Here is a 143,328-nt window from a genome sequence, read left to right as displayed (position 1 = left end):
CCACCCTCTTGGGGACGTGTAGGAATTTTTGTTATCAGAAGGGGGTTGCAGTGCAATGAAGTTTGAGAACGCCTGTGTAACATGTTGTGCTCTGTGTGTAGACCTTGCTGGTGCACTCTATACCTGGGGTATAGGCTAAAGTCCGAGTGCCGCTTTCACTCTGTAGTGCTTTCACTCCTCCAGTGCTTTCCCATCATTACTCCCCGTGTGCCCAGAAGGACACACTCTCCCACTGAGCTGCTCAGCTTACCACAGCTGAACCAAGGGATATGACCGCAGAAGTCCTAAGAGCACAGCACCAGAGTGGACATGGTAACTCAGGTAGGCCTTTGCCATGTGGCTGCTCACTTTTGAACTAGGCTAATCCGGGTGCCCACTCCCAAATTAACTCTGTAGTGAAGACATACACATTGACTTCAATCTGAAAACCTGGGACACATAACACCTGATCAAAGCATTTCAGCTCTCTTGATGCGTGGAGGTTTAATACGTGAGAAGGCAGTGGTGATTGCAAATATAGCAGTCTATTTATGCATCAATTTTGTGTCTGAGTTTGTGTTGTTCTCACAATAAGGATGATTATCAGTCCTTGGACTTATCTTTTTCATCATACAGGAGCATTTTAAGTGTGAAACTAATTAGTAGAAAAAAATCGATATGCAAAATCTGTAATTCTAATAACAATTAGGAAACTGATTTAAGAAAGAACAAGCACTTCAGCAATTTCAGACTATTAAATGGAAAATAAACAATTAGCAACATCAAAATAAAATATCTGATGTAGACAATTTAATTATTATTGTAAAAGCTACATAAGAGAGCTTCAATCAGAGCAGAGGTGGGCAAACTTTTTGGCCCTAGGGCCACATCGGGTACAGAAACTATATGGAGGGACAGGTAGGGAAGACTGGGGGAGGCTATGCCGCCCCAAACAGCAAGGTGTGGCCTGGCCCCGCCCCCATTCCAGCTCCCTGGAACCCCCACCCCCATCCAACCCCCCCTGCTCCCCACCCCTGACTGCCCCCCGGGACTCCTGCATCCTATACAAACACCCCTGCTCTCTGCCCCCTGACCATCCCCTCCAGAAACCCGTCCCCTATTCAATCTCCCCTGCTCCCCACCCCCTGACCACCCCGGGACCCCCACCCCATCCAAGCTCCCCTGCTCCCCACCTCCTGACCGCCCCCCTGGGGCCTCCTCGCTCCCTATCCAACCCTCCCTGCCCCATGTTACCTGTGGGGTGGGGGAAAAGGGGGCTCAGTCCTTTCCCTGTGAGTTTCCCCTGCTCGTTTGGCTGCTCTCCCTGGCAGTCGGGAAGGGCTCACTCCCTTTCTGGGCTTGGCTGCTGGGGACAGGGGCCAAGCATGCTGGACGTGGAGGGGGGCCCTGGTTTGCTCTGCCTCTGTCCCTGGCAGCAGGGCCCAGGCTCCTTGACTGCCTCCCTGCAACCCTCCCTGCTCCTCGCCTCCCCCCCACCCCCGTAACTCCCCCTGACCACCCCGCTCTGGAGCACCAGGTCTGGCAGAGCTATAGCCGTGCTGCCCCGCCGGAGCTGCAGCCACGCTGCCCAGGTGCTGGGGGAACTGTGACTGCAAGGGTGGCAGGGAGGGAAGGGAGAAGAAGGGAAGGGGCCAGGGGTTGGGCTCCGCCCCGCTCTCCAGTCTGCCATGGAGTTGGGCTGGCTCCTCTGCAAGCCTGTCCTGACCCCCAGGGAGCTCAGGGGCCAGAGGGAAGGGTCCTCTGGGCCGGATGTGGCCCGCAGGCCGTAGTTTGCCCCCCTCTGAATTAGAGTGTTACCATAACAATAGTGAGTTTAACAGACGGGCAGCAATCTAAAGACATGGAGACTGTAACAAATCAGAGTTTTAAACAAAAGGCAAAACAGCTGTGTAGCAATCAGCATATATTGTTTAGCCTGGCTGGCAACAAACCCAAAACTAACTACTTCTTCAATTCCACTTCCTTCCATCTCACATGCATACCCCTCATTTCCAATAAAATAGATGCATCTCAAACAAATCAGAAGCAACTACCTAGGCTGGATGTTTCATAAGGCACTGTAAATATAAAGTTCAGTTTTAACCAGTAATAAGGACACTTCCAAGTAAAGAACCATACGTATAGACTGCCACAGTTACTCAAAAAAAAAACAAAAAAAAAAAACACCCAAAAGAAACCTCTCTTCTACTTGTTTTATTTGATTTTTTTTAAAATAGCTTCCCTGTTTAATTTCTTGGTGAACTAGTAGCAAACATTTGTCAATACAAAACATTTAATGAAATCATAAATGCAGCACACTATTTTACAGAGATCCAAACACTGGCAAACAAATCCTTGTACCGCAGCATGAAAAATGATCAAGGCTCATTTCTTCTTTTGCTCATTTATTCCCCTCTGAAACATTATAACTGCTGTTGCTGTGTAGTACTGCCCACCCCAAATGGAGTGATCAACTAAATGCTGTCTCTTGCTTTTGGGTTAGAGCCTATGCAATGCTGAGCACCCTTATCTCAATGAGAGCTTTTGTGAGTTTATCAGAGTGATAAACTGACTCAGCTGACTGCAGCATCCAAACAAAAGTGGAGAAACTTTAAAGAGCCACCATTAATTAACCAGAAATTAAGACAATTTTAAAAAAATAATTAAAAGTAGTTTCACGGGGAATTCCACTTGATCTTTAGCCCTTGTAACTATTTTAGTGATTTTACAATCACATTTCTAAAAAGTTTTCCCTCTCCTAGTGATCCTTGAAAGATCCACACCAACAAAAGCAGAAACTGACTAACTACAGGGAAAATGGTGAAACTGACCATACACGAAGTGCTGTCAAATGCACAAAATAAACTGAAAGACAGGAACATACTGGTTTTTTCCTAATCTCTTTCAGTTACAACCATCTTAGGTATGTAGTAGCGTTGTAGCCATGTTGCTCCCAGAATATTAGAGAAACAAGTTGGGGAGGTAATATCTTTTATTGGACCAACTTCTGTTGGTGAGAGAGCATGAAAGCTTGTCTCTCTCACCAACAGAAGTTGGTTCGATAAAAGATATTATTACTTCACTCACCCTGTCTCTCTAATAATCTTAGGTGTGCTTTTAAAAATAGTAACTAAAGTATTTTGCAGACAGAAGTGTGATTTTTTTTTTTTTTTAAACTGATGGTGTCCTCTGAACAAGATACTTCTTTTTGGCAGATATGAGTACATTTTAACATAGATAAGAAACTAAGGGCACAGACTAATACAGGCTGGCACCGTACAAGCTTCTCTATGTAGCTTCACCGCTCCACCTCAGTCCTGACCAGCAAATCTCATGACTCCAGTCCTGGACTTCTAAACAGAGATTTCAAACTGTGCAGGAGATTAAGATTAAGTCACTAAAACCATTTTACTTGGGTTAGAAATACAAGGAGAAATTCTCTGTGCACTTTGTTCAGCCAGCACAGCCCACGCAGTAGGAAGAACCAGGTCAGAAGGAGAGGGGCCAGCCCAGGCCAACTGGAAGAGGTGATGATTGAGTCTCTCTCCCTGAGGTAATCTCCAATGGCTAAATTTAAAGCTGCCCCCAGGAGGAGTGACCACATTGCCACCTAACCCAGCCACATGTGAATCCCCTTCTGTGCCACAGAAGCAGAGAAAGAATTTTATCCCATTATCCCAGGAGTGAATCTGGTCAAGCAAACACCAATTGTGATTAAACATAAAACTGGTGGCACTGGCAGCCATTTTGCTAAAAAGTAATAGCACTTGTGACATTGACAGCATAGGAGCCCTACGTAGGAGATTTGGAAACTGGTTGCTCATGCTTAAAAGTATCTTGTTAAAATAGCAAAATATTTAGACCAAGTTCTGTCCTGCCCTACTCCTGGAGCCACTTCACAGAAATTCCTGAGACTGCACTTGGTACAAGGCAAAATGAGGCCCTAATTTTTTTCTTCAGACTGTTAGTAGCAGATTGGAAACTGATTCAAAATCTCTTAAATGGGACTCCTGTGTGCTAACAAATGATGTACCTGTTTCTCTTGGATACTGCAGCGATGGGGACCTAGAAACATCTGAGCCCCAGATACATGTCCTAGCTTCAGCAGGCCCAGCTTACTGTACATACAAGGGACTCCTGGCAGCCCTCCATTCCCCCCTCAAGCTTCCTGTGGGCCACCCTCCCATCTATTTTAGAGACTCTCTGCAACCCACTTGCTCCCTGCCTCATGCCATAGCTGTGTCCCCCTCATACCATACCATTCTTGCACCCCATCATGGGTTTTGTGCGATTCCCCTGTTCCCTACCCCCAAACCAGGATTCTGTGTACACCCCCTGTTCTGTCCATACCACCGTTCCCCACCCGCCCCTGCCATGGCTCTGTGCCTTCCCCCGCATTATTACTTCTCTTCTTTCTGTCTGGGAGGTAAGAAAGTCAGGGTGTCAACATGTTGAAATCTATTGGGAGAATGGGCAAAGGGATGAAATCGGGGTATTGTTATGTCAGAAGGTGTTAACTCCGGGTTTCTCAAACTGGGAGTCATGACCCCTCAGAGGATCACGAGGTTATTACATGGGGAGTCGCAAGCTGTCAGCCTCCACCCCAAACACTGCTTCACCTCCAGCATTTATAATAGTGTTAAATACTTTTTTAAAAGTGTTTTTAATTTATAATGGGGGTTACACTCAGAGGCTTGCAGAGTGAAAGGTGTCACCAGTACAAAAGTTTGAGAACCAGCGTTAACTGGTATTAACCAGTACCTTGACCTACAGACTATTGCAGCGGTACTTGAAGCCGTGGCACTGCTAGACAGACAGCAGGGCTTCGGTGTGTCCCCAATTTTCCCCCTCTGGTTTTCCAATTTTCCCCAAAATCAATAGGATTCTGTCCATTGATTCCGAGAACACTCCCTGAAATTCTGGAATTAATTGAATATGGGATTCAAAAGTTATTGCATTACATGCCATCAAGTTGCACAAGCTTGGCCAATTAAGATTCATGTAGTTATAGTGGATACTACTCTTAACCTCTCAGCAGGGTTGGTAGTTGCTCAAGGTTTGGGAAGGGTAGTTTCCTCTCTCTCTCTCTTTCTCTGTGTGAATTCCTTGTTTTCTATTATTGCAATTTAATCTGAAAAAGATCAAGTTTTGGCTCAGCCTTAGGGTAAAATTTTCAAAGGTGCCTGAGTCGCGTAGGCCCTTTGAAAACTTTACCCTTAGTCTGATGTCAATTTTGTTTTGTTTTTTAAGTCAGCTGGCCTTCACTTTGCAGGTCCAGAAATTCTAAAAGTAATGAACCACTTTTAAATATATATTCATGTTCTATTCAGGATAATGTGTTTTTTAGACTGCTGAGCTGAGCACATACTCTTAATTTCCCCTTGAACCCACTTCAGAGTATCAGCCGTGTTAGTCTGTATTCACAAAAAGAAAAGGAGTACTTGTGGCACCTTAGAGACTAAACCAATTTATTTGAGCATAAGCTTTCGTGAGCTACAGCTCGTGATGCATCCGATGAAGATGAAGTGAGCTGTAGCTCACGAAAGCTTATGCTCAAATAAATTGGTTTTGTCTCTAAGGTGCCACAAGTACTCCTTTTCTTCTTGGACCCATGACACTGGATGTGTTTTCTCAGTCGTTCAAGACTACGAAGTGCAGTTCATAAAAAGTAAAGGCTTCCATGTAGTCGGAAGCTAACCTGGTAATATTATCGGAGTACAACAGCCAAATAGAGAGCCTTATCAGGGTGGAGCAAATCTTGCAAATACAAGAAGCTCACTGAGATATACTTAGTACAGTTCCCCCCATCACCAATATTCCTACTCAAGTACAGATGAAAGACTTACCTGTATGAGTTCGAATATGTTGAATATAATTGTTCTTCCTGTCTGAAAAATAGGAGCACTGGGAGCATGTGTACACCTTTCTAGGAAAATGATTTCTTAGATGTTTCTTCCAATGATATTCACTGACTGTAGTGTAAGTGCATATGGTGCACTTGTAGACTCTCTCATTTTCTCCTGCTTTGTTGTGGTGTTTCAAGTGAGCCAGATAGTGATCATATCTGTTAGTGTTATAGCCACAACGATCACAACGAATAGGCCCCTTAGAGAAATCTGCCTCTTCTGTTGTACAAGAATCAGATTCTTTGACCTGGACTTGCTTCTCTGCATTTTCTTCTACAATGAATTTTTTGGCACTGTGAACCCTAATGTGATGCACAAACTCTTCCTCACACTCTGCTTCATACTGGCATGGCTTGCAACGAAATGGCTTGCTCTTCAAGCTTTTACATTTGTCCTCCGCACTCTCCGAAGTATCTGGTGCTTCCAATGGGAGGTCCTTCTCCAGACTGCAAGTCTCAGGAGTAGGGCAAACTGCTGGACCCTGGGTTTCCACACTAGGAATTTCAAGAGACCCTAATTCCATGTTTTCAGGTTCATCAGGATCACTGTCCACTCTCTGTGTATCTTCCATACCCTCTCCATCACTGTCTGAAAAATTGCTGTCACCTACAGTTGTCAATTCAGCCATTTGCCTCTCTTCTCCAACCAGGTAATCACAGCAGCTGCCATTAACTTCTCCTGTCAAGGCCACATTTGCCAACATAATAAGCTGAGGGGCTGCCAGCTCAGCTTTGGAAAGGTCATGCAAGTCATACATGTCGTTAGACAATGCCATACTGATGTTAGCATTGCCAGCAAATAGACTGTTCCCACCAGACTGCCCCAACACCTGAGTTGCCATAACAGCAATTCTGTCAAAAAAACAAAAACAAAAACAAAGAGCACCAGTAAAAATCTAAATTACAAATACAAAACATCCATTTTGCAATACCCAAAACTAAGAGTGTACTTCAGAAAACTCTGAAAATCTATCCAAGACTGTCAATTATTATTAAATACAAATAGAATAAAAACAAAAAGATTTGGTGAGTTATCTCTTCCTTAGATTAGATAAATATTGTATTTTATTAATTGAGCAAATACTAATTCATTTTTCTTTAAAATTATTTTTACTTTTTGCTCACAAGTATGAACTCACCCTCTGAAAAATCTGCCTTACATTTTCTTTATCATTTTTTTAAAAAAGTCTACTTTAACTATAATCTAAAACAACTTCTTGATTGCTTTACACTATCACGAGACACATTAGCTTTATAAAATATTACTCATTGTTGAACTAAATTTAGAATGTCTAAAGATATATTTCTGAATCCCTTCCCCTACCCCCTCTCATTCAAAGCTGGAAGTCGCGTATTCCCATACTTTACAGGCTACCCTCTTTGCAAAGAGACTCATTTTGCATCTGCTTTCACAAAAAAATCTGAAAGCTCTTTCTTTCTGAACTTTAGAAGAGTTATGTGAAGTTTGTGAGAAATTGGGAGAGAGCTCTCTTTCTAGTTTCACTTCTCCCATGAATCCAAAAGCTTTGGCGACTGTAAAAGCCATGCTGTGCCTCCATTACCTATGCAGCCATGTCTTAGAATGTGGAAGACTGTGATAACTGGTCAATTTAATTGAATTTGGTCATCACAACTTCCAGATGACTAGAGCTCTTGACAAGTTAATCAGTTCTGTTAATTTCTTCAAGGCCTCTTCAATCAAAGAAGACCACAATAATTAAAACTGTGAGAGAATGAGTGTGATTTTTGTTGGGTTAAAGACCCAGAGAGAAGAATACAGAAGTTACGTTCACCATACTAAAGAGCAAAGTTACTATCAACAACTTTTCCGTATTCGGCCTCCTTTGACTGAGGACTCCTGCTGGAGGGCAAACTGCTTCAAAAGCTGCCTTTTCAAAGCAACAAATGCCTTTATTTTCCGCGCTCAGCACAGACTTTTCAAGTTCCATTTGGTTTCCCGGAGAGCCAAGTGAGGTCGGCTCAGCCGCGGAGTCGAGATGAAACCAGACGCAATCCGCTCCCATGACACAACATTTCCCCTCGCTCGCACCCCAGCCCCGGGAAGCACAGTCGCTAGCTGAAGCCCCAGATCAGCACGCCGGCCCGCTGCTCGCTAAAGCCCGGCGTGCCCGCCTCCGCGGGGCCAGGCCCAGCAGCCGACCTCCGCCGGCCGAGCCGCCAGGCCCCGCACGCAGGGCCGGGCCGGGGGGCCGCCCGCTGCCAGATTCCTGCGTGTGGCGGTGCCAGCAGCACCGGCGGCGCCTGCATTCCACAAACAGGCATTCGGCCATTTTCTCCGAGACCCAACACAAAGCCGCTGCCGTCCCCCCGCGGCCCCGCTCACCCCGCAGCCTCGGCCGCCGCCGCGCCCCGAGCGGCCCCCGCCGTGCGGCCGGGAGCGGGCAACTTCCCCCCGCCGAGCGCGGCGGCTGCTTCCCCTTCCTCGCGCGATCGCCCTGCAGGCCCCCGGCCCCCGCCCAGCCCCGCGGGGCAGAGCCGCCCACGCCCCCCGCGCCCCGGCCCAAGGTCACGCCCCCGCCCCCCCGCCCGCCGCGGAGACCCAGGCCCAGCTCCCGGCAGGAAATCGCTGTCCAGCCTCCCGGGCCGCGAGGCCTGGGGCTCCCGGCGGCGCCGAGCCCCTTCCGGGGCTCCCCCGCCCGCCTCGGCCGCCGCTTCAGGACCAGCGGCCCGAGCAGCTCCGCCGGGCGCAGCGCGAGGCAGGCCCCGGCCCCTTAGCCTTGGTGCTGATCGCCCGCCCCGGCCGGGCCTGGCCGCCCCCGCCGGGCTGCCTCGCTGCAGATCAGCCCTGGACAGCGCCTCTGGCTGCCCGCGCCGCCGGGCCAGCCCGCTCCCCGTGGCACTCACCGGCGGGGCCGGGCCGCCGCCCGCCCGGGCTTTGCCCTGCTCCCGAGGGCTGGGGGCCGGCCTCAGGGCGCGGGGCGGCCGCGAGTCTCCTGCGGGCGGCGGGAGGCGCCGCGCATTCCAGCACACCCCGCCCGCAGCGCCGCCAGCGCCGCCCGGCACCGCCCCGCCCCGCCCGCCCGCCGGCCCCCGCCCCCGCGCGGCCCGCCCCGCCCCCGGGGGTGGCCGGGGCGTCAGGCCTGGCGGGCGTTCGGGCCGCCGGCGGCGTGATCGGCGGGGCGGCGGGAGTGAGGGTGGCAGGGACCTGCGGGTTGCGGCGGGGCCATGGGGGGGTGATGGATGGGACGGTGGAAGTGGGGGTGACAGGGACCTGCAGGGTGAGCGGGGCGATTTTGGGGTGATGGATGGGACGGTGGAAGTGGGGGTGACAGGGATCTGCAGGGTGTGGCGGGGCGATGTGGGGGTGATGGATGGGACGGTGGGAGTGGGGGTGACAGGGATCTGCAGGGTGTGGCGGGGCGATGTGGGGGTGGTGGATGGGACGGTGGGAGTGGGGATGACAGGAACCTGCAGGGTGAAGCAGGGTGATGTGGGGGTGATGGATGGGACGGCGGGAGTGGGGGTGACAGGGACCTGCAGGGTGAGGCAGGGCGATGTGGGGATGATGGATGGGACGGTGGGAGTGGGGGTGACAGGGATCTGCAGGGTGAGGTGCGGCGATGGATGGGGCTGATGGATGGGACGGTGGAAGTGGGGGTGACAGGGACCTGCAGGGTGAGGCGGGGCGATGTGGGGGTGATGGATGGGACGGTGGGGGTGACAGGGACCTGCAGGGTGAGACGGGGCGATGTAGGGGTGATGGATCGGAGGGTGGGGGTGGGGGTGACAGGGACCTGCAGGGTGAGGTGGGACGATGGATGGGGATGATGAATGGGACGGTGGGAGTGGGGGTGACAGGGACCGGCAGGATGAGGTGGGGCGATGTGGGGGTGATGGATGGGATGGTGGGAGTGAGGGTGAAAGGGACCTGCAGGGTGAGGCGGGATGATGTGGGAGTGATGGATGGGACGGTGGGAGTCGGGATGATAGGGACCGGGAGGATGTGTGGGTGATTGATGGGACGGTGGGAGTGCGGGTGATAGGGACCTGCAGGGTCACGTGGGGTGATGTGGGGGTGATGGATGGGATGGTGGGAGTGGGGGTGATACGGACCTGCAGGGTGAGGCGGGGCGATGTGGGGGTGATGGGTGGGATGGTGGGGTGGGAGTGGAATCAGTGAGGTCTGTCAGGGGCGCCTGGACATAAATGGGAGTGGCTCAGGCCATTCTCTTCTTTAAGTTTTGTCTAATGGAGATTCAGTCCTGTCTGGAATATTGGTAGAGTGATAGCTGAGTGGTTTGAGCATTGGCCTACTAAACCCAGGGTTGTGAGTTCAGTCTTTGAGGGGGCCATTCTGCCACAGGCTGCTCTCCCAGCCAGTAGCACCCAGGAGATGATGACAGCTAGCAGTTGTACTGCACTGTCTGCTGCCAGCCTACCCCTCGCTCTGTGAAAGCAATGGCCAACAGTAGTTTCACGCCTTTTTTTTCGTGCAGGTGCCATACTGCTGTCAGCATTGTCATCCACCCACCACTTCCGCTGCCACTCTGCTCTCTTGCAGACGCCATACCACGGCAAGCATGGAGCCCGTTCAGATCACCGCAGCAGTTATGACGGCTCTAAACACCACGCGCATTATCCAGCAGTATATGCAGAACCAGAACCTGCAAAAGCAGGTGAGTAGGCAACGACAGCGCAGTGAGCAGAGTGATGAGGACATGGACAAAGACTTCTCTGAAAGTATGGGCTCCGGCAATGTGGACATCATCGTGGTAATGGGGCAGGTTCATGCTGTGGAACACCGATTCTGGGCCCAGGAAACAAGCACAGATTGGTGGGACCGCATAGTGTTGCAGGTCTGGGATGATTCCCAATGGCTGCAAAACTTTCGCATGCGTAAGGGCACTTTCATGGAACTTTGTGACTTGCTTTCCGCTGCCCTGAAGCACCAGAATACCAAGATGAGAGCAGCCCTCACAGTTCACAAGTGAGTGGTGTTAGGCCTGTGGAAGCTTGCAACGCCAGACAGCTACTGGTCAGTCGGGAATCAATTTGGAGTAGGCAAATCTACTGTGGGGGCTGCTGTGATCCAAGTAGCCAACACAATCACTGAGGTGCTGCTACTAAGTGTAGTGACTCTGGGAAATGTGCAGGTCATCGTGGATGGCTTTGCTGCAATGGGATTCCCTAACTGTGATGGGGCGATAGACGGAACCGATATCCCTGTCTTGGGACCAGAGCACCAAGGCAGCGAGTACATAAACCGAAAGGGGTACTTTTCAACGGTGCTGCAAGCACTGGTGGATCACAAGGGACGTTTCACCAACATCAACGTGGGATGGCCGGGAAAAGTACATGACACTTGCATTTTCAGGAACTCTGGTCTGTTTCAACAGCTGCAGCATGGGACTTTCTTCCCAGACCTGAAAATAACCGTTGGGGCCCAGCCTACCGGTTAATGCTATGGCTCATGAAGCCATACACAGGGAGCCTGGACAGCAGTCAGGAACTGTTCAACAATAGGCTGAGCAAGTGCAGAATGGTAGTAGAATGTGCATTTGGACATTTAAAAGTGCGCTGGTGCAGTACACTGACTCGGTTAGACCTCAGCGAAACCAATATTCCCATTGTTATTACTGCTTGCTGTGCGCTCCACAATATCTGTGAGAGTAAGGCGGAGACATTTATGGCGGGGTGGGAGATTGAAGAAAATCTCCTGGCCACTGATTACGTGCAGCCAGACATCAGGGCAGTTAGAAGAGTACAGCAGGGTGCGGATGCGCATCAGAGAAGCTTTAAAAACCAGTTTCATGACTGGCCAGGCTACAGTGTGAACGTTCTGTTTGTTTCTCCTTGATGAAAACCCACGCCGCTTGGTTCGCTCTACTTCCCTGTAAGCTAACTCCCCTCCCCTCCCCCCTTCGATCACCGCTTGCAGAGGCAATAAAGTCATTGTTGCTTCCAATTCATGCATTCTTTATTAATTCACCACAAATAGGGGGATAACTGCCAAGGTAGCCCGGGAGGGTTGGGGGAGGCGGGAAGGACAGGGCCACACTGCAATTTTAAACTTATTGAATGCCAGTTTTCTGTTGCTTGGGCAGTCCTCTGGAGTGGAGTGGTTGGGTGCCCAGAGGCCACCCCTCCCTGCTGCGTTCTTGGGTGTCTGGGTGAGGAGGCTATGGAACTTGGGGAGGAGGGCGGTTGGTTACACAGGGGCTGTAGCAGGGGTCTGTGCTCATGCTGCCTTTCCTGCACCTCAACCATGTGCGAGAGCAAATCAGTTTGATCCTCCAGTAGCCTCACCATTGACTCCTGCCTTCTGTCAGCAAGCTGACACCACCAATCATCTTCAACCTGCCACTTATTATCTTCAACCTACCACCTGTTCTCGTGTTCATATTGTGCTTTCCTGGACTCTAACTTTGTCTGCCTCCACGCATTCTATTGGGCTCTTTCAGTGTGGGAGGACTGCATGAGCTCAGAGAACATTTCATTGCAAGTGCGTTTTTTTCGCCTTTTGATCTTCGCTAGCCTCTGGGAAGGAGATGATAGTGTGAGCGTTGAAACATTTTCAGCTGTGGGAGGAAAAAAAGGGAGAGTAGTAGTTAAAAAGATACATTTTAGAGAACAATGGGTAGACTTTCAGGGTGAACCTTGCTGTTAACATTACATAGCACATGTGCATTCGGTACAAGGTCACATTTTGCCTCTTATATTGAGGGTCTGCTGGTTTGGTGTGAGAGATCGCACATGCAGGGCTGACGGGCAACAGAATTCGGCTTGCAGGCAGCCGTGGTAAGCCACAGTCTTTTGGCTTCTTTAACCTTCATAACGTGGGAATGGTTTCAAACAGCAGCGCCCTTATTTCCCATACCAAGCAGCCGTTGGGTTGGCCATTTAAAATGGGTTGGCAATTTAAAAGGAGGGACTGCGGTTTTCGGGTTCACATGCAGCACAAACCCAACTAACTCCCCCCCACACACACACACACAATTCTCTGGGATGATCTCTTCACCGCTTCCCCCACCGCGTGGCTAACAGCGGGGTAGATTTCTGTTCAGCCACAGGCAAACAGTCCAGCAGGAATGGCCACCTCTGAATGTTCCCTTAATAAAATTACCCTATTTCAACCAGGTGACCATGAATGATATCACTCTCCTGAGGATAACACAGAGAGATAAAGAACGGATGTTGCTTGAATGCCAGCAAACACCGGGACCATACACTGCCATGCTTTGTTATGCAATGAATCATAGAATCATAGAATATCAGGGTTGGAAGGGACCCCAGAAGGTCATCTAGTCCAACCCCCTGCTCGAAGCAGGACCAATTCCCAGTTAAATCATCCCAGCCAGGGCTTTGTCAAGCCTGACCTTAAAAACCTCTAAGGAAGGAGATTCTACCACCTCCCTAGGTAACGCATTCCAGTGTTTCACCACCCTCTTAGTGAAAAAGTTTTTCCTAATATCCAATCTAAACCTCCCCCACTGCAACTTGAGACCATTACTCCTCGTTCTGTCATCTGCTACCATTGAGAACAGTCTAGAGCCATCCTCTTTGGAACGCCCTTTCAGGTAGTTGAAAGCAGCTATCAAATCCCCCCTCATTCTTCTCTTCTGCAGGCTAAACAATCCCAGCTCCCTCAGCCTCTCCTCATAACTCATGTGTTCCAGTCCCCTAATCATTTTTGTTGCCCTTCGCTGGACTCTCTCCAATTTATCCACATCCTTCTTGAAGTGTGGGGCCCAAAACTGGACACAGTACTCCAGATGAGGCCTCACCAGTGTCGAATAGAGGGGAACGATCACGTCCCTCGATCTGCTCGCTATGCCCCTACTTATACATCCCAAAATGCCATTGGCCTTCTTGGCAACAAGGGCACACTGCTGACTCATATCCAGCTTCTCGTCCACTGTCACCCTTAGGTCCTTTTCCGCAGAACTGCTGCCTAGCCATTCGGTCCCTAGTCTGTAGCAGTGCATTGGGTTCTTCCGTCCTAAGTGCAGGACCCTGCACTTATCCTTATTGAACCTCATCAGATTTCTTTTGGCCCAATCCTCCAATTTGTCTAGGTCCTTCTGTATCCTATCCCTCCCCTCCAGTGTATCTACCACTCCTCCCAGTTTAGTATCATCCGCAAATTTGCTGAGAGTGCAATCCACACCATCCTCCAGATCATTTATGAAGATATTGAACAAAACCGGCCCCAGGACCGACCCTTCAGGCACTCCACTTGACACCGGCTGCCAACTAGACATGGAGCCATTGATCACTACCCGTTGAGCCCGACAATCTAGCCAGCTTTCTACCCACCTTATAGTGCACTCACCTGCAGCTTACCATGCTGGCCAAACAGGAAATGAGATTCCAAAGTTTGCAGGCCTTTTCCTGTCTACCTGGCCAGTGCATCTGAGTTGAGAGTGCTGTCCAGAGCGGTCACAATGGAGCACTCTGGGATAGCTCCCGGAGGCCAATACTATCGAATTGAGACCACATTACCCCCAATTCGACCCGGCAAGGTTGATTTCAGCACTATCATAGAATCATAGAATATCAAGGTTGGAAGGGACCTCAGGAGGTCATCTAGTCCAACCCCCTGCTCAAAAGCAGGACCAATCCCCAATTAAATCATCCCAGCAAGGGCTTTGTCAAGCCTGACCTTAAAAACTTCTAAGGAAGGAGATTCCACCACCTCCCTAGGTAACACATTCCAGTGTTTCACCACCCTCCTAGTGAAAAAGTTTTCCCCAATATCCAACCTAAACCTCCCCCACTGCAACTTGAGACCATTACTCCTTGTCCTGTCCTCTTCTACCACTGAGAATAGTCTAGAACCATCCTCTCTGGAACCACCTCTCAGGTAGTTGAAAGTAGCTTTCAAATCCCCCTTCATTCTTCTTTTCTGCAGACTAAACAATCCCAGTTCCCTCAGCCTCTCCTCATAAGTCAAGTGTTCCAGACAACCACTAACCCAGGAACTTATCCTTGCAACAAAGCCCGTTGCCAACTGTGCCCACATATCTATTCAGGGGACACCATCACAGGGCCTAATAACATCAGCCACACTATCAGAGGCTCGTTCACCTGCACATCCACCAATGTGATATATGCCATCATGTGCCAGCAATGCCCCTCTGCCATGTACATTGGTCAAACTGGACAGTCTCTACGTAAAAGAATAAATGGACACAAATCAGATGTCAAGAATTGTAACATTCATAAACCAGTCGGAGAACACTTCAATCTCTCTGGTCACGCGATCACAGACATGAAGGTCGCTATCTTAAAACAAAAAAACTTCAAATCCAGACTCCAGCGAGAAACTGCTGAATTGGAATTCATTTGCAAATTGGATACTATTAATTTAGGCTTAAATAGAGACTTGGAGTGGCTAAGTCATTATGCAAGGTAGCCTGTTTCCTCTTGTTTTTTCCTACCCCCCCCCCCAGATGTTCTGGTTTAACTTGGATTTTAACTTGAAGAGTGGTCAGTTTGGATGAGCTATTACCAGCAGGAGAGTGAGTTTCTGTGTGTATGGGGGTGGGGGGATGTGAGAACCTGGATTTATGCAGGAAATAGCCCAGCTTGATTGTCATGCACATTGTGTAAAGAGTTGTCACTTTGGATGGGCTATCACCAGCAGGAGAGTGAATTTGTGTGGGGGGGTGGAGGGTGAGAAAACCTGGATTTGTGCTGGAAATCACTTTAGATAAGCTATTACCAGCAGGACAGTGGGGTGGGAATAGGTATTGTTTCATATTCTCTGTGTATATATAAAGCCTGCTGCAGTTTCCACGATATGCATCTGAGGAAGTGAGCTGTAGCTCACGAAAGCTTATGCTCTAATAAATTGGTTAGTCTCTAAGGTGCCACAAGTCCTCCTTTTCTTTTTGCAAATACAGACTAACACGGCTGCTACTCTGAAACTAATCATTTTTGTTGCCCTTCGCTGGACTCTTTCCAATTTATCCACATCCTTCTTGTAGTGTGGGGCCCAAAACTGGACACAGTACTCCAGATGAGGCCTCACCAATGTACACTAATCCCCTCATCGGGGGAGGAGTAAAGAAATCGATTTTAAGAGCCCTTTAAGTCGAAGTAAATGGCTTCGTCATGTGGACGGGTGCAGGGTTAAATTGATCTAATGCTGCTAAATTCAACCTAAACTCGTAGTGTAGACCAGGGCTATGTGTCAGGGTGTGATAGGGACTCTGAGGTGGAGAGGTCTCATGTGATAGTGGGGTAGGGTTTGCAGGGTACTGCTGTGGTTTTGGGCCTGCACACACAGTGAGTTGAGCACCGGTAGAAAGGGATGTTTGTGAAGTGCTAGGTCACCCACATCCTTCACGGGAACCCAGTCCCATATAGAGAGGAATGCCCCCGGTGTAGGAAGGGACATACCAAGGGATCCAGTTACAGCATGCTAATCAGGCTCCCAACAGAGTTACATTGCTGCTTTGTCTGGCAGTGAAGATGGGATTGAGCATTGGTAGCATTGTAGATAGGGGTACCATTTTAGATTTGGGGGCGGGGGCAGCTTTAACTGTGATTCCAGGGGCTACTTAGGTACCTGAAAACTCTAGGTTTTTTGCACATAACTTAGAAATTAGCTGACAGGAGCACTGTATCTAATTCCTATATAAAGAAAGAAAAAATATATACAAACACCAATTAAAGCCATATTTTAAATTTATATGTAAATTTAGAATAATCAAGAGAGAATACAGCAAGATATTCCCAATCCCAAAACTTCAGGTATCAGTTTTGGAGCCTTAACACAGATATCAGAAACACAAGTTTGATACTTTGTACTCTATCTTTAGTAGAGATAAAAAAATAAAACCTTCTTAAAATCTGCTTACTTTTTCTAACAGACGTCACTAAAAGTAAAAATAGGGTTGGCCTTAAGATGTGCAGGGACACAAGCAATAGTAGGACCACAGGTTTCTGGGTGGGGATTCTATGAGTTATCTTCACCTCCAGGTCCACTACTAGAAAGATGAGGGGGGAAATGAGTTGCTGTTAGAAGGCTGGTTTCAGAGTAACAGCCGTGTTAGTCTGTATTCGCAAAAAGAAAAGGAGTACTTGTGGCACCTTAGAGACTAACCAATTTATTAGAGCATAAGCTTTCGTGAGCTACAGCTCACTTCATCAGATGCATATCGTGGAAACTGCAGCAGACTTTATATATACACAGAGAATATGAAACAATACCTCCTCCCACCCCACTGTCCTGCTGGTAATAGCTTATCTAAAGTGATCATCAGGTGGGCCATTTCCAGCACAAATCCAGGTTTTCTCACCCTCCACCCCCCCACACAAATTCACTCTCCTGCTGGTGATAGCCCATCCAAAGTGACAACTCTTTACACAATGTGCATGACAATCAAGTTGGGCTATTTCCTGCACAAATCCAGGTTTTCTCACATCCCCCCCACCCCCATACACACACAAACTCACTCTCCTGCTGGTAATAGCTCATCCAAACTGACCACTCTTCAAGTTTAAATCCAAGTTAAACCAGAACATCTGGGGGGGGGGGTAGGAAAAAACAAGAGGAAACAGGCTACCCTGCATAATGACTTAGCCACTCCAAGTCTCTATTTAAGCCTAAATTAATTTGAAGTTTTTTTGTTTTAAGATAGCGACCTTCATGTCTGTGATTGCGTGACCAGGCTGGACAGTCTCTACGTAAAAGAATAAATGGACACAAATCAGATGTCAAGAATTATAACATTCATAAACCAGTCGGAGAACACTTCAATCTCTCTGGTCACGCAATCACAGACATGAAGGTCGCTATCTTAAAACAAAAAAACTTCAAATCCAGACTCCAGCGAGAAACTGCTGAATTGGAATTCATTTGCAAATTGGATACTATTAATTTAGGCTTAAATAGAGATTTGGAGTGGCTAAGTCATTATGCAGGGTAGCCTGTTTCCTCTTGTTTTTTCCCACCTGATGATCACTTTAGATAAGCTATTACCAGCAGGACAGTGGGGTGGGAGGAGGTATTGGTTCATATTCTCTCTGTATATATAAAGTCTGCTGCAGTTTCCACGATATGCATCTGATGAAGTGAGCTGTAGCTCACGAAAGCTTATGCTCTAATAAATTGGTTAGTCTCTAAGGTGCCACAAGTACTCCTTTTCTTTTTGTTAGAAGGCTGTTTCAGCTACTGCCTGCCCTCCGAAGCATGGGGACCTAACCAACTGCTTGTCTCACTTGTGTTTCAAAAAGACTATTTATATTAACAGGCACAGCAGAAACCCAACCTTTGTACAGAATAGCTTGTATTGCTATTTTCTTTACTGTGCAGTCACAGAGCTGTTGGCTGATAATGTTTTAAAAGTCAGCTTGGACTGAACTTGTATGTTTTCAGTTGAACTGCTTTGTAAATCTTAAATGCTAAGATAGAGTTGAGTAGTTAAGGAACTCATTTAATTGCAAGGTTTAAAAAACTACTCCTTTCAGCTGCCTTTCTCTCTTTTCATCTCACCAACTTCAAAGTGTACTTTATCTCCCTCGGCACTGCACCCAACATCAGACATAAAGAAGAGGGCAGACTCTGGAGTTAGCAGAGTGAAATTCTTTAGACAAATTTGAAAGTTAAAGCTATTTTTCCTACATACAAAAATAATTGAGAAATTCAACCCAAGTCAGGATTCATTTAGAGCATTAGGCCTGGTCATATTTTTAAATACTTTATCTTGCCAGCTCCTTGATATAACGATGAATTCATTTTTAGTCTTTATCCCGTCAGGCATTTCAGCTCAAGTGAGCCCAGTTGGTGTTGATAGTCCTGAGCTGCTTCATGCATTTCAAGTTGAGGAATATTATTAAACTTCTCCCACAGATGGCTGACGGCTTTTGTATACTGTTTTTTTCTATGGATTTTCTTTTCTTGGTGTTGAAAGCATTGCTCTGACTCTTTTAGTGATTACTGGTAGATTGGCTATATAATTAAGCAAGTTCACAGAACTGTTTCATTTGGTGCAGAATACTTCAGCACCAAAGAAATGCTGAATGTTAACCTAATGTTAACCTAATGTTAGTTTAGTTAAAATACAATCCTGCGATCTGATTCACACACAGACTCCCACTGACTTCAATGGGATTCCCTGTGGGCATAAAGGTCTAGTTCTGTGAAGTCCCCATAAAGTTATTGAGGCTCTGTACTGATGCAGAGGTCAGACCACATGAAGCCGTTGCAGAAGCCAGACATATATTGTAAACTCTTCAGGAGAGGGAGTATGTTTTCTTGTAGAGCTTGTCCAGAACCAACACACCAGTACATAACAAAAAATAATGATAATATAAATATATAGGTTTTCACTTGTATGACTCATTTTAAGTGCCTCAGTTAGTTATATATTTAATATCTTATTAATTCAACATATAGAGAGATCTATGCAAATTTACATTAGTCAAGGATCTGGCCCTATAATTTCTTAATGTTTAGAAACTGAATTCAGTGCTTGTTAAAAATGACAGATTGACAGCAGTGGAAAAGAAGATTCTCCTTTTTTACCTCTCTCCCCCCACCCCCAATTACAAGGGTTTTTTTAACTGTACAGTTCTATGCCTACCCAAAATCCAATCAATCCAAATAAGAGGGGTGGCAGCTCTTCAGTAATAAAGTCTATTTGTTCACAAAATAGGTGCAGCATTGGCAACAGCTGAGCATGCATCCCCACACTATCTTTGGCAATGTGCGTCAAATCTGGTTTAAAGAGACTCTATTTCAGTTTTAAAAATGCTGTGGTAGTATGCAATATGTCAGTCTACAATAGAAAGAGCCCAGTTAGCTCACTTCTCAGTTTTTAATGAAAGAGGCATGTTTGATTCTTTTCTTTTCTTTTTTTCAGTGATTCAGGGCCTGATGGGCTTTAAGGGGAAAGTGATTTATTTTCTTGGAATTTATTACTGTGATCTTAACTCTGAGTTTCCAGGCTTTGTAATGTTTGTGAGTAAAGTTTTCAGAAATGCTTAAATGACTTAGGAATTTGACTTGATTTTTAATGGATCTTAGGAACATAAGTCAGTTAAGTACTTCTTGAATTTTTTACCCTGTCTTTTGAAAAATAAAAGTTCTTTTAAGAGTTTTCTTCTTTAAATACTTGCTAAATGTTTACAATTTTAATTGTAACATAAGGGTTTTTTTACTATGGAATTTTCTTAAGTTTTTTAAGTTTAAGTTCTGTTGCTTATTAACAGTAACAGAAGTCATTGGTGAACTTACAAACTGCAGAGACTCTGCATCTTCCAAAATACTTTTTACATACTCATGAAAGTTCCTTCCTTCTGTTTCCTAGAGGAAATCTCCTTGTTCTTCCTCCTGTGACTGCCTGCCCTCATAGAATCATAGACTATCAGGGTTGGAAGGGACCTCAGGAGGTCATCTAGTCCAACCGCCTGCTCAAAGCAGGACCAATCCCCAACTAAATCATTGCCCTTCATTCAGGGGTGTAGCTCCCAGGGAGAGGAAATATAGTGGATTTATCTGGGAAGAGGCTTTTCCCAAACCATCTTGGTTTTCTTCCCAAACCTTTGCAACTTCCATGTATCTTTCTTCCTCTGGCCACAAAGACATAAGAACATCAAAATGGCCATACTCATTAAGATTAGTGGTCTATCTAATCCAGTACCGTGTCTTCCAACAGAGACTGGAGCCAGATGCTTCGGGGGGAATGAACAGAACAGGGAATTTATGAAGTCATCCATCCCCTGTCATCCTGTCACAGCATCTGGCTTAGGAACACTGGAAGCATGGGGTTGCATCCCTGACTGTCTTGGCTAATAGCCATTGATGGACCTGTCTTCCATTAACTTATCTAATTCTTTTTTTAATCCAGTTATACTTTTGGACTTCACAATATCCCCTGGCAATGAGTTCCACAGATTGACTTTATGGTGTGTGAAGAAATACTTCCTAATGTTTGTTTTAAACCTGCTGCCTATTAATTTCTTTGGGTGACCCCAGTTCTCATGTGAAAGGGTAAATAACACTTCCTTATTCACTATCTCCACACCAATCATGATTGTACAGACCTCCATGTTCCCCCCGCTCATCTCTTTTCCAAGCTAAACAGTCCCCATCTTTTTAATTTCTCCTCATACAGAAGCTGTTCCATCCCATAATCATTTTGTTGCCCTTCTCTGCACCCTTTCAAGTTCTAATATATCTTTTCTGCAATCGGACAACCAGAACTGCATGCAGTATTCAAGGTGTAGGTGTACTATGTGTCATAGTGGCATTATGATATTTACTGTCTTATTATCTATCCCTTTCTGAATGGTTCCTAACATCGTGTTTGCTTTTTTAACTGCCACTGCATATTGTGTGGCTATTTTCAAAAAACTATCTACAAGGACTCCAAGATCTCTTTCTTGAGTGGTAACAGCTAATTTAGACTCCATCATTTTGTATGAACAGTTGGGATTATGCTTTCCAATGTCCATTATTTTGTATTTATCAACACTGAATTTCATTTGCCATTTTGTTGTCCAGTTACTCAGTTTTGTGTAACTCTTCGCAGTCTGCTTTGGACCTAACTATCTTGAGTAGTTTTGTATTGTCTGCAACCTTTGCCACCTCCCTGTTTACCTCTTTTTCAGATAATTTATGAATCCATTGAGCAGCACAGGTCCCAGTACAGATTCTTGGAGGACCCTGCTATTTACCTCTCTCCATTCTGAAAGCTCACCATTTATTCTTACTCTTTGTTTCCTATCTTTTAACCAGTTACTGATCCATGAGAGGACCATCTCTCTTATCCCATGACTGCTTACTTTGCTTAAGAGCCTTTGGTGAGGTATCTTTTTAAAGGCTTTCTGAAAGTCCAAGTACACTATATCGACCGGATCACCCTTGTCCATATGTTTGAGACCCTCAAAGAATTCTAGTAGATTGGTGAGGTATGTTTTCCATTCACAAAAACCATGTTGACTCTTCCCCAGCAATCGTGCTCATCTGTGTGTCTGATAACACTGTTCTTTACTTTGGTTTAACCAGTTTGCCTGGTATTGAAGTTAGACTTTCCAGGCTGTAATTGCCAGGGTCACCTCTGGAGTCTTTTTTAAAAAAATCGGCATTGCATTATCTATCCTCCAGTCATCTGGTACAGAGGCTGACTTAAGTGATAGGTTACATACCACAGTTAATAGCTCTTCAATATCATAGTTGAGTTCCTCATATGTCTGCTGCAGTTTCCACGGTATGCATCCGATGAAGTGAGCTGTAGCTCACGAAAGCTCATGCTCAAATAAATTGGTTAGTCTCTAAGGTGCCACAAGTACTCCTTTTCTTTTTGCGAATACAGACTAACACGGCTGTTACTCTGAAACCTGTCATTTGGTCCTGGTGACTTGCTACTGTTTAATTTGTCAGTTTGTTTCAAAACCTCCTCTATTGACCCCTCAATCTAGGACAGTTCCTCAGATTTGTCACCTAAAAGAATGGCTCAGGTGTGGGAATCTCCCTGACATCCTCTGCAGTGAAGACCAATGCAAAGAATTCATTTAGCTTCTCTACAATGGCCTTGTATTCCTCAAATGCTTATTTAGCATCTCAATTGTCCAGTGGCCCCACTGAGTGTTTGGCAGGCTTCCAATTGCTAACATACTTTAAAAAAAAGTTTTGCTGTTTATGTCTTTTGCTAGATGCTCTTCAAATTCTTTTTTAGCCTGCCTAATTATAATTTTACACTTGACTTGCTAGAGTATATGCTCCTTTCTGTTTTCCTCGTTAGATTTGACTTCCAGTTTTTAAACAATGGCTTTTTGCCTCTTACCATGTCATTTACTCTGTTGTTTAGGCAGGGTGGCTTTTTTTTTTCGTCCTCTTACAGGTTTTTTTTTTTTATTTGGGGTGCACATTTAATTTGAGCCTCTATTATGGTGTTTTTAAAAAGTTTCCATGCAGCTTGCATGCATGTCACTCTTGTGACTGTTCCTTTTAATTTCCATTTAACTAGCTTCCTCATTTTTGTGTTGTTCCCCTTTTTGAAGTTAAATTATACTGTGGTGGGCTTCTTTGGTATTTCCTTTCCCACAAGGATATTAAATTTAATTAAATTATGGTCGCTCTTATTGAGCAGTCCAGCTATATTCACCTCTGGGACCAGACCCTGTGCTCCACTTACGACTAAATCAAGAATTGCCTCTCCCCCGGTGGGTTCCAGGACTAGCTGCTCCAAAAAGAATCATAGAATATCAGGGTTGGAAGGGACCCCAGAAGGTCATCTAGTCCAACCCCCTGCTCGAAGCAGGACCAATTCCCAGTTAAATCATCCCAGCCAGGGCTTTGTCAAGCCTGACCTTAAAAACCTCTAAGGAAGGAGATTCCACCACCTCCCTAGGTAACGCATTCCAGTGTTTCACCACCCTCTTAGTGAAAAAGTTTTTCCTAATATCCAATTTAAACCTCCCCCACTGCAACTTGAGACCATTACTCCTCGTTCTGTCATCTGCTACCATTGAGAATAGTCTAGGTCCATCCTCTTTGGAACAACCCTTTCAGGTAGTTGAAAGCAGCTATCAAATCCCCCCTCATTCTTCTCTTCTGTAGACTAAACAATCCCAGTTCCCTCAGCCTCTCCTCATAACTCATGTGTTCCAGTCCCCTAATCATTTTTGTTGCCCTCCGCTGGATGTTTTCCAATTTTTCCACATCCTTCTTGTAGTGTGGGGCCCAAAACTGGACACAGTACTCCAGATGAGGCCTCACCAATGTTGAATAGAGGGGAACGATCACGTCCCTCGATCTGCTGGCAATGCCCCTACATATACATCCCAAAATGCCATTGGCTTCTTGGCAACAAGGGCACACTGTTGACTCATATCCAGCTTCTTGTCCACTGTAACCCCTAGGTCCTTTTCTGCAGAACTGCTGCCGAGCCATTCGGTCCCTAGTCTGTAGCAGTGCATTGGATTCTTCCATCCTAAGTGCAGGACTCTGCACTTGTCCTTGTTGAACCTCATCAGATTTCTTTTGGCCCAATCCTCCAATTTGTCTAGGTCCCTCTGTATCCTATCCCTACCCTCCAGCGTATCTACCACTCCTCCCAGTTTTGTGTTGTCGCAAACTTGCTGAGGGTGCAATCCACACCATCCTCCAGATCATTTATGAAGATATTGAAAAAAAACAGCCCCAGGACCGACCCTTGGGGCACTCCGCTTGATACTGGCTGCCAACTAGACATGGAGCCATTGATCACTACCCTTTGAGCCCGACAATCTAGCCAACTTTCTATTCACCTTATAGTGCATTCATCCAGCCCATACTTTTTTAACTTGCTGACAAGAATACTGTGGGAGACAGTGTCAAAAGCTTTGCTAAAGTCAAGGAACAATACATCCACTGCTTTCCCTTCATCCACAGAACCAGTTATCTCGTCATAGAAGGCAATTAGATTAGTCAGGCATGACTTGCCCTTGGTGAATCCATGCTGATTGTTCCTGATCACTTTCCTCTCATCTAAGTGCTTCAGAATTGATTCCTTGAGGACCTGCTCCATGATTTTTCCGGGGACTGAGAAGTCATTAATAGTGTCTAGAAATTTTATTTCTGCATCCCATCCTGAGGTGACATGTACCAGTCAGAATGGGGATAGCTGAAATCCCCCATTATTATTGAATTTTCTATTCTTGTAGTCTCTCTGGTCTCTTTGAGCATTTCATAGTCATCTTCACCAGCCTGATCAGGTGACTGGCAAGATATTCCTACTGCTATACTCTTATTATTCAAGCATGGAATTTCTATCCATAGAGCTTCTGTGGTACAGTTTGATACATTTAAGATTTTTGCTATATTTGACTTTATGCTTTCTTTCACATATAGTGCCAATCCCCTACCAGCACAACCTACTCTGTCATATTTTGTACCCTGTTATCTGTGTCCCATTGATTATCATCATTCTTATCCTCACCAAGTTTCTGTGATGCCTCTTATATCAATATCCTCATTTAATATCAGGCACTCTAGTTCACCCACCTTAGTATTCAGACTTCTAGCGCTTGTATACAAGCACTTATAAAAGTTGTCAAATAGTTGTGTGCCTTCATGTGAAGTAACTAAATGAGATTCTTTTTCATTTGACTCTTTCTCTTCAGCATCTGCCTGTGCTTTACAAACTTCTATCCTCACCTCCTTACTAAGATACAGAGAATCACCATTAATAGATACCCCCCTAAGGGACGTCTCTATCCAAACCATCACTTCTCTGCACCTGTTGGCTTTCCCCCAGCCCTTAGTTTAAAAACTCCTCTATGACCTTTTTAATTTTGCATGCCAGCAATCTGGTTCCATTTTGATAGAGGTGAAGCCTATCCTTCCTATATAGGCTTCTCCTTTTCCAAAAGGTTCTCCAGTTCCTAATCAACCTAAACCCCTACTCCCTGCACCATAGTCTCATCCACACATTGAGACCCTGCAGTTCTGCCTGTCTAACTAGCCCTGCACATGGAACTGGGAGCATTTCAGAGAATGCTATCGTGGACTTTGTAGTCTTACATGGCTGCCTGAATTTGGCCTCGAGGACCTCTCTCCTACCTTTCCCTATGTCATTGGTACCTACATGTACCACAACCATTGGTTTTGACCCAGCATCACACATAAGTCTGTAGATATCTCAAGAGATCTGCAACCTTTGCAACTGTCAGGCAATTCACAAGGCGGTTCTCCTGGTCATCACAAACCCAACTATCTATAAAAAGAAAAGGAGTACTTGTGGCACCTTAGAGACTAACCAATTTATTTGAGCATGAGCTTTCGTGAGCTACAGCTCACTTCATCGGATGCATACTGTGGAAACTGCAGAAGATATTATATACACAGAGACCATGAAACAATACCTCCTCCCACCCCACTCTCCTGCTGGTAATAGCTTATCTAAAGTGATCATCAAGTTGGGCCATTTCCAGCACAAATCCAGGTTTTCTCACTCTCCACCCCCCCACACACAAACTCACTCTCCTGCTGGTAATAGCCCATCCAAAGTGACCACTCTCTTTAAAATGTGTATGATAATCAAGGTGGGCCATTTCCAGCACAAATCCAGGTTTTCTTACCTCCACCCGCCTCCAAAAACCACACACACAAACTCACTCTCCTGCTGGTAATAGCTTATCCAAAGTGACCACTCTCCTCACAATGTGTATGAAAATCAAGGTGGGCCATTTCCAGCACAAATACAGGTTTTCTCACCTCCCCCACCCCCTTTTTTTTTTTTTTTTTTTTTCAAAAAAACACACACAAAAACTCACTCTCCTGCTGGTAATAGCTTATCCAAAGCGACCACTTTCCCTACAATGTGCATGATAATCAAGGTGGGCCATTTCCAGCACTTCTCACCTGCCCCACCCCCATACACACACAAACTCATTCTCCTGCTGGTAATAGCTCATCCAAAGTGACCACTCTCCCTATAAAGTGCATGATAATCAAGGTGGGCCATTTCCAGCACAAATCCAGGTTTTCTCACCCCCCCCACAAACTCACTCTCCTGCTGGCAATAGCTCATCCAAACTGACCACTCTCCTTACAATGTGCATGATAACCAAGGTGGGCCATTTCCAGCATAAATCCAAGTTTCACCAGAACGTCGGGGGGCGGGGGCGGGGGCGGGGGGGGGGGTAGAAAAAAACCAACTATCTATATTTCTAACAATCAAATTCCCCATTACTATTGCCTGTCTCTTAATAATTTGGGTCCCCTTCTCCGGAGGGGTGTCCTCAGTACAAGAGGATACCATGACATCACCTGGAAGAGGGTCCCACTATGGGATTATTTCCTGCCACTCCAGTTTGATATTCTCCTTCTCTGAGACTTTCATCCTCCTCAACAGGAGAGAGGCTGCCAGACTGGGGGTGGGACCCACTTTACTGGGTCCCAGAAAGTCTCCTCTGTGCATCTATCTGCCTCCTTTAGCTCCTCCAGTTCAGCTGCTCTGGCCTCAAGAGCCCATAGGCTGTCTCTGAGGGCCAGGAGCTGCTTGCACCAAATACACACATATGCCACCTGCCCACAAGGCAGGTAATCGTACATGCTGCATTCAGTGCAATAAACTGGACAGCCCTCACTCTGCTGCTGGACTTCTGACTGCATTATTTTTACTTATGCAGCTTTTTCTTTCTTTGTTTTCTGGGGAAGTATATATTGGTCTACATTCAGAGAATGTTAGATGTATCTGGTGGTCATGCTCCCTGTGATAAATAAAGTGGAGGGATAGCTCCCTTTGATGGACACCAGCCAGTCAGTTAGTTGTAAAATCCCTCTTGGTAGCTGTTCTTTACTTGCTTTACCTCTAAAGGGTTAAAAAGTCCCCCAGGTAAAGAAAAAAAAAGTGGGCACCTGACCAAAAGAGCTAATGGGAAGGCTAGAACTTTTTAAAATGGGGAAAGAAGCTTCCCCTTTGTCTGTTGTTCTCTGGGCTGGAGGGACAGAGCAGCAATGCTGTAAGCAGCTTTAAGCCAGGTATGATCATAAATCATCAGATTGTACCTAGAACTAGTTATCTGAACTCCAAATGTGTAAGTAGATCAGAATGTTTAGCTTGACGCGATTAGGTTTTTCTGTTTATTTTTTAAGGCTTGTGGATCTCCTCTGTGCTAACCCCAGATGCTTTTGTTTGCTTGTAACCTTTAAGCTGAACCCCCAAGAAAGGTATTTTGGGTGCTTAATTTTTGTAATTGTTTCATTTAAGATCTAGCAAAAAGTCTAAGTTCCAGATGTATTTTTTTCCTTTTTTGTTTTTAATAAAATTTACCTTTTTTGAGAACAGGATTGGATTTTTGGTGTCCTAAGAGGTTTGTGCATGTTGTTTGATTAGCTGGTAGCACAGCTAATTTCCTTTGTTTTTTTTCCTCAGCTCTTCCCTGGAGGGGGACATGAAAGGGCTTGAGGGTACCCCACAGGGAGGAATTCCCAAGTGCTCCTTCCTGGGTTCAAAGGGGTCTTTTTGCATGTGGGTGGTGGCAGGGTTTACCAAGCCAAGGTCAGAGAGAAGTTATAACTTTGGGAGTGTAATACAAGCCTGGATTGGCAAGTATTAATTCATAAAATCCTTATGAACCCCCACTTCCTGCACTCAGAGTGACAGAATGGGGATTCAGCCTTGACACTCCCTCTCTGCACTCCCTTGCAAAACTCCCCTGTGTGCTAGGTCGCTTAGGTCTGGAGATGGCTTTTTAAACCCCTGTGCTCCCTGAGTAGCCATGCCGCCTTGTTAAGGGATCCCAAAGGGATCAGGGATCAAAGGATAGCAGGCTAGAGCCTTGCTGCTAGGCTCAGTACACAGACCCCCCCCAAAGAGAACATACTATATAGTTCAGACTCGCAGTCAGCACACAACACACTGACTGACTAACTAACAGACAAGAAACTCACCCCAAGCGTCAGATAGTCAGTCACTCCTCCTTCACCTGGAAAAATCCCTTGCCAAACTCCCCTGCTGGCTGCTCCTGTTCCCTAAGCCAGTTCCCTCTACTTCCCTATGTGCCTCTCTGCCTCTACCAGTTCCCCAGAACACATCTCATCCCTATGTGCAGGGCTGTCCCTAGGCAAATGCAGAATACGCAGCTGCGTAGGGCACCACGAAATTTGGGGCACCAAATTGCCCCAGATTTCATGGTACCCTACACAGCTGCGTGCTTCATATGCAGCAGCGCTGGCAGCCAGCCCCATCCCCTAGCTGGCCTTCCTGTGCGTTCCTAGGGGGGTGAGGGGCCCAGGACAACTTCCTCCGCCGGCGCCCCACCTCTTCCCGCCCCCCCCCCCATTTTCCATCCCTTCTCCCAAGCCCCCACCCCCAGCGACGGACGCGGCCCAGAGGATTAGCGAGGGGGCCTGGCAATGGCAGCAGGGGTCAGGCCTACCCCCGCACTCACTGGCACTGGCAGAGCAACCCAGCCCCAGCCCACTCCACTCCGCTGGCTTCCACTGTATCGCTCCACTTCCCTTTCCCGCAAGCCCCTTTCCCCGAGCGACACGGCTGGGTCACTCTGCTGCTGGTGCCAGGCCCCTCAAGCTAGTCCCCCGAGCTGCTCTGGGCCTGTGGGGCCCCCCAAAGCGGCCCCCCACAGCTCCTGCCTCCATGGCCCTGAAGGCCTTGACGCAGCCCAGACCCCCGCGGGGTGGGGGGAACGGGTGCTCGGGCTGCATAGAGCACCATAATTAGTAGGGTTGGCCCTGCCCATGTGGGTGTCTGCTTATTGTTCACCCCCTTGTCTTCAGTGTAACGTTTTAGTTATAACTCAAGCATTGCCCTTCACTTGAGTCCCAGCTACACACAAAATCCTTTAGTGCATGTGTAGTAATGCTCTTAATTGGAGCTGCTGGTCCATCAGGGTTATAGCCTAAAGCTCAAGTCAGCACAACTGGTCAGCCACGTGCATGCTCACTCTATTATGGACTTAGGCTAGCTCTACTCAAGTTCCACTCCAAGTTCTTCAGTGGCTTCCCACAATTCCCCTGTGTGCCTGGGAAGGCCAGACAAGTTTTCCCACAATTCACTGGGAACTAATTCATAGAGTGGCTCATCTTAATGCAGTGCAAAGAAGCATGGGATGTGACTCTGAAAATCTTGTTGCCACCCAGGAGTGAGTGCAGCACCACTGCGGACACAGCAGCTTGAGTGTTATTTCACAGGGTGGCTTCTGTCAGGTGAGAGAAAGAGCTTGAGCATAGATAACCTGAGTTAACTCTGCCATGGAGACGCACCTAGAAGAACTACTCCACATTAAGAGTAATAGTATATATGAAAAATGCTTTTAATAGTTAAAAAAATCTGCTAAATAAAGAAACTTCAGATGAATTTAAAAATTGATTATTCTAATTTTTGGCAATTTAGGGAGGAGGAGTTAAAATCAAGTTTATAATGGAAAGCAAGCTTTTAACCTTTACATCTATCAATAATACTATAAAGGCACTGAATTTGTGTTTTAAATGTAACAGGGTTTATATTACTTCACTTTTGGGAAATTTAGGTTCTTTCCCTTATATATATTTCCACAATTGGATTAGATTAGATTTAAGCGTCCTTTCATTCCACACACAGACGATTATTTATTCATTCTGCATTTTCCTCATCTGAATGTTTTAAATGTTCAAATCCTTTAGGCTCCTTTGAAAATTCCAGGCTTAATGTTGTCTTAACAGTTTTTTAATTTGTTTATCCCTTTTACTCAGGTCTTTTTTCCCTTTTTTAGAAACCAGTCTGACCTGATTTCTCAACTTTTGTACATAGTAAGTAGGTCATTTTACCATAACTATCTATGTTAATGGTTTAAAAATGTGTTTTGTTAAAATATTCTAAATAACTTGAATATTAATGTTTCCCTTGCTTTGAAATGATATCTGCAAGCGCTTTGAAGTAAATCAGAAAAGTTGTCTAATTTTACAGTAGCTTTAAGAAACTTTATGTCCTCTGCTGAACTTGTAACAAGTTTCTAATTGAATCACACCGGTTATACATCTACAGCAAAATACTGTTTGGGGACTCTTTCTTCATATATATACCTAAATATGTGGCTATATTTCCAAAAGAGCTCAGTACCCAACAAGGAGAGCAATTTCTGAGAATCTGGTCCCAAGTTTCTTGTCTGAAGCCATATAGAGCAGTGGTTCTCAACCAGGGGTATGTATACAGTCTTCCGGGGGTACATCAACTCATCTAGATATTTGCCTTGTTTTACAACAGGCTACATAAAATGTACTCGTGAAGTCAGTACAAACTAAAATGTCATGCAGATAATGACTTGTTTATACTGCTCTATATACCATACACTGAAATGTAAGTACAATACAGTATTGATATTCCAATTGATTTATTTTATAATTATACAGTAAAAATCAGCAATTTGTCGTAACAGTGTTCTGTGACACATTTGTATTTTTATATCTGATTTTGTTAGCCAGTAGTTATTAAGTGAGGTGAAACTTGGGGTAGGCAAGACAAATCAGACTCCTGAAAGGGGTGCAGTCGTCTGGAAAGGCTGAGAGCCCCCGGGGCTAGAGAATCAGTGGTCAGAACGGGGAATAGAATTTAAGCAACAACTGACTCCCAGTCCTGTGCTGTAAACACTTGTTAAGTAACCAGTGTAACTATTATAGTTAGGGTGTGATATATATATATTTTACCATAGTAGTTATAGTGGTACAACATGAAGGGGAATAAGCTATACCAGTATACCTGCATACCAATATAATTATATCCGCACAAGGGTGGTGGGGGTGGGGGTAGGGTGGGTTGTAAGGTGTTAACTATACTGGTATAGTTAAGCAGTACAACTTCTGTGTTTGGACAAGGCCTTAGTGAGTTATAAAGTAGTAAACAGTGTTTAACAACAGTTCTATGGATGAGCAGTTGTTGCATTAGCAATAGCCTAGCCCCCATTGTTACTGGCTCTGTCACTGGATAATTGACTGTGACAGGAGTTATGCAAGGAGGAGAGAACACGTAATAGACATCAAAGGAAATTACTGGGCAACAGGGAATACAAGGAAAGAAAGCTATAGTTAGAAGGATTAGCTGTTCTGACTCCATGCCCTGCTGTTGCCTCAGTTTCCCCCCTTTGTTCCCAGTTAGTCAAACTTCACACTTCACGTGTTATTCCCACTTGCAGAAGTCTAGCTTATTAACAGAGTTTAAAACAACACATCTTCCACTCCTAGCTAGCTCACATCCTTGGTGTAGGATAGTACTCTCCTCCCTGCTGTGGCTTTCCTCCTTGCAGGCAACTCTCCTTTCCAGGCTCTGAAAGGCTATTCAGTTTAGGCTGTCTTGCTGGCTTGTTCCTAATTGTTCATTTCACTCTTTAATGGAGTGCTCACTCCCAGGTCTGTTCTTCCTGCAGTCTCTCCCCTGAACTGTCCTGTCCTTATGTCCCCCAGCATAGAATCATAGAATATCAGGGTTGGAAGGGACCTCAGGAGGTCATCTAGTCCAACCCCCTGCTCAAAAGCAGGACCCATCCCCAATTAAATCATCCCAGCCAGGGCTTTGTCAAGCCTGACCTTAAAAACTTCTAAGGAAGGAGATTCCACCACCTTCCTAGGCAACGCATTCCAGTGTTTCACCACCCTCCTAGTGAAAAAGTTTTTCCTAATATCCAACCTAAACCTCCCCCACTGCAACTTGAGACCATTACTCCTTGTCCTGTCCTCTTCCACCACTGAGAATAGTCTAGAACCATCCTCTCTGGAACCACCTCTCAGGTAGTTGAAAGCAGCTATCAAATCCCCCCTCATTCTTCTCTTCTGCAGACTAAACAATCCCAGTTCCCTCAGCCTCTCCTCATAAGTCATGTGTTCCAGACCCCTAATAATTTTTGTTGCCCTTCGCTGGACTCTTTCCAATTTATCCACATCCTTCTTGTAGTGTGGGGCCCAAAACTGGACACACTACTCCAGATGAGGCCTCACCAATGTCGAATAGAGGGGGACGATCACGTCCCTCGATCTGCTCGCTATGCCCCGACTTATACATCCCAAAATGCCATTGGCCTTTTTGGCAACAAGGGCACACTGCTGACTCATATCCAGCTTCTCGTCCACTGTCACCCCTAGGTCCTTTTCCGCAGAACTGCTGCTTAGCCATTCGGTCCCTAGTCTGTAGCTGTGCATTGGGTTCTTCCGTCCTAAGTGCAGGACCCTGCACTTATCCTTATTGAACCTCATCAGATTTCTTTTGGCCCAATCCTCCAATTTGTCTAGGTCCTTCTGTATCCTATCCCTCCCCTCCAGCGTATCTACCACTCCTCCCAGTTTAGTATCATCCGCAAATTTGCTGAGAGTGCAATCCACACCATCCTCCAGATCATTTATGAAGATATTGAAAAAAACCGGCCCCAGTACCAACCCTTGGGGCACTCCACTTGACACCGGCTGCCAACTAGACATGGAGCCATTGATCACTACCCATTGAGCTGGACAATCTAGCCAACTTTCTACCCACCTTATAGTGCATTCATCCAGCCCATACTTTTTTAACTTGCTGACAAGAATACTGTGGGAGACCGTGTCAAAAGCTTTGCTAAAGTCAAGATACAATACATCCACTGCTTTCTCTTCATCCACAGAACCAGTAATCTCATCATAGAAGGCGATTAGATTAGTCAGGCATGACCTTCCCTTGGTGAATCCATGCTGACTGTTCCTGATCACTTTCCTCTCATGTAAGTGCTTCAGGATTGATTCCTTGAGGACCTGCTCCATGATTTTTCCAGGGACTGAGGTGAGGCTGACTGGCCTGTAGTTCCCAGGATCCTCCTTCTTCCCTTTTTTAAAGATTGGCACTACATTAGCCTTTTTCCAGTCATCCGGGACTTCCCCCGTTCGCCACGAGCATGCCTGGTTCTTAGTCACATGTTCCCCCGCATATGACCCTGCTTTTTCCTCCTTCTCTAAATTGGTGCGGGTGTTAAACCTGCACAGGTAATGCTCAGCTGCAACCTTCTTAAAGGGCCAGCTCACCCTGTGACAACTGGAAAATATTTATTACTGATTTTTAATTCCTGCCAACTTTAGGCCCTCTTTTTTTGATAGTGCTTTGGTGATCAGAAGCTGGAAAATAGTGAGGCTTCTCTATGGTATAACAGGCTGATTCCTCCCCAGGACTGGATTCAGGGGAAGACAGGATGACATAAAGGTAGCTTGGACACTTTCATCAAAGTGCACTGAGAGCTTCTTCAAAATGCATGAGGATTCAAGCCAAGCAGCCTCACCTGTACCATTAAATCCCTGTGTACTCCAACACAGCACATCTACACTGTTCACCGTGCAGCTACATTGGTGCAAAAACCAAAAAACAGTCTAGATAATACTTTAATCATGTCTCCTTTTTCATTTCTTCTCAGCTGAATTTTTAATGAACAGAATTGTTTGAAAATCGGAACTAATCTCTAGGCATGGCATATGATACACCTGTATCCAGCCTTATATAAGGAATTAGAATCTCCCAATGCTTCCCTCCAATTTTATTGTTTCCTGAAAAACGTAGGACCCTGTCTATACTGGTGTGGCTGCACAGGTGCAAAACAGCATGTAGTCTAGTGTAACAGCGCACTAGTGCAGTTTCTCCCAGTTTGTAATCAGGATGAGCTGCTCTGGTACAAGTCACAAATGTCTCTAATGCAGCATATCTACATGAGGGATTTGCATGATGTAGCTACACTGAAATAGGTATAATGGTGGCACTGGCTAAAACCTCAAAAACCCAACACTTCACTGGAAAAAGTTCTAGTGCTCTGGTTAGGGAAGATAGCCTTTACATTGTAAACTGGTGCCCTGTTCTCTTTCTGAATGGAAAACAATAGCCCTGAGAGATGTGTGAATGTCCCCCTTCATCTTGATCGGCTGTTAACTTTGAAGCCTAGTTATGAATGTTTTCCTCCTCCCTCTTTTCCCCCCTTTCAATGTCCCTTCCCTTCTTTCTGCTTAGCTAATCTCATTCAAACAAAACTCCACCCAAAACTCAGAGAAGAAACAGGAAAAAAAAAACCCTGATATGGCATTAGCAGCCCATCACATTGATCACTTGTCTGGTGTGTTATATGCCTCCCTGCCCAGCCCCTATTCTGCCTTATGGACTGACTGAGAGAGACAAGGTGGGTGAGGTAATATCTTTTATTGGACCAACTTCTGCTGGTGAGAGACAAACTCTGGAGCCAAGGGCACTGTCTCTTGTACTGAGGTGCTGTCCGATTCTTTCCCAGGCAGTGGTGTCAATTGTGGGAGAATGTGTCAGCCCTGGGAGGAATTGTGGGAAGGGAGGCACTCGAGCACTGTCAGATTCAGCATTAGATTTAGCCAGGATCTTCACTACAAAGTGGGGGAGGGGAGGTGTGAGAGTGACCCCCATAAGGCTTATGGAAATACGCTTATCAGTGTATAGATATGACACAACTGGAAAATGTTTTATGTTACATATGCCATGGAACATATCTATGTAAAGGTTGTGATCTACTGAATCTATTAATCCTATTTGTATGCATGTATCAGTTTTGTATTCGAAGTTATGGGTATTGGCTGTGTACTGGCTTGATTTTTAAGTAACCTTTGTAAAGCATTTGGTCAGTTTCTTGAGAAAGGAATGTGCAAATTAAGTGCCCAATCAAGAAGCATTTAAGGAACAATGGATCTTGGAATGCTCCAATCCACATAAGAAGTCTACCTGAGGACATTCAAGGTAGCATGTGAACCATGGCTGCTACGTGTAGGTCTGAGTCATGCAGGGACATGTGACTGGCCCATGTGACTCCAAATCTACATCTTGTAGCTGGGATTCTACACAGGGGGAGGGAGGGGTGTCCACCCACAAGAGAGAGGCTATTTAAACCCCAGGGAGACCCCTCCATTTGGTCTTCAGCTGGCTAGGGGGATAGCCTCTCCACCCCCAAGGATACCTGAGAGAAACTGGAACAAAGGACAGTAACTACAGGGGTGCGAGTGATTGCTGGACCCAGACTAGAAGGAGACTAGTCTGTAAAAAGAAAAGGAGTACTTCTGGCACCTTAGAGACTAACCAATTTATTTGAGCATAAGCTTTCGTGAGCTACAGCTCACTTCATCAGAGCTGTAGCTCACGAAAGCTTATGCTCAAATAAATTGGTTAGTCTCTAAGGTGCCACTAGTATTATTCCTTTTCTTTTTGCGAATACAGACTAACATGGCTGCTACTCTGAAACTAGTCTGTAAAAGGAAGCTTACTGGGTGAGGTTTTTATCTGTATTCAGTATTCCTGAAGTTATAAAATGGAGGAGATCAACACTGTTTGCCCCAGAAATATTGGGCAAGTGTAGCAACACAACAGGCTTCCTTCAGGACAACAAGCCAGGGGAGGCTAAGAGTTAGGGCTTGTCTACACAGGGAAATTTATTGGCATAACAAAGGCTTGTCTACACAGGAATGCTTTTCTGAAGTGTGTTTTTCTACTACCACTATGGGTGATGGGTGGCTAGGAGTAGAGGGGGCTCAGCCCCTACAGATTTATCTCTGCCTTGCCATCCCACCACCTGCCTGCATGCCCAGCTCAGCATGTGCCCAGATTTATCTCTACCTTGCTACCCCATCACGTGACTGCATACCTAGCTCAGCACGTGAATTCCCGTGTCTGGCAGCACCAGGGCCAGGAAAGCTGACGTGGGATGCAGTGGGAAGAGGGGCCCCACCTGTCCACAGGCTCATGTGTGTCATATGATGCTGTGGCAGGTTTCTTTGAATCAGTGAGAGCCAAGGGGCTGGAGCTGGGCCCTGCCCCATGGGACAGGACCCACTGCTGCTGCGTGAGTGCAGGGCAGGCTCACACTCCAACGCCCCACATCCTGGGCCTCCCCTCCACACTGGGCTAGGATAGAGACAGCGACCCACACACACACACACACACTGGAGATCAGGGCCTGACACCCTCCCCCGGAGAAGATACTCCTGCATGCACCCAGGGGTGAGGATTCAGCCCCCTCCAAGAATATTTTCACTAGCTGCCTATGACTATAACTAATCTAGTGTAACTTCACCAGCAGAGTGCAGCCACATCGCTTGGTTTATGCCATCTTACGCTAATTCCTGTGTCAATTGTGTCCACACAGCTCTGCAATTTTTCAGAATAAATGTACAAAATTCTGGATGGATATCCCATGGTGCAATGTTCTGAAAAAACCCTCATGTGCTGAACAAGGTTTTATACTGGCATGGCTATATCACTCTAATTATACCACCGTAGTTATACCAGTATAACTCCCTGTATGGACACTCTTATTGGATTTGTTTCTAAAAGCTCTGCTCTGGGAATCATTGTGGGGGCAGTTCTCTGGCCTGTGTTATACAGGGGATCAGACTAGATGATCACAATGGTCCCTTCTACCCTTGGAATCTATGAAAAAGTGTGTTCACATGGGGAGTTATACTGGCATAATTATTTTGGTATAATTAGGCTGGTAAATTTCCTTGTGTAGACTAGCCCTAACATATGCTGCTATAGTGGGCAGACCAAAGAAAGCAAGAACACCCTGAAACCTCGGTTTTCTCAGATCTTGGTAGTTGATGAGCAGACTAAGGCTGTGCCTACACTGAGCACCTTACAACGGCACAGCTGTGCCGCTGCAGCCGCGCCATTGTGAGGTGCGCAGTGTGGCCACTTTTTGTGTCCGGGAGAGAGCTCTCCTGGCAACAAAATAAAACCACCTCCAACGAGCTTCGTCGCCGGGAGCACGTCTCCTGATGCCAAAGCGCTGCCCACACCGGAGCTTTTCATTGTTAAAGCTTTTCTCATTCAGGGGATGGTTTTTTCACACCCCTGAGCGACAAAAGTTTTAACTACAAAAGTGCAGTGTAGACATGGCTTAAGACCCCTCAAAATATGCACCAAAATCATTGGCAGCCAGGAGCCTGCTGTCCTGCAGGCTGTGGGGTTATTTCAAGATTTGTTCCTTGAATATTTTTCAAATATTGGCAACTCTGGGATTCTGCTTATTAGTAACCTCTCGGTTCCCAGTAAAAGTTGCTATTATCTGACAATTGCCAATAAGCAAATGGCAAGTTTGTGGGGCTGCAACCTAGCTGTGAATTGCCTTCCCGGGATGCAGCCTTTCAAACTCACTTGCAGCCAGGGAAGAGTGGAGCGCAGGATCTGCTCCAAGAGGTAACTATAACAGGACCACTTGGAAATAGTGACCATAATATAATAACATTTAACATTCCTGTGGTGGGAAGAACACCTCAACAGCCCAACACTATGACATTTAATTTCAGAAAGGGGAACTATGCAAAAATGAGGAGGATAGTTAAACAGAAATTAAATGGTACAGTGACTATGCATCCGATGAAGTGAGCTGTAGCTCACGAAAGCTTATGCTCAAATAAATTGGTTAGTCTCTAAGGTGCCACAAGTACTCCTTTTCTTAGTGACTAGAGTGAAATCCCTCAAGTTGCATGGACACTTTTCAAAGACACCATAATAGAGGCTCAACTTAAATGTATACCCCAAATTAAAAAACACAGTAAAAGAACTAAAAAAGAGCCATTGTGGCTTAACAACCATGTAAAAGAAGCGGTGAGAGATAAAAAGGCATCTTTTAAAAAGTGGAAGTCAAATCCTAGTGAGGTAAATAGAAAGGAGCATAAACACTGCCAAATTAAATGTAAAAATGTAATAAGAAAAGCCAAAAAGGAGTGTGAAGAACAGCTAGCCAAAAACTCAAAAGGTAATAGCAAAATGCTTTTAAGTACATCAGAAGCAGGAAGCCTGCTAAACAACTAGTGGGGCCACTGGACAATCGAGATACAAAAGGAGCTTTTAAAGATGATAAAGTCATCGCAGAGAAACTAAATTAATTCTTTGCTTCAGTCTTCACGGCTGAGGATGTTAGGGAGATTCCCAAATCTGAGCCGTCTTTTGTAGGTGACAAATCTGAGGAATTGTCACAGATTGAAGTGTCACTAGAGGAGGTTTTGGAATTAAGTGAGAAATTTAACAATAATAAGTCACCAAGACCAAATGGCATTCACCCAAGAGTTCTGAAAGAACTCAAATGTGAAATTGCGGAACTCTTAACTATGATTTGTAACCTGTCCTTTAAATCAGCTACTGTACCCAATGACTGGAAGATAGCTAATGTAAAGCCAATATTTAAGAAGGGCTCTAGAGGTGATCCTGGCAATTACAGACCGGTATGTCTAATGTCAGTACAGGGAAAATTAGTTGAAACAATAGTAAAGAATACAATTGTCAGACACATAGAAGAACATAAATTGTTGTGCAAAAGTCAACATGGTTTCTCTAAAGGGAGATCATGTCTTACTAATCTATTAGAGTTCTTTGGGGGGGGGTCAACAAACATGTGGACAAGGGGGATCCAGTGGACATAGTGTACTTAGATTTCCAGAAAGCCTCTGACAAGGTCCCTCACCAAAGGCTCTTACGTAAATTAAGTTGTCATGGGATAAGAGGGAAGATCCTTTCATGGACTGAGAACTGGTTAAAAGACAAGGAACAAAGGGTAGGAATAAATGGTAAATTTTCAGAATGGAGAGGGGTAACTAGTGGTGTTCCCCAAGGGTCAGTTCTAGGACCAATCCTATTCAATTTATTCATAAAGGATCTGGAGAAAGGGATAAACAGTGAGGTGGCAAAGTTTGCAGATAATATTAAACTGCTCAAGATAGTTAAGACCAAAGCAGACTGTGAAGAACTTCAAAAAGCTCTCACAAAACTAACTGATTGGGCAACAAAATAGCAAATGAAATTTAATGTGGATAAATGTAAAGTAATGTACATTGGAAAAAATAACCCCAATTATACATACAATATGATGGGGGCTAATTTAGTTACAGCTAATCAGGAGAAAGATCATGGAGACATCTTGGATAGTTCTCTGAAGATGTCCACTCAGTGTGCAGCGGCAGTCAAAAAAGCAAACGGGATGTTAGGAATCATTAAAAAAGGGATAGAGAATAAGACGGAGAATATCTTATTGCCCTTATATAAATCCATGGTACGCCCACATCTTGAATACTGCATACAGATGTGGTCCCCTCATCTCAGAAAAGATATACTGGCGTTTGAAAAGGTTCAAAAAGGGCAACTAAAATGATTAGGGGTTTGGAATGGGTCCCATATGAGGAGAGATTAGAGGCTAGGACTTTTCAGCTTGGAAAAGAGGAGACTAAGGGGGGATATGATGAGTGGTGTGGAGAAAGTGAAGAAGGAAATGTTACTTACTTGTTCCCATAATATAAGAACTAGGGGCCACAAAATGAAATTAATGGGTAGCAGGTTTAAAACAAATAAAAGGAAGTTCTTCTTCACACAGCACACAGTCAACCTGTGGAACTCCTTGCCTGAGGAGGTTGTGAAGGCTAGGACTATAACAGGGTTTAAAAGAGAACTGGATAAATTCATGGAGGCTAAGTCCATTAATGGCTATAAGCCAAGATGGGTAAGGAATGGTGTCCCTAGCCTGTTTGTCAGAGGGTGGAGATGGATGGCAGGAGAGAGATCACTAGATCATTACCTGTTAGGTTCACTATCTCTGGGGCACCTGATATTGGCCAGTGTCTACAGACTGGATACTGGGCTGGATGGACCTTTGGTCTGACCCAGTCTGGCCGTTCTTATGTTAAGATGTTACTAACCAGCATGCCTGTTGCCAACATCTGAATCCCATTAACACTTATGTCAGTGGGACAGGATCAGTTCTAGGCAAGATGTTGCTATTAAGCTAAAGTTGTTGATATCAGGATTATTATTAAGCGACATCCACTGTACTTCCTTGGGTTCCTGTGGTGGCTTGTACAATCCCAGGTCCCAGCCCTGCAATAGGCAATGTGTAGCTGACTGCTGCATTGAGCCTCACTGACTTCGCTGCAGGAGCATCCGTCCACCTTTGTGTGCCACACAGCCCCCTCTGCCCCCAGCTCTGCTCCAGCCCCGGATTCAGGCCTCTCCTGCGGCTCCCCTGTGATTGGGCGGCCTGTTTCGACCAGCCCTAATCTCATGTGAGTACATGGAGCTGGAGATACCATCAGCTGAGACCGGCGAGGACTTTGATCTGAGCCCCCCAGAGAAGAGTGGGGGTTTTTTTTTTAGAAAAATAATTTAAGAAAGCGAAGGTTAGAAAAGATTTTTTTAATTATTAAAAAGGGCGAAAACTTTCTTTAAAAATAGTATATTTCTAATATCTTGGTCAAAATTGGCTTGTTTGAGTCCAAGCAGCATGGTTTCTCATTTAGCATTCATATTTGCAATGTTTTCCAACTGTGCATACTTAGTTACATAGAGAATTATTCCCTGATCCCCACCTCCCCATTCCAAATTCTTAGCCCTACTATAGAGGAGAACATGTAAAATTAACCAAGATTGCATTTGCTGGCAAGGGAAGAGAACCACATTGCAAAGTCACCCAGGAATGGCTGCTGTTCTGATGATAACATGGGACTGCCTGCACTAGAAAATGACTCATTGCTGACAAACAATGACACTATTTAACTGTAACTGTAGCCCAGGGCAAATTGGGCTCCATGCTGTTCCAATACACTTTGACCAGATTTGATCCCCAGTTTCTGAACCAGTCCAGAAACACTTGCAGTTAAATAATGTTCAGCACTGATCTAGCTACACCTGTTTCTGATGCCTATTGCCAGCAATGGGTCATTTTTCTAGCATAGACCAGGCTACAGAGAGAGAAATACAAAAGGGGCTTGATTTTACCTCCATTGCATTCATCTGTAGCAATTCTGGGCCTTCCAATATTGCTGAAGTAAGTACTTCAGAAAGCACTGGGGATATTCAGAAAAGCAACTATAAAGCATTCTTTTTGGGTCTGAGCAAATGTTGATAAAACATTTCACCTGGACAAAGGTCAGTCCTGTTTCACAGCCCTTCTTGAGTTTAATATATTCTGTAGCAATGTTTATTGTTCACTCCCCAACCTTGCAAGGAGCTTGTTGGGGCATACCCCTACCCCCATACAGAGGCCTGCTCACTGCAAGATCGGGCCACAGCTGGAAAGAGACCCATTCCAAGAGCCATATAAAGCATTAATTCATGCTGTAGGAAAAGATCAGATACTTTCTAATGCTGACTGAAGTGTTTTGACTTCAAACTATTTCTCCCCCATAAACGATTGCATGGAAATTCTGCTTTTCCTTATCTACTGCCTTATAAAAAACAAAAAGTCTAAACAATATTGTAAGAGGGAAATCTCACTCCATTCCTTGCTGGAGACTTTCCAATCTATTTGCATGTTCCTGTGCATATTGGTATTATTGGCCAACCAAAGTGTTATTTTGTGATGTGGTTTTGTGCTGGAGAGCTTCATCACTTGAGTTAACGCTGAAGTGAAGGTGCACACGAGCAGGCTGAGGCCTTTCCTCCGCTGCTGCTGCCTGGGGCCTCCTCCTGCCTGGAAAGGGGATGGAGGTGAGGCCACTGAGGACCTATACGGTAGTGATGGACCCACATTTTAATGTGCATAGTGTCCTTGATCTCCTTGACTCAGCCTCAGATGTATTTGTCGCCTCCCTTGTGCATCAGATTACAGGCAGTAGGAACATGCACAAGTGCAGTGTGGCCTCCTGCTTGCTGCTGCTGAAATTCTACTTCCCCTGCTTAGTGGCCAGGTTTCTTCTCCTGAAGCTGACCCAAAGATCTCTCTCATATTAGTGTCAGTGGTCTGACAATTGGCTCTTGCCCCTTGTTAGTTGACCTGTTTTCCTACACAACTCCTCAAGCCAACAAGAGAAATGTCAGGTAATCACTGGCAAGCACTTGATTATATGAAACAAAAGGCTCCTGGGGGTACTGGTGGGAAGGAAAGTACTATTCCCATTTTATAGCAGAACTTTTCTCTCAACTTGACAGGGCCCAGCTGTGGGACAAACTCCAAAATGAAAGATAAACAACTTATTCTTGCAGCAACGGGATCTGCTGTAGGATTCCTTCCTTGCATGTAAATATCTCTTCCTATAACTTCAGCTCTGTGCTTATTGCTGCTATAGACAATGGCCAGCAATAAAAGTGAAAGAGACCCAGATTTATGTGGCATACAGTTAATTTGGAGACTAAAATGAGTGATAGCCCTCTGTCATAAATATAAAGGGACGGGTAACCATCTTTCTGTATACAGTGCTATAAAATTCCTCCTGGCCAGAGGCAACATACTGTTACCTGTAAAGGGTTAAGAAGCTCAGCTAACCTGGCTGGCACCTGACCCAAAGGACTAATAAGGGGACAAGATACTTTCAAATCTTCGGGGTGGGGGGTGGGGAGGGAAGGCTTTTGTTTGTGATTTTTGTTTATGTGGTTGTTCTCTCTTGGGATTGTGAGAGGCCAGACAGAAATCCATCTTTTCCAACCCATCCTAATCCAAGTCTCCAATATTGCAACCAGTATAGGTAAGCCAGGCAAGGTGGATTAGTTTCTTTTGTTTTTTGTGAATTTTCCCTGTGTTAAGAGGAAGGTTTATTCCTGTTTTCTCTAACTTTAAGGTTTTGCCCAGAGGGGGATCCTCTGTGTTTTGAATCTGAATACCCTGTAAAGTATTTTCCATCCTACTTTTCCAGAGATGATTTTTACCTTTTTTTTTTTTTTTTAATAAAATCCTTCTTTTAAGAACCTGACTGATTTTTACATTGTTCCAAGATCCAGGGGTTTGGGTCTTTGATGATTTTGGAACCAATTGGTTAGGATGATATTCTCAAGCCTCCCCAGGAAAGGGGGTGTGTAGGGCTTGGGGGGATATTTTGGGGGAAGACGTCTCCAAATGGTCTCTTTCCCTGTCCTTTGTTTAAAACGCTTGGTGGTGGCAGCATACTGTTCAAGGACAAGGCAAAGTTTGTACCTTGGAGAAGTTTTTAACCAAAGCTGGTAAGAATAAGCTTAGGGGGTCTTTCATGCGGGTCCCTACATCTGTACCCTAGAGTTCAGAGTGGGGAAGGAGCCCTGACACCCTCAGAATGCTAAATAGATTTTTTTTTTTTTTAAGTTTTGTACTTGTAAATGGTTGTTTTGAGACTACAAGACCATCGGGAGACTGCAGAAAACATCCACAAATTCTGTGGAGTCTTTTATTCCAAGTGTATGGAATTCTGCAAAGAATTACCATGGTAAATTCTAAAGAGCCATCTATTCAAACTGTTTTGCTCATTTACTTAATTTTGACTGAGCCTGCAAACATTTAATACATGTAACTTTATTATTGGTCTCAGTTTTGCCACACTGAATTGTATCTAATTTCATAAGTGGCCCGTTGACTTCAAAGGAGTAAATATTTGTGAAGTAAGAGCCAGATTCAGAAAGGTAACTTTAGCAGAGGGGTAGCCATGTTAGTCTGGATCTGTAAAAGCAGTAACTTGAGACACTTTGCTGCCTATTGAAGTTCTCATCCCCAAGTTAGAGGCCCAGGCATTGCATGGGGAGAGCTAGATGACTAAAAATGGGATTCTTAAACCCAAGATACTATTTCACATCAGTCAGGGTGGCAGAATCAGATTAATAAATGTTAAGGCCAGAAGGGACCACCGTGATCATCTAGTTTGACCTCCTGCACACTGCAGGCCACAGAACCTCACCCACCCACTCCTGTAACAGACCCCTAACCTCTGGCTGAGTTACTTAAGTCATCAAATCTTAATTTAAAAACTTCAAGTTACAGAGAATCCACCATTTACTCTAGTTCAAAGGGAGATGAAAAATGCCATGGTCTCTGCCAATCTGTCCTGGGGGGGAAAGTCCCTCCCGATCCCAAATATGGTGATCAGTTAGACCCTGAGCACGTGGGCAAGACCCACCAGCCAGACACCTGGGGAAGAATTATTTGCATTAACTCAGAACCCTCCCCATCTAGTGTCCCATTTCTTACTATTGGAGATATTTGCTAATAGCAGTCAATGATGGGTCATAGGCCACCTTAAGCAATCTCATCATACCATCCCCTCAAACTTATTAAGCTCAGTATTAAAACAAGTTAGGTTTTTTGCCCCCACTACTCCCTTTAGCAGGCTGTTCCAAAACTTCACTCCTCTGAGGGTTAGAATGCTTTGTCTAATTTCATTCCTAAACTTATTGATGGCCAATCCATTTTGTTCTTGTGCCAATATTGGTCCTTAATTTTAATAACATCTCTCCCTCCATAGTGTTTATCCCTCTGATGTATTGACAGAAAGCATCCTTAATTGTGTTAGGTAAGCAAGCCATGTTCCTTAAGGCTCTCTTGTAAGGTAGGTTCTCCATTCCTCTGATCATCCTAGTAGCTCTTTTCTGCACCTGTTTCAGTTTGAATTCATCTTTCCTAAACATGCAGTAGTCCAGATAAGGTCTCACCAGGGCCTTGTATAATGGTACTAACACTTCCCAATTGCTTCTGGAAGTACCGCACCTGATGCAGTCTAGGATTGCATTAAACTTTTTCACGGCTGCATCACAGTGGCAACTCATAGTCATCCTTTGATCAGCTAATACACCATGTCATTCTCCTCCTCTGTTGAGTCCAACTGATACATCTCCAACTTATAGCAAAAATTCTTGTTACTCCCTAAATGCCTGACCTTGCACTTTGCACTATTTTTATAGTTATTTTTCCTCCCATTTCTATTACTTCAGTTTTCAAGGTTATCCAAATCATTTTGTATGATATTCTGATCCTCCTCCATATTGGCAATACCTCCCAACTTTGTGTCAGCCACAAAATTTTATTTGCACACTCCCACATTAATGAAAATGTGATTCATCCCAAGACCAATCCTTGAGTAATTCCAGTCTGACAGCTCACCTTTCAGCATGACCTGTTGTAGTGTCCCCTTTAACCAGTTCCTTACCTTTTGATTCTCATCTTAAACCCTGTCTTCTCCAATTTAATTAATTTCCCATGTGAAATTGTATCAATACTTTACAGATATCCTGGTAAATCAGATCTACTACATTTCCTTTGTCTAGAAAAATTGGTTCTCTTTTCAAAGAAAGTGATCAGGTTGGTCTGGCACAATCTAACTTTTGTAAAACCATGTTATATTTTATCCTTTATGTCCTTAACTACTCTCTCTTTCAAAATTTGTTCTAAGACCTCACACAGAATTGAGGTCAAACTAATGGGTCTGTAGTTTTCCAGATCATGTTTTTTCCCCTTTCTTAAATATAGTTGCTTGTGACTGAATACAAACCTGTGTTCACATCCTACATACACTATTGTAATAATCTTTGTACAAGTATGCCTTGGAAGATATCATTTGAAAACTCATAATTTGCTGATCAGTATTGTCCTGGTAAAATATGTGTGGCAATATTGTATGTGAAGTTATAAGAGTCCCCTGTATGGTGTTAGTAACACATTTTACAAACCCTACAGCCCTGCTCAAACAGAGGGGCAAACAGGTCTGACCTAAACAAAGGAATGTATGCTCTGTTTAATTTGCGTTTAAGCAGTAAACAGAGTCATCAAGCAGGAAGAGAGGACAAAGGAATTTCAAACAGGTAAATAAAACAGCAAGGAACATTCTTCAGCTGGGGTCGGCAACCTTTCAGAAGTGGTATGCTGAGTCTTCATTTATTCACTCTAACTTAAGGTTTCGCGTGCCAGTCATACATTTTAACATTTTTAGAAGGTCTCTTTCTATAAGTCTATAATATATAACTAAACTATTGTTGTATGTAAAGTAAATAAGGTTTTCAAAATGTTTAAGAAGCTTCATTTAAAATTAAATTAAAATGCAGAGCCCCCCAGACTGGTGGCCAGGACCCGGGCAGTGTGAGTGCCACTGAAAATCAGCTCGTGTGCCACCTTTGGCCCGAGTGCCATAGGTTGCCTACCCCTGTTCTACAGCGTAGACTCTTTGGCTCCTGGTTCTCCGCTGGAAATGTTTTTCAAGAGGGGGGGCTGAAACTATAAAAAGGAAGGACACACATCCCAAGGAACCCCTCTCTCACTCACTCTCCCTGCCCATTGCATTCACTGTACCTGAAGAGACAAAGGATGCAACCGTTGGACTCTGGTGGAGGGGTCCTGACCTCCAGAGTTTGGCTGAAAGCACGTGAGAAATCTCTGCTTTGAATCTAATATAGTTTGTTAATTTAGGCATCAATAGGCCTTTCCTTTTTATTTTTCTTGTAACAATTTCTGATTTTATGCCTCGTTACTTGTACTCACTTAAAATCTCTTTTTGTAGTTGTTAAACTTGTTTTAAGTAATCCAGTGTGTTCAAATTGAAGTGTCTGGGTAACTCCATTTGGGTGAACCAGTTGTGTACATATTATACCCTGAAAGCAATAATGTACTCAATAGATTTGTACCATCCAGGAGAGGGCTGGGCAGTACAGACGTATGTCTTTGGGGAAAGCTGAAGCTGGGACTGTGTTGTGTTCATCCAGTGGTGGTAATTATTAAGACTGGTAAGAGCCAAGGTATGTTTGGCTGGGTGCAACACACACACGCAGGTGAGAGTGACTTACATGCTGGTTGCTATTTGTGAGCAGCAAGGCATTGTAAAGGGGGCCCCAGGTGACAGGGCAGGAGTGACACAGCTATTCATCAGTCTGCATTGTATCTTGGTATGTCACAATGCTATATTTGCAGTTCTCCAGTCATAGGGTGACCCCCAAGTTGACAGATTTATTAAAATCCTTGCTAGTTGGCTTGCAATTTCATGTGCGAGGTCCTTTAATGTTCTTGGATAGAGATTATCCAGGTCCCCTGATTTATCCCATTAAACTGTTTTGAGTTTGGCTTCCATGTTGAATGTGGTAATTTCTACTTCCATATCCTTGTTCCCATTAGCCACCCTGCCATGACTTCTAAACTCATTACCCTCATAAAAATGGAGGCAAAGTATCTTTAATCTTTACCCCATCTTCACTGCTTAATGGTCCCACTTTTTCTTTCCTTGTTTTCTTTTTATTTATGTGGCTAAAGAGCCTTTTAATATTGGCATTAATTTCCTTTGCAAGGTCCTACTCTGCTTGGCTTTTGGCAGTTCTCACTTTTTATTACACTTTTTGACCTCCAAGAGGTAGCTTTCCTTGGTGATCCCTCCCATCTTCCATTCCTTTTAGGCTTTCTGCTTTCACATAATACCCTGTTTGAGATGTTTGTTCATCTAGCTTGGTCTGCAAAACTCTTCTCTGTGAATTTCCCTCCCCTTGCTTGGGATGCAGGCTTCAGAAAGCTTCTGCAACTTATTCCAAGTCTCTTCCATATTCAGATCTTTAAGTTCTTCAGTCCAGTCCACTTCCCTAGCTAATTCCATTAATTTTTTTTTTAATTTTGCCTTTTGAAATCAAGGACTCTATATGTAGATCTATTGTTGTTTACTCTTCCATTAGTTTAAATAGAATTAACCCTTGATCACTCGGTGATTATTATTTGTATGCAGTAGTGCTGAGAGGCTCTGACCAAGGTCCTAGTGAGACATGGTTCCTGCCTCAATGAGCCTGCAACTTGACTTGGTAGTTTCAATTTACTGTGTGCAGTATCAGTGAAGTCATGGGCCTTCGTGGGAGCAAAGTTATTCACATGCATAGGTTTTCCCAGGATTGTGCTCTAAGCTTGTAGACAAGATACCCAGGGAGAAGCTCAAAAGTAAGAGTAAAGGTGAAATACACAGGTTGACATTTGGTACATTATAGCCGTACAGAGTATATGAAACAATTACACAAGTACTAGAATATAGTTGAGGAAAGAATAAAGTACATAGGAAGTGACTAACATTTGTAGTGAATTTGATTGTAAGTGTTATGCCTTTTGATTTGTCTTTTGCACTTTTAAATATCTATGGGCTCTGCAGAGTTAGAATGCCATTTGGTGTTCATTTCAGTGTCAGCAATCATAGGAGAGAGACAGACACACACACAGTTCTTTTAATCTATAACAGATTCAAAATTAAAAAGTTTATGGTTGCACCGTGGGCGTGGAATAATATCACTCTCTTTAAAACGAGTCTAATAAAATGCATTGTGTTAAGCAGTCAAGTGATTGCTGTTGTCGTTACTATGTATTCTTTGCATTGTGGTGGTACCTAGAGGCTCTAATAGGGGGTGACCATTGTGCTGGGTATTGTACACACACATAACAAAAAGACAGTTCCTGCCCTTCACAGTTTACAATGATGAAATTTTTGTTTGTTACACTTATGCAGCTACACTGAAATTAATGGAAGATGTACGAATAACTGAGCAGAATTTGCCCAGTGTCTGTTACATGTGTAGCTTTGTTTCTTGCCGGAGAATTTTCACAGGTACAAGGCTGCTTGTGGTGGTGGTAGTCCTCAGTTGCTCCTTGAGTGATTGCAAAACAGAAACAAACACAAACTAAAAGATGAAGATTTAAGAACAATCCCAGTCTTATCAGCCCTGGCAGCATCACAGGAAATTCTTGCTTTAGAAAACCAGTTGACAAAGCTGCTCCTGTAAGTACATGATCTTGCTTCGCTGTAGTCAGTAGTCAAGCTCCCATTGACTTCACTCAGAACAGGATCAAGCCTAAAGTGTGAGGAGAGGGGAGCCAAAATACAGTGTTTGAGAAAAACAATTTTACTCCAGCTGAGTGTCTCATAGATTATAAGGCCAGAAAGGATCATTCTGATGCTCTAGTCTGACCTGCATAACACAAGTCACAGAGCGCTACCCAGTGATTCCTTCAGTGGAAGGGATTATTCTTTCCTGTTGTCTCACAAGTGAGCCCAATAGAAGTTGTATTTGAACTATAGCATCTCTCGGAAAGACAGTCAGTATTGATTTCACGACTCCAGGCTAGATCAAAGGTACTTAGGCACCAAATTCAACATTTGGGCAGAGCTGCCATTCTCAAAACAACTGTTCAGTTGCCACCTAACCCTGTAAATCCCTCTGTTTTGGCAGTAGGCACATGCAAAGCCACCCAAATCCAGATACTGCCCCCCCGCTAAAGAGCTAGTTGAAGCCCCAGTGGGATTCTTGAACAAGCTGGTCCCCCATTTACTGCACTAGCAGGTCTGAGTGTGCATGTGCATACATACGCAGTGATTAGGGCATTCAGTTAGGATGTTGAAGACCCAGGTCTGAATCACCACGCTGCCTGAGTTAGAGCAGAGACTTGAATCCAGGTCTCTGACATCCCAGATGAGTGCCTTAACCACTGGGCTATTGGGTATGATGGGGTTGGGGGAATCATCCTCCCTGAGAAAGACCACATGTGACATAGGCACCTAACTCCAGAAGGGTTCATTGTTGAGAATCCTTAGCAAAAGGAGACACCTGTTGCTTGCCTGTCAGTCAAAGTATGTCTACACAGCAATTAAACACCTGCTGTTGGGCCAGGTCAGCTGACTCAAGCTCATAGGGCTCAGGCTGCAGGGCTGTAAAACTGCTGTGTAGATGTGTGGGCTTAGGCTGCAGTCCAAGCTCTGGGACCCCACAAGGGGGGTCAGTTCCAAAGCCCAGCCTCCAGTCCAAGCCTGAACTGCAACTTTTAGCCCTGCAGCTTGAGCTCTGTAAGCCTGAATCAGCTGACCCACGCCAGCCACAACTATGCTGGGGTCTCTTATTCCAGTGTAGATGTACTCTTTGGCACCCGAGGCCCAGATCAAAGGAAGTTAAGGCCTAGATTCACAAAAGGCACCTAAGACCTATGCCTTTCCTCTGCATTTCACACCAGGCTAGGTTAGGTGGGTCCCTCCTCTGCTTCCTGCTTCTGGGCAACCCTTTCCTAGGTCTGGTCATTACGTGGTTAGGTCAAATTTAGCCATGTTAGGTTGATTTTATAAGCAATGAGGCTACACAACCAACCCCATTCCGCTGACCTAAAGGGCTCTTAAAATCGACTGTTGCTACTCCCCTCGTCGAGGAGGAGTACACTAAAATGGACCTTCCTGGGTCGAATTTGGGGTAGTGCAGATGCAGCCCTGTGCAAATTGATGGTATTGGCCTCCAGGAGCTATCCCAGAGTGCTCCAATGTGACCGCTCTGGACAGAACTTTCAACTCCGATGCACTAGCCAGGTACACAGGAAAAGCCCCAGGAACTTTTGAATTTCGTTTCCTGTTTGGTCAAGTGGGGCGATGTTAGCCAACGGCCAAGGATGTTTGGTGAGGTGCCTGCTATGCCCGTTTATACCATCCGTGACTTTAACCGCTAGGACGCACTGTCCCTTTGCGGCGGGCAGCCCGGGCTAGGCTGACGGATGCCCCAAGGTCCTAACCACCCGTGACTTTAACTGCTAGAGCTCAGAGCTCCTTCGCAGCGGGCAGTCAATACTGACTGACAGGTGCCCCAATGGCAGCACTAAGAGCCTCTCCACACCCGTGACTTTAACTGCTAGAGCTCAGAGCTCCTTCGCAGCGGGCAGCCAGGATTGACTGACAGGTGCCCCAAGAGTTTGCCCCGTGGAGGCGGCACAACTCAACGCTAGGCTCTTAGTACTCTCACCTAATGGCCAGGCTTTAGAGCCAAAACGGCTGAGGTTCTTTAATTGTGTTGGCTGCTTTACAGTAAACCAGAGAAAACAAGTCAGGCTTATGCACAAATGGTTACCAAAATTTATTAAGCTAGATTCTAATCATGTGGTTACAAAATTGCTAGTGCCTACTTATTTAAATGTAGAGATGTTACACACACAAACAAGTTACAAAACTGAAGCCACAATCCCAAAGAAAGAAAACAAAGTATAGAGCTCTATTTCAAAATATGTGTACACTAAAGGTAGGAGATCAGGTGTGGGTGCTTCTTACCCTCCTTGCATCTCTCGATTCCAGCGGTGCCAAGCCAGGATCGGTCACTCAATTCCACGGAAAGACGAATAAGGGACAAGGCGTAGGGAGCCTCTTAGCTGCAGAAGCCTTGGGAGGCTGTCACTTATCTGACCAGCAGATAGATAGTGAAAAGCACTCAAAAATCATGGTGCTGTAGGTCCCCTACTTATACCTCTGTACTCCTTTATTCTCTTTCTCCTTTCTTATGCCAAATTGAGGCTGGTCTGTCGGGGTGACGCCAGCTTTCGCAAGAGTAGTTTACACTTGCAAGGGAGAGAAACAATAAGTTTCGACTACTGGACATTTCTTTTATCAGGGTAAATATTTTCCCACCTAGGATGTTGGTGTGTGTGCATCACGCTATTTAGTAGGGGCTAAGAGCCATGTCTGTCACAGGGCCTCTGCCTGCTGTGAGCTTAATCCTCGTATCTGTTCCCAGAGGCACATTGTAGCAGCACACCTGTGCTTTCACAGCTTCAAAGGCTGTGCTGGAATATATGTTAAGTGCCCTGTTCCGGCTTCCTCCTGTGTTTCCAGCAATGCTGGTCTGAGAGGGGGGGGCTGGCTGGCTGGCTACAGGCGAGCTCAGCAGCAGTGACCATGCAGTCCCAGATGAGTGAGCAATCTACAGTGAATTTCCCAGCTCGTTGTGTGAATAAGGAAGGTTCTATTCTATATGCTTAGGTTTAAAAATAACTATTGAAATTAAATATTTGAAAGCAGCTGTTCCATTTACCGACTGGCTCTGGAGTCCGAGGTTCTGTGTTCCCCGTACAAGCCTTGGGGACATTGGACCCCCATAGCCCAGTGGCGTAGCCAGGTGGAGAAAACGGGGAGTGGAGACCAAAAAAGGCGCCACTCGCTCCGGTCTTCAGGGGCACTGAAGGACCAAGCCCCTCCCCCTGCCCCCGCCACGCTGCCGAAGGCCAGAGCGAGCGAAGGACCCGCCCAAGTGCTGCTGAAGACCCGGAGCGCCGCCTGGCCCGCCGCCCAGGGCCCGGAGCCAAAGAATTAAAAAGCCGCCACTCCTGGTCGGTGGGGGAGCTCGGCGCGGCCCCGCCCCTCCCCAGCTACGCTGCTGCAACAGCGCGCCGGGAGCTGACCTGCGCCCGGGTTATCGCGCTGCAGGTGGGAAGGAGAAACCTGAATGCAAAACTTAGAGGAAAGCGCGACTACTTTTTTTCAAAAGACTGATGGTTACTAATTTGGGGTGTTCAAAATAGTTTTGCTTTATATTTTAAATAAGGTAACTTTGATTCAAATGTAACAGAGAATATTCCAAGCTGCCTTATTTCATCCTCCAGGGTAGGACACTTTACCACTCCAAGCCAGTAGCACGTAGTCTGGAATCCGTTGCAGCTCAAAGCATGGCAGCGAATGGTCCTGGGGTTTGGTCGCATTCATGCAGCATTCGGTCTTTATTTTTCTGTGTCAGCCTCAGGAGAGTGACATCATTCATGGTCACCTGGTTGAAATAGGGGAAGTTTCGTAAGGGAACAGTGATCCCCTCTGTTCGGTGATCCCCGGCACATTAGACCCCGGCCATGCTGGGCTGTTTGCACTTTGCTAAAATGGATCATCCTGGAGAATAGCCACGCATGGCAGGAGGGGTATGCTGCACATCCACCTGGAAACTGCAGCCCTCCTTTTAAACAGCAACTGCAGCCCCTCCATTTAAGTGGCAAAACCACCCAGCATTGGTTGCTATGGGAAAGGAGGGTGCTGTAGTTTGAAACCATTCCCGCGTTATGAATGTGGAAAAAGCCAACCCCACATACCCTTTGGCTTATCCTTCCTGCCTGCAAATCGAATTCTGTTGCCCAGCCATGTGTGATGTGTCACCATACTGGCAGGCACTCAATATAAAAGGCAAAATGCGACCTTGTACCTAAAGCACATGCTGTCTGCTGTGAATTCCTTGATTCACTGTGAAAGAGTCTCCCTTTTATTCTCAAAAATGTATCTTCTTAAACTGTACTCTCCCTTTTTCCCCCCCTGCAGCTGCAAATGTTTCTGTGCTTCCCGTATCAACTCCATCCCTGAGGTTATCGCAGATTAGAAGGTGGAAAAAATGCATCTCGATGACGTGTTTTCAGAGCTCACTGGGAATCATCCCATTACCTGCAATGCTATGCGGTCCCACCAGTCTGTGCTTGTTTGCCAGAATCGGCGTTCCACGGCACGAACCTGCACCAGTGCTGCCATGATATCCCAATTGCCACATCCCATGCTTTCAGGAACATCTGTGTCCATGTCCTCCACACAGTCATCCTCATGCTGGCAGTTCCTAGCCAGGCTCTGCACATACTGCAGGCAGAGATGCCGACTTCTTCTGGTGCCAGTGGGTGCTCGACCCCCTCTGCCCCTGGCCCCATCCCAACTCCACCCATGCCCTGCCCTCTCCTGCCCCCATTCCAACCCCTTCCCCAAAGTCCCAGCCCCAACTCCGCCCCCTCCCTGACCCTATTTGACTCCTTCCCCAAATTCCCACCCCAGCCCTGCCTCTTCCCCACCTCCTCCCCTGAGCATGCCATGTTCCCGCTCCTCCCCGCTCCCTCCCAGAGCTTGCTACAGCTGTTTGGCCACAAGCGCTGAGAGGGAGGACCGGAGACGCTGTGTGCTGGGAGGAGGCAGAGGCAGAGGAGGAGGTGAGGCCGGGAGGGGAGGTGGGCTACTGGTGGGTGCAGAGCACCCACTAATTTTTTTGTGTGGGTGATCCAGCCCTGGAGCACCCACAGAGTCGGCACCTATGACTGCAGGATAATGCGTGAAGTGTTTACAATGCTCACAAAAGCAGTGTGCAGCTGAGTGGGCTCCATGCTTGCTGCACTATGGCATCTGCACAGCTAACCCAGGAAAAAAGGCACAAAATGATTGTCTGCCGTTGCTTTCAGGGAGGGAGGGGAAACTGACAACATGTACCCAAAACCACCCACAACAATGTTTTTGCCCCATCAGGCATTGGGAGCTTAACCCAGAATTCCAATGGGCAGTGGGGACCGTGGAATAGCTACCCACAGTGCACCACTCCATGAGTTGATGCTAGCCACGGTATTGAGGATTCACTCCGCCGACTTAATGCGCTTAGTGGGGACATACATGATTGACTGTATAAAATCGGTTACTAAAGATTGACGTTTATAAAATTGACCTAATTTTGTAGTGTAGACATGCCTGTAGGTGCTTAACCGCCCCCCTACTGAGCCTAACTTGGAGCTGAGAATTCCATGAGGCAAAAAGATCCCTAGGAGTTAAGCATTGCAACACCTAAGTACCTTTGTGAATCTGACCCTCCAACTCCTGGTTTACACACAGTTTTTGTACCCATTTAATTATATTGGTTTAGAAATGTATAAACTATGCAACCACAAGGGTGGATACAGTTACATCAGTATAAAGGAATTTATGATGTAAACCGTAGCAATATAACTGCACTATAATTAAATTGATACAGAAACTGTGTAGATGTGACACAGAGTTTACTCTATCCCTTAGGAAGCTGTGTAATCCCTCGCCCTGTTAAATAGCTGTATTGATTTCTATTCAGATTTTTCCTTTCTTCAACTTCTAACCAGTGGATCTTGCGGGCTAGATAGAAGGCCTCCTAACAGCAGGTATTTTCTCTCTGTGTAGGTCCTTATTAGGCCATGACCAAGTTGTCTATTCACCTTTCTTTCCTTATATTACCACGCTTGATAAGTTTGGCATTTAAATAGGCCCAACCAGCAGTTAAAATTAACACGTCAGGCCAGACGGTGGAGTTATCACAACTAAGCACCAGCTACATTGTGAAACCTTTCTCGGTGCAAGAGAAGACTAAACTCCTAACCGACAGAGCTAGGCCAGCACACGTCCTGCTGTAGATGATTTATATCCGCAAAAGGAAAAGGAGTACTTGTGGCACCTTAGAGACAATTTATTTGAGCATAAGCTTTCGTGAGCTACAGCTCACTTCATCGGATGCATATGCCTAAGCTGCTGCCTGAGCTAGGAGGATTCAGTGGAATCGTGACCCTGGCAAACTCTGTCTAGTGTACGCCAGGCTTTATATTTTGCAGAAAGTAGCTACACTTATGGAAATATCTTAAAATCACAGAATCTGTTATTCTTTTGCAGCCTTGATGTCACACATACGCAGTGCAGAGTGATGCCCTAATGGAAAGTGAAGCTGTCAGTTTTGATGCTAGGTGGCGCTGCAGTCAGTTATAGCTCTGGGTACTCAGGTACTCTTCCAGCTTTTCTGTGCTGCTGGGGCCTTCTCTTGCCCCTTACGCCCTTGTGCACTACGACCCAGACATGTTTAACCACAGTTGTGAATGGGCTTTTTTCTGTCTGTTCAGAAAAAGCAATGGGGAAAAAAATTAAACAAAAATTTAAACATAGCTGTGGCCAAAGCATGTTACAATGCAATTAATTTTGTAGCTTAAATAGTGCTCAGCCCCAGCTGAGCTACATCAATTGCCAACATCTGTTGTGAGCAATAGGTAGTTTGGTTTCTTTTAGTATGAATGGACTGCAGAATACTGGGCAGACAAACAACTGCTTCTCCTAGAGTGGGATTTGCATTTATCAGTCACCACTTTTTACAGCTGGTTATAAATTTCCTAAAGATTCATTAGTCAATATCCTTTTTATCTGAAATTCACTAATACTAGAGCACTTTTAAACATACCCAAAAATAGGTTTAGCATAATGCATGGAGGGAAAAAAATTATTGCAACTCAACAGGAATCCTCTCCATACATATGACTACTTCTCGAAGCACTCTAGATCAAGTATTCTTTTATAAGATTTGATGTAGTGATCTATTACCGACCACCTGACCAGGATGGTGATAGTGACTGTGAAATGCTCAGGGAGATTAGAGAGGCTATTAAAATAAAAAACTCAATAATAATGGGGGATTTCAACTAACCCCATATTGACTGGGTACATGTCACCTCAGGGTAGGATGCAGAGATAAAGTTTCTTGACACCTTAAATCACTGCTTCTTGGAAAAGCTAGTCCTGGAACCCACAAGAGGAGAGGCAATTCTTGATTTAGCCCTAAGTGGAGCACAGGATCAGGCCCAAGAGGTGAATATAGCTGGACTGCGTGGTAATAGTAACTGTAATATAATGAAATTTAACATCCCTGTGGCGGGGAAAACACCACAGTGGCCCAACACAGTAGTATTTAATTTCTGAAAGGGGAACTACACAAAAATGAGGCAGTTAGTTAAACAGAAATTAAAAGTTACAATGCCAAAAGTGAAATCCCTGCAAGCTACGTGGAAACTTTTTAAAGACACCACAATAGAGGCTCAACTTAAATGTATACCCCAAATTAAAAAAAACCTAGTAAGAGAACCAAAAAAGAGCCACTGTGGCTAAACAACAAAGTAAAAGAAGCAGTGAGAGGCAAAAAGTCATAGTTTAAAAAGTGGAAGTTAAATCCTAGTGAGGAAAATAGAAAAGAGCTTAAACTCTGGCAAATGAAGTGTAAAAACATAATTAGGAAGGCCAAAAAAGAATTTGAAGAACAGCTAGCCAAAGACTCAAAAAGTAATAGCAAAAAAAATTTTTTTTTTTTAAGTACATCAGAAGCAGGAAGCTGATAAACAACCAGTGGGGCCACTGGACGATCGAGATGTTAAAGGAGCACTTGAGGATGATAAGGCCATTGCGGAATTGATGAATAAATGAATGAATAAATGAGGAATAAATGAATTCTTTGCATCAATCTTCAAGGCTGAGGATGTGAGGGATATTCCCAAACCTGAGCCATTCTTTTTAGGTGACAAATCTGAGGAATTGTCCCAGATTGAGGTGTCATTAGAGGAGGTTTTAGAACAAATTGATAAACTGAACAGTAATAAATCACCAGGACCAGATGGGATTCACCCAAGAGTTCTGAAGGAACTCAAATGTGAAATTGCAGAACTACTAACTGACAATTTTTAAAAAGGGCTCCGGAGCTGATTCCGGCAATTACAGGCCAGTAAGCCTGACTGCAGTACCTGGCAAACTGGTTGAAACTATAGTAAAGAACAGGATTTCAGGCACATAGATGAACATAATTTGTTGGGGAAGAGGCAACATGGTTTTTGTAAAGGGAAATCATGCCTCTCCAATCTACTGGAATTGTTTGAGGAGGTCAACAAACATGTGGACAAGGGGGATCCAGTGGATATAGTGTACTTAGATTTTTAGAAAGCCTGTGACAAGGTCCCTCACCAAAGGCTCTTAAAAAAAGTAAGCTGTCGTGGGATAAGAGGGAAGGTCCTCTCATAGATCAGTAACTGGTTAAAAGATCGGAAACAAAGGGTAGGAATAAATGATCAGTTTTCAGAATGGAGAGAGGTAAATAGTGGGATCCCCAGGGATCTGTACTGGGCCCAGTCCTATTGAACATATTCATAAATGATCTGGAAAAAGGGGTAAACAGTGAGGTGGCAAAATTTGCAGATGACACAAAACTACAAGATAATTAGGTCCAAAGCAGACTGCGAAGAGCTACAAAAGGATCTCACAAAACTGGGTGACTGGGCAACAAAATGGCAGATGAAATTCAGTGTTGATAAATACAAAGTAATGTACATTGAAAAGCATAATCCCAACTATACATATAAAATGATGGGGTCTAAATGAGCAGTTACCACTCAAGAAAGAGATCTTGGAGTCATTGTGGATAGTTCTCTAAGAACATCCACTCAGTATGCAGCGACAGCCAAAAAAGCAACAAAATGTTTGGAATCTTTAAGAAAGAGATAGATATGAAGACAGAAAATATATTGCCTCTATATAAATCAATGGTACGCCCACATCTTCAATACTGTGTGCAGATGTGGTCGCCCCATTTCAAAAAAAGATACTGGAATTGGAAAAGGTTCAGAAAAGTGCAACCAAAATTATTAGGGGTATGGAACAGCTTCCATTTTAGAAGAGATTAATAAGATTGTCATCTTTTCCAAGCTGAAAAGTCCCAAACGTGGGATATGATAGAGGTCTATAAAATCATGATGGGTGTAGAGAAAGTAAATAAGGAAGTGTGATTTACTCCTGATACCACAAGAACTAGGGGTCACCCAATGAAATTAATAGGCAGCAGATTTAAAACAAACAAAAAGGAAGTATTTCTTCACACAAAGCACAATTAACGTGTGGCACTCTTTGCCAGAGGATGTTGTGAAGGTCAAGACTATAACAGGGTTCAACAAGAACTAGATAAATTCATGGAGGATAGGTCCATCAGTGGCTATTAGCAGGATGGGCAGGGATGGTGTCCCTAGCCTCTGGTTGCCAGAAGCTGGTAACTGGCGACAGGGGATGGATCACTTGATTACCTGTTCTGTTCATTTCCTCTGGGGTACCTGGCAGTGGCCACTGTTGGAAGACAAGATACTGGTCTAGATGCACTTATAGGCTGACCCAGTATGGCCATTCTTATGTTGGAATTAGCTTGTTTTGCTAGATTTTGTCTGCAAGACTGACAAAAATAAATTCTCTCATCTGCACTAGTAATTTCCCCCTTTAAAACAAAATATGGCATACACCAGCATTGCAGCTGGATGTGCAGGCTAATAATCCAGAGGCGCAGTGGTATCACAGGTCCTCTGTAAAATAGCATCATGGTATACTGTAAACAACATAAAAAGAAGAGGAGGACTTGTGGCACCTTAGAGACTAACCAATTTATTTGAGCATGAGCTTTCGTGAGCTACAGCTCACTTCATCGGATGCATACCGTGGAAACTGCAGCAGACTTTATATACACACAGAGACCATGAAACAATACCCCCTCCCACCCCACTGTCCTGCTGGTAATAGCTTATCTAAAGTGATCATCAAGTTGGGCCATTTCTGGGGGGGGGGGGGGTGGAGGGTGAGAAAACCTGGATTTGTGCTGGAAATGGCCCAACTTGATGATCACTTTAGATAAGCTATTACCAGCAGGACAGTGGGGTGGGAGGGGGTATTGTTTCATGGTCTCTGTGTGTATATAAAGTCTGCTGCAGTTTCCACGGTATGCATCCGATGAAGTGAGCTGTAGCTCACGAAAGCTCATGCTCAAATAAATTGGTTAGTCTCTAAGGTGCCACAAGTCCTCCTCTTCTTTTTGCGAATACAGACTAACACGGCTGTTACTCTGAAACCTGTAAACAACATGGCAATGAGAAGAGTCATCTAGGCCAGAGGTTCTCAAACTGTGGTTTGCAGACCACCAGTGGTCCACGGATAGTTCCCTTTAAGTGCACGCTTGGGCAGCTGCACACAAGAGAATGAAGGGCCACGCACCTAATTAGTGGAGCCACGCAGGTGTGGCTCCACTAATTAGGTGCCTGGACCTTGGAGAAGACTCACATGTAAGATAAGGTGGTGGCCTTGGTGGTCACAAGGGGGTAGGTGGGAGGGGCCAGTGGGGTGAGAAGAGGGGGTGGGGAGAATTTGGGACATGCAGGCTCCAGCGGCCAGAGAAAGAGGCAACTTTCCCCAACTCCAGGGCTGCGGCTGCCAGGGAGAGATGGCCCTCCTTCCCAGCCTCAGCTCTGTGGCGGGGGAGAGACCCCCCCAGCTTCTTCCAAGCCCCAGCTCGGGGGCTGCTGCAGTGTGGGAGAGACCCCCCGCCTTCCCAGCCCCAGCTTGGGGGCTGCCATTGCAGGGGAGAGAGGGCACATCCATCGCATTAGAAAGGTAAGACTACGGATATTAAAATATGAGTTGTGTGCTTTTATTTGCAGAACAAAAAAAGTTAATAATTAAGTTTTTTTTATATAGCGCTTTTATCCAAAGCGCTTTACAATAGTTAGCTAATGGTACAAACAACATTTGGAAAGATCATTAAGTAGTCTGCCAAGACCCTCAGCGATTTTCAAGTGGTCCACGAAAAAAATCGTTTGAGAACCACTGATCTAGGGTTTAGATACAGTGTACGTACTTGGTTTTGAAACAGTACATCCCCCCAGTAATTGTTTGCTTTTGCCCTGCCCCTTTGTTGATTTAATAAAAATAAGTCAATGGATAGGTTGGTAGGGCTGTAGAAACATCAGGGTCATCAAGGTTACACATCAGAACAAATACACAAGAAATATTCAAAATACAAATCAAAGCATTATCTGAAGCATGTTATATACAACATTATGTATTTCTAAGCCAGGCACAGAATTCAAACTCCTCCCAGACAGTTCTATGATAATGGATATTTATCTTGCATAGCAAGGAAACAAAGTGCTAAAAGAGCTAAACTATACATTACATTTTAATGAGAAAATAATTACAAATTAAATGGCATGATACACAGATAAAAAAATATCAAGAAGGTGAAGTAAAAATAAGCTACTTCACTCTACTTGGCCAACAAAACCAAAAGCCCCACCAAAAAAAGCTATCAACCCTTGCTACCATTTACTACTCCTCACACTACCTTAGAGCTAAGATAATTACACAGGCATTCTAGCAAGACAACAGTAAGACTAATTCTCTCTCCCTATTTTAAAGTTTATTCTGTTCTCTAGACAGAGAGAAAATGAACCTGCTCAATTCCTCTCCCCCAGCAACCATGTGGTCCTCGGGTAGCTCTAAACAGCAAAACTCCCATACCTGTACCTGCCCACCCAGCCAGATCAGTTATGTCTTTCTGGCTGTATACAGGTGAGTGTCTCACACCCAGACAGTTAAAAGAGTTTTTTTTTTTTTTTTTTTTTAAACAGTGTTCCTTCTTTGGCTGTCCGGATCAGTAATGAACAAGCCAAAGCCTGAATGTGATGTTCCTGCAGTAGTCTTGGTCCCCACTAGTCCAGCCGAAAGCAGATCCAGATCTCTCAGATGGTGAAGAAGTCCCAAATTTGTAGTAATGTTCTATCTTTTAGTGTCAGTTCCACATTCTGAATAGTTTCTTGGTTAATAGGATTCTTATAAATTTAGTCTTCTTGCATGAAACAAGCCCCAAACTCAGGCAAAATAATCTTAAACAATTGCATTTGTGCTTAATAATAGTTGTGGTTATATTTTTCTTTTTGCGCTTAGTAGCCCTGAAGCCATGTCTACACTAGGGCTTTTGCTGGTATAGAAATGTCACTAAAAAAATTACCATTCGAACTGCCATTACTATACCATCAAGAGTTTCTAGTGTATATCTGGCCTCAGTGTCATATTATTCTCTTCATTCTTCCAGGGGTCCTTAGAGGATCCTACTTCTTTGCTTTTTAAAGCAGCTTCTCTTCCCTTCCCAGATCCAACCCATGATGTGAGGAGGCTAGGGGAAGCTCCCACAGGGCCGATCATTGGTAGTTCCAAAATAGCATCAGAAAGCAATACCGAAGGGCCACAGAGTCCATGCTACAGAAAAAGGCTACAACATTTTTAAAAACAAAATCTGCAAAACCAGCTCAGACACAGCTCTGTAGGGGTATGTCTAAACTGCAGTTTGAAGGTGTGATTTTAGCGCTCAAGCTGGTGCACTAAAAAATATCTATATGGCTATTAGAGCATTGGCTGGTTGCTCTAGTCCAAGCCCCCCTGACCCCTGGGTCTGAGCCTGAGCTACCACCTGCGCTGTAGCATCCACACTGCTATTTTTAGTGTGCTAGACCTCTCACTAATTTGGCTCAAGCAAGTAGGTACTTGTGCTATGAATCACACCACCAAGCCTCGATGTAGACATATCCTAGGAGACCTGATTCACGTTCTGGGCTCAGTCTCAAGGTCTGCTGTGCTTTGGAGGATGACATTTTAGTTTTTGAATAGGGGCAGCAATGCTCTTTGTCAAATTATAGTGGTCACTCCCAACCAGTTGAGTCCTGGCCAGTTCTCTCTAAAGGAAGGATGGTGGCTGAGGCATAAGCTTTGTCTGCACCAAGGATTTTTCTGCTAAGAACTTTCCACCATAGCTAACAGCCATGGTTGAAACATCTGGAGCCCTACTATAGACAAGACAGCTGTGGCCATAAGCATTTAACACCACATCAATCTGCTCTGACAAGATTTGGAATTAAAGGCAATGGCCAGTAGCTCCTTATCTAGGCTAAGACACCCAGTGTTAGATGAACCTGTGGATATATACTTAAAAAACAAAATACCTAATAATGCACATAAGTCATGTCATTTCAAGGATGAATCATAAAGCAAGTAAGCGTTCAAATATGCAACCTTCAGGCCTCAACGTTGATGCCAAGATCCCCATTACATGTGGGACAAAGGCAGAAAGAGTCCTGAACATAAGAACACTATTTTTTTTTGCACTCCTACAATTATGGACAATGCCTGCATATACGATTAACTGAATTCACTGTTACTGTAACACACATCAATTCTATAAGTGAAAGAGAGCCCAAATGGATCTTCAGAAAACAGCACTGAGGTGAACAATTCCTTACATGCCAGGCCTCATTATGCACTGAGGTCCAGATCCTCAAAGATATTTAGGCTCCTTTCTCTTCCACTGATTTCAATAATATCTTCTGAGAAGATGAGCTGGAACGTTTATTACCAAGTTTGCTAGCGTCCCATGGAATTGTCTAACATTGGCTTGCAGATGCTGAAGCACAAACACTGAGAAACCCTGGTTGAAAAGAATTGGCTCCTAGGGCATGGTTAAGCTAGTTATTTTGGAAGACTGGAACAGGTACCATTGCCAGATCACTAAAATACTAAAGATTGGAAAGATATCCCTTTGTGTTTTTATTATAGGAAAATAGAATATGTTTTGATACCTGCTAAATCTCTAAACGAGGATAGTATCCAACCTCTCTGTTAGGGCTATGAAAAAGTTATTGCATATATTTATTCATTCATTCCTCTCCCACGCAGTCATATAGACTTTAGTCTGAACACATAAAAAAAAAACAAAAACAAAAAAACAAAAAAACAACACAACCAACCAACCAAAAAAACCACTGTTCTCACCACCAAGAGCAGTATCTGCTCACTGATACTATCTCCATTTTTTTTTCAAAATGGATCTCCAAAGCACAACATCTACAACATCCAAATCCAAGGAGCATCTTATTAAAATAAACTCTAAGCTATGGAGATATTTCTAACTCAACACCCAGCCCATATGTTCTATGAAGAAGGATTTCAATAATTTTTAAAACTGAAGCTCCATATTTAACTGTATTTAACATATTTAACTGTATTTAACTGCAACTGTGCCAGGGAACTAAGATCATCATCTCCTTTTTGTGCCTCCAAAGCCTGCAAAGGAAAAAGACAATCATGAGATCTAAGGGCTTGTCTCTGTGGCCCCACATGGCGTGCTGTGGGGGTGTGAATTGCAGATTGCACTGGCGGGCTGCACTGTAAGTCCCCTGTGTGGATGCTGCAGGCGTGAGCTGGAAGGTACCTAGCTCACATTAACTTATTTGGTCAAAGGGGACTTCATTGGTGGGAAGTGAGTACCTTTTGGTTCATGCCCCACAGCAGCCACGTGGCAGAGTTACAGAGCAGCTTGCCAGTGTGCGCTTATAGCTCTAACTGCAGGGCAGCGTAGGCGTAGCCTGTGGCAGTAATACATATAGACCCCATGCAACACAAACTGTACAACTATTTGAACAAGTTAAAAATTAATAAACTGATGATCAGTTTTCCTTGGCTTAGCAGGTAGACTAAGAAATAGAGACTGGCTCCCATCCAAACACCCGCTGGACACTGGGCAGGCTCAGATCCAGGTCTGAGCTGTGTGACTCAGGCCTGCTTCAGTAGAAACTTACCAAAAAGATGTTCTGCCATGTTCCTGCTCCTTTCCATGGGGGGTGGGGGAGGGTGTGTGTGTGTGTGTGAGAGATATGTATAATAAATACACACACACACACACACACACACACACACACACACACCCCTTCTCTTCACAGCAACCCTTGTGTCAGACTCTGGACATGTTTCTAGTCTCATTTGGAAAGGGAAAAGGTACTGAGTCTAATGTAACCTTTGGCAGGTAAGCAGAGAAACTAGGGATGAGCTGGCTACAAGTTGTCCAAATGCTGTCAGGCATCCACCTAAAATATATGCTAGACCGTATATATATTATATTACCCATACTTCATGGATGCCTTCAGCCTTCACAGTGGCCACTGAAATGAAAGGCCAGTTATAGATCTCCAGAGACAGACAGTTATTTTCGTAGGAGGGCCAGGGTGTGCTATTTTAAGTCCTGGAGCAGTTACAAAATAGCAGTGTGACATCTGGGGCTAGGGACCGTTTTAATCCTGGGTATCTCAGAACTGTCAGGGCTATATCTGACTCTGGCATTGGCAAGCTGAGAACTCCACTTTTTCCATATGGTTTTGAGCATCTGGCATTAGCCATGGGGATTTGTGAGATATAGGGTAGTTGGTGGTTCGTTTAATCAACAGACGATGAATCCGTGGAACTCATTGGTGCATGTTACTGAGGCAAATAGCTTAGTACATGAAAAGAAAGGGATTAGATGTTTATATGAATACAGAGAGCCTTCTGAATTGGACTTACAAGGACAAAAATACAAGAGCTATCCATTTTTCTCTTTCAGGGCATAAGCTGAACAGGAAACTTTACTTCATAGTATATCACATCACATAACTATGTATATTACAGGGTTTTTAGCCTCCCTCTGATGGTGCCATTAGTCCTTGGGATGAACAGGATACTGGTCTGGGTGAATTATTGTCTGTTCCGGGTGGCCGTTCCCATGCTAATGCATGTGCGTGTGGGAGAGAATTGCTTGCTGTGCAAGGAGCGATGGCCCCGCTTCTTTCTAAACATCTGCAAACCACTGGCTACTTAGGTATTGCAGGCCCTAGGCTGCCTTCTTTACCCCCATTTCCTTTACACCACAAAGGATTTGAAGGAGAATGATTCTGCCAGTGATGGCATTCAGTTCAGCATCCCAGGACTGATGATCTGGAGAATGGCATGGATTGCACCCTCAGCAAGTTTGCAGGTGACACTAAACTGGGAGGAGTGGTAGATACACTGGAGGGTAGGGATAGGATACAGAGGGCCCTAGACAAATTAGATGATTGGGCCAAAAGAAATCTGATGAGGTTCAACAAGGACAAGTGCAGAGTCCTGCACTTGGAAGGAAGAATCCAATGCATCGCTACAGACTAGGGACCGAATGGCTCGGCAGCAGTTCTGCAGAAAAGTTATAGTGGACGAGAAGCTGGACATGAGTCAACAGTGTGCCCTTGTTGCCAAGAAGGCCAATGGCATTTTGGGCTGTATAAGTAGGGGCATTGCCAGCAGATTGAGGGACGTGATCGTTCCCCTCTATTCGACACTGGTGAAGCCTCATCTGGAGTATTGTGTCCAGTTTTGGGCCCCACACTACAAGAAGGATGTGGAAAAATTGGAAAGAGTCCAGCGGAGGACAACAAAAATGATTAGGGGACTGGAACACATGACTTATGAGGAGAGGCTGAGGGAACTGGGGATGTTTAGTCCACCGAAGAGAAGAATGAGGGGGGATCTGATAGCTGCTTTCAACTACCTGAAAGGGGGTTCCAAAGAGGATGGCTCTAGACTGTTCTCAATGGTAGCAGATGACAGAACAAAGAGGAATGGTCTCAAGTTGCAGTGGGGGAGGTTTAGGTTGGATATTAGGAAAAACTTTTTCACTAGGAAGGTGGTGAAACACTGGAATGTGTTACCTAGGGAGGGGTGGAATCTCTTTCCATAGAAGTTTTTAAGGTCAGGCTTGACAAAGCCCTGGCTGGGATGATTTAATTGGGGGTTGGTCCTGCTTTGAGCAGGGGGTTGGACTAGATGACCTCCTGAGGTCCCTTCCAACCCTGATATTCTATGATTCTATGATTTAATCAAGTCAACTACTGTAGTCTAGAGAAGGCTGAGGGGGGACACAATAAAGCCTTCATGTATGTAATAGATTGTTATAAGGATGATGGGGATTAATTGTTCTTCATGTCCACCAAGAAGTACTTAGTTTGGTTTGCAGCAAGGTAGATTCAAGTTAGATATTAGGAAAAACTTTCTGACTACAAGGATAGTTAAGCACTGAAATAGGCTTCCAAGGGAGGTTGTAGGATCCCAGTCATTGGAGGTTTATAAGAACAGGTTGGACAAATACCTGTCAGATGTTCTAGGAATACTAATCTTGCCTCAGTGTGGGCAGGATGGACTAGGTGACTTCTTGAGATCCCTTCCAGCCCAGCACTTCTATGATTTTACGTACAAAGTTTGAATTCCTGAACATGGTCATTAAAGAGCTGGAGGTGGCAGTCTTGGAAGGTCATTTGGCACTTCATGCATGTAGATGTGTCAGTCTCAGGAAAAGATATTACCTCTCCCACCTTGTCTCTCTAATTTGGCATTTCAGTTATTTAACGAATAATACTTTGGGAAAGAAGCTATGTACAGTAGGAAGTTCACACACATTCAAGGAACTTTATGGAGAACATCTCAGCAATATGTTAGGTTTTATTTTGCCCAGGAGGAGTGGATCCAAAGCCCACTAAAATCCATGGTAGTCCGTTTATTCATTTCAATGTGCTTTGGATCAGCCCCAAAATCTCTTGAGGAGCCACAGGAAGATAAAACAGTTTTTGCCTTACCAGAAGCAGTTCTTGTCCCTGAGGTATGAGGCCCCGTAGAGCCACCTGAATTTCCGCCTGGAGGAGGAGAAGCAGTGGGACCAGCGTATGGATTGGCATATGGAAAATATGAGGAACGTGGTTGTGCCCTGAGAAAAGAAACATGGGTTTAAGGATTTTTTTTTTTAATTAAAGAAAGGTCACTATTTAAGAAGGTATTAGCATCCAAAGCAAAGCATCTTTTTTAAAAAGGCAGATATGAGTAGAAAAATACAATTGCACCCATTTTACTTATTTTTAGGCCTAAAACGTAGCAAGATGCAAAGAGGAATTGGATATATACATGAACAACAAGGTTTTTCAGAGCTATCATACTTAATGCTAACAAGTTTTGGAAGAGATATTAAACCGCATGCTTCAGGATTTAACCAGTATCTAATTCCTAGGGATTACGAGGTTTCTTGTACCTTCCTAAGAATCTGATGCTGAGTATTATCAGAAACTGGACTAGATTTTTGATCCAGTCTGGCAATTCCTTTGTTCTTCTATTACATTCATGTAATGTTAACAAAAAAAAAAAAAAAAAAAAGACTTTCAAGTATCTCTAGGACATTTTACTAGAAAAGATATGAGCAACTGCAATACAGGTGTGAAGAGAGAGACGGAGTAAAATTCATGATCTTTGACTCATCGCACTTCAGTTTATTCTCAACCTCTAGAGACAGGAGATTCCGACTTTTTGAAAATCTAACGTCTGCTCCTTCACTCTAAGTTTGGATCACAATTTCTTCTTATTCTTGTCAGAACATGGGGAAAGAAGAGTTTTTTAATGGAACAAAGCTACTATGGTACTTGGGGACAGTGGTATGTGCTTTCACAAGTTTGAAAATGTTGGCTTAAAATCTGTTGTAAGACAGGAAGCTAAAGTTAGGCTCTTAAATACTTATTTAGGCCACTAAATAAGTGACTCAAATTTCCAGCATTCTGAGCACCCAAGAGCTCCAACTGAAGTCAAAAAGTACTTCTTTTCTATATACAAATTTCCTGGTGTTTAGACCAGTATAAAGTTTAAAAAAAAAAAAAGAAAAAAAAAAGGGCAAGCAGATATTTAAAACATCCTAGGAGCCCTAAAGGGGTGACTTCAGTTACTTCAACAAGCCATTGTCCTCTGAAGAGTGACACTGTAAACATTTCTGTTTCTTCCTGCTGAAGAAATCTTCATCCTGTGTGTATTCAGTCATGTCTGCTAGCTTTGCTGCTTTTACTTCTATTAGCCCTTCAGAGCTAAGAGTGTCAGCTGGATTCTGTTGCTCCTTGTACATCAGAATTGGTCTCTGCTCCCAAACTGTTTTTTCTGCAGAGCTGCCAGTTTGTCTCCTCCAGCTCCCTCCCAATCACTTTTCAAAGTAGATTGAAACTTCAGTGCATTCCAGCATGTTTCGTATTAGAGTCATGAAGTTTTTATCAGTTTGTATCCCGATTTTTGTTCCTTAAAGAGTAGGTAAATACACACAGCCCCATATATTACTATATTCCAATAAATGGTGAGTTGGCATATCTGTAGGTAGCCCAGTCACTTGATAAACAAAACACTCCCGTGCAAGATCAGTTTGAGCTCTGCAGAGTCCCTGAAGACCTATAAAATCCCACTAAAATGGTAACTGTTGCTAATCCTACTAGGCTGTTTGGTAGAGTTTACAAAAATGTTTTGATTTTTAAATAAACATTTCAAATGTGAATGGCAGATGAGGGCTCAGCTCTTTAAATTACTTTATTATTGTAAAACAGATTTTTGCCTGTTACTTTGTACAAAGTAATATTTAAGTAAAAGTCCTTTGTAGAATCATGCCACTTGGATTTCTATTCATGGGATACGAGATGGAGAGACTAGTCCATGTACTGGAACCCCTTGGAATTTGGCTTCCCATAATGTCTCAGAATGGTGCATCCTGGATGTCACAGCAGAGCAGGAACCAGCCCAAAGTGACTTCAGGGGAGATAAAATTAAGAATAAAGGCTAATTTATAGGGCTGTCATGTGATCAAAAAATTAATTGCGATCATGCAATTAATTGCGCTGTTAAACAATAGAATACTATTTATTTAAAGATTTTGGATGTTTTTTACATTTTCAAATAAATTGATTTAAATTACAACACAGAATACTTTATTTTTGATTACAAATATTTGCACTGTAAAAACCAAAAGAAATAGTATTTTTCAATTCACCTAATACAAGTACTGTAGTGAAATCTCTTTATCGTGAAAGTTGAACTTAAATGTAGAATTAGGTACAAAAACCCCGCATTCAAAAATAAAACAATGTAAAACTTCAGAGCCTATACGTCCACTCAGTCCTACTTCTTGTTTAGCCAATCGCTCAAACAAGTATGTTTACATTTTCAGGAGATAATGCTCCTGCTCCCTGTTTACAATGTCTCCTGAAAGTGAGAACAGGCATTCGCAAGGCACTGTTGTAGCTGGCATCACAAGATATTTATGTGCCAGATGCACTAAAGATTCGTGTCCCTTCATGCTTTTACCACCATTCCAGGGGACACGCGTCCATGCTGATGATGGATTTTGCTTGATAACTATCCAAAGCAGTGCGGATCGATGCATGTTTTGAGCAGGGGGTTGGATTAGATGACCTCCTGAGGTCCCTTCCAACCCTGATATTATATGATTCTATGATTAAAACGAGCCGGAGAGAGACAATTCTGCCCCAAGGAGTTCAGTCAAATTTAATTAATGCATTATATTTTTAACAAGTGTCATCAGCATGGAAGCATGTCCTCTGGAATGGTGGCTGAAGCATGAAGGAGCATACGCATGTTTAGCATATCTGGCACGTAAATACCTTGCAATGCCAGCTACAAAAGTGCCATGCGAATGCCTGTTCCCACTTTCAGGTGACACTGTAAATAAGCGGGCAGCTTTATCTCCCGTAAATGTAAACAAACTTGTTTGTCTGAGTGATTGGGTGAACAAGAAGTAGGACTGAGTGGACTTATAGCCTCTCAAGTTTTAATATTGTTTTGAGTGCAGTTATGTAACAAAAAAAAAAAAATCTACATTTGTAAGTTGCACTCTCACGATTAAGAGATCACATTACAGTACTTCTGAAGTGAATTGAAAAATATTATTTTACAGTGCGAATATTTAATAAAAAATAATATAAAGTGAGCACTCTACGGTTTGTATTCTGTGCTGTAATTGAAATAAATACATTTGAAAATGTAGAAAAACATCAAAAAATATTTAATAAATTTCAATTGATATTCTATTGTTTAACAGTGCAATTAAAACTGCGATTAATTTGAGTTAATCGCATGAGTTAACAGCAATTAATCAACTGCCCTACTAATTTACAATTGCTTCTAGTCTTAATGCTCTTAGCTATGACAGTGGAGATATTCCATACAACTTGTTTATACAATTTTTTTAATTTGCAGTTCATCGAAACAAGCTACAGTGGTAGGTAATACAAAATACAAAACCAGTATTAAAGAACCCTTTTAAAATGCCCCATCTGCTGAAGCTTCAGCTTCCAACTGGGAACTGCTACCGTGGCAGAATTTTGCAGCTTGGATGATGCAGGATGCTGCAAGCTCAAATCCAGAAGCAATGTGAATATTTTGTAGCTAGGTAAAGCGTACACCACGAGGAGGACAAACTACTGGGAACAGGGAAGGAGAGAGCGAGCGTAGTGCTTACCTTTGACTACCAGCCAAGTATCCTAGTAGGCCTCCTGTTCCAAGTCCAGTCCAAAACCCTGGTCCTGAACTGGCCTCAGAACTGGAACCGCCACCAAAACCACCAGCTCCTTAATTCAAATTGCAAATGAAAAACAAAAAAAACCAATCAGCAACTTTGAGTCAATGGCAAATTTACCATCATGCCATCCTTAGAGTCATACAAAAGAATTATTTGAACAAAGAACTAACTGTGAGACTGACTTCAATGGACTTTAATCCTTCAGTGGCTCAATCCCCATTTGAAGAGCTTCAGGGAGCAGTTCTGCTCTGGAAAGTGATTACATTAAAAAATGGCACCTTCTGTTTAATAATTGTATTACAGTAATGCTTAGTGCCCCCATCCAAGATCAGGGTCTCTTTGTTACTAGACATTGCACAAGAACACATTAAGAGATAGTCCCTGCCCCAAAGAACTTATACTCTAAACAGGCAAGACAGATAAAGTATGGAAGGTGAAACAAGGGTGAAGCAACATGTTCAAGATCACATAGCAGGTCAGTGGCAAAGCTGGGAACAAAACCTTGCTCAGTGCCTTATATATTAGGCCACACTGCCTCCCAGTCTTCTCACTCAACAGATTTGCTGCCATTTTGAGTAACTGCGTATGTTGAGTAGTATGTTCTCAATCTAATGACTAAAACAACAATACCACATTTTTCTCCTGGTAGTTCTGTCTCAAGTGCATGTTAACAGAACTGTTAACCAAGATCAGATTGCAAAATCTTCATTATTGGTGATGCATGAGTCAGGGGAAACCCAGCTCGACTTAAATCTCTGGTTGAACATGCAGAATCATCAGTTAGAAAAAGGCATATTTTTAATTGTTAGCAGAAGCCTTTTAACCTGGAATCAGAGGCAACGTGGAATTTCACTATGTCATTTACAGTCACTTTTTAGAGTAGAACTGCACTCTAAACTAACTCCAGAGATAAACATATTCATAATCACTAAAAATAAACAATAAAAAGGGAAGTAATCAGAGAAGGCAGTCTAAACTCCCCCTGAACTCCAATCTAAACCAATCTGCCAGAAACTTCACAGGCATGTTATGACATAGTAGTCCGAGGGGTGGGGGGGGGGAGGGGTGGGGATCAATAAAGTATTTGAGATAAGAGTTAAAGAAAATTTTTTTACAACAGGGAAAATTTCCTAACATGTCTGAAATCTATTGGCCCTGGCAAGGACAGGGACCTTGGCTAAACCTGGATGATAAGGAATAGGATGGAAGAAGAAAATGACTTTTTGCTCTGTGCTTGACAACACCTAGCACAGTAGGGTCCTGGTCACGGCTGGATTTTGTAGGTGCTTCACAATACAAATACATAATAATGATAACAATAGCCATTGGTGTGCAGTAGGAACTCACCAGGGTACTAATGGGCACACGGCACAGACACATGGTTTAGAAATTCCAGAATAAGCAAATGGGAACAGATTTTGCAAAAAGCTCTTATGGAATTTAAGAGCACAAGTTCCATTAACATACATATAAAAGCGCTCACCACCACACTATTTCACAGCACTAAATTTTCAAGGTTCCACTTGATTTATCCTTACCCTACTTCTCATTCAGTATTGAAAGATTGACTCCCACTTCCGATTAGCCAATGATGCCGGCCTCCGTTGCCCACTACTTAGATTTTCAAACAAGCACTGTCATGCTTTCTCCACACACTTGGGAGGCACTCCCTGTAAACATCCGCACAACTACAGTGCAACCTCTGAATTATGAGCACCTCAGAAATGGAGGTTGTTTCTAACTCTGAACAAAAATGTTATGGCTGTTCTTTCAAAAGTTTACAACTGAACATTGACTTAATACAGCTTTGAAATTTTACTATGCAGAAAAACAATGCTTCTTTCCCTTTTTTTTTAAAAAAAAAGTAGTTTACATTTAACACTCTACTGTATTTGCCTTTTTTTTTTTTAGGTCTCTGCTGCTGCCCAACTCTGTACTTCCGGTTCCAAATGAGGTGTGTGGTTGACTGGTCAGTTCATAATTCTGGTGTTTGTAACTCTGAGGTTCTACCGTAACTCATTATCCACCTTCAACTCCCTCCTCAAAACCCCCCTTTGCCATGAAGCCTTCAAAAAACTTGACAATGGCTGGGCTGCTGATCTGCTGAGACCACTGCCTATCATGTTGTCCAATGTTATCGCATTGTTTCCTTGTGTTCCCCTGTGGGTCTGTCTGTATCCATCTGGTATCTCTTTCCTTATATTTAAGTTTATAAACTTTGGAGCACTGGACTATCTTTTTTCTGTATTTAAACACCTAGCACAATGGCATCCCACATAAAAAATAATTTTACTCAAAATGTTTGATTCCTTTCAAGTTGTGACCAACCCCCTTCTCCTACTCTGACCAAATAAATATGAAGTTTCATACTAAAAGGACTGCTTTGAAAAAAGTTAAGTTTGTTAAAAATAACGCGAGAGTTTCAAAGACAAAGGGCAGCCAGTCATCCAATTCTCTTTGAGGGTCAGTGGGAGTTGGGCACCTAACATCCATTTGCGCCTTTGAAAGTCTCCTCTAAAGAGTATAGTAGAAAGCTAGTTGCAACTTTAATAATGAAATCATGACTGTGGGCCCCATAACTGGTGTCAAGTATCAGGGGGTAGCCATGTTAGTCTGTATCCACAAAAAACAACAAGGAGTCCAGTGGCACCTTAAAGCCCAAATAAATCTGTTAGTCTTTAAGGTGCTACTGGGCTCCTTGTTGTTTTTGTGGCCCCATAACTGACATTCACACTCAGCAATGCATGAAGACTTTTTTTTTGTTTTTTAAACTATTTCCGCCCACATTTGCTGAAGCCAGAGCAATACCACATTGCTTTTTATTTCTAACACTACAACAAGCTTAGAACCATACCTGTGAAGCTGGATTTAAAACCAGGAGGAGGTGGTGTCTGACTATTCTGCCAAGATGTCCTAGAGTATCCATCACCGTTAGAGAAATCCTGTTGAGGCAGCTGATTACTGAGGAATAGCTTGTAACATCCATAAGCAAGGAACAGAAGTACTATTATGACAATCACTCCAGCAGCAGAATCAGAGGAATCCTGAGAATTCACTTTACTTGACTGGTAATAGCTGGAGCTAAAGCTTCCACCAAAGTTCTGAGCTTTTCTTTGGCCTTCCTCGGTTAACTCTAACCCATACTGCAAACCACAAGATCCCCTTAAGATGTAAGGGTCATCTGGATAATCATAGCCTTCACAGCTCACTTCGATTCTTCCAAAGCGATAGGAGTTGTCCAAGTCTGCCTTACACTCCCACTGAAATTGGTAAACAAAATTCAAAGTAGTAACCATTTCCTGGTTGGTGAGAGTAGACTTTTGTTTACTTTCCTATATATGTAGTGAAATATAGTAATAATTAATCAAATCATTTAAAAACAGTAATTAGGAGAGCTTCTGGACATTTGTATTTTAAGTTAGCTATCAAGATTCATGAACCTTTAACTTAGAGAAACGGAACATTCAAAAAGTAAAGCAATTGTAACTTTAAAAGACAAAGGTTCAGTAGTTCACGTCAGGTTTTTCTAAGCATTCATCTTTATAGAATACTGCAGAGTATCATGTAATAAAAAAAGCAATAGCCTTTAAAATGTTTTAGATAAGTGTCCCCCACAAGAAAACTGGGTGGTAGTTACAATGAAATACTAATCAAGGCTCCAATCCTGCAATCTGATCCATGTCAACAGACTGTTGTATCCAGGTGGCGCTCCATTGACGTAAGTGAGACAGAAGGGTTGCCCACATAGATTAAATTGCTGGATCAGAAACCATGATGTAATGAAAGCATTCTGTAAAGAAAGTCATAAATGCAACTCCTAAAGAAGTGCCTATCTCATCAAACAAAAAAATGGCCTTAGCCATAGGGCACATATAGTTTTAGCAAGATTTAAATAAAAAGTTAATTCCTGAAGAAACAATTCAGAATGACACGTGCAATTATAAATCCATGTTCGACCGAATTTACAAAGTAATACCAAGATCTTTCAGTGTTTCTATTGCCAAGACTCCCATTTCAGCTTTTCTTCCGCAGAAACCTATTTTGCTATTACCCAAACTTTCGACAATTGGATAACATATTAAAATTTCAAGCAAAAATGTGGTTTAAAGATCTGACTTTCAGATATTTCTATGAGCCTGTCTACAAGGGAAAGTTGCAGCAGTTTACCTTAAATTGGTTTTAAAAATCAGTTTAGCTAAGATGGTACAAACCTCTGTGTTTGGTTACAGAATGCCTTGTTTCAGGTTTAGCATAAATTGATTGGCAAATTGTTTTAGCAAAGCCAAAATAAGGGTGTCCATAAATGGTCTTGCACTATTTTAACTAACTCAGTTTAAAAATAATTAAGTTAAACTGCTGCAACTTTCTCATGTAGACAAGATCTTATTTTTACACTAAAGAAAGAGATGGGTAATATGGAGACTTTTGTATTGGTCTTTGATTTTAGGAAGTGTATTTTAAGAAACCCAACATTTGGCTCAAATTTGACTGGACAGTGTTCTTTAAAACAAAATTTAAGTTTGGGGTGTAAACTAACAGACAATGTCCCTTTAAAACTGTGCTTTTAAACCAGGGGCCTCAAAGTCCCGGTCCACAGGCGTCTGCAGCCCGAGAACCTCCCCACTGCGGCTGTGGAAGAGAGACCCATGCAGCTGGCTCTGTCTATTGCAGGCGCTGCCCCCCGCAGCTCCCACTGGCTGGGGGAGAGGGACAGAGATACCATCACTAATCACTGGGCAGAGTCAGGCACTGTCACTTCCCCTCCCCCCACAATGAATATAAACAAGTCAAAATACCCAACACAACTATCTGATGCACACCTTATTGTAATCCTGAAGGTTTCAGTCACTGAGACCTAATATCAACAACCTGACAGAACTGAAGTGTTGCCAGGTGTCTGGGAAACACTAAAAACTCTCTGGCAGGCGAAGAATTGTATAAAGTTGTATGATAGTTTTATTATTTCTACAAAATTCAAAATAAAAAATACAATATAAAAGTTTTCTTTTCTCTGACATTATTAGCCGCTGGAATGATTTGAGGACTGCCACTGGCCCTAAGGTAAAATGTTTAAAACAGGGGTCTCAAACTCAGTCATTAAAGGAATAATCTGCACTATAATTTAGAAATGTTCTTGTGATTCTTTTTAGTTTATGGTTGCTGAAAATTTCATTCAGTCGGTGCAAAGAGATTCTTATTTAATATTTAGCATTTCATTTACAAGCACTTTGAAGTGAAGCTACCTGTATGTCAAAGCCATCCCATCCTTTGTTATAACACTGAACAATCGCGGGGACGTATGCACATCCAGCTGTGCCTCCAGTACATTGTAACTGGGGGACTGGAGATGTCCGCCGAGAAGTAGTATATCCATCTCTGTAGAGAGTGAGAGTTTGGATCTCCCGCAACAAAACCCTCCCTGAAACAGGAAGTACACAAATTAACAGAACTAGCATGCATGAAGAACTTGTTTCAGAACAAGAGTAAATGTGATAGTTAACACAAGCAGCCTGCCACGGTGCTTTCAGAACAGGGAGCACTTTAAAAACCACTTGAGACTCCCAGCAACAATGTGATTGTGGTTGAAAGTCTATGACACTGACAGGCCCTGCTAATAGGACCCAGCTCTGTTCTACTCCTTTCAAAGAGATGTTACTGTGTATGTCACAGACCAGCTGGCACCTCACCAAAAACATACAGGCTTATGCAAGAACCTTTGGTTACAATGCAATAGTTTCTCTGTGAAAAGCAAATCCCTGATTGTGTATTTACCATAGAGATGCTCATGAACAAATTTGTTTAAAAAAAGAGAAAAAAATAGTCTGCTTCATAGACTCCATAAAAATTCTCATGACTGAACCTGAAATTAGTACAAAATGGAAGTGGAGGAAAAACCTATGACTTTAGTCAATCCATGTCCCAGTCCCTCAAATTCAAGACAGCAATATACAAACTGAAGACGTCAAGAAAGAAAGACGAGTAAAACAGTTTAATTTCAGACTAGCTCTCTTCAATTTATACATACCAACTCTACAGGAACAATCCCCAAGTCAAGAATCCCCAAATGACACAAAAATTAAATGCTTGCTGTATCATGATGACTAAGCATACTATCACCTACTAATGAGGATCACCAAGTATCTTACACCTTCTAGAAATTTACCACAATACATGAACCATGCAGGTCAAACAAGCAAACAAACGCTCACAATCATAGTTTTTCAAGGGGACAAAAAATGAAATCAAACAAAACAGTAAAATCCTCTTAGAGACTTGAAGACAGACCCTAAATAATGCATACACAAGAACAGCAACACTGGGTCAGTCCAAAAAGAAAAGGAGTACTTGTGGCACCTTAGAGACTAACCAATTTATTTGAGCATAAGCTTTTGTGAGCTACAGCTCACTTCATTGGATGCATTCAGTGGAAAATACAGTGAGGAGATTTATATACACACAGAACATGAACAAATGGGTGTTATCATACACACTGTAAGGAGAGGTTTCAGAGTAGCTGCCGCGTTAGTCTGTATTCACAAAAAGAAAAGGAATACTTGTGGCACCTTAGAGACTAACCAATTTATTTGAGCATAAGCGTCCGATGAAGTGAGCTGTAGCTCACGAAAGCTTATGCTCAATAAATTGGTTAGTCTTTAAGGTGCCACAAGTACTCCTTTTCTTACTGTAAGGAGAGTGATCACTTAAGATGAGCTATTACCAGCAGGAGAGTGGGGGAGTGTGGGGGGGAGGGAGAAGAAAACCTTTTGTAGTGATAATCAAGGTGGGCCATTTCCAGCAGTTAATAAAAACGTCTGAGGAACAGTTGGGGCGGGGGGGGGGAGAGAGAATAAACATCGGGAAATAGTTTTACTTTGTGTAATGATTCATCCACTCCCAGTCTCTATTCAAGCCTGAGTTAATTGTATCCAGTTTGCAAAACAATTCCAATTCAGCAGTCTCTCCTTGGAGTCTGTGTTTGAAGTCTTTTTGTTGTAATATTGCGACTTTTAGGTCAGAGATCGAGTGACCAGAGAGATTGAAGTGTTCTCCAACTGGTTTATGAATGTCATAATTCTTGACATCTGATTTGTGTCCATTTATTCTTTTACGTAGAGACTGTCCAGTTTGACCAATGTACATGGCAGAGGGGCATTGCTGGCACATGATGGCATATATCACATTGGTAGATGTGCAGGTGAATGAGCGCTGATAGCGTGGCTGATGTGATTAGGCCCTATGATGGTGTCCCCTGAATAGATATGTGGACACAGTTGGCAACGGGCTTTGTTGCAAGGATAGGTTCCTGGGTTAGTGGTTCTGTGGTGTGGTGTGCGGTCACTGGTGAGTATTTGCTTCAGGTTGTGGGGCTGTCTGTAGGCAAGGACAGGCCTGTCTCCCTAGGTCTGTGAGAGCGATGGGTCATCCTTCAGGATAGGTTGTAGATCCTTGATGATGTGTTGCAGAGGTTTTAGTTGGGGGCTGAAGGTGATGGCTAGTGGCATTCTGTTATTTTCTTTGTTGGGCCTGTCCTGTAGTAGGTGACTTCTGGGTACTCTTCTGGCTCTGTCAATTTGTTTCTTCACTTCAGCAGGTGGGTATTGTAGTTGTAAGAATGCTTGATAGTGATCTTGTAGGTGTTTGTCTCTGTCTGAGGGGTTGGAGCAAATGCGGTTGTGTCTTAGAGCTTGGCTGTAGACAATGGATCGTGTGGTGTGGCCTGGGTGAAAGCTGGAGGCATGTAGGTGGGAATAGCGGTCAGTAAGTTTCCGGTATAGGGTGGCGTTTATGTGACCATCGTTTATTAGCACTGTAGTGTCCAGGAAGTGGATCTCTTGTGTGGACTGGTCCAGGCTGAGGTTGATGGTGGGATGGAAATTGTTGAAATCATGGTGGAATTCCTCAAGGGCTTCTTTTCCATGGGTCCAGATGATGATGATGAAGATGTCATCAATATAGCACAAGTAGACTAGGGGCATTAGGGGACGAGAGGTGAGGAAGCATTGTTCTAAGTCAGCCATAAAAATGTTGGCATACTGTGGGGCCATGCGGGTACCCGTAGCAGTGCCGCTGATTTGAAGGTATACATTCTCTCCAAATGTGAAATAGTTACGGGTGAGGACAAAGTCACGAAGTTCAGCCACCAGGTTTGCCGTGACATTACCGGGGATACTGTTCCTGATGGCTTGTAGTCCATCTTTGTGTGGAATGTTGGTGTAGAGGGCTTCTACATCCATAGTGGCCAGGATAGTGTTTTCAGGAAGATCACCGATGGCTTGTAGTTTCCTCAGGAAATCAGCGGTGTCTCGAAGATAGCTGGGAGTGCTGGTAGCGTAGGGCCTGAGGAGGGAGTCTACATAGCCAGACAATCCTGCTGTCAGGGTGCCAATGCCTGAGATGATGGGGCGTCCAGGATTTCGAGGTTTATGGATCTCGGGTAGCTGATAGAATACCCCAGGTCGGGGTTCCAGGGGTGTGTCTGTGCCGATTTGTTCTTGTGCTTTTGAATGGGTCAGTCCAGTGGTCCATCTAGCCCAGTATTCTGTCTAATGAGATTAGGGCAGTGATTCTCAACCTATTTACCATTGTGGGCCACAATGTGTTACGGGGGCCACATCCAATACTACCTGTATGGCCTTGAGGCTGTCACATGGGCCGCAGCTCTGTGCTGATCGGGCTGCAAGCGGCCTGTGGGCCATAGCTTGAGAACCACTGGGTGAGGGGAAGTTTATAAAAAGAAGGCCTGTGACTAACAGAGGTGACTGGAGATGGTTTTTAACCACACCAGCCACACCATCAGGGCTCATTCACCTGCACATCTGCCAATGTGATATAGGCCATCATGTGCCAGCAACGTCCCTCTGCCATGTACATTGGCCGGACAGTCTCTAAGCAAAAGAATAAATGGACACAGATCTGACATCAGGAATTATAACATTCAAAAACCAGTAGGAGAACACTTCAATCTCCCTGGATACTCAATAACAGACTTAAAAGTGGCCATTCTTCAACAAAAAATCTGCAAAAACAGACTCCAACAAGAAACTGTTGCGGGGGAGGGATAGTTCAGTGGTTTGACCATTGGCCTGCTAAATCCAGGGTTGTGAGTTCAATCCTTGAGGGGGCCATTTAGGGATCTGGGGCAAAAAAAAATTGGGGATTGGTCCTACTTTGAGCAGGGGGTTGGACTAGATGACCTCCTGAGGTCCCTTCCAACCCTGATATTCTATGATTCTATGAACTGCAGAACTGGAATTAATTTGCAAACTGGACACCATCAAATTAGGCCTGAATAAAGACTGGGAGTGGATGCGTCACTACAAAAACTAACTTCCCCCTGCTGATACTCACCTTCTTGTTAACTGTTTGAACTGGGCCACCTTGTTTACATTTACATTGGCCTCATTAGCACTACAAAAGTGATTTCCACCCCTTCTTGTCCACTGCTGAGAATAGCCCACTTCCACCTTAACTGAATTGGCTCATTAGCACTGAACTTGGTAAGGCAACTCCCATCTTTTCATATGCTATGTATTTATACCTCCCTATTGTATGTTCCACTCCAAGCACCTGATGAAGTGGGTTTTAGCCCACAAAAGCTTATGCCCAAATAAATTTGTTGTTTAATTTCTCTAAGGTGCTACAAGGATTCCTTGTTGTTTTTGCTGATACAGACTAACATGGCAACCACTCTAAAACATGTCTTAAAAGGAGCAAACATAAACCTTCCCACCCCACCAGCGTTATCTTAAAAGTGAAGCCCATGTGAACGCAGGTGGAATGGAAAACCTGTTGATCAACAGGAAGGAGGGGAGGAAAGGCCTTGGGGAGAAAGGAGGTTGTAAAACTCATCTGGATTGAGACTAGAACTAAGGGTGACAGTGTCCCAGTGTTTTTAGCTGGGGCCAGTACCTGGCAACGACATCACTGGTTTGCTGAGGGGTATAAAGAGCTGGGAATTTGAGGGCGCTTGGTAAACCTACCTGACTACGCGGGAGCATGCCAGGAGGAGATGGTTTTCCCCAGGTCTGGCCTGTTTTTCCCTGCACTGAGCACCTGCTTCTGCCGGCTCTGGTACCCTGCGGGGCCTGCGCCTGCTTAGCGGCGGGCTGCGAGGCAGCGTCAGCGCAAGGCTCCCAACCCCGCGTGCCCTCTGCTCTCCCAGGTTAACAAGGGCTCGTGCTGTGGCTCGGCCCGCAGGAGGGCTGGGCGTGGGCACGGAGGGCTCACGCCCTCTCGGGGCGCTGAGACCGGGGCAGGCGGACCGGCCACCCGCCAAGGCCCAGGAGAGACCCACGCAGCCCGGCTCCCGCGCCCCCCGCGGGGAGGGGTCGCGTCCTTACCCGGCTGGTCCCAGCCCCGCGCAAGCCCCGGCCCGCTCAGGAGCAGCAGCAGGGATATGAGCAGGAGCCGCCCGCCGGCCGCCATGACGGTGCCAGGGCGCATCCAGCGGCTACAGCCCGCCGTCACCCGGCCCCGACAGCTCGCGTTACTGCGCACGCGCCCGCAAGCCGCGCCCTCTAATTGGCTCGTGATTGTTGAGCGGTTGACTTGCTCGCGCACCCTGCTGCGTTCTGCCCACAGCGCAGAATATGGGCGGAGTCCGGCCAATCCTGGCTCCGCCCCCGTCCTGATGCCTCCCCTCTGCCGGCAGAGCCCAGGGGCGGAGAGGAGGCTCTGAGCCTGGCTGGGCAAAGTTTAAGGCTGCCATTTAGTCAGGGGTATTTTTAGTAAAAGTCTCCAACGGGTCATAGCAATAAACAAAAAGTCACTGCTCCGACCTGTCCATGACTTGTCCGATATACGCCAACTAAAACTTAGGCGCTCTTGGGGGTGCGGGGGGGCTCCAGCAGATGCTGCTGCTCCAGGGCAGCAGGGGCTGGTGCAGCTGGCCACAGCGTCTGGGCTCAGCTGCACCGGCTGCTGCAGAAGTCCTGGCAGTCCCGGGAAGCCACGGAATCCGTGACCTCCATGAAAGACTCTCAGCCTTAGCAATGTCTAATAGGTGCACATGTGATTTCTGTACTGCAGCTGTTTCCCATATTCCCCCGCTGTTCAGCACCACCCCAGTGCCTCCCAGGCTGGGCCTCTGCCCTGCTGCAGTGCTGGAGCTGCAGGATGGCACAGGCAGAGTTAAGGGTGCCTGGAGGCGATTTTGTGTCCTCAGGTTGTTTTGTTAGCAAAGAGCAACGTTGGGTGCAGGTGGGGCTGAAGGAGTGGAAGGTTATTACACCCCATGGAGGGCACCTTTCCTGGGGTTGAGCGAATCCCCACAGCTCCTGGGGCCCCCTCAGACCAGGGGGCCCCTCCACAGCACACAGGCCTCTAATTCCAGCCCTGCTGGTCAAAACACATGCTTCCTCCTGGGCATACATTTTAATGTAAGGGCTGCAGTGCCCAGAGCCCAGGCTGTGTCTTTTCAGCCAGGCCTCCTAAGTGTAGTCTTGGCTTAGTCACAGTCTCAGCTGGTTACACGGTGTGGGTTAAAACCTGGGTTACTTACAACAGCAGGAAGACAAGGGCTAGCACCCAAGGCCAAACCTGCCACACAGCCTGGGTTGAACATGAGCTGCTAACCCAAGTTAAATTCGGAATAGTTGAGTCTTCTCTGCTGTTTTAACCCAATTTAGCGATCCTGAGTTAAGAACACGCTTTGTTTGGAGCCTAGACATACCTAAAGAGTGATGCTCTTGTTCAATCAAAAGTTATTGGGCTTGCTAAAGGACACATTAGTTAAAATTTTGTGGCTTGTGTTATTCACTAGATAAGAGGTCAGTTTAATCCCTTCTGGTCTTAACAACTGAATCTATAGACCCAATTTATGCACTATAGCTCTCATTTGTGTTAATAAACTTTTTCAATATTGTAAACTTTCTGTGGGTCATATAGTGCCTAATGCAGTAAGCCAGAGGTTCTCCACCTTTTTCTTTCTGAGCCCCCTTCTTCCCCCAGCATGCTATAAAAACTCCCTGGCCCACCTGTGCCACAAAAACAGTTTTTCTGCATAGAAAAGTCCAGGCTGGCATTAGGGGGCAGCAAGCAGCCAAGCAGGGCAATTGACCACGGCCCCACACCACAGGGTACCCTGTAAAGCTAAGTTGCTCGGGCTTTGGCTTCATCCCCCCATGGCGGGGCTCAGGTTTGGGCTTTCTGCACTGGGCCCCATAGAATCCAATGCCAGCCCTGCTTGCCAGACCCACTGAAACCTGCTTGCAGCCCTCCATGGGGTTCTGGACCCCCAGTTGAGAACTGCTGCATTAAACTTAAATGTAGACCATACCCAATCCTCCTCTTGAAGGACTGAGCCTTAAATGTTTTTGGCAAAACGTAGTAAATTGGTTTTGCTTATTGAGCTAGACACAGATTTGGAATATACACATGTTCAAAAAGCATGTTGGTCATGGAGGGCCTTTTTTGCTTTGTACCAGCTGTTCCTTCCAAGTTCTTTTGCTCTGCATTCAGTGTGCAATTACATATTTTGTGTGGCTCCTTTGAAAGGGATGGGCAATTACCTTACACATCCAGCAACATCTAAAATTGTTCATGCTGGAGGGAAGAGCAGGCAGAATTGTCAGCTGCAGAATTGCCACCTCAAGCATTCAAAAATCATGACTCAGACCCAAATGAAATTTGTCTGAAAAATAACAAAATAACAACAGTGGGGATGTTTTGATTTGTTTTCAGCATCCTGTTCTGACTGGCTCACAGTGTCAGCCAACCACAAGGGCTAGGAACGAACTTGTTTTACAGAGGAGAGTCTCCCATAATCACAGGGCTCCAGGAGCTGGGGCTTTAAGGAAAGCACCAAACGTTGTGCGACTAATGATAATATCAGGGGGGTTGCAACATTTCTGAGGTAAGAACTGAGGCACAGCTGGCATCTGCGCCCAGCAGGGAGTGGTCCTGGGCCAGGCGGGAAGGGGTGTGACTTGGGCGCTTCATTTTGCTGGTCTAGGGAGGCTGAGTAACATGTTGTCCCTGGCCCTGTAAGGATTCCCCGCTGCGGTACTGGCCCTTTAAGCAGCCACCTCCCTTCCCCGACAGGCCCCTCGCGCAGGGCTTTACAGCCGCCCCAGTCACAAGACGGGGGGGGGCTGAGCTCCTGCGTTGGCGGCTGCGCAGTTCTTACCGGAAGTGTTGTCTCGCCGCATACGCACTTCCGGGGGTGGGGTCGGGCCTGCTCTGCGCCGGCGGGCGGCTGTGCGCAGAGGGGAGCGGCGGCGGCACTATGGCCGGGATCAAAGGTGCCGGGGGCAGGAGCGGTTGTTGGCGCTCGGCGTTGGGAGGGATCCGGGAGCGGAGGCGGATGGTGCCCCGAGACCCAAGGTCCCAGCTACACCCCGTGCCCCGAGGTAGAGGGGGAGCCGCCGGGGCAGCGCCTTCGCTCCCCGGTGCGGGGCCGGTCTCCCGCAGCCTCGGGTCGGGCCCTCCACCCTGGCGGGGAGCAGTGGCTGGGCCGCGGGTGCGCGGAACCGGCTGTCAGAGCTGCCTTGCGCCCCCAGCGCCGTGAGCAGCCGCGAGAGACCGGGCGCCGCGCTGAGCGGCTCTCGGGGTGAGCGCTCTCTGCGGGGGAGACTCGGTCCGGAGGCCCGAGTGGTCTCTTCCTCCGTGTGGCTGATCCAGGCCAACCCAGTGCCCACCGCCGGGGGCTAGCAAACACACCCGTACCTTGTCCCCCCTTGGGTTTGACTGCAAGGTAGCTGTTTCCACGTGAAAACAAAGCCTTAGGCCTGCAGCACTTGATTGGTTTACCCTTGGCTCTCGTTCGTGGGGGCGCCTTTGCAGACAGGAGGGTGGAAGGTCAAATTTTAAACACCCACAGCCAGTAAATTCTGCAAGAAATATTACTTCTGCTTTCCCTCGCTCTTCCAGTGAAAGCCATCTTCTGGCTGCGGGCAAGCTGACTCCTCAAATCCTAGATTTACTCTAATCTTCATTTGTATTGTATCTATACAACTAGAATCTCCAGTAACATTTTTCATAAAACAAATCCTAACTTTAAATGGACTGAAATCTCTTGGGGAATACCTTTATGAATCTGTGAAGTTAAATAATTCTGATCTTAGGATGTTATTTAAAGACAGATTTACAATGAAGCCAGCTGGCTGGTTAAGAATTGGTAAGACTTCAGTTTCTTGAAAATCTGTCATTTGCCTCAAAATGTTTTCAGATAAAAATGAACACATGGAACCAAAAGCACAATAACTTAATGGGAAACAGGTTTAACGTGAAATTTAACATATTTCTATATTAATAATTCCTTTGATTGTTTAAAATTTGAAATAAGCTAGAAGTAGCCTCAGGTACTAGCTCTGCTTCTGAGATCTCACTGATTTTTGCTGTATAATTTTATGTGGGTCATTTTAAGAGAAAATACGTAGAAGAAACCGACTGAGTGTACGGGGTAAACAGTACAATGTACTATGGGCAAAATGCTGTCAAATTAATGAAGGGCCTGATTCAGAGTCCTTTGAGGTCAGAGTTTTTGTTAGCTCCAGTGGGCTTTGGAATCCATAAACAAACCGAATAATCCATTTTAAAAAATATGAAAGGAAAATACTTTACAATTACTTTACAATTCCAAAAACTCTGTTCACTTCAATTTTATTGTCTGAATCTATACTGCGAAATGGGTATGTATATACCACATAGCTTCAGGAGAAACCTCTATTCATTCTCATTGCTAGCTTAATCATACTGCCAAAGTTAAATCACATTTTCCTCAGAATAGGATTAATAAATGAAGTAACCCCATGAAGTTACCTGAAGGGACTCAACCTCTCTTGTGGTTCAGAAAGTCCCAAGGTGGATATGACAGTCCCACTTGCATCATCTTTGTTCTTTAAGTATTAACAGGTGAAAATATGTAGCAAACAAAGAGGTGAAAGCCTCATTTTAAATTACATTCAAAACTTCATCTAAAATAGACTTTCTTTTAAAGCTTACTATAAATGTTCCTGTAACCAAAGTTACATTTTTGTGTAGTGTTAAATACAAATGTACAGAACCTTTTACTGTAATACCAATAAACATCTCCTTAAATTAAATATGAAACAAATGAGAAATAAAATGTTTGCTTATAATGCTCTAATGGCTTGGAATCAGTGAAAAGAATCTGGGAACTTGAGTTTCAGTAGATTTGAATGAATCCTACTTAATACACAAATGGTAGCACTTTAAAAGATTTAATGCTGAAAAGCATAGTAGCTGTAAAATTTAATTTGGCTGTATATCAAGTTAACATTTTAATTGGTAAATAACTGAGCAGTTTTAAGAGGACATTGTTTGATAGGATGTAAAATGAGGATTTAAAACAATTACACTTTCACATCAGTCAATGGGAATAGCTTCTATTTTCTGATTTAAAAAAAAAAAAGATTTCTAGTGGATGCAATTACCATACTTTATTTTTATATAAACGTGGACATCTCAGAGCATGAAATAAAATTATGAGGTATATGTTGCATGTGACTTGACACTAATTTAGTCAAATATAACTTCAGAATAACTTTTAAAAAAAAATCACATAAGAGAAGGTTTCAGAACATAGCCTTGTGAACAATTATCAATCTCTGACCTATGATACTAAACAATGAATAAGTATAAGGCAGTGAGTTTATACAAAGGAGGCTGGGCTTCTTTGCTAAAATCTTATTGTGCTAAGTGAATACAAGTAATTTAGAAATATGTCCAGTTGTATTTTTTGCAAGCTTGATTATGGGATATTCCATTCAATAAGCATGATTTGTGGCTCATTTCAAAGTTCAGCCCATTTGCATTATTAGTGTGACACATTTGTTTTTCACAGTTCAAGTAGTTGAATAGATTTTCTTCAAACATGCAAAAAAATTAATCTTCTGTCGAGCCCCAAGGAGTTTTTGAGCAAGTGAAAAACAGGATTATTATTGAATCTGTTTTGCAACCTTAATTACAGCGTATTCTGTCAAGCAAATGCTGGGGAGGAATGAGATCAGCTCACCCCAATCTACTGCAATAGCATCCATTGATCTGTTTTAAATGTTTATAAAAGTAAAATTGACTTGGATATTATAGGATACTCTGTAAGCTCAAAAGCTTGTTTTTCTCCCCAACAAAAGTTGGTCCAATAAAAGATATTTCCTCCTCCACCTTGACTTTGAAAGTCTGGTAATGCAGCAGGAGGAGGCTGTTATCGCAATGACACCCTTGACTTGTGTAGATATTGTTCAGCTTTGCCAACAGCCAAAAAAATTGTTAATGCTTTCAGATTGTGTAGTAGTGTTCCATGTGGTCCAGCAAACTGACCATCCTGTTCTTGATTTGTTTTCCTTACAGCTTTGATTAGTTTGTCCTTTGGAGGAGCAATTGGACTAATGTTTCTAATGCTTGGATGTGCTCTTCCACAGTACAATAGGTAATGTATACAGTTTGACTTCTTGCCCTTTCACTACTGAATAGTCTGTCCTCCAGATCCAGTGTACTGAAAATCCTTTTGCTGCACACTCGCCTGTTCCTATAGGCAATTTTTTGATTATGGATTGAAAATGTTGGAAAAAACAAAGATCACCTGTGAACTAGTTTGCAGCTATCTGGTCAGAAGAGGGAAATCAACTAATATTAATAGGATAGTCTTAAATACAAACCATTAAGGAAAGCATCAGAAAAATATTTCTCAAATACTCCTTTTATCCTATAACCTCTGTGTACTTGCGATTGACAAGGGTTTCAGCATGTATTGAAATGGGAAATAGAAATGTATTGCCAGTGTGATGGCCACTTTGTCCAACAAGCTCTGTTGGATAGTTGATACATTCAGTGTTGTAGCTGAGTTGGTCCCAGAATATTCGAGAGATAAGGAGGGAAAGGTAATATCTTTTATTGGACCAACTTCTTGGTCTCTCTCGCCAACAACAGTTGGTCCAATAAAAGATATTACCTCACCTACCTTGTCTCTCTCGATTCACTGATAGACAAGCTTGTAGACCATCTAGCCCAAGGGAAGGCCCTTCTCGTTTCTTCTGTATACCAGGTCTGTTTGATAAATTGTCCTGCTCTTTCAACTTATGGTAGAATGAAAAAAATATACTAAACACCTCTTGCTAGGTAGGATGACATCTTGCACTGTTGTTGTGGGATAAGTTGTCCTCATGGGTCTGTGTTTTGGTCTGTAGCGTCCTTTTCCCTGCTTTTTGTGTGATAAATGTCAGGTGTAGTGCTAAATATACTTTGTATGACCCCTTCTTACTGAGTGAACGCTAAACTTAAAATATCTGCCAAAGTATTAATTTTCCAAGTTCTTAAAAATATTATGGAGGCATTCATTCCATTGCTTTGCTTTTTTTTTTATAAATGTCTGTGGAGAACAATTGTCTCCTTCCACAGATAATTTTTTTTATGGGCAGCTTTTAAGTCCTATAAAGCTTGGCTTGGTTGGTAAAATATTCAGAGTGGAGTTGATCATATCTGGTTCTCTTAAATGATGCAATGAGGCTCCCAGAAAAACATGGATGGATATGTCTTTCCCTTCATTGTGTGCTTAAGAAACCATATTGGTTTAAGTGTTAATAAAATAAACCATTATTGCCAAATGGTATGGATGTATGGATGACATAATGGCATTGTTGCACTTGGACATTTAAAATGTTAAAAGATCTTGGCACTTGATTATTTTTAGTAATGATAGCTGGATTTGTCTTTTGTTTGAAATGTTTCAATACAAGTTCATGAAGCGAAGGGAGGAGCAGATTGAGATCTTTCTCTATAACCTTCTGAGAACTCCCTCTCAACCTGTTTTCCTCCACTGTCATTGAGGTCAGCTGAATCAGCCCCAGGCTTGAACATCTGGGGCTATTGCCAGAACATTTTCATCAGTGGGCCTATCTTGGTTATGGAATTCACTTCCCACATAAATGAACTGGAGCCAATATGTCTGTCAGTTCATGTTGGAATGCCCCATTCTTAGTTTTGCCTGAATCGGAAATCGATTAAAAGAGGGTTATAACTTTGCAGTGGGGCAAGTGACTAGTTCTTAATATGCTTTGTACAGCAATCACTGTGGTAGGGGCTTCTTAAACTTTCCTGTTTCCTGGGTGGTAGGATAAAAGTATCATCTTATATCAGGAAAAGCAACAATAAAGTATTTACTGTGGAGAAATGGGAATATTAACTCTTGTCTCTTTTTTTTCTTTTCCCCAGCCAATACTGGCCACTGTTTGTTCTGTTTTTTTACATCCTTTCTCCTATTCCATACTGCATAGCAAGAAGATTAGTAGATGAAACAGATGCTACAAGTAATGCTTGCAAGGAACTAGCAATATTTCTTACAACAGGCATTGTTGTCTCAGCATTTGGACTACCTATAGTATTTGCCAGAGCACAACTGGTTGGTAATATTTCCATATGGGAACATGTTCTTTGCTAAATGATTCTATGTTGTGTAATACTCTCTCTAAGCTTAAAGTTTTGCTGATACATTTTAATATAACTTAAACTAAGATGTTTAGAGTGTACCTGAGTAGATGAAAATATATATAACACAACAGCAATATAAAAACTTACCCCCAGAAACAAAACTAGAAATGTTCCAAATAATTTGGAGACCCTTTCCAACTATTACACAAATGATAGTTCCTTGGTAGTCAGCTATTTCTCTTTCTTCTTTTTGTTAGGTTCAGTAAACAAAAATATAGGATGTCAGAGAATGATGAAAAAATGAGTGGCCCTCATTCTAATCCATGTATAATTCTCTTCAGTCCCTCAAAACACTCTGTACTGCTTTGTATTCTTTCACTTACACCTTTTAAAAGAATATCTAGTCTGCTTTAATTCCATTGAGAAAATCAGAAAATAAAGTTGTTGTTTAAGTTCTTTCCTAGAGGGATACCTCCCAACTGAAGTGTGGCTTTCAGAAGTGCCTGAGGGAGTCAGGTGCCCAACTTCTATTGACTTTTAATGGATTCTGAACACCTAATTCCTTTATATGGCTTTTGAAAATCCCACTTAGTTACCAAGATAACTTTTTTTTTTTTAGAGGGCTGCATCTATAATTCTCTGTTTAGGCAAGTCTGGTACTCGGGCTAGCAACCAGAGAAGCACAAGGGTAGGTTGAGAACAGACGTGTTTTACTGTGTTATCTAACCCTGCTTGGAGCAGGTCTAGATGACATAGTGGTGAAAAGCAGCTGTGCCTGTATTCTAGCACTTCCTCCATTGCTAGCAGTGTGGGGAGCTGCTCTGGTGCTGGACCAACTGTGAGAGAATTGTTAAAACATGTACCTGGGCTTTGTGGTTTAATTTCAAATCATAATATACAAACTTGTCCTTGCATCAGTGACTTGTTACACTTCAGACCACGTTCAGTAACTTTGCATACTCGTTTTTGTCTCATTTGGTTGCTTCTGCTGTCTGTTTCTCTGTATATGTAACTAAATTTCCCTTATCCACAGATTTTGTGGGGAGCATGTGCACTCGTCCTCACAGGGAATACTGTCATCTTTGCTACTATCCTAGGATTTTTCTTGGTCTTTGGCAGCAATGACGACTTCAGCTGGCAGCAGTGGTGAAAGGAGTTTAGTACAGAACTGTCATAGACATCTTGTCATTCAGTGGCCATCCATACAAATGAGAGAAAGGGCAATAAGGAGAAATAGCATAGCAAACCTTGGGTGTATTTTAGATACTCCTTTTCACCTTGTTTATTGTAAGTGTACTATCTTGACTGACTTGCTGATGGATTTCAAGGTTTCTATTGTTTGGAAAAAGACACTGTGTTCACTTCCTTTTATCTAAATATGTTTAGTATCTCACTTTAAAAATTGTAATTGTTGGTTCCATTCTGTTTTTGTATTTATGCTACATATAAATGCTGGAACAAGAATTTTTAAATGGTTTCATTGAAAGTTTTTTTTTTTAAAAAGAGCAACAGTAATATTGAGTTAAAAGATGAAATGTATCTTTTTTTTTCTTTCTCTTAACCATGGTGACTAAAATATGATGTACAAAGGAGACAAAGTAAGCAATTTTACTGCCCAAACGACAGCATTGTCAATAAGCAAATGTGTATGGGGGTGGGGGTATGCATAATGGGTGGAAGTACCAGTTGTAGACTTTTCTGTTCATACCTCACTATGACTGAAGTATTGATGTCACTGGCTTGGGGATGGGGCTTCTGCCAATAAGCAGGTAATTATTTTCTGAGATCTGATTCCTATGTTTTTAACACCCTTAAAGGAGTACTTCCCCCTTTTTGTTCTCAACTCTTGTATGGGTGTGACATGCAAATCTCTTATCTGTAAGTTTATTGATGCTATAAAATGCAAAATTTAAATTGCATTGTTGAGAAAAGAAAACTGACATTTAATTCCATTTTTCAAAAAATCTGTGTTGAAATGTTTCTATTTATAAGTATTGTATGTTTTTGGTCTTATGTCAACTTTTCACATTTTACCAAAGGGAGGTAAAATGTTCATTTATGGAACTACTGATGTGTGTTTTTGTGTGTTTTTGTTTTTTTTTTGCAGCGTATACAAAATATTTTCCCCGCTTCCCTTTTTAAATTTATTTTATACATAGTATATATTGAGTAAAATGGCTTTTCAAATGTAGACTAACACTTAAATCATAGGGATTTAACTTATGTAAGAAAATTGATTGCTATATGAATATACAGTACCGTCAAAGCACAACTTTTTTGCAAGTCTTTGACTGAAATGATTTCCTAGTGACACTCAGTCTTTCAGTTCACGCATTATCTGTTAACAGTAATGTTATCTGTAATAATTGTAGTTCTTGTTCCATAAGGCTATATCACCTGTAATTTACAATACTTAAGACAAGTTTTCTGCATACCTCTCAGTTGTCTGTTTTTAATTGAAGCAAATCCTATTTATTAGACATTCATTGTGGTAGACAGTGGATTAATGCAGATTAGCCAGGCTTGATTGTATTAGATGCATCAATAAAGCTGACCAAAAATACTTCTTAATCTATTTTTATTCAACTTTTTTTAAAATGAAGATTAGAAAGCTAACTGTGCAGGCATGATAAAAATTGATTACTTAGGTCTTAATGACCAGTGCTTCAGTATAAAAAAGCACAGAGTAAGTGGATCTTGTCTTATCTTGTTTGAAAGGGGATTATTTTATTTACACGGATGTAAACTAACTATAAAACTGACTATTTCAAGTCTGATAGTTATATATGTGATATTGTATGTTCAAGATACTTAGTCTAGTGTGTACAGCTACCTGTCAGTCTACTAAAGCCACACAATGTTGTGGCTTTGAGCAATATTCTCCATAGCTATAAAGGAACTGAAGAATAAAGTCATAGGTGTGCAGAAAGTGAGTCTTTAGCAGATAGCATTTCAGCCACCTGTAAAGACATGTAACAGAAGAATCTGCTGAGTAAGGTGGAAATTTTCAAAAGTGCCTAAGTGAGTTAGAAGCATGTCTCATTGACTTTCAGTGGCACTTGTCCATGCTTTTGAAAATCTTCTAAACCAGTGGCTAAGGATAGTACTTGCCTTCACACAAAAGGTAGCACTTGTGACTTTGACAGCTCCTCCCAGATTCTTGAATTTTTTTGACCTGTCCCAGTCAATTGCCCAAGAAATGAGTTCTGTGTTTCCCATACCCACATTGCTTTCCTAGTTGTCATTGTAATACCCTGTTACTCTTCCACTTGACCACAGAATTTTTTATATTTAATAGCTGTGTATTTTTCTGTGTATTTGCATTGACAGCATTGTGTTCTTGACCTTGCACACTAATTAGACATAGTGCTGTCTCTGGTTTCTAGACTAGACACTTGAGAGGTATGATTTTTCCATATAATATGCACTGAAATAGCATTGCCATCCTTCTATAGAGAACTTTTAATGATGAAACAATAAACATTTTAAATATCAGCTTGAGTTCTGGGTATTTAATTAAAATATACTGTTATGTTAATCAAAGAATATAATCTGATGTGTTTAAAACATGGATTGCTTTCCCCAACTTGTTTTCATAGGGTTGTCCTTGCTGTTGGAAAAATGTGCTTGTTTTCAAAAATTACTTGAGGCAGTTCTGTGAACCAGTACTTCATTAATCTGAGGCTGCTATTGAGGCTTACTGTGGAGGTTTAAGATTATATATTCATCAGTACACAATGATGTCCCAACAAACTCCAAAAAAGCCATAAAAGATCATTTAAAATGTTTAGACACTTTTCCAAGTCTCTCTCCCATTTTCTTGAATTTCATTTGTAAGATGTGTAATATCAGATACTACCTCTCTAACTTAATTGTATATGCTTACATTGCCAATAGATGTCACAATATGGGGACTTCTGAAATTCTTAAATTATATATAACAGTATGCTAAACCATACAGTATTTTATTAGTTGTAACCAGTGGATTCGCCCAAGCTAGCACAATTTAAACTTAAATATTCCACAGTAATATGTTGTCAGTCAAAACTCTGGTATGTTGAGCTTCTGCTACATTTATTGCCTCAGTACACACAAGGTATAAGAATACTCTTTTATAAAGAGTGGTGTGAAATACGTTTATCAGCAAATTTCTGAAAATTGGGAAGTGCCTGTTTCTAACAAAAGAAATCAATGGAAACTGTTGGATGAGCCCTTTCCTTTTTTCTAGGGGGGGGAAAAACTGATAACTTGATGGGGTCAAACCAGTTTCTGAAAAGCAAAAAACATGTATTTCTAACGTGTGAAATCTGAGGAAAATTATAATAGATGGTTTCTAATGGTTGAAACTTTAATTTTCTAACCATCACTCATAAGTGAGGAAACAAGTGAGTCAGAGTCCTGCGGTGGGTGAGGGAAGAACTTATGACCGTAACAACGAAGAGCTGCTTTTCTGGGGTAAATGAGATCTCTTGGGACCAGTACTGGGGGAAGTGTTAATATAGTTTGTTGGACGCAACTGAGTTGAGACTATTAAATTAGCAAATAAGGATTAGGGATACTTTAGGTCTAAACATATCAATGGACATTAATTAGCACAATGGCAAATGGAATTTGACTAGAAAAAGTTCCTCTTGACTAAAATCTAAAATACTTGTTGTGACGTTCCCCTCTGGTGTTATCTGGACTGGTGATCTGCTAGGTCACTCCAATCCTTGACTCTGGGAGCCAGCCTTACCTTGCTCTGCTGTGAGAATCTCCACTCTTGGGCTGTTCATGCACAGCCTCTGGCATGGAAGCTGCTCCCAGCTACTTGCAAGCGAATGACACTAGCCAATATCTCCGGTCTCAGACACAACCCTAGGAACCTCCATCTTGCAATGTCCAGTTATGCCTGCTGGACACTGCAAGTTTGAGTTTGTCAATTGAACAAAGAAATTGATATGTACCAGGCTTGTTATCCCAAAGGAAGCCTCTGACATGTTTCAAACCAAATGCACTGCTTCAGGTAGAATAAACAAACTTATTAACTATGATAGATTTTAAGTGATTATAAGTCAAAGCATAACAAGTCAGATTTGATCAAATGAAATAAAAGCAAAACACATTCTAAGTTGCTCTAACACTTTCAATGTCTTTACAATCTTAGATGCTTCTCACCACAGGCTGGCTGGTTGCTCTTCAGCCAGGCTCACCCCTTTGATCAGCGCTTCAGTTGCTTGGTGTGGTGTCTGTAGATGTAGGTGGAAGAGAGGAAGAGCATGGCAAATGTCTCTTCCTTTTATCATGTCCTTTCTTCCCTATTGGCTTTGTCCCGTCCCCACCCCTGTCCAGAGTTGCGTGAGCATTGTCTCTCCAAGCAAGGTTGAGCAATTCCCCTGGTGTGGCCCCATGCAGGTGAGTCATTGCAGCACCCATTGCAGCTCCCTTGTTGGACAATGGCTGTTGATGGTTGTTTGATACCCCACCTGGGTGTTGGTTACCTTCCTTGCTGTTGCCTCTGTGGAGCTAATATTTGGCTGATTCCCCTAACTTACAGCATGTTTTAGTGACCACCATACAACACAATTCTTTTCTCATATATGAGTTAACGATACACATCTATGGATAGAGAAATGACTTCCAGCAGATCATGACCTTTCCCCTGATACCTTACAAAGCATGCTTTATTTGTAAGATCACAATTATATGAAAATGAGGAATATGGGGGCTACAGTATGCTCCCCCAAGGTATAGAATGTCACACGCATGAACTCTGAACTTATGAGTGGAAAAGGCCAAAAAGTCCTTGTGGATGGATAGTTTAAAGAATAAGGCTGCCTATTGTATTTAAAAAAAAAAAAAAAAATTGGGTTGCATTTGCAAAAGGATGGATACTACAGACTTGAACTTTATGCAATCACCTGGCCTCAAGAAACCACTGAGATTTAAATGTTTATACAAAAATAGTGGTACAATGGGTTTACATACCAGAGACTGGAAAGAAAGTGAAGTGTTAACAATGTCAACATAAAATGACGCTTCTGAGTCTGTTGCCTATTACAAATTACTCCTTCAATGAGTAGAGTGTTACCATAACTGGAAAAAGTATAGGAAAAATGTTTAGCATGTAGTGTTCCCTCAAATTTGTCTACTGTGTGCAACAAATGATCAAGTCTAAAACCTCTAAATGTAATCTCTCCCACATTGTTCATTTATTTATAAAATTAAGTCAGTGGCAACGTTAATCTACCAATTTACTATGGAAGTGTTACATGTACTTGTTCTATTATCATTTTAGTTTTCGTGGATCTTGTTCCTGGGCACTGTTGCTAAGCTGTAAGTTAAACAAGGAAAGGCTGTTTGTGCCAAAGATGCTGTTAAAATCAAATCCTGTAACAATAGCAAGCTGTACTTCATGGTCATTGTATAGTTTGGCTATTCTCAGCACAGGAGTGAAGTTCTGGAACAGCCTTCCAAGAGGAGCAGTGGGAGCAAAAACTTAACAAGCTCAATCTTGAAACAAGTTTTTATGCAGGGGATGTGTCATAAAGGGAAGGCTAACCACCTTTAAATCCCTCCTGGCCAGAGGAAAAAACCCTTTCACCTGTAAAGGATTAAGAAGCTAAAGATAACCTCGTTGGCACCTGACCAAAATGACCAATGAGGAGACAAGATACTTTCAAAGCTGGGAGCGGGGGGGCCAAAGGGGTCTGTCTGTCTGTTTCTTTTGCTGGGACAAGAGCAGGAATGCAGATCAGAACTCCTGTAAAGGGTTAATAAGCAATCTAATTAGATATGTGTTAGATTCTGTTTTGTTTAAATGGCTGATAAAATAAGTTGTGCTGAATGGAATGGATATTCCTGTTTTTGTGTCTTTTTGTAACTTAAGGTTTTGCCTAGAGGGATTCTCTATGTTTTGAATCGAATTACCTGTAAGGTATTCACCATCCTGATTTTACAAAGGTGATTCTTTTACTTTTTCTTCAATTAAAATTCTTCTTTTAAGAACCTGATTGCTTTTTCCTTGTTCTTAAGATCTAAGGGTTTGGGTCTGTGTTCACCTATGCAAATTGGTGAGGATTTTTATCAAGCCTTCCCCAGGAAAGGGGGTGTAGGGCTCGGAGGGATTTTGGGGGGAAAGACATTTCCAAGCAGGCTCTTTCCCAGTTATATTTTGTTAGACGCTTGGTGGTGGCAGCAATAAAGTCCAGGGACAAAAGGAAAAATAGTTTGTACCTTGGGGAAGTTTTAACCTAAGCTGGTAAAAATAAGCTCAGGGGCTTTTTCATGCAGGTCCCCACATCTGTACCCTAGAGTTCAGAGTGGGGAAGGAACCTTGACAGGATGGTTTGATGTTGCCTATGATAGCAATGTGCCCCTTTTGTGTGACTGTTAGCAAATCTCTCCAAAGGCCAGAGATGGGACATGAGAGGGGGAGAGCTCTGAGGTACCACAGAATTTCTTCCCAGGTGTCTGGCTGGTGGGTCTAACAGACTGCCATATTTGGGGTTGGGAAGGAATTTTCTTCCAGGTCAGGTCGGCAGAAACCCTGTTTTGTTTTGCCTTCCTCTGTAGTGTGCAGCATGGGTCACTTGTTTGAACTATAGTAAATGGTGGATTCTCTGTAACTTGAAGTTTTAAATCAAGATTTGAGGACTTCAATAATTCATCCAGAGATTATTGGCCTATTACAGGAATGGGTGGGTGAGGTTCTGTGGCCTGTGATATACAGATCAGACTAAAAAAATCATAATAGTCCCTTTAGGCCTTAAAGCTTGAGTCCAAGATGTACGAACCCAAACTGAAGCTGGAATAAGAGCTGCCTCAAGATAATCCCAAATGTGTAAAATACTGCAGAAGTTTGCTGAGGAAATGTATGGCACAAACGTTTTGCTAAGTTTTGAGAGAACTATGGCCACAAAAGTAGCTAGTCTTAACTAAAAAGTGATGCAGTGCAAACATTGAAATCAAATGCATTTTAAGATTTTTAAAATATTCTCTCCAAGTTACAGATTTTTCAGTCCGAAGGGGCCACTGCAAGCAGAGAACAGATGGGAAAGGCTTTCGTTCGGCCCTAAGTTGCATCCGGTGAAGTGAGCTGTAGCTCTCGAAAGCTTATGCTCAAAGAAATTGGTTAGTCTCTACGGTGCCACACGTCCTCCTTTTCTTTTTTCGTTCTGCCCTAAGTACCTTGTCTGAAACAGCGTGGGTTAAGGGCCCGCTATCCCAGGTAACAAACTGGGAAAGTACTGTGTTGCTAAGCCCCGATCCGCTTGGAATAAGTTAGTGACAAACGGGGTGGTTCAGATTGTGTTTTCTATTTTCACTTCTACAAGCGTCTAAGTTTTTTCTCCTCGGGGCCCCGGAGTCCAGCAGCGGTCAAATGCCTGTAGCGCTCCCTTGAAGTAAGTCTTATTCCAGGGGCTCAGAGCGGGCCTGAAGGAGTCCTGCACCGCCTGCGCTAAACGCCGGCCTGGCCTGGCCGGAGAAGGCGGAGAGCCCCCTCCCGTTACACGAGCTCTCTGCGGCAGGGGCCCGAGGGCGAGCGGCCGCAGCCACTTCCCACCAAGCCACGCGTCACGGTGCCCGAGGGCCAGCGGGCGCTGCGGGCTGGGCGGGGACCGGGACTGCTGAGCGCTGCGCCGCCGCGCCCCGGTTTCTGCAGGCGGCTGGGCGCGCTTTCCCCAGCAGCGCTCCCGGGCCTGGCTATCGGCGCTGGCCCCGCCCGCGGACCGACCCCGTACAGCGCCCGGCCGACGGCGACGCGCGCCCCGGCCCCCGGCGGGCACGCGTCCGCTTCCGGGGGAAAGGTGACGAGCCGCGCCCCCTCTCTCCCCGTTCCCAAGATGGCGGCCGCGGGCGGCGCGGGGACGGCGGCCGCGCTGTGGAGCGAGGTGAATCGCAGCGGCCAGAACGGAGACTTCGGCCGCGCGCTCAAGTCCGTCAACAAGTGTGAGTCCCGCGCGCGCGCGCAGCACCCCCTCCTCCCCCCCCCCAGCGCGCGGTGCGGAGGGGCCGGTCCGCGCGTCCCCGCCAGCCTGGGTGGGCCGGTCCGAGCCGCGCCCGGGCCGGAGCGTGGGGGTTCCGGGCCGCGGCGAGACTCCCCGCGCCCAGCGCCGGGCTGGTACCGGTTGCGGGGTGCCGGCCCAGCTGCCACGCCTGGCCGTTCCGGGCCCGGGACCTGCTCCTTCTCCCCGGGCCCTGGGAGATCCCTGGCGCTTGGGGGCGGGCAGCGCTGCCGGGCCCCGGCACTGTCCCCCCGCCGGGCCCGGTGCAGCGCTCTCTGCAGCCCGCTGTGCAGGCCGGTGCCATATGCCGACGTGTCACAAGCACGCTGGGCTCGGGCTGTCCCGGGGCAGCGCCGGCTGCGCCTTGATGGGCTGGAGCAGCGGATCTCAACTTTTCCAGGCTGTGCCCCTTTCAGCAGGCCCACGGGTCTTATGAACCCCCAAGTTTCACCTCACTTATAAACTCTTTGCAGATGATACAAAACTATTCTTCCCAGGCAGACTGCGAAGAACTACAAAAGGATCTCTGATACAAAACTGGGTGACTGGGCAACAAAATGGCAGATGAAATTTAATGTTGATAAATGCAAAGTAATGCATGTTGGAAAACATAATCCTAACTATACATATACAATGATGGGGTCCAGATTAGCTGTTACCACTCAAGAAAGAGATCTTGGAGTCACTGTGGATAGTTCTCTGAAATCATCCGCTCAATGTACAGTGGCAGTCAAAAAAGTGAACAGAATGTTGGGAATTGTCAAGAAAGGGATAGATAGTAAGACACAGGCAATATGATATTGTCTGTATAAATCCATGGTACGCCCTCACTGTGAATACTGCGTGCAGATGTGGTCGCCCCATCTCAAAAAAGATATATTGGAGTTGGAAAAGATTCAGAAAAGGGCAACCAAAATGATTAGGGGTATGGAACGACTTCCGTATGAGGAGAGATTGATAAAACTGGGACTTTTCAGCTTGGAAAAGAGGCGACTAAGGGGGGATATCATAGAGGTCTATAAAATCATGAGTGGTATAGAGAAAGTAAATAAGGAAGTGTCATTTACTCCTTCTCATAATACAAGAACAAGGAACCACCAAATGAAATTAATAGGTAGCAGGTTTAAAACAAACACAAGGAAGTATCTTTTCACACAATGCACTGTCAACCTCTGGAACGTCTTGCCAGAGCGTGTTGTGAAAGCCAGTACTGTAATAGGGTTCAAAAGGGAGTTAGATAGTTTCATGGAAGATAGGTCCATCAATGGCTATTAGCCAGGATGGACAGGAATGGTGTCCCTAGCCTCTGTTCGCCAGAAGCTGGGATTGGGTGACAGGGCATGGATCACTTGATGATAACCTGTTCTGTTCATTCCCTTTTGGGCACCTGCCATTGGCCACTGTCAGAGGACATGATACTGGGCTTGATGGACCTTTGGTCTGACCCAGTATGGCCGTTCTTATGTTCAGTGGTTTTCAAACTTTTTGAGCTGGACCCCCCACCCCCTTTTGAGTTACAATTTTCAATTGTGTACCCCTAGCCCCCCCCTCCCCAGCCCAGACAAAAAGAGGTGAGTCGGGGGTGGAGGTGGTGCTCCCTCTCTGAGCTCCACCGGGCTGAAGCCCAAGCTGCCTGGCGTCACCGCACGTTCACCCAAATGTTCCTCCAGGCCCCCCACAGTTTGAAAACCATCTCAAGGGACTTTCATTACATCACATCTTAAAGTATTGAGAACGTCTCCATCTATGGATATTTGTGTTCTCAGCTCCCAGGATCCTGATTCTGCAGTTGGGTCTGTGTGGGCAGCGGCTTATCAACCTCAGTTAGGCATTTCATGTTCTCAGAAGCCTGCCTGCATGGATCTGATTTCAGGATCAGGGCGCCAGTATGTCCTGTGAGGGTAATGCTGGTGGTCAGGCAGCTGGTTTTCTGTGATCACTGCTTTTCATGCTGGCTGGTTTTGTTTTATTCTTTCCTAGTGCTCCCCTCATCTTTTCATTTAGCCACTTCTTTTTGTAACATTACACTTAGCCCTGGTCTACACTGGGGGGTGGGGTGATCGATCTAAGTTACGCAACTTCAGCTATGTGAATAACGTAGCTGAAGTCGACATACTTAGATCGACTTACTGTGGTTTTTCCACCGTGGTGAGTCAACTGCTGCCGCTCCCCCGTCGACTTTGCCGGCGCCTCTTGCAGCGCTGGAGTACAGGAGTCAAGGGGAGAGCGCTCAGGGCTCTATTTATCGCGTCTAGACTAGACGCGATAAATTGATCCCCGCTGGATCGATTGCTGCCCCCTGATCCGGTGGGTAGTGAAGACATACCCTTAGATTGTAAGGTCTTCCAGGGAGGGATTGTCTCTATTGCGTTTCTACAGTACACAGTGGGGCCCTGGTTTATAGGCTCTACAGTAATACAAATAATAAAGAAAAGCATCTACAGTACAGTAGCAAGATGCAGACTATATTTTATTGAGTAGTAATATTATGTGAACAGTTCCATTGCTAAAGTATGATGTGGCTTCATAAATCCATTGGTTTGCAATCGGGCTACCCTTGGTAAGAGAGAGGAAAAGGGAGAATACTGATGGAAGGGTGCATATTTAGGCCCTAGTCCTGCATCAGGGGCTGTCGTTAGATAGTGTTTGGGATTCAGTTTGGTTATGTTTAACTCGGCGGCCTAGATACAGTTTCTGAAGAGATATTTTCTAGGGGTTAAGTTCACCTTGCTCTGTCTCCATAGATGTATTAGAATTCTGAGTTTTGTCAGTTTTGTAGAGGCACCCGTAAGCTTTGTGAAATCAGAGTTTGGGAGCGTTGGGTGGCACCCAGGGAGCTTCAGCCCTGCGAGATTTCGGTGTGGAGGAAGGAGCCTTGGTTTGTGTATGCAGCTTTGGAAGCAGCTGACCTATGGCTAACTGGAGTTTGGACAATCAGTGTTGAAAGGTGTTGTCATATGACTGCTAGTCTGGTATCTAAAGCGGTGTAGTCTGAGGGTGGTATAGGGAAAGAGCAGGTACTTTTCTCTTTGACATGTTTTTGGAGGAAGGAGTGGATCTGTTTTTTTTTCCATAGTCGAACTGTCAACAATTAATGTCGTGTGGCAAAAATACAAACCGTGTTCCAAATTTTTCCCTATCATCTTTCCCTGGTAGCAAGCCTCTGGGTCCTGAAATTAATCCTCTTGTTGACCTGGACTTGCTTTGCTTTTTCTCAGTGTGCTTGCCCTTTTGTTCCTGAGTAGGGATTGCAGAATTGATGATGCCCAGTTCTTGAGAACCTGCTAGTCAGGCTTTGACCTCTGATCTGCAAAGTGACGTGCGAGTGCAGTAACCCTGGTGCTATCTAGCCCTCCCGTCACTTTCACACTTAGCTGACATCAAGGCTTGGTCTACCCTAAAAAAAAATTCTACCAGTATAATTGGCGATTAATTGTGTAATTTATTTATTTATTTATACCTGTAATACTGGTATAAACCCTACTGTGGAGGCAGTTTTACCAGTATAAGGTATTTTATACTGGTATAGCTTTTGCTGCCTAAACCAGAATGAGCTATACCAGTATAATCACTTTTATACCACTATACCTGATCCACTCCAGGGGTTATTGGCCACTTCTACGTCACTGGGATTGTTAAAAGCAGTTCAACTTTCTAGTCTAGACAAGGTCTGAGACATTGTCTGGATTTTAATTTGATGAACTCTGATTTTAATGGGAAGTAGGAAAGGAGTTAGAGATTGTGATAAGTCTCTTTGCTTCCCCAAGTGTTGCAGATCAACAAGGATGATGTGACTGCCCTTCACTGCAAAGTGGTGTGTCTCATTCAGAATGGAAGCTTCAAGGAAGCCCTCAGTGTAATCCACACCCACACCAAAGTGTTAACCAGGTGAGTGGTACCCCAGAGGCTCCTGCAAATGAGAAAAACACAAGCCCCAGGAAGCTATTAATCTAGGTGGAAGGGTGGTGCTGGTTGGCAATGGCTGTTGCTGATGTTTTCAGTGTTTCACATGCTTAATTTTAGGCTTGGTCTAGACTACACAGTTAGGTCAATGTAAGGCAGCTTATGTCAACCTAACTATGTCAGTATACGCACCACAGCCTTGCTCCCTCCAATGTAAGTGCCCTACTACACTGACAGAACTCCTTCTCCACAAGAGGTGTAGACCTTATGTTGGTGTAGTTACGGTGACGTAGTATCTGTGTAGACACTTATATCTGCTGTTGGCTGTCATCCAGTGCAGCTGTGAAATTGACAAGAAAGCTGGCTCCTGGCTCACCCATTGGGCTGCTACCAGGTCTCTGCTCCAAGCCGGGCTGTCACCTGAGCTCCCCGTTCCTCTCTGGGAGCCCTGCTGCCCCCCGGGGTCCCAGTTCCCCAGCGGGAACACGGCAGCTGACCAGACTCCGGGTGCGGATTTACCTGCCGGAGGTGAGAAGCCCCGGGCGACTTGCCCCCCACTCCTGACTGGTAGCATGCAGGCGAGAAGCCTTGCGGGGGCAGCTGGGCTTCCAGTGCGGAGTGGTGTGGAACTGAGAGCCCAGGCCAGTGGAAGTGCTCATGGTGAGGATGCACAGCAGTGACAGAAGGGGGTAGTGTGGACATCAGCCAGCGTGGTAATTACTGTGGTGGCTGTAAGTCGATCTAACATAGGTCGACTTAAGATTGTAGTGTAGACGTGCCCTTACTCTCATAAGCACTCCTGTGGAAGACAATGGAACTGCTCAGGTGAATAAAGTTCAGAATATGCAAAAGCGTTCCCAAGACTGGGGCCCATTCCCTTCCTTATCTCCGTTTTCCCATCTGTGAAACTGCAGTGATAAATGTTACGTATCTACCTTCCTGCCTCACAGGGCTGTTTGTGGCCTAGTGTCTGTGCAGTGGCTTAAGATGAAAACTGCTATGTAAGAACTCGCTATTAGCAAAACTAATGTATGTACTGTCAGAATCACTTCCCTATGGGAAAGCAAGAAGTATGCATGGAGGGAAAGGATGTAGGACTGATTATTGTTGTAGTACAAGAGTAGACTCTAAAAGTATTTTCTCATATTCCTTATTTATAACCACTAATGTGAATGTAAAAAAAATCAATCTAGACTTTAGCCTTAATTCCTTGCCTCTTTGAACACTCGTAACTTAAATAGCAAAGCAACTTTCATTCAGCCTGTGTAAAAATATGTGTGTGTGTGTGTGTATTTGTGAGGACTGGTAGAACCTCATGGGAAATTACCTGTCAGGTGTAATGGTAGTGGATCGCATGAGACATAGATAGCCTTACAGGTAGTGCTCGGAAGGAATTGGTGGTTGTGGTACATGTAGGTACCAAAGACATAGGAAAAGGTAGAAGAGAGGTCCCGGAGGCCAAATTTAGGCTGCAAGGTAAGAGATTAAAGTCCAGGATCTCCATGGTAGCGTCCTCTGAAATGCCTCCTCAGTAGAGAAATAATTCAATACCCTTGTGCTGACACATGCTGTTCTGTCTCTAGTAACACGGTAGGCTTATAAGAGTAGTTATGGATGCTCAAATAAGGGTTCATGGCTCTCCTAGGAGGCAGATGTTGTAGAATGAGCGCTATGGTGATGCGCCCGCCATCCGTCTCTGCCTTGTTTTCGCAGTGACTCTATCACCTTTGAGAAGGCGTACTGTGAGTACAGGTTGAACAGAATTGAAAATGCCCTGAAGACCATTCAGAGTGCCAGCCAGCAGACAGACAAACTGAAGGAGCTGCATGGACAAGTGGTAATTACTGCTTTGGAAACTCTATGTCTTTCATTCATGAGCCCTCTGCTTTGTGAAGGTGGAAAAAGTCAGAGAGAAACTTTTCTCCCCCTCAGGTGTGATTTAATAAATGGTTATGTTCTGGGCGAAAACCCCAGTGAAATCAGTGACAAAACTCCCACTGACTTCAGTGGGGCCTAGGATTTTACCCTCTCTTCTAGTTAGCCGGGGTCTCCCAAACTGTCAGATAGCACCACCCTTTCACTTGTTGGCTCACTAATCTTCCCCCACTTCCATCCATTTCAGCTCCTAATAAATTGCATTCCTCTGTTCCGGAAAGCAGGGTAGTTTGCTGGACGCCACTGAACCAAAATGTGCCTGTGCAGCCATACAGCTGGCCACCTTCCTTCTCCCCAGGGCTAGAATGAAGTGATTTGCTTGATTTCCATCAGCCAGGGAAGTGGGCGGTCCTGAGGCGAGTGCTTTACTTCTCACTCTGTGAGCGCTTGGTTTAGGATCTAGTCCTGCACATGCTTCATGCATATAGCTCTGACATCAGGAGCCGCTGTGTGTGAAGCAACACAAGGATGGACTACCTTGGAGCATCAGGATTGAAAAGAGGAAGAGAAAAGGCTTTTCCTCCTCCTTTTGTTTCCATAGTTGATTAGAATAATCCCAACATGTGGAAGAAACAGTTGTTTGCTGTAAACAGTGCTTGAAAGATGGTCATTTAATTTGCTCCCTAGAAAGCTAAAGCCTGCTGTGAGGAGGCTGGCAGAGACCATAATGGACTCTATTTTCTCAAGTAAATTCTGAATTAGACTTTACAGCACTTGTTCGGGTGTCTCTAGTTGTGGATGCCGATGTGCAGGGCAATGTCTCTCTTTTCAGTTGTACAGGTTGGAGCGCTATGATGACTGCTTAGCTGTGTATCGGGATCTCATCCGGAACTCCCAAGACGACTACGAAGAAGAAAGGAAAACCAACCTTTCTGCAGTGGTTGCAGCACAGAGCACATGGGAGAAAGTGGAGCCAGTGAGTTCGTATGCATGCACGCACATGTGGGAGAGATTGTTCCTCCTTCCACCCTCTCTCTGCTGAACCTTGCCCGTGTTAGAACACTTCTGAAGATGAATTGCATGGCTCATAGATGGTAGAGGCAGGAAGAGGACATTCGAGAACCCAAATCATTAACAGAAAATAGGAGAACTCAGCTAATACACACAGAAAATGACAGGTTTCAGAGTAGCAGCCGTGTTAGTCTGTATTCGCAAAAAGAAAAGGAGGACTTGTGACACCTTAGAGACTAACAAATTTATTAGAGCATAAGCTTTTGTGAGCTACAGCTCACTTCGTCGGATGCATACCGTGGAAAATACAGTGAGGAGATTTATATACACACAGAACATGAAAAAATGGGTGTTTATCATGCACACTGTAAGGAGAGTGATCACTTAAGATGAGCTATTGCCAGCAGGAGAGTGGTGGGGGCGGGGGAGAAAACCTTTTGTAGTGATAATCAAGGTGGGCCATTTCTAGCAGTTAACAAGAATGCCTGAGGAACAGTGTGGGGGGGGGGGATAATCAAAGGGAAATAGTTTTACTTTGTGTAATGACCCATCCACTCCCAGTCTCTATTCAAGTCTAAGTTAATTGTATCCAGTTTACAAATTAATTCCAATTCAGCAGTCTCTCGCTGGAGTCTGTTTTTGAAGTTTTTTTGTTGAAGAATAGCCAGTTTTAGATCAGAAATTGAGTAACCAGAGAGATTGAAGTGTTCTCAGACTGGTTTATGGATGTTATAATTCTTGACGTCTGATTTGTGTCCATTCTTTTACGTAGAGACTGTCCAGTTTGACCAGTGTATGTGGCAGAGGGGCATTGCTGGCACATGATGGCATATATCACATTGGTAGATGTGCAGGTGAACAAGCCTCTGATAGTGTGGCTGATGTGATTAGGCCCTATGATGGTGTCCCCTGAATAGATATGTGGACACAGTTGGCAACGGGCTTTGTTGCAAGGATAGGTTCCTGGGTTAGTGGTTCTGTTGTGTGGTTGCTGGTGAGTATTTGCTTTTGTTTCGGGGGCTGTCTGTAGGCAAGGATTGGCCTGTCTCCCAAGATTTGTGAGAGCAATGGGTCGTCCTTCAGGATAGGTTGTAGATCCTTGATGATGTGTTGGAGAGGTTTTAGTTGGGCCACCTGCTGAAGTGAAGAAACAGATTGACAGAACCAGAAGAGTACCCAGAAGTCACCTACTACAGGACAGGCCCAACAAAGAAAATAACAGAACGCCACTAGCCATCACCTTCAGCCCCCAACTAAAACCTCTCCAACGCATCATCAAGTGAGGGTGATGGTGGTTTCTCCAAACTGGAGGCCTCCTATCCAACAGGAGCACATCCAGAGTGACCTCTGGAAGTGTCAGAGGTCACTCTTGTGGTTTATCCATGCAGTCAGTGTCCCTTAATGCATGAGTGCATGACGTACTTCAGGTTTCTAGTTTGGGAATGTGGACATTTATTGCTAATGAGTCATCTGTCACCTTGCTTACCAGTGTCTCTTTTCTATTGGATACCCCAGCACGTCGTGAAGTATAATGTAATGTAAACTACAGTTAACAAAAGTGCCTTTTGCTATTGGCACATATTACCACATTTGTGCAATCTGGTAATTTACAGTGGGTCTCCAAGACCGTGCAAACCAGCAAGATTCCACTGAATGTGAATGGATGTAAGCCCCTGGTCCTGCAAAGCCTACTTAAATCCAGTAGAACATTGCTAATCTGCACTAGTGACTGGGAAGAGCCATTGCAAGTGTAAAGCTCCATAGTTAGGCACATTAAATAAGTTTTTAAATATTTAAGACTGCAGCTTGTCTTTGAAATTCTCCAGGGCTACAGTTTCTGCCAATTCTCTCTGTGCTTAAACAGCCTGGACAGCTCCCCTGAGGTCTAATCTGATTTTCTCTAATTCCTAAGAACAGAACTGCTCTACAGCTAGGAGTTGGATAGCTCCATTGCAGATTCCCCCTTGGCTTTGTCCTGCAGCGTAAAGGGAAGACCATTCATGTCGTGGCTTTTTAGACAGCACATATCCTCTCAAGATCACCTTCGCATGTGGATTTCATAATGAATCTTCTGTTGTATATTAATCTAAGAAGTTGGCATGTTTGCTAAAAGCTATGATTTGTGTCTGTAGTAATCCTATAAAAGTGGCTTTAAACAAATCTGTTTAGATTCTAATCCAAAATTAGGCTGTATTTAATTTCTTTCAAGCATTTAACCCAATCCTTTCACTCCATGTCAGGAAGATCTGGGCCTCCAAGAAGCTACCTATGAGCTGTGTTATAATGCTGCATGTGCATTGATTGGTCAAGGCAGGCTGAATGAGGCAATGAAAAACCTACAGAAAGCAGAAGGTAAAAACACAGGGGGGTTATAGATCTCTCTCTCACTCATTCTTTGTAAACACATTTAAAGAGAGAACAAGGATTTGATTCCAGATTGAAAATGGGATTGGACAACCATAGGGTTCTTCTATTACAGTTTCCATAGCTTGTTTGCCAAGACTGGTTGGGACATAGTAGCACTTAACATTCCTTAAATAAATTTTATTATATCAGTAATTTTTAACTCTTGTAGATCAAACTGTTTTCTTATCTACAATTCCCATATAGTCCATAGTATTTCAATCTGTAGATCTCAGCTTGCTTTCCAGCTATGCATAGTTTATTGTTTTGCTGTCATTTTACAGTAGTAAACTGTATATAACATCTCAGTCTTCTCTCCCAATTGGTGTTTAATTCTCAAATGCAATTTGGTATCTGCTTATAATTTTGACAGTGCAATCTCTTCACGTTAGCAGAAGTTTTAAAAGCCCTGTTTAGTTGTTGTTTTATGAGTGTACTGAAGACTGTAGAGTGCCGTAATGTTCTGAGTTGGGGGTTGCCTTATCAAGTGTACTAACTTTGATTTTTCACATTCAGAAAGACCATTTTTATTATTGTTATATTTCAGTCTGTTCAATAAGATGTGTAGGAAGGAGAATAAATGATTAAAGTAGAAGCTGATAGTAGCGAAGAGGAACCAAGTTACAGGCCTTTCAGATTAGGTTTAACATCGACAGCTGCAAAACTGAAAAGCTTGGTCTCCCTTATATCCTCTTATTAAGCTGACTAAATATGTTATAGGTGGAGCTGGCAATGCCATCAATACTTAAAGCTACCCAACACTTGCCATTGTAAGGCCCTGTTTTCAGTTGCTTATAACTTTGCCATACTGTAGTCATTCAGAAGTTTTCCAGGCCAGGTGCTTGCCTTAGGCCTGACATTTTTGGAAAACCTCATCATAAATAGTTCAGCCATTTCCAAGAAGGGGTGTAAGAAACAATACTTTAGTTTGCCCATGTTAAAAACCAAACAGACAATGCTTACAGCAGTTTCGTTGAGAAGTTCTAGCACGCCCAAGTGACACAGCAAGTACTCAGTATTTGGAAAAGGGGTTGCCCTGGTGTCATGGATGTGCCTTTTGTCATCACAAGCTATACGTCTCTGAAAATCTCAATTCTCAAATACTAGAGGTTTGTTAGTTTTACAGCTAAATTTGTTGAAGATTCTGTCTGTGTGCAACCAGATGAGGAAGGGGGCTGAGTTAAGCTTGCACAGGCAACCTTAATTCTGGCCTTTCCTGACTTCGGAGTGCTTGACTTTGCAAACTTAATGTACTTCTAACATAATTTTTTGGTTCAGTATCTAATCTATAATGTTACTGTGGAATCAGGAGTGCTAGTTTTGTACATTCCTATTTAGTAATTTTGCTTTTTTGTGATCTAATTGTGGAACATAATGTGAACCCTTCAGGTTTGTGCTGTCGGATACCAGGGTAATAAATAACATAGTTCAGTCTTGACCTTAGTTACACTTGTGTGGAGCTAGACGAGCTGCAGGTCATTCTTAGTGCATGTTCTTTCTACTGTTAGTTAATCCAGGCGCTGAGACAATAATCTTTAGGAAAACACAGAGCTTCACTGCTTTTATCACACTGCAAAACTGCTTACTGAGCAGTAGGTGAGAGAGAAGAGTAGACTCCAGGAATAAAAGTGGGGATGAAAACCAGAAGGACCTAGTGAGGCAGTATTGCACAAAGGTATTGCACAAAGGAGAATGACAAAATCTACATCAGTCTTTTAAGTCTGGGTAAGGTCATATGAGTAACAAGTAGTTATGGTGGAGAGAGCTCCTTCATGAAAGATCATAAAGTATTTTTAAAGAAAATGAACAGGGGAAGGAGAGAAACAAGTAAAAAAACAGGTTTCAGAATAGCAGCCGTGTTAGTCTGTATTAGCAAAAAGAAAAGGAGTACTTGTGACACCTTAGAGACTAACAAATTTATTTGAGCATAAGCTTTTGTGAGCTCCAGCTCACTTCATCCACTGATGCATCCAATGAAGTGAGCTGTAGCTCACGAAAGCTTATGCTCAAATAAATTTGTTAGTCTCTAAGTAAAAAAACGTGAGTACTCAAAAAGAATTCTGGAGGAGCAATGTCTCCGGCATTCTTGACTTTTTAAAAAATGTCACTGTAGACTGTATTTCTCTCCCACACACACCCAATCATTTCCTTACTTTCTTGCATTAAAAAGTACTTGTGAAACTTTGTAGAAGCCTCACTTATTATCCACAATGGGCACATGATATAAACAAACATTCCTGCCATCGTCTTGTTCTGTGCTTTCCTCTAGGTAAGAATTAACCCTTTCTAAATTTGTCTTTCAAATTATTTTCTCTAGATCTGTGTCGCCAGTCGCTTTCAGAAGACTCTGTAAGTTGTTGTTGTTACTCTGAATAATGTGCCTTTTACACCAAAGCATTTCAAAGCAGTGCCCCAGGGATTAGCCATGTGATCACTTATTAAATTGCTATGCAATATCATACCCAGCAAGAGTCACCAGTCTGCCTAATTTCATGTTCCCAATACCACTCCTGAGGTGTGAGCTATCCTTCTGCCTGTTGCTAAAATTTAAATTCTTGGGGCCTGACTGTCTCCTGCCTTGACCCTTCTGCAGTCCCTTAATCAGTGCAATGTGTGTGTACTCCTACCACATTAGACGGGTGGGTACGCCCACTGCAGAGGTATTGAGGCTGTGTGAATCAGGCCCACAATTTGTGATTCATATCCAGCACACTTTGACATATCTGTAGGGTGGAAGCAGACCGCTCACACGTGGGTTGGGAGGGTACTTTCTGTTGTTAAAAGTAGCTCTGCCTTTTGCGCCTATTTTCTGCTTTATGGCGTGAATGTGTGTAATGGTGTCTTTTGAAGATGTGCTCTTCTAGTGGTGGGGATTGTGACTGATGGTTTTGCCCAAGATCGACTGAAAAAGGAACAGGTCCTCTGCGAAACGCTGAAGCCAGGGAGCACACGAAAGGAGAGGCTTCATTTTGTTTTGTCTGGATTTTCCTTCAGGATGTGACTGAGGAAGACATTGAGGCTGAGTTGGCCATTATTCATGGTCAGATGGCCTATATCATGCAACTACAGGGACGTACAGAGGATGCTCTCCACCTTTACAATCAGATCATCAAATTAAAGTAAGTGCTTCATTCAAACAAGCTCTCATCCTTCCACATGTGACAAGGCTGCTGTCTAATAGCTGTGCCTTTCATTCTCATTTGTTGTCTGCAGGCCGACAGACGTGGGATTGATTGCTGTCATTGCAAATAACATCATCACTATTAATAAGGTATAGAATTTGCCCATCCTCTTTCTAAAGCATTATTGCAAAGAAATGAGAATGAACTCAGAACTCACCACATGCAGAGCTCCCATTGGCTTTGAGGGGGGTTCTGCGTGCAGAGAGATTGGAGAGTTGCATCTCTCTTCGAACTAAGTCCTTACTTTCAAGGGAAAGCACTCTAGCATGAAAGTTCTATTTACAGTGTTGCTGTTTGTGCTCTTACACTGGTATTTCCAGTGTATATTTTTATCCTTATAGGCCCCAGTCCTGCAAAAATAGATGCAAAAATGATCTTGCACATAGATAAATTCACCAGAATGAGTCCCACTGGAGCCAGTCACACTGCTTGCATGACTAGAGTTACATATGTGGCTAGGAATTTGCAGGATCTGGGTCTTAGAAGACTGGAGCTTCCAGACTAAGGGTGTGTGTGTGTGTGAGAGAGAATTTTTTTCAGGTACAGGATTGAGGGAGATGGGAAGATTCTGGATTTAGGTGTGCTGTGCTTGTGCTTCTGTAACTTCTAAAGTGCATCACGCAAGCTGTTAGTGCGTATTGTGGACATGAGGCTTTTGTGCTGTCTTCAAAACCTGATGGATGACTTCAGTGAAATTTACATCAAGTGCACAGCCACAACAGTATTTTTATGTGTGAAAACTACAAACAGCATAACGGAGGAGTCATTTCTTATCTAGTCTCACTCTACTTCTGCACTATTGTCATGAGCATTGCAAGCATTGGGCTCAAGATCCTGAAATATTTGCAGAGCCTCGAGAAGAACCGAATGAGTAGGGAGCATGACGTTGCTATGGGACAGACAGAGAACCAATTCGAGGTTGGTGGTGGTGGTCTCCGAGTGGCTTCAGCTAGTGGGGCACTGATTCTCGGACCAAGAAACAAGCACAAGCTGGTAGTATCACATTGTAATACAGGGTTGGGATGAAGAGCTGTGGATGCAGAACTTTCAGATGCACAATGCCAGATTTCTGGATCTGTGCACTGAGCTCATTCCAGCCCTCCGTTGCAGGGACACCAAAATGAAAACTGCACTGACAGTGGAGAAGCAAGTAGTGACTGCACTGTGGAAACTTGTAACACCAGATCGCTATTGGTCACTCGGGAATAATTTGGAGTCAGGAAATGCACGCTGAGGGTCGTTGTGATGCAAGCACGCAGGACCATTATTCACCTCCTGCTATGCAGGACTGTGACTCTGGGCAATGCACAGGACATGGTTGATGGATTTGCAGCAGTGAGGTTCCTGAATTGCAGTGGAGCGATAGACAACACCCATGTACCCATTTTGGCACAAGCCCATGTTCATATAATCATAGAATATCAGGGTTGGAAGGGACCTCAGGAGGTCATCTAGTCCAACCCCCTGCTCAAAAGCAGGACCGATCCCCGACTAAATCATCCCAGCCAGGGCTTTCTCAAGCCTGACCTTAAAAACTTCTAGGGAAGGAGATTCCACCACCTCCCTAGGTAACACATTCCAGTGTTTCACCACCCTCCTAGTGAAAAAGTTTTTCCTAATATCCAACCTAAATCTCCCCCACTGCAACTTGAGACCATTACTCCTCGTTCTGTCATCTGCTACCACTGAGAACAGTCTAGAGCCATCCTCTTTGGAATCCCCTTTCAGGTAGTTGAAAGCAGCTATCAAATCCCCCCTCATTCTTCTCTTCTGAAGACTAAACATCCCCAGTTCCCTCAGCCTCTCCTCATAAGTCGTGTGTTCCAGTCCCCTAATCAATTTTGTTGCCCTCTGCTGGACTCTTTCCAGTTTTTCCACATCTTTCTTGTAGTGTGGGGCCCAAAACTGGACACAGTACTCCAGATGAGGCCTCACCAATGTCGAATAGAGGGGAACGATGACGTCCCTTGATCTGTGGGCAGTGCCCCTACTTATACATCCCAAAATGCCACTGGCCTTCTTGGCAACAAGGGCACACTGTTGACTCATATCCAACTTCTCGTCCACTGTAACCCCTAGGTCCTTTTCTGCAGAACTGCTGCCTAGCCATTCGGTCCCTAGTCTGTAGCGGTGCATTGGATTCTTCCATCCTAAGTGCAGGACTCTGCATTTGTCCTTGTTGAACCTCATCAGATTTCTTTTGGCCCAATCCTCCAATTTGTCTAGGTCCCTCTCTATCCTATCCCTACCCTCCAGCGTACCTATCACTCCTCCCAGTTTGGTGTCATCTGCAAACTTGCTGAGGGTGCAATCCACACCATCCTCCAGATCATTTATGAAGATATTGAACAAAACCGGCCCCAGGACCGACCCCTGGGGCACTCCACTTGATACCGGCTGCCAACTAGACATGGAGCCATTGATCACTACCCTTTGAGCCCGACAATCTAGCCAACTTTCTGTCCACCTTATAGTCCATTCATCCAGCCCTTGCTTCTTTAACTTGCTGGCAAGAATACTGTGGGAGACAGTGTCAAAAGCTTTGCTAAAGTCAAGGAATAACACGTCCACTGCTTTCCCTTCATCCACAGAACCAGTTATCTCGTCATAGAAGGTAATTAGATTAGTCAGGCATGACTTGCCCTTGGTGAATCCATGCTGACTGTTCCTGATCACTTTCCTCTCATCTAAGTGCTTCAGAATTGATTCCTTGAGGACCTGCTCCATGATTTTTCCAGGGACTAAGGTGAGGCTGACTGGCCTGTAGTTCCCTGGATCCTCCTCCTTCCCTTTTTTAAAGATGGGCACTACATTAGCCTTTTTCCAGTCATCTGAGACCTCCCCCGATCGCCATGAGTTTTCAAAGATAATGGCCAATGGCTCTGCAATCACATCCGCCAACTCCTTTAGCACTCTCGGATGCAACGCATCTGGCCCCATGGACTTGTGCTCGTCCAGCTTTTCTAAATAGTCCTTAACCACTTCTTTCTCCACAGAAGGCTGGTCACCTCCCCATGCTGTGCTGCCCAGCGCAGTAGTCTGGGAGCTGACCTTGTTCGTGAAGACAGAGGCAAAAAAAGCATTGAGTACGTTAGTTTTTTCCACATTCTCTGTCACAAGGTTGTCTCCCTCATTCAGTAAGGGGCCCACACTTTCCTTGACTTTCTTCTTGTTGCTAACATACCTGAAGAAACCCTTCTTGTTACTCTTAACATCTCTTGCTAGCTGCAACTCCAGGTGTGATTTGGCCTTCCTGATTTCACTCCTGCAAGCCCGAGCAATATTTTTATACTCATCCCTGGTCATTTGCCCAATCTTCCACTTCTTGTAAGCTTCTTTTTCGTATTTAAGAGCAGCAAGGATTTCACTGTTAAGCCAAGCTGGTCGCCTGCCATATTTACTATTCTTTCTACACATTGGGATGGTTTGTCCCTGTAACCTCAAAAAGGATTCTTTAAAATACAGCCAGCTCTCCTGGACTCCTTTCCCCCTCATGTTATTCTCCCAGGGGATCTTGCCCATCAGTTCCCTGAGGGAGTCAAAGTCTGCTTTTCTGAAGTCCAGGGTCTGTATTCTGCTGCTCTCCTTTCTTCCTTGTGTTAGGATCCTGAACTCGACCATTTCATGGTCACTACCTCCCAGGTTCCCAACCACTTTTGCTTCCCCTACTAATTCTTCCCGGTTTGTGAGCAGCAGGTCAAGAAGAGCTCTGCCCCTAGTTGGTTCCTCCAGCACTTGCACCAGGAAATTGTCCCCTACATTTTCCAAAAACTTCCTGGATTGCCTGTGCACCGCTGTATTGCTCTCCCAGCAGATATCAGGGTGATTGAAGTCTCCCATGAGAACCAGGGCCTGCGATCTAGTAACTTCTGCGAGTTGCCGGAAGAAAGCCTCTTCCACCTCATCCCCCTGGTCCGGTGGTCTATAGTAGGCTCCCACCACGACATCACCCTTGTTGCTCACACTTCTAAACTTAATCTAGAGACTCCCAGGTTTTTTTTGCAGTTTCATACTTGAGCTCTGAGCAGTCATACTGCTCTCTGACATACAGTGCAACTCCCACACCGTTTCTGCCCTTCCTGTCCTTCCTGAACAGCTTATATCCATCCATGACAGTACTCCAGTCATGTGAGTTATCCCACCAAGTCTTTGTTATTCCAATCGCATCATAATTCCTTGACTGTGCCAGGACTTCCAGTTCTCCCTGCTTGCTTCCCAGGCTTCATGCATTTGTATATAGGCACTTGAGGTAACCTGCTGATCGCCCCTCTTTCTCAGTATGAGGCAGGAACCCTCCCCTCTCACGCACTCCTGCTCGTGCCTCCTCCTGGTATCCTACTTCCCCACTTACCTGAGGGCTTTGGTCTCCTTCCCCCGGTGAACCTAGTTTAAAGCCCCCCTCACTAGGTTAGCCAGTCTGCTTGCAAAGATGCTCTTCCCTCTCTTAGTTAGGTGGAGCCCGTCTCTGCCTAGCACTCCTCCTTCCTGGAACACCATCCCATGGCCAAAGAATCCAAAGCCTTCTCTCCGACACCACCTGCGTAGCCATTCGTTGACTTCCACGATTCGACGGTCTCTACGCAGGTGGATTTTTTCCTTCCACGGGGAGGATGGACGAGAACACCACTGGCACCTCAAACTTCTTCCCAGAGCCACGTAGTCCGCAGTGATCCGCTCAAGGTCATTCTTGGCAGTATCATTGGAGCCCACGTGGGGAAGCAGGAATGGGTAGCGATCTGAGGGCTTGATGAGTCTCGGCAGTCTCTCCGTCACATCGCGAATCTTAGCTCCTGGCAAGCAGCAGAGTTCTCGGTTTTCCCGGTCAGGGCGGCAGATAGATGACTCAGTCCCCCTGAGGAGAGAGTCCCCGACCACCACCACCCGCCTCCCTCTCTTGGGAGCAGTGGTCATGGAACCCCCAACCCTAGGACAGTGCATCCCATGCCTTCCAATTGGCGGAGTCTCCTTCTGCTCCCTTCCCTCAGACGTATCATCTGGTCCACTCTCCGCATTACTACCTGTGGAGAGAACATGAAAACGGTTACTTACCTGTATCTGCCCTGCTGGTACATGGACGTTCCCCTTTTTTCTTCTGGAGGTCACATGATGCCAAATTTCTTCACCATCTTTCTGTCCCCGATGTGCAGCCTGCTCTGAATCTTCAGAACCTTGTACCCGTAGAAGCCTATCCTGACATCCGTCCAGGAAATCTTCAGTTTCTCTTATGCAACGCAGGGTTGATACCTGTTGCTCCAGACCTTGAACCTTCTCTTCCAGTATGGAGACCAGCATGCACTTTGTACAGACAAAGTCACATCTGCCCTGTGGAAGAAAGACAAACATAGCACATCCAGTGCAGGTCACAACAGCTGAACACTCCCCATCCCCTTCCTTCTACGAGCTTCCTCAGGAGTTGTAGTACTTAGAGAATCCGGCAAGATGTAAGCCTCAGTGGGCTCTCCCCAGGCAAACTCCTTTTGTTAGCTGCTCTGCTGTTTGCTGCTCAGCTGGTTCGCAGCCACTGAGTACATCATAAGAAAGGGCTACTTTTCTATGGTTATGGAAGCATTGGTGGATCACTGGGAATGCTTCACTGACATCACTGTTGGCTGGTCAGGGAAGATGCATGACACTTGTATCTTTAAGAACACAGGACTGTTCAGAAAACTACAAGCAGGGACTTTTTCCTGGTAGATGGATTACCACAGGGAATGTTGAAATACCACTCGTGATCCTGGGCGACCCAGCCTCCCCCTTACTCCCCTGGCCAATGAAGCTGTACACTGGCCACCTTGACAGCACCAAGGAATGGTTCAACTCCCTGCACGGCAGGTGCAGAATGACGGAATGATTGATTGAAGGCAGCTGGTTGTATTTACTCACAAGATTGGATCTCAGTGAGAAAAATACCCCAATGGTTATAGCTGCCTGCTGTGTCCTGCATGATATATATGAAGCAAAGAGGGAAACGTTTTTGCTGGGGTGGATGGTGGAGGTGGAGTGGCTGTCTGCTGAGTTTGAACAGCCGGCTACAAGGGCTATTAAAAGAGCTCAACATGGAGCTATGCAGTTCAACAAGATTTTGAAAGACCATTTTAATAGTGAGCCAGAGTAGTGAGTGGTGGTGTGCTCCTGTGGCCTAGTAGGAATCCTGTGGTGATTGCTGTAACGTTGTCAGTGTACCTATGAATTTTAATTGTGACTGAATCCGAGTTGTGTGACATTATGCAGTAACAGGAAATTGATGGGTTTCAGAATTGCTGAGCATTCTGCTGCATGTATTGTAAAATAATTATGTTCAAAATAATTTTATTCTGTAACAGAATTCAGTTCAACTCCATCCCCATGCAATTTTAAAACAAATATTTTAAAAAACTAATAAAAACATGATAAATTAAGAGCACAGAACTTATGAAGAGAAAAGAACATGCACATCCATTTCAGCTACACGTACACCAACGGTGGCTTTCAAAGGCCTGGGTCTGTGACGTTGCAATTGTCTTCAGTGTCCCCCAGGGTGGAGTGGTGGGGGTAGTGCAGTGACCCCGAGGCCATGTGGAATGTTGGGGGGAGGTTAATGGGAAGGTCCCGCTATTGAGTTCGCAGTGGGCTGCAGAGGGAGGCAAGCCCGGGCTTGTTGAACCTGCAGGTCCAGCAGAGTCTGCAGCATCTGTGTTTGCTGTCTGAGAATCTCTCCATTATGTCCTGGTGCCTCTCCCTCTCCTTTTCCTGCTGGGACTCCTGGGCCTGTCTCCTCTCCACTCTTTCCTTCTCCAGGCTGTCCGCAATGTTCATCCTCCAGGCCCTGTGTTCGTGGTCCGATGCAGCGCTGGTTTGCAGGGTCTCATTGAACGTGTCATCCCGAGTCCTCTTCTTTCTCCTCCTTATCTGGCTTAGGTGTTCTGTGGGTGTGGGGGGGAGACCCTGAAGGCCACAGAGGCAGCAGCCGAAGATACAACACACAGCGGTACATTGTCAGCACATTCACTACAGAGAGCGAAACTACCGCTGCTGAACTCACTCCCCCTGCTCCCCTAACGTTGTAAACTCTACATTCTCACTTGGGATTGGGATTGCTTGTGCATGGCCCCACTCGCAGCACCAGCCCTGGTGAGTATGGCCCACTGGGGTTGGGGAGATGCGGAGGGAATTGCTCACTGGCATGATTCTCTTGGCACAGGGCAATGGCACTGAGCACTGGCACCATTTCCTACAGACGGGGGTGATTTTAGCTGATCTCTCACTCGTGAGTGTAACAAAGGCAGAGAGAGCAAAGCTGCTGCTAGGATCCCGAAGCCACCAGGGTCCATATGCTGCTAGCCTGTGCACTCCAATGTCGCCTGCTGAAGTTATCACTGACTGGCATGGGAAAGTGTCCCACCGCGGCGGAAGAAATAAGGCTGCCTTCTCTAGAAACCTTCAGCAGGGGATTGCAGACACCTCCATGAAAGTTTCATCGAGATCTCGATGGAGGATTCACAAGACATGCCGGTGCACATAAACAGACTGCTCCACTTGGCCCCCTTGGCCTAACGAGGGGAATGAAAAGCAGGTAGCAACTCGACCTCTCTTGGTTGTGCCACACCCTCTTCTAGCACGAGTAAAGTAATGAAAAGTCAACAGTTGTGTCCTGCCATTTTGGGGATGCCATCCCTGTAATGGAAAAGTTATCTACGCACCTACCTGAGGTGCCTTCCCCTGCATCAGGCTCACCTGTGCTCCACTGGTGGAACTGGCTGGACGGCAGCGAAGTCAAAAACAGGTCCTGGCTCTCTGCACAGGTGGATCCCATCGGTCGCCTGACCCCATACTCCTCTTCCTCACTTTTCACAGCAGGGACCTGTGGCTCGGGGTCCTCAGAGGTAGCCATAGTGCTGTAGGGGGTGGTGGTGGGGTCTGAGGATGGCATGTAGCTCTTTGTAAAAGTGATAGGTCTGCGGCTCAGCCCCACAATGACTGTTGGTCTCACTGGCCTGCTTTCACATGGCACTGCTGTTGTCCCTGTCGTGCCCCTCCTCCTGCTTCCCCCGAGCAATCTGCTCGTAGATGTCCAAGTTTCTGTGGCTGGATAGGAGCTGTGTCTGCGCAGCCTGTTCTCCCCATCAGCCCACGAGATCCAATATCTCCTGGATATATCCAGGCTGGAGTGTGCACTTGGCATGGTTAGTGGGGGAGCTCCACTCAACAGTGGAGAGCTGCTAAGTGTGCTCACCAAGCTGGGCAATGAGAAAAAGGAATTTCAAAAATTCGCCAGGCTTTGTAGGGAGGGGGCTTCTGGTCTCCATGACCCCTGTGCAGTGGATTTCACAATGGTAACCAGCGTGGTCAGTGTGGAGCATTGCGAGACAGCAGCTGGAGGACAGTTAGGGTCAATGTAACTAATGCAGAGTCTACCTTTTGCGTTGCGTCGACTTAAGCACATCGATTGTGGCTCTCCCCTGCTTGGGCAGAGGTGTTACTATGTCAGCGTAATGGGGTGCTTTCATTGGTGGGAGACCAATTTGAGTGTAGACACGTGCACAACTAGGTCAATGTAAACTGCCTTTTGTTGAGCTAAGCACGTAGTGTAGACCAGGCCTTAGTTACGTATCACAGCTCCAGTTTGCACTTGGTTCACGTTTGGGAAATGTTCTTCACAGCCATAAGCACTAGAGGCCTGATTTCTTTTTAAGTGAAAACTCTGGAACGTGAGACACAGCCTCCAGGGGAAACTATTGACTCGCTGAGCTCTCACACACTGGCCCAGTTCAGCCCCTTCTAACGCTCTTCTCTGTATGTATCTCACAGGAAGTCACATAAATACCTAAATAATGCAACATTCCCAAAGAGTTGCCACTCTGGTTAATTTGTGTTTTTTATTGTCAAGTGAGTGAACTCTTCTTGTAAGAAAGAATAAGAAACCAGTGAGAACTTTAAAGCCAGTCTTGCAAGAGAACAAACAAGCATAAACATTGATTGATGTTTGTCAGCAGTTATCAAGGTCTTGTTTCTTTCACAGGAGGTGAGCCAGGCTTTGCTCTAGGAGGCAAATACTATTTCTATAAGTCAGGATTTGGCTAGTTACATACTTTTAATATGTTTTTATGGTGGAAAATAACGAGGGGAGAATCAGAATATGTGGCCCAGAGGGAAGGGTGCTGAACTTAGGAGACCCAGGTTCTGTCCCCGCTCTACCACAAACTCTTTTTGCAACCTAAGGCAAATCTGTGTGCCTCAGTTCCCCATCTATACGATTGGGATAACAATATGGCCTTACCTCACAGGGGTGTTGAGGGTAAAGACGACAAAGGTTGTCAGGTGCTCAGGTAGCACCATAATGGAGGCTATATAGATACTTAACCACGCTATGCTCTCTTATCTTATTTCCCTCCCAGTCACCGTGCCTCATCGGCTCCTCTCTTGTGTTTTTTATGCTGCCCAGTGCTGGCAAACAAGGCAGAAACACATGCCTGTGGGTGTTCATGGCACATTCTGCATGTGGTGTGGGGAGGGCCAGATAGAGATCACCATTTAATTAAGATAGTGGAACTTGGCTTTATCTCGGTTTTGTTTCCTACAGGACCAAAATGTCTTTGACTCAAAGAAAAAGGTGAAATTGACCAATGCAGAAGGCGTGGAGCACAAACTCTCCAAGAAACAGCTCCAGGCCATCGAATTCAACAAAGCTTTACTGGCTATGTACACCAATCAGGTAGAGAACTGTCCTGTGTCTGCTGGGTACAGATTTACAACCAGTCACAGGAGTTTAATTAAGCAGAAATGTAATCCAGTTGAGCTAGTTAAGTATCAGAGGGGTAGCCATGTTAGTCTGGATCTGCAGAAGTGGCAAAGAGTCCTGTGGCACCTTATAGACTAACAGACGTATTGGAGCAACAGCTTTTGTGGGTGAATACCCACTTCGTCGGATGCATGGAGTGGAAATTTCCAGAGGCAGGTATAAATATGCAAGCAAGAATCAGGCTAGGGATAATGAGGTTAGTTCAATCAGGGAGGATGAGGCCCTCTTCTAGCAGTTGAGGTGTGAACACCAAGGGAGAAGAAACGGCTTTTGTCGTTGGCTAGCCAGTCACGGTCCTTGTTTCATCCTGAGCTGATGGTTTCAAATTTGCAAATGAATTGAAGCTCAGCAGTTTCTCTTTGAAGTCTGGTCCTGAAGTTTTTTTGCTGCAGGATGGCTACCTTTACATCTGCTATTGTGTGTCCAGCGAGGTTGAAGCGTTGTCCTACAGGTTTTTATATATTGCCATTCCTAATATCTGAGGAATTGAGCTAGTTAGATTTCCATAGACTGTTCTTTCCCCCTCAAAATAGTCAGGATGTTATCCAGAGATGCTAGATTTTTCAGAAGTGCTCAGCACCCAGCAGCTCCTATTGAGAATAATCTTTTTGCTGAGGCCTTTTGATGATCTGGCCAATTCATTTAGATGCCTAAATCGGAGATAAGCATTTAAAAAAAAAAAAAAAAAGTCTGGCCCATAATGTTTAATACCTATCAGGGAAACATCATGTGGCTGTCCTGGTGAATGTATTGTTTGTTAAAATAGTATTGACTGGGTATCTATAGGTTGAGAAGAAATTGTGCATTGCTATACATGAGGACATGTGCATACCGCTGTTCTTGTTAACAAGGACCAATAATATCCATTGCCAAAATGAAAACACAGGAATAATGGATTTGGTACTAATATCGGGTCCATGAAGCTCAGTGCTTTGGATGCGTGAGCTTTGTAGAGGTCTAAATAACTAACAAAAAATACTATCTGTTTTCTAGATCACAGAGACTTACCTGTACAGGCACTTCATGGGCTTACACACTGGTTGCTGATGGCAGCTTTCGGTGTGGTCCTGTAGTGAGGGAGATTCTGAGTCACTCTAGCAAGAAATAAATACCTGGAGTTGCATGTACGCAGAAACTGAGATTTATCCTTTGTCTATTACAGTATTTGGTAGAAGAGGTGTGCTGGGCATTTTCACATGGTTCCCCTTCCATTTCCTGTAAAATCAGACTCCACCCCCGTGTGTGTGTCTAGCTCCTCTGTCTTCCACACAGACATTCTGGTGGAAAAACAAGGGAGAACTTTTGGGAAGAATTCATATGATGGTGGCTTGCACAGCACCTCACTTGGAGAGTCTCTTCCCAGATAATGTATTTATTACTGCCGTAGCACCTACAGGCTCTGATGCTGATTGAACTAGGCACTGGATGCACATAAGTCTGTCTCTGCCCCCACACTGCTTGCAGCCTGAGCGTCTAGGCAGATGTAACGAACTGGCAGGAGGAGCACAAGGGGGTAATGAGGTGGCTCTGGCCAGTGTAGTAACCAGCTGCCTGCCCACTGAGTGTTGCGTAGGAGAGATGTAGAGGAGTGCAGAGTGATGGCTGTAGTTGTCACCCAAAGGCCCTGCCATGTGGGAGTCGTGGGTCAGAATCTCCTTGGGCCAGTGACTTTACCTGTTTCCACAGCCTCTACTGCCACCACGTCCCATTCCCCACTGATGGCAGGCAGTGTCTGGCCCCACTAGCCCTTTCGCCCTGTTCTCTCTGTGGGGTTTGCACAGTTGCACTAACTATCCACTAATACTGAGGAAAATGTTCCATTGTGTCCCGTAGGCAGATCAGTGCCGCAAGCTGTCAGCAAGTTTACAGTCCCAGAACCCCGAGCACCTGCTGCCCGTGCTAATCCAGGCTGCCCAGCTCTGTCGAGAGAAGCAGCATGCAGGGGCAATAGAGCTCCTACAGGTGGGTGACTGATCTTCTGCTGGCCAGGAGAGTGGAGCCCTGTTCCCTGCACTGGAACCTGACAGATGGAGCTGGTACAAGGGGCAATTAATAGTCCTGAAACACTGGGCACTGCAGAAGTGGATGTTAGCTCAACTACCCGCAGTGGTCATTGCGTTGTGTAATGGATGTGGCTTACGCAGGGCTCAGTAGTGAGGATGCAGTGACTGGTGTGTGGGGAGAGACGTGGGCACGCCCATGCTCTGATCATGAAGGGTGTGTTCTTTCTGTAAAGGGAGAGCCCCACCTGGAAATGACCCCCTTCACTATGGCGGTGGCACCAGGGCTGCTTTTCCTTCCCACAGGGACATGGTGGGTGCTGGTGCCTGGGGCTGTGCTCCTCTGGAAGGCAGGACTTCACTTCTGGCCTCTCATCCCAAAGGGTGGTGGTGCCCACATTCCTTCTCCAGCCCTTCTCTGGCCTCATCTACATGCACAGGTTGCACTGGTTTACTTAAAATTGGGGTTTAAACCAGTGCTAAAGACTCTGCGGACACTTCGGTTTCAGAGTGCCCTGTTCCTAATCAACCTCTGCTAAATTGAAATAAGCTGGTTTTAAACTGAAGTCGTGTTCGCATGGCACTTTAAACTGGTTTACTTAAACAGGTACAGCTTCCTTATGTAAACAAGGCCTTGGACATGGTGTCAGGTGTCACCTGGGACGCTGCACTTGCCAGCTGCTTGCCTAGAGGGAGCAGCTACTGTGTGTGGTGAGGGCATGGACCCTGGGAATTGCTTGTGGTGGAATGGGATGGCACTGTGGGAGGAGTGACAGTCCATGGAAGCAATTCAGGACTCTGGGTGGCGTGGTTCCACTCGAACTGGCTCCCTCCCTGTCTATTCAAATGACACTGTCGAGCTTTTCTTTCTGAAGTTGGTTTTAAAATGGGCCCGGGCCATGGCTGATGCGCTGTGTTCATTAACATGCTCTTTGCGTCTCTCGCTCTCAGGACTTTGCGGAGCAGAGCCCTGCCAACTCGGCGCAGATAAAGCTGACAATGGCCCAGCTGAAAATCGCTCAAGGTACCAGTGCCCTTTTGTGCTGAGAAATGCTTGTTTAATGCTAAGTTTAAAAAAACCCACAATTCTTTGTTGCTGGCCTTAGTGTCCGGAGAGCCAGGACTGAGAGTGGCCTCTTGCTGCTGTGAGCCCCAGCAAGACAGCTCCATCCAGAGTGGGGTTAGAAATACCTTCTCAAACACTGCGCTTCACAGCCCTGCACGAGGGCTGGGACATCATCTCCGCTCCTCATAGTGAGCAGCATTAAAGCAAGATGTACTCTGCATTTCGCCAGAGCCATTTTTCTCTTGATTAGTTCTTGGACAGAGCTGCACCTGCCCCTCTGGTGTCTCTGAGAGGAGTTACCAGGGGAAGGGATTGTAATTAGGGGATAAAAAGAAAAGAAGGACTTGTGGCACCTTAGAGACTAACCAATTTATTAGAGCATGAGCTTTCGTGAGGTACAGCTCACTTCATCGGATGCATACGAGCTGTAGCTCACGAAAGCTTATGCTCTAATAAATTGGTTAGTCTCTAAGGTGCCACAAGTCCTCCTTTTCTTTTTCGGATACAGACTAACACGGCTGCTACTCTGAAACCTGTAATTAGGGGATGGCACCTTTTTCGGGGGGGCGGGAGGGAAATTAAGCCTGGCAGGGGCGGGCCTCTTCTCTTTTCACCATGGATGGGAGGGTGAGAAATGAGGAGACTTTCTCCCGTTCCTTGTCTCTTGCTGCCCTTTCTTCTCAGAAGGATGCCTGCAATCCCACAGTACGGCACCTCTTGCCAAGAGGGGTGCCCTATGGAGATCAGTGCTCCTGCCTGAACCTGGCGTTGTCCATGCAGTGTGGGGGGGTTGTGTGCCCCAGGGGGCATGGCCTGTGGAACAAGTGGAGGGCAGCCCTGGGCACTGTGCTGATGGCTGGCGTTCACCACATTGACAATGGGCTGATGTGTGTGCCTCAGCCTGACCCGAGAGAGGAAGCAGGACAGCTGGGCACTGAGAGTCAGCGGGGGCAGGGGAAAGGGGATGGGGAATTCATATTAATGTGGTTGGTGCGGGATTGACCCTTTCCTGAGTGGCTGCAGAAGTGCATACTGGAGAGCTTGGGGATCTGCGTGTTGAAATGGCTGGCTGTTGCTGATTGCATGTCACTCAAGTTTTAAAGTTCCCCTCGAGCTACCTCAAATATGCACTACCCAGCATCCAGTACTTGGCATGGGCCGTACTCCATTGTGCCTGCAATGGGTGGGACTATTCAGGAGAAATAAGGGGGCAGGATCTGGCCCCGCACTGCGTGGGGTGGGGAGAATGGGGAAGGGGTCAAAGCACATGGTGTTGGCCCAGCTTTGCTCTCATTGAAGTTTGTGATAAAACTTGCACTGGCATCAGTCGGAGCAGGCAGGCCAGAGCTATTTTAGGTTTGTTCTGAAATCGTAAATAATACACCCAGCTGCTGATGCTCCATTCCCTCTCATAGGGAAGTAAAGCATTGCTCTGAACCCACTGCTTCTAGCATTGGAGGTGGGGATGAGCCCTTTGCATGTGGTAGCAGCCTTGGGCATGCTGGACACTTAGGTGGGAAGCCCAGTAAGTGCTGGGGTTGCTGCAAAGGCTGTTTAGTCTGAGAATGAGAAGAGCACTATTGGGACTGACGTTTCTTCCCCATGAATGGCCAGCGATTGTGTTGTCTTAAGAATAATAGTGGAGAAAACCTCTTCGCAGCTGGCCTTGCAGGCAGAGGAGTGTAGTGGCTGGTTGGTGTATGCTGACTTCCCCAGGGAGACTCTGAGGGCAGGGGGATCCAGGATGGAGAACAGGGGCAGGGAAAGCATTGCTGTTTAAATTGCATTATTCTCCCTTCTTTCTCTAAGGCAGCGTCACCAAAGCATGCATCATCTTGAGGAGTATAGAAGAGCTGAAGCATAAGCCAGGCATGGTGAGTGGCAGTTAACAGGCACCATCCCAGAATACCATCATCCTTTTCATGCTCCTTCCTTGTTCCTGTTTTCCTGTCTCCTTAGCTACTCCTGGGCTGAGATTCAAATCTGGGTGCCCAGCGTTGGTCTCAGTCTGCTGGTCTGCTTGCACAGTGGGGCTTGGTTGCTGAGATTTTTGATACACAGCATTATGCCTCAGAGTAGATGTTAGACCTTTAGGTAGCTCACTTATTGTGGTGAAAGCCAGCCAGACAAAGGGTAATAACTTGCATCAGGGTCCCCAAACTTGTTTTTAGAGTGGACAACTTCCCTCTCGTTCATAGTTGCACGGACCTGCCTCCCCTTCCTCCAGCACTCCCTTAACAGCCCTAGGGCAGCTACAGGAATTGCTTGCCCAGTAAGCAATGTTGGGGAAGTATCAAACACATTTTTAAGCTGCTCTATGTGGCAGTGAGCAGTGGGAAGCAAGGAGGAGCCAGTATTGTAAGACCTTCCAGCTCCCCCCAGGGCCCCAGCAGCAGCAAGTGCCCTGCCGACCATTGTGGTGGTGAGAGAACAGTGTGGGAGCCTTGGCTTTTCCAATTAAGTAATTCTCTTATCCCTTATCCTCTATTGATCCGAAACCTTTTAAAAACAGTTCTCCTGGGCTGTTTCGACGATTGCAGTAATGTCCTAGCTGTACTGGGGAGGATAATCCCAGGGGGCGGCTGCTGCCTCCAAATTCCATTGTAGTAATTCGTTCCATTCCCTTTTTTTCAGCAATTCTTTTAATAACGGGTTTACATGAAAAGTACCTTAAAATGATCACTTACAAGTAACGCCCGTCCCGTGGCTGCACGCTGACTGTTGTTGGGGTTTGCAGGTGTCTGCATTGGTGACGATGTACAGTCATGAAGAAGACATTGACAGTGCTATTGAGGTCTTCACGCAAGCTATCCAGTGGCACCAGGGATACCAGGCAAGTAGATCAGGTCAGACAATACATTTGAGAGGTGAAGCTACTTTTTGTCCCTTGCTAACTTGCTGGAGACCAGCTGTTCCTGTCCAGCTCCCAGCTCCCACCTGTCTGTCCCCTGGAGAGGAGCGGTCTCCTTGCCAACGGCTCACTACCTCTGATAAGATGTTGGGGGGCCAGGGAACATTCTACTCCATGTCTGCCTCTGTCTCTGACATGCTGCTTGCACCAGGTTTGTCATTCAGACCAATGGCAAGTCTGCAGTGTGGGAAAAATGGCAGACTCTTTTCCAGCTCTTCCAGTGCCTGTCAGGTTATAGATTCTGGAGGCTAGCAGAGGGAACATCGCAGTGTTGTCCCTCTTCCCATGTTGACGTTGGAGCAGCAGCAGTCAGTTGGCTTTTTGCATGCATTTGAGGATAAGGAAAAGCTTGAGCAGAAGAGCTTCAGAGGGGGAGACTGATTCCAGCCCGGCAGCCTGCTGGCTGTACTCAGTTAATCGGAATGTCAGGCTGCTGAAAGGAGCCAGTTGGAGTCTGTCTGAGCGGAGTGATGGTTCCATTGGGGGCTTAGTGATTCGTTCCTGGAACCTGGTTATTTTGGGGCTGGAGGTAGCAATTATTTCAGCAAACAGTGAATTGCCGGAAAAAGTGTGACCCCCATGGGAAGTGTTCTCACAAAGCTGCGTTGGCATTGGCTGTTTCCTTTGTTTCTCTCTTCCCTGGTTTTCTATCAGCAAGGACACTTGGTTTTTCAAATTGTGTCTGCCTGCACTTGTTCCTTACCTGATGATCTGATGCCTTGGCTGGTCACTGCGGAAATGGCTGATGTCCTAAGCGAGGCTGACTGCAGGTTGCAAATCAGCAGCAGCAGCAGACTGTTAGTTTTCTGTGATTGTCAAACGCTGGCTAAAATGCCTGTCCCCTTCCCATTTTCACCCCCTCCTCCCAATTCTGTTGCTCTAGGGCTGCTGGCAGGGTTAGTAGTTGTGTTTGTTAAGAACCAGGCAGAGGAACTGGAGATTATTCTTACATATGAGGGGTCTCTGAACAAGGGGCTAGGTTGTGCTAGCACCATCTGGGTGTGAAGGGGCAGGGAAAGTGCGTGAGGGCTGTGCACAGGGGCCAGGAGCAAGTAAATACGCAACCCAAAGACTGAGCTGTGGACCCACCCCCTTCTACACCAGCCAGCAGCGCTAGGCTCAGAGCATTGGTTGCAGGAGGTAACGCAGGCATGAATATTAAGTAACAGCCATCTGTGTACTGTATTAATGAGCTGACAGCCTGTTTCCGCTGCAGGCTCATACAGGTAGCTGCTGCTGAGCAAAGCACGTCTCCTTTCCCAGCCCCGTCTAACATGCGTAGTGGTTTAATGCTACAGACTGCCAAGCCTTTTTCTCAAGGAACGGGGAAGAAATTCCTGCAGCTCAGTTCTCCTTCCAGATCACTTGGGTGGGGAGCGTACGTTGGTGTGAGCCAGTCTCTAGTAACATCAGGAAGCAAAGCAGCCACATCACTGAATTGCTAAGTGCTGTCAAACATGTCTTCATTTGAAGAACCTTGTGATTGCAGCCAAAGTCTCCAGTTCATTTGTCGCTGATAAGGGAAGCAGCCAACTTTAAGCTGAAGTATGGGAGGAAGAAGGAAGCAATCAGCGACCTGGAAGAGCTGTGGAAGTGAGTTCAGGGAGGGGAGAGGGGTATCTTGTTTTCCTTCTGGACCTGAGCCGTGGCCCTGCTGTCTTGTGCACTGAAACATGACCAGTGCCTGGTCCCCGTGAGGACTGCTCAGGGGTTCTAGAGCCAGATAACGTCTGCTAGCATTTTGGTGACGTCTGAGGCAATAGTTCGTCCTTTTAGACATTGTAAAGGGGCTTCTGGTCAAAGCTGTGCTCCCTGTCCAACCCCTTGGATGAAGTAACTGTTCCAGCAGGCCTAGCCCTGCGATCTGTTGTGGGTTCTTTTGTGTTACATCCTGATAGAAGCTGTGTCTTCCATGTTGGACGCCATGTCTTCTGTTCTCAGCCAGCACACATTCACTGCGGGAGGAGTTCCCCAGTCTGTATCCAGATGCAGACTGCTGGCACTTCACATTAAAAAGGTTGCAGAGCAGTTTTTAAACTAAGCGATGGGGGAAAGCCGATTGCTGCAGAGGCGCACGTGGATCGGACAGAGATTTCTCTTAGAGGAGAATCTATTGATAGAGATTCTCTTGGTTTTAGTCAGGAGGAGAGGATGGAAGAGGATAAAGTATGGGCCAGATCAGACGAGAAACATTCACATAAAGAATCTGACACATCAGAAAAGGGCAGACAAATATTTACAAGTTTTTAAAGTGCTTGTACACAAATGCTGTAAGTCTAAGTGATAAGATGGGTGAACTAGAGTGCTTTGTGTTAAAGGAGGATACTGATATAATGGGCATCACAGAAACCTGGTGGAGTGACGACAATCAATGGGACACAATCATTCCGGGGTACAAAATATATTGGAAGGACAGAACAGGTCGTGCCGGCGGGGGGAGAGTGGCATTATATGTGAAAGAAAATGTAGAATCAAATGAAATAAAAATCTTAAATGAATCCACATGTTCCATAGGATCTCTGTGGATAGTAATTCCATGTTCTAATAAGAATATAACAGAATACAGGGATCTATTATTGACCATCTGACCACAACAGTGATAGTGACGATGAAATGCTAAGGGAGATTAGAGAGGCTTTCAGAATAACTCAATAATAGTGGGGGACTTCAATTATCCCCATATTGACTGGGTACATGTCACCTCAGGATGAAATACAGAGACATTATTTCTCGATACTTGAAATGGCTGCTTCTTGGAGCAGCTGGTAAAGGAACCCACAGGGGAGAGGCAACTCTTGATCTAGTCCTGAGTGGAGCGCAGGATCTGGCCCAAGAGGTAACTATAACAGGACCACTTGGAAATAGTGACCATAATATAATAACATTTAACATTCCTGTGGTGGGAAGAACACCTCAACAGCCCAACACTGTGGCATTTAATTCAGAAAGGGGAACTATGCAAAAATGAGGAGGTTAGTTAAACAGAAATTAAAAGATACAGTGACGAGAGTGAAATCCCTGCAAGCTGCATGGATGCTTTTCAAAGACACCATAATAGAGGCTCAACTTAAATGTATACCCCAAATTATAAAACACAGTAAAAGAACTAAGAAAGAGCTACCGTGGCTTAACTACCATGTAAAAGAAGCGGTGAGAGATAAAAAGACATCTTTTAAAAAGTGGAAGTCAAATCCTAGTGAGGTAAATAGAAAGGAGCATAAACACTGCCAAATTAAATTAAAAATGTAACAAGAAAAGCGAAAAAGGAGTTTGAAGAACAGCTAGCCAAAAACTCAAAAGGTAATAACAAAATGTTTAAGTACATCAGAAGCAGGAAACCTGCTAAACAACCAGTGGGGCCCCTGGATGCTCGAGATACAAAAGGAGCACTTAAAGATGATAAAGTCATTGCAGAGAAACTAAATTAATTCTTTGCTTCAGTCTTCACGGCTGAGGATGTTAAGGAGATTCCCAAACCTGAGCCGTCTTTTTGTAGGTGACAAATCTGAGGAATTGTCACAGGTTGAAGCATCACTAGAGGAGGTTTTGTAATTAACTAACAGTAGCAAGTCACTGGGCCCAGCTGGCATTCACCCAAGAGTTCTGAAAGAACTCAAATGTGAAATTGCGGAACTCTTAAGTATGGTTTGTAACCTGTCCTTTAAATCAGCTACTGTACCCAGTGACTGGAAGATAGCTAATGTAACGCCGATATTTAAGAAGAGCTCTAGAGATGATCCCAGCAGTTACAGACCGGTATGTCTAATGTCAGTACCGGGCAAATTAGTTGAAACAATAGTAAAGAATACAATTGTCAGACACATAGAAGAATATAAATTGTTGCGCAAAAGTCAACATGGTTTCTCTAAAGGGAGATCATGTCTTACTAATCTATTAAAGTTCTTTGAGGGGGTCAACAAACATGTGGACAAGGGGGATCCAGTGGACATAGTGTACTTAGATTTCCAGAAAGCCTTTCACAAGGTCCCTCGCCAAAGGCTCTTACGTAAATTAAGTTGTCATGGGATAAGAGGGAAGATCCTTTCATGGACTGAGAACTGGTTAAAAGACAAGGAACAAAGGGTAGGAATAAATGGTAAATTTTCAGAATGGAGAGGGGTGTTCCCCAAGGGTCAGTCCTAGGACCAATCCTATTCAACTTATTCATAAATGATCTGGAGAAAGGGATAAACAGTGAGGTGGCAAAGTTTGCAGATGATACTAAACTGTTCAAGATAGTTAAGACCAAAGCAGACTGTGAAGAACTTCAAAAAGCTCTCACAAAACTAACTGATTGGGCAACAAAATGGCAAATGAAGTTTAATGTGGATAAATGTAAAGTAATGCACACTGGAAAAAATAACCCCAACGATACGTACAATATGATGGGGGCTAATTTAGCTACAACTAATCAGGAGAAAGATCTTGGAGTCATCATGGGTAGTTCTCTGAAGACGTCCACGCAGTGTGCAGCGGCAGTCAAAAAAGCAAATGGGATGTTAGGAATCATTAAAAAAGGGATAGAGAATAAGACGGAGAATATCTTATTGCCCTTATATAAATCCATGGTATGCCCACATCTTGAATACTGCATACAGATGTGGTCCCCTCATCTCAAAAAAGATATACTGGCATTAGAAAAGGTTCAGAAAAGGGTAACTAAAATGATTAGGGGTTTGGAATGGGTCCCATATGAGGAGAGATTAGAGGCTAGGACTTTTCAGCTTGGAAAAGAGGAGTCTAAGGGGGGATATGATTGAGGTCTATAAAATCATGAGTGGTGTGGAGAAAGTGAAGAAGGAAATGTTATTTACTTGTTCTCATAATATAAGAATTAGGGGCCACAAAATGAAATTAATGGGTAGCAGGTTTAAAACAAATAAAAGGAAGTTCTTCTTCACTCCGCGCACAGTCAACCTGTGGAACTCCTTGCCTGAGGAGGTTGTGAAGGCTAGGAGTATAACAGGGTTTAAAAGAGAACTGGATAAATTCATGGAGGTTAAGTCCATTTATGGCTATTAGCCAGGATGGGTAAGGAATGGTGTCCCTAGCCTCTGTTTGTCAGAGGGTGGAGATGGATGGCAGGAGAGAGATCACTTGATCATTACCTGTTAGCTTCACTCCCTCTAGGGCACCTGACATTGGCCACTGTCGGTAGACAGGATACTGGGCTGGATGGACCTTTGGTCTGACCCAGTATGGTCGTTCTTATGTATCTGAAATTCATATGAACCCCAGACCCTTCTTGATGCTGGCATATTCTGAGGTCTGATCTGCAGCTCTCTCTCCTATTGTGCCAAAAGACAAATCAGCCTGTTTGTGCAATCTGAGCTAATTGTGGAGAGAAGCAGAGGCAGTGTGGTTTTTTTATAGGGGTAGAAGATTTTCACAGGAGCGACCTTAAAGGAAAAACAAACACACACACCAATTAAAAGAATGTAGAATAAGAAAATGGGTAAGAAAAATGAAAACAGGCCCTAGATTTCTAGGGTTGTTGGTGGCTGCATGGTCCCTGTTGAGAGGCTAGTCAAAGTGCTTGGCAGTGTGAGGTAGTGAACACCCTGCGGATTGTACTTTGAATCTCAAGGCCTCTATTGGCACCTGCTATTGTACACACTGAAAGCACCTGCCCGGGGCTAGCCAGTGCTGGGCCGAGTGGTTAGCTGTAGTGTACACTTGGGGCATGGCTGGTGTTTGTAGAGTGTTCAGTGAACTTCAGAATGTTTCTTTCTTCTCTTCAAGGCAAAATCCAAGAGATATTCATACTCTGGCCCAGCTCATCTCCGCATACTCCCTCGTAGACCCCGAGAAGGCGAAGGTGTATCCTTTGTGGTGGTGACTGGGCTTGCGGTGGGAAAGGGGTTTTGCTGTCCCTTCGGTTCCCAGAATGTTTTCCTAATGATGTCATGAATGTTTGGAATTTTTGAGCTGCTTCAGGACCCTTCCAACAGGGACATCAGAGAACCTCTGACCCTGGGGAGGAGCGGGAAGGTCATAGTGCAACTCCACATTAAGGGTGGGCTTTTCAAAGGCACCTAAGTGAGTTGAGTGCCTAGCTGCTATTTACTTCTGGTAGGATTTGGGTTCCCTTAGGGCTTTTGAATCGCCCCATGGCCCCCCAAAAGCAATGAGAACTTCAGTCAGTTAACGATGAGCGAACATATCAGTATGATCCAACTTTTTGCTGTGGCGTTTTTGTCCTATAGTGGTAACATGTTGTACTTTCCCACCGAATCGTTTGGTGTAACTCTTATTATAATAACCAATTCTTACCGCACCCCCCATCAGCAGCTTTCAAAGCATGTTACAAAGGACCTCAGGGTCATCACTCCCATTGTACAGATGGGGACACAGGTACCTAGAAGGGAAGTGACTTGTCCAAGGTCACCCAGCAGGCCAGTGGCAAAGCCAGGAACAAAACCCAGGTCTCCTGGGTCTCTGACTGTTGCCCTCTCCACTAATTCACTCTGTGTCTATGGATTGGAGTTGCTGGTTAATCCCCCTGGGACAGAGATGGGGTTTGAGTTGCTGCTGGTGCCTCCCTCCTGGCTCTCTTTGCTGAATGCATTCCTGTTTCCATTCCTGAGCTCCGCCCCTCGACAGCCTTAGCAAACACTTGCCCTCGTCGGACACGATGTCTTTGAAAGTAGACGTGGATGTGCTTGAAAATTCCCCCGGGGCTACGTACGTTCGGAAGAAAGGCGGAAAGCTCACGGGAGAGAACCAGCAGAAAGAACAAGGGTAAAAAGCATCTCTCGCTCGTCATTCTCTTCTGTGGGCTTGGGGTTAGAAAGCACCTGCTGTGTGGATCACCTCAGAGCCACAGGCCTGTTTCTGCAGCCACCCTGCAAATGGTCTGACTAGTCGAAAAGCAGGCTGTCCCTTAGAGTGTCTGTAGGTAACTCCGGGAGGTCCAGAGAGGGACAGCAGTCGTCCCGATCAGCGATGCAAGGACGTGTCCCTCTGAGCGATGCAGAGGTGGGCAGCAAGGTCCTTGTGAAGCCAGAGCTGTGCACACCACTAGAGTGAGGCCAAGCATGGTCTGGGGAACATCCCCTCACACAGGGGTTCTTGTGCATTAGCTTGTGGTGCGTTTGCTGGAGGGCTGCAGAATGAAACATTGAGCCGGGGAAATGAGGGTATTCTGGGAGCAGGAGTCAGGGACTCTTACAGACTGATCTGTGGGGGAAGTAACTGGAGATCCACTGCCCCAGGGGATTAGAACTGTTTCTCTGAGACTGGTGTCCTTTCCTCCTTGCCCCCTCACTTCTTTGAAAAAAGACAGTCTTCTTTTCCCTTCCCTGGCTCCATGCTTGTTGGTGCGTTCCAGGGAAGCCACGGCAGCACTATGATCTTGTTTCTTCTCCTCGCCCTTTTAGGCAAGGGGATGTAAAGAAAAAGAAGAGGAAAAAGAAGGGTGAGTTGTGTGTGTTTGCAATATGCCTTTGCTGTCCTGTTAGCCATCAGTTTGGAGCCTCGACCACACCGTATCATCTGTGCATTACCCCTGTCCCTGGTAATGTTCTTTAAACTCCTGTCCAGAAAAGCAGAAGATTGTGAAAATCCCAGGCTGTTCTTTGAGGGTGGGGGGAACGCCTACAGGAGTTAGGTGCCCAAGTCCCATAGACGCCGAGTGCCTCATTTCCTTGGCAGGGGTGGGGAGGGTTTGGAAATCCCATATATAGAGTTTTAAACCATCTCTTTTAAAGAATAACAGCATGGCTGCTACATGCCCTCCCTCACACCAGGTCACTGTGCTTCCTGTGTGTTACCTGCCTAGTCCTGTGTCTTCAATCTCTTCGCTCCTCAGCTGCTGGGTTCAACATAAAATGTGAAGTGGCCAGGCCTGAGCACCCCTCTATTCCTATTGGCTTCAGTGGGAGTTGAAGGCAGTTTGCATCATACAGGGTTGGGTCCTAAACAAACCATAACCCCTCTGATTTCCATGCCTTTGATTCCTGAGAGTATTTCCCACATCCCTTTTAGAGGGGAAAGCAGCCTGTCAGACTTAGCAGGCGCAGCTGTACCAGCAAGAGGAGCTTCATTTGACCCTGCACACCTTGCGGGCTTAAGCTTTGTAGAGTCACAGATTCTAAGGCCAGAAGGGACTAGCCTGACCCCCTGTATAACACAGGCCAGAGAACTGCCCTGGAATAATTCCCTGAGCAGTTCTTTTAGGACAACATCCCAGATGGAAGGAAGATAGAAGAATTACTCAAGCTTCATATCGATGTGTGTGGGGTTTTCTTCACCATGTCACGTGATCTCCATGTTTTTCTTCTGACTGCTGTGCAGGAAAACTGCCCAAGAACTATGATCCCAAGGTGACCCCAGACCCTGAGCGGTGGCTGCCGATGCGAGAGCGCTCCTATTATCGCGGAAGGAAGAAGGGCAAAAAGAAGGATCAGATTGGAAAGGGAACCCAGGGAGCAACGACAGCTGGCACATCTGAGTTGTGAGTAGGGGTTGCACAGAAGAGTGCTTTGTAATTACACAGTGCCCCAAGTAGCAAACACTCCTTTACTGCTTCACAAACATGGCCCCCAGATCCCACCGAGGCCAGTGAGGCTTATCCTCTGCTTCTGCCAATGCACTGAGCCTGATTTGTTTGCTCTGTAGATTGCTAACTCCCCAGAGCTGGGACTATATCTGTAGCTGTCTTAAACTGAGCATGTCATCCGTGTGTGGCATGAGTCTGGCGTGTGCCTGGCATATGGGGCTGGACCATAATGTACAGAGTATATGCTGACAGAGCTTCATCGGTCATTAAAAATAGTAGTTCTTCAACAGCTTAGGGGTGAATTAGGCAGCACTTCAGGACAGGAAATGAAACATCCTTATCCAATTGCAAGTGTGGGAAAACGTAGGTAGAAAGAATTACATAAGAATATTAGAACGGCCATACTGGGTCATCCAGCCCAGCATCCTGTCTTCTGACAGTGGCCAATGCCAGGTGCCACAGAGGGAATGAAGAGAACAGCTAATCATCAAGTGATCCATCCCCTGTTGCCCATTCCCAGCTTCTGGCAAACACAGGCTAGGGACACCATCCCTGCCCACCCCGAATAATAACCATTGATGGACCTATCCTCCATGAACTTACCTAGTTCTTTTTTGAACCCTGCCTTGGACTTAGCTTAATGGTAGAGCTGCTTCAACTTTTCCAGTAGCCTTTCCTTTGTGGTGCCCCTGGAGTGGAATGAATTCTGTCTCTCTCATCACACTTGTGTGTGTATAATATGAGCCTAGTGTTAAATGGGCAATTCATGGCTAAATCACTTCTTAGTGCAGCTGATTACTTTAGAAAGGATTGAAACTATTAAGCTACTAATAGCGGTAGAAGCAAATGGGAGTTGTAGTTCCTCTTAGCCCGAATGGGACCTGGAGTCACTTGTGAAAAAGGTGGCCATGGCTCTGATTGCAGACTTGTGAGTTGGGACTCACTGCTAAGTGCAGCAGTTACGCAGCTGTCGCCACCTGCAAATCACAGGCTCAGAATCTGTCGACAGGGCGGCGGCTTTAGCAGAATGCAATGGTTATGTTTTTGTTGTTGTGATCTACATCAGTTCTTACTGTTAAACATTTTGAAATGTATCAGTTTTAATTTTCTAAGTGTGATCTGAAGGGTTTCACCTTTTTAAATTTTTTTTTTCTATTTGAATGTTCACAGTCGCAGAAAATTAAGGTGGGGGGTGTCAGACAATAACTTTGTAGTGACCCCCGATTCCGGCAGGGACAAGATGCGAGGAAGGCTGAGTTCCTAGCAGGGCAGAGCAGAGACTGAGAGCAGAATTCCTGGCAGAGCAGAGCAGAGATTGGCCAAGACTGAGAGCAGGAGGATGAGCTGGTGGCCGTGGGGCAGGCCACCTCGCTGTGTCCAGCCCCAGGCAGTGCAGGGAACCTCCTGCAGCCCCACTGTTCATAGATTCATAGAATAGATTAATAGAATATCAGAGTTGGAAGGGACCTCAGGAGGTCATCTAGTCCAACCCCCTGCTCAAAGCAGGACCAATCCCCAATTTTGCCCAGAACCCTAAATGGCCCCCTCAAGGATTGACCTCACAACCCAGGGTTTAGCAGGCCAATGCTCAAACTACTGAGCTATCCCTCCCCACACTGTTATAGCCCTGCTCACTCACTCACTGTCCAGGAGTGTGGGAGCCATCCCTAGGCAAGAGCCATTCAGCAGCAGGGTGGCCTCCCTCCCGGCTGGGGGCTTGTCAGTGTCCTTGCAGACCTGGCTGGGTGGTGTTGCTTTGCCCCACCAGAACCCAGCCTTCCCTGCACCTGGGGCCTGCGGGGATGGAATACCCAACAGTATTTATCATCTGGTTGATGCTCCAGAGGAGAGATATGTTGGGGTTTTCAAAAGTGCCTAATGGAGGTGAATGCCCCTTGACTTTCACCTGATTCCCTTGCACCCTTTCACGACCCTAGCCCAGACAGAACGAGGGACCTGGTGCTTTGTCGTTAGTGAACAAACAGGTGATTTATGCTACCTGAGGTTTGGGTGAAAAGGTTCCTTCAGCCCAGAATTTGTCTGTGCAAGCTTGTGCCATTCTTCTGACATAAAATGTTCTGATTTGGAACCAAAGCGTGTGCTGGTTGCGGTTTTTGTGAGCTAGAGCTAGGAGGCAAATCACACTTCCTAAAACTTTCTTGGCTCCTGTCTTCTTCCCTTCCCACTTTTCAGGTGTACCATGTTACATTCATGATGAATTAGAAAGGAGACTGTGTTCTGTTTAGTTTTACGATAAGTGAGCTCAGCTCCTACAGACCCTTCAGAGCTCCTAAGCATGAATTCTGGGCTAAAGTGAGGTTCTGTTTGCATTGAACTCAGTAAGAATTGTGCACTGGATAGGAGCTCATTGCTGCCACTTGCAGGGTCAGGCGGGGAGGAGCTGAGTTGTGGCAGGGGGAGCCCTGGTGCAAACAAACCTCCCCGTAACAGTGCAGGCAAGAGAAGAGCAGGAGCCTGGCTTCTGTCGGGTTTGCTTGTCTGCATTCCCTGAGCGTGAGCTTTCTACTTTGTGTCTGAATAATTTAACCATAACCTAGACAGTGTGGTCACTTCAGTTCTTCTTAGAGTGCTTGCTCATATCAATTCCAGTTGATGTGTGTGCACGCACCGCGTGCATGGCTCTCGGAAACTTTTCCCTAGCAGCTACCTGTCGGGCCGGCTGTGGAGCCCCCTGGGGTGGCGCCGGTATGGAGCTCTATATACGACCCTGCCTGCCCATCCCCCCTGCAGTTCCTTCTTACCGCCAGTGACAGTTGTTGGAACAGTGGTCTCTTGCTTGCAAGTGTCCCACTAATCCCTAGCTCTTCTGCTAATCTCTGTATATAGTTACCCATTGTTAGTTAATAGTTCTTAGTTAGTTGTTAATTGTAGTCTCACTGCTTAGCAGTTGAGGGGTCTCCCCCTCCAACTCGTACCCCACAGGACCTCAGGGCATGCCATCTTAAGGTTTCAAACCCTGTAGTTCCTGTGCTAAACCTATGCCCACGAGTGACCCCCATGACTACTGCCTCTGGTGTCTGGGAGAAGGCCATCAGTCAGACAAGTGCAAGATCTGCAAGGCTTTCAAGCCTTGCACCGGGAAAGAGAGGGACATTCGCCTAAAACAACTTCTGATGGAGTCAGCCCTCTGTCCGCAGCAGGACCCGGCCCCGAGCGCCTCGGTGCGGAGCGATCCTCCTGCGGTGCCTTCTGCAGTGCCGTGGAAGGACTCTGCATGCCAGCCCGGGAGCTGCCAGTCCCCCAGGCCCCAGAAGCGCTCTCCCCGGCACTGTTCTCCTTCACCGGATGCTCGTAAGAAACAGGCCAAGGGGAAGTCCCCCCAGCAGCTTGCTATGGCTACTGCACCCCCGGAAGGGGACTGTGAAGGGGACGGTCCTATGACTGACAGACCCTTGGGCTGCACACAATCCTCGCGGGCCCCTGTCTCCCCAGGAAGCCCTGCTCTCCTGGACTCACCGCGGCTGCATGTGGGGGAAGTTGTGTTGCCTTCCACCCTAGACTCCTTCGAAGCTGCTAGGGGGCTCATTGAGATGACGGCATCTAAGTCTCCCACTGTGAGGGATAAGCCTCCACTCCCTCGAGGTACGGCACCATCTAGAGGCAAGCCTGTCATGTTTGGCCAGTCTGCCCCTGACCTGGATCTCTGCACCGCTCCAAATCCCGGCGCTGCTCTGAGTCCCAGCACTGGTCTGGCAGCCGTGACCCTTGGAGCCGCTCTCACTCAAGGTGGTCATTGGCGGACAAGTCGTGGTCCCACTCGAGGTCCAGGTCCCATTCTGTGACCTCGTGGCACCGTTCTGAGTGCTGGCCTCAGCCTGCACGCTGTTCACCTTCCAGGTGTTGCTCAATGGACAGCACCACTCCCTGCTCGCGGCACTGCTCCACGCTGCGGCATCTCTCCCCGCTTCGTCACTATCCTCGATCGTGGCACCGCTCCCTGCCTCGACGCGGCTCTGTGTCGCAGCACAGCTTTACTTCATACCACCGCTCCACGCCCCGGCACCGCTCCTCACAGCGGTACTGCTCTGCACCATGGCACCGATTGACATCAAGGCCCCACTACACTTCATGGCATGCATCCCACCTGTCGGAGGAGGATGTTTCTTCGGTGCTATCTTGCACCATTCCCCCTTGGCCATCCCACTGAAGGTCACCCTTCCTCCGCTCAGGCGGGGCATCAGAGGTGCCCAGGTCGGGGCCGGGGAGCCTAAGGCAGGACGCTTCAGCGCCCCAGTGGCAGCCTCAGTGGCAGTTTTGGACCGCTTGGGCATGCCATTAGGCCCAGGGTGCCCCTCCTGATATCCCACCGCCTCCCCATTCGGGATCTCGCCTCCCAGAGGCAACCCTCAGCCGCCTACGCCTGGACCCTCCACAAAACCCACACCAAGCTCCACGTTCACCCATTGCAGCTACGCCTGGTGCTCGTGAGGATCCGGTCCCTAAGGACCAAGAGGCCACCACGGAACTGATCCTACTGGTGGCTTCCTCCTCATCGTCCCCTGATGAGGTGGTGGCAGGCACCTCAATGTCTGGGCCGCCACCCAGGGATTACAGGGCCCTGCAGGAACTCCTCCGATGAGTAGCCCTGAATATGAACCTCCAGGTGGAGGAAGTGGTCAAACAGGAGCACCCTATGGTGGACATCCTGGCACCAGAGGGCCCTCTAGGGTGGCCTTACCCATTATAAAAACTATTCAATCCAATGCCAAACCCATTTGGCAAACGCCTGCCTCCGTTCCCCCTGTGGCCAATGGGGCTGAACGTAAATACTTTGTTCCCACTAAGGGATATGAGTGTCTCTTCACCCACCCTCCCCCATGCTCTCTCATGGTGGAGGCGGTGAATGAAAAAGAGAGACAAGGTCAGCAGGCCCCCGCACCCAAATCAAGGGAGGCTAAACGGCTTGATCTGTTTGGAAGGAAAATTTATTCCACAGGGGGTCTCTCTCTCAGGATCACAAATCAACTCGTGGTCCTGAGTAGATACAACTATAACTCATGGTCCTCAATCTTAAAGTTTAAAGAGCACCTTCCCTCTGAATTGAGAGTGGAGTTGGGGGTCATCACCGAGGAGAGTAAAGCTGTTGCCCGGACTTCCCTCCAAGGCTCCTTTGATGCCTCGGACTCTGGCGTCTGGGGTTCCGATGAGGCGCAGTGCCTGGCTCCAGTCCTCTGGCCTTCCCCCGGAGGTCCAGCAGACCATACAGGACCTTCCCTTTGATGGCCAGGGCCTATTTGCTGAGCAAACAAATTCCAGATTGCGTTGCCCAAAGGACTCCTGGAACACAATAAAGTCCCTCAGCATGCACACTCTGGTGACCCAAAGGAAGCCCTTTAAATTGCAGACCATCCAGCAGTGGTCTTTTCCCCCTAGGCCCAGACAGGACTTCTCTCATAGGAGAAGTAGATACAATCGACGCAAGCTATCGCTTCGTCCTCCTGGGCAGGGCCGGGGCAATCCAAACCCCCTTTGGGCCCTAAGCGCCCCTTTTAAAGGTGCAAACAAGGATGGATTACCAGTCCACAACCCCTCCTTTCCTGAACCGTCCTATCCTGCTTTTACCGTGCATGGTCCCTTATTACGTTGGACCGACAGGTGCTCCACACGGTAGAGGCGGGATATTCTATCCAATTCCGTTCCTCCCCACCCTCCCATCCCCCTTGCCTGTCCCTCTTCAGGGACCCGTCCCATGAGCAGCTTCTCGTCCAGGAGGTCCAGGCTCTCCTTGCTCTAGGAGTGGTGGAGAAGGTCCCTCGGGAGCTTAAAGGCAAGGGTTTCTTCTCCTGATATTTCCTCAATCCCCAAAGCGAAGCGGGGCCTCAGGCCCATTCTGGACCTGTGGGAGCTCAACAAGTTCATAGTCAGCTTGAAGTTCCTATGCACAATCATTCCTTCCCTAGACCTGGGAGACTGGTACGCCACCCTCTATATGAGGGACGCTTATTTCCACATATCCATCACACCGGCTCACAGATGGTTCGTAGTGAACAAGGTGCATTACCAGTTCATGGCCTTCCCATTTGAGCTTTGCACAGTGCCTCACGTCTTCACCAAGTGCATAGCAGTTGTAGCAGCTTTGCTCCGCCGCCACCATGTGCATATCTACCCTTACCTGGACACTGGCTCCTCTGGGGCTGCTCCCGCCAGCAGGTGGAATCGCAGGTGCAGATAGTCAGGGACACGTTCAAACATTTAGGTATCATTCTCAGCGTCAACAAATCAGTGCTCACTCCAACTCAGAGGATAGAATTCATCGGGGCCGTTCTGGATGTGTCTCAAGCGAGAGCATTCCTGCCAGAGACTCATCACCTGTTCCTCTCGCAGATAATCGACAACCTTTGCAACTTCCCTACCACCACGGCGAGGCAGTGTCTCCGGCTGTTAGGCCATATGGCATCCTGCACTTATGTGGTTCAACACGCCAGGTTACGACTCAGACCCTTGTAAACGTGGCTCACCTCTGTGTACCGCGCAGGCCGCGACAGTCCTGACATGGTGCTGACCATCCCTCAGCACACCCTCGATTCCCTCCGGTGGTGGCTGAATCCCTGCTTGGTAGTCGCCGGGGTTCCTTTTCACCCACCCCAACCCACCTTGACTTTAGTCACAAATGCGTCCGTGTTGGGCTGGGGAGCACATCTGGGAAGCCTGACAGCTCAGGGCTTATGGCAAGTAGAGGAACTGGCTCTACACATCAACATCAAAGAACTCAGGGTGATCCGTCTCGCCTGCCAAGCTTTTCTGACTGACTTGCAGGTCCACTGCATAGCGGTACTGACGGACAACACCACGGCCATGTTCTATATAAACAGGTTCAGTCACTGATATGGCTACCTCTCACTCCCGACCTCATTACACAGGACCACGGTTGCCTCCTTCACCCAGACCTTCAGTCTCTCCATCCAGCTTTCTTTCCCAAGGTGGTGTCCCATTTCCATATCAGCCAGGACATTTTCCTGCCAGTCTTCTATCCAAAACCTCACAACAGCCCTTAAGAGCAACAGCTACACTCGCTGGATGTTAGGAGGGTGCTCCCATTCTATATCGATCTCACAAAGCCGTTCCAAAAGACAACCCAGTTGTTTGTTATTATAGCAGAGTGGATGAAGGGTTTGCTAGTCTCTTCCCAGCGGATCTCTTCCTGGATCACAGCTTGTATCCGCACTTGTTATGACTTGGCAAAGATTCCATCACTGCTCAGTCCACAAGGGCGCAGGCCTTGTAGACGGCCTTTCTAGCCCAAGTACCTCTCCAGAAAATGTGCAGGGCTGGGATGTAGTCTTCAGTGCTTACTTTCATGCACTATGCCATCGTCCACCGATCTAGGGATGATGCGGCCTTCGACAGAGCAGTACTTTGGTCGGCAATACCTTGACTCCGACCCCACCTCCTAGGTAAGGGTTGGGAGTCACCTAACTGGAATTAATATGAGCAAGCACTCGAAGAAGAAAAAACAGTTACTCATCTTTGTAACTGTTGTTCTTTGAGATGTGTTCATAGAATCATAGAATATCAGGGTTGGAAGGGACCTCAGGAGGTCATCTAGTCCAACCCCCTGCTCAAAAGCAGGACCCATCCCCAATTAAATCATCCCAGCCAGGGCTTTGTTGTTTGTGTTGCTCATATCTATTCCATTCCCCCTCACCTTCCCCTCTGTCAGAGTAGCTGGCAAGAAGGAACTGAAGCAGGGGTTGGGCCGGCAGGGTCGTATATAGAGCTCCATGCCGGCGCCACTCCAGGGGGCTCCACAGCCGGCCCGACAGGTAGCTGCTAGGGAAAAGTTTCTGACAGCTGTGCACGCGCTGTGCGCACACACCTAACTGGGGTAGATATGAGCAACACATTTCGAAGAACAACAGTTACAAAAAGGGTAAGATAACCATTTTTTGTTGGGCTGTAATTCCACAGCTTTAAAGGCAAGTCCCATGGCATAAGGCCAATTGCTTGTTTATCTGTTTTGGAGCCTAAATCAGTTTCCCTTTGATTTCTGTTTTGGGAAGGAAAGGGAAAATGTTCCTCTAAGTCCCCTGGCTCTGGGAGGCGCTCCTAACCCGGCGGTGTTCCCTGTCTCCCTGCAGGGATGCCAGTAAGACAGCAAGCAGCCCGCCTACCTCCCCACGGCCTGGCAGTACCACAGCCACGTCTTCCGCAGCCACGAGTAACATGATACCCCCTCGGCACCAGAAACCTGCTGGCGCTGCAGCAACCAAGAAGAAGCAGCAGCAGAAGAAGAAGAAAGGAGGCAAGGGAGGCTGGTAACGAGAGCAGCTGCTGAGCTGGCTGTGTGAGGGCCTGGAGCTCTCTGCTGTAAAGTGCTGAGAACAGAATAAAGGTCAGAGTAAGAAGCAGCACAAAGTCACGGCTTCCTTCACTCTGTCTTGAAAAGGTTCCTCCTGGGCTTCGTTTCCTCTGCAGTGGGAAGGGAAGGGAAGTTTTTCCTCCTCCCATTCCCGCTCCCTTTCCTAACCCGCTGCCCGATGTTTCCCTCCATTGTTTTGATTTTTTTTGGGGTGGAGGGGGGAAGAATCATGGTTCATTTGCTTACCGAGTCAGACCATTGTCCCTCCCTGGTGTGCCCGTGGCCCCCTGCAGCATTACACAAACACAAGGTATTTCCCCAGTCCTGCTTACAGCAGAGAATCAGCTGGAGTGATGAGTCTTGACAAACATGCCACATTACTGGCCTCCCCACGGGCCTTTGCTGTCTCTCTGGGCTGCCTAGCAAAGGCCCTCACCTAGGTGACAGGAGGGCAGACATTGGACACAGAGCCTGTGGGGTGCTGTCTGGAGGTGGCTGTGCATCTCAGAAGGGACAGTTCACTATCACTTCATTTTGTGGCTTGAACTCTGGAGAGCCACATTCTTAAATGTGTCAATTAAGAACAATCTGAGGTTGCATGGAGCTTCCCAGGGCAAGGTACAGGCGACCTGTGACACCTTGGCACTGTCTGGAGGCTTTGATTTCG

At 45.2% G+C, this 143,328-nt stretch overlaps 4 protein-coding genes across 6 annotated transcripts in view; 2 read left to right on the top strand and 2 right to left on the bottom strand.

The window, feature by feature from the left end:
• The window catches only part of REST (RE1 silencing transcription factor), a 20,829-nt gene extending 11,954 nt beyond the window's left edge, over window positions 1-8,875 (bottom strand). Inside the window, exons 1-2 of one of the 2 annotated variants that reach the window (XM_084626609.1) lie at window positions 8,750-8,875; window positions 5,826-6,736 (exon numbers count right to left, since the gene is read on the bottom strand). In XM_084626609.1, the coding sequence (XP_084482735.1) occupies window positions 5,826-6,726 (901 nt within the window). In that variant the 5' untranslated portion in view covers window positions 6,727-6,736; window positions 8,750-8,875. Of the gene's footprint in view, window positions 1-5,825; window positions 6,737-8,228; window positions 8,338-8,749 lie in introns of those variants that run through there. The other variant, XM_084626610.1, reaches the window with a different exon arrangement.
• A 50,869-nt stretch (window positions 8,876-59,744) lies between these two features.
• SARAF (store-operated calcium entry associated regulatory factor) lies at window positions 59,745-80,837 on the bottom strand. The gene is made up of 6 exons (XM_084627361.1): window positions 80,679-80,837; window positions 75,582-75,757; window positions 73,193-73,598; window positions 70,279-70,387; window positions 66,584-66,711; window positions 59,745-63,230 (listed from the first exon to the last, which is right to left on the bottom strand). The coding sequence occupies exons 1-6, from the start codon at window positions 80,779-80,781 to the stop codon at window positions 63,205-63,207; spliced, it is 948 nt and encodes a 315-aa protein (XP_084483487.1). The 5' UTR covers window positions 80,782-80,837; the 3' UTR covers window positions 59,745-63,204.
• A 2,647-nt stretch (window positions 80,838-83,484) lies between these two features.
• On the top strand, window positions 83,485-92,220 carry LEPROTL1 (leptin receptor overlapping transcript like 1). 2 transcript variants are annotated; one of them, XM_084627002.1, is made up of 4 exons: window positions 83,485-83,579; window positions 86,650-86,728; window positions 88,510-88,696; window positions 89,759-92,220. In XM_084627002.1, exons 1-4 carry the CDS (start codon window positions 83,564-83,566, stop codon window positions 89,873-89,875), a joined length of 399 nt encoding a protein of 132 aa, XP_084483128.1. In that variant the 5' UTR covers window positions 83,485-83,563; the 3' UTR covers window positions 89,876-92,220. The 2 variants fall into 2 exon arrangements, with proteins under 2 accessions (XP_084483128.1, XP_084483127.1); XM_084627001.1 differs by having other exon boundaries at window positions 83,499-83,687.
• Window positions 92,221-97,499: 5,279 nt separating this feature from the next.
• Window positions 97,500-142,717, top strand: SRP72 (signal recognition particle 72). The gene is made up of 19 exons (XM_084627000.1): window positions 97,500-97,656; window positions 101,480-101,600; window positions 103,329-103,452; window positions 104,323-104,466; window positions 106,742-106,853; window positions 109,222-109,253; window positions 109,899-110,023; window positions 110,118-110,175; window positions 119,646-119,777; window positions 121,698-121,826; window positions 122,816-122,888; window positions 124,740-124,804; window positions 125,668-125,763; window positions 127,331-127,434; window positions 131,584-131,661; window positions 132,445-132,582; window positions 133,221-133,258; window positions 134,137-134,296; window positions 142,441-142,717. The coding sequence occupies exons 1-19, from the start codon at window positions 97,551-97,553 to the stop codon at window positions 142,619-142,621; spliced, it is 2,016 nt and encodes a 671-aa protein (XP_084483126.1). The 5' UTR covers window positions 97,500-97,550; the 3' UTR covers window positions 142,622-142,717.
• Window positions 142,718-143,328: the final 611 nt, after the last annotated feature.

The sequence above is a fragment of the Lepidochelys olivacea genome, assembly GCF_965140295.1.
Source record: "Lepidochelys olivacea isolate rLepOli2 genome assembly, chromosome: 4".
In the NCBI taxonomy this organism is placed as follows: domain Eukaryota; kingdom Metazoa; phylum Chordata; order Testudines; family Cheloniidae; genus Lepidochelys; species Lepidochelys olivacea.
Note: the sequence above shows the minus strand (reverse complement) of the source record. Positions and strands in the feature narration are given on the sequence as shown.

Bases quoted from the DNA above. Each gene is read 5' to 3' on its own strand.
- SARAF (XM_084627361.1), bottom strand. From the start codon at position 80,781: ATGCGCCCTGGCACCGTCATGGCGGCCGGCGGGCGGCTCCTGCTCATA. The intron at 75,758-80,678 runs GTAAGGACGCGA...TTCCTGTTTCAG, and splicing joins GCGGGGCTGGGACCAGCCGG to GGAGGGTTTTGTTGCGGGAG. The intron at 66,712-70,278 runs GTAAGCACTACG...TTCTTTTCTCAG, and splicing joins TACTTGGCTGGTAGTCAAAG to GGCACAACCACGTTCCTCAT.
- LEPROTL1 (XM_084627001.1), top strand. From the start codon at position 83,564: ATGGCCGGGATCAAAGGTGCCGGGGGCAGGAGCGGTTGTTGGCGCTCG. The intron at 86,729-88,509 runs GTAATGTATACA...TCTTTTCCCCAG, and splicing joins GCTCTTCCACAGTACAATAG to CCAATACTGGCCACTGTTTG. The intron at 88,697-89,758 runs GTTGGTAATATT...CCTTATCCACAG, and splicing joins TATTTGCCAGAGCACAACTG to ATTTTGTGGGGAGCATGTGC.
- SRP72 (XM_084627000.1), top strand. From the start codon at position 97,551: ATGGCGGCCGCGGGCGGCGCGGGGACGGCGGCCGCGCTGTGGAGCGAG. The intron at 119,778-121,697 runs GTAGAGAACTGT...TGTGTCCCGTAG, and splicing joins TGGCTATGTACACCAATCAG to GCAGATCAGTGCCGCAAGCT. The intron at 124,805-125,667 runs GTGAGTGGCAGT...TGGGGTTTGCAG, and splicing joins TGAAGCATAAGCCAGGCATG to GTGTCTGCATTGGTGACGAT.